The 132,997-nt window shown below is 34.8% G+C and overlaps 7 protein-coding genes and 3 pseudogenes across 7 annotated transcripts; 3 read left to right on the top strand and 7 right to left on the bottom strand.

Moving 5' to 3' along the window:
* Positions 1 to 5,576: 5,576 nt before the first annotated feature.
* On the bottom strand, positions 5,577 to 8,515 carry LOC118049033 (cysteine-rich receptor-like protein kinase 25). The gene is made up of 7 exons (XM_035058890.2): positions 7,636 to 8,515; positions 7,410 to 7,526; positions 7,118 to 7,323; positions 6,799 to 7,009; positions 6,425 to 6,662; positions 6,003 to 6,153; positions 5,577 to 5,918 (listed from the first exon to the last, which is right to left on the bottom strand). The coding sequence occupies exons 1-7, from the start codon at positions 8,414 to 8,416 to the stop codon at positions 5,577 to 5,579; spliced, it is 2,046 nt and encodes a 681-aa protein (XP_034914781.2). The 5' UTR covers positions 8,417 to 8,515.
* Positions 8,516 to 16,452: 7,937 nt separating this feature from the next.
* LOC118049032 (cysteine-rich receptor-like protein kinase 14) lies at positions 16,453 to 19,452 on the top strand. Its single transcript, XM_073412627.1, has 7 exons — positions 16,453 to 17,290; positions 17,393 to 17,515; positions 17,661 to 17,782; positions 17,925 to 18,135; positions 18,291 to 18,528; positions 18,629 to 18,776; positions 18,862 to 19,452. Exons 1-7 carry the CDS (start codon positions 16,453 to 16,455, stop codon positions 19,198 to 19,200), a joined length of 2,019 nt encoding a protein of 672 aa, XP_073268728.1. The 3' UTR covers positions 19,201 to 19,452.
* Positions 19,453 to 48,507: 29,055 nt separating this feature from the next.
* LOC118049030 (cysteine-rich receptor-like protein kinase 11) lies at positions 48,508 to 52,291 on the bottom strand. The gene is made up of 7 exons (XM_073412334.1): positions 51,364 to 52,291; positions 51,155 to 51,277; positions 50,280 to 50,485; positions 49,913 to 50,123; positions 49,579 to 49,816; positions 49,011 to 49,161; positions 48,508 to 48,920 (listed from the first exon to the last, which is right to left on the bottom strand). The coding sequence occupies exons 1-7, from the start codon at positions 52,214 to 52,216 to the stop codon at positions 48,615 to 48,617; spliced, it is 2,088 nt and encodes a 695-aa protein (XP_073268435.1). The 5' UTR covers positions 52,217 to 52,291; the 3' UTR covers positions 48,508 to 48,614.
* Positions 52,292 to 57,637: 5,346 nt separating this feature from the next.
* Positions 57,638 to 60,040, bottom strand: LOC118049029 (cysteine-rich receptor-like protein kinase 44; annotated as a pseudogene).
* A 5,365-nt stretch (positions 60,041 to 65,405) lies between these two features.
* LOC140956151 (G-type lectin S-receptor-like serine/threonine-protein kinase At1g61420) lies at positions 65,406 to 66,233 on the bottom strand. Its single transcript, XM_073412626.1, has 3 exons — positions 66,039 to 66,233; positions 65,863 to 65,917; positions 65,406 to 65,608 (listed from the first exon to the last, which is right to left on the bottom strand). The coding sequence occupies exons 1-3, from the start codon at positions 66,231 to 66,233 to the stop codon at positions 65,406 to 65,408; spliced, it is 453 nt and encodes a 150-aa protein (XP_073268727.1).
* A 1,318-nt stretch (positions 66,234 to 67,551) lies between these two features.
* LOC140954280 (G-type lectin S-receptor-like serine/threonine-protein kinase B120) lies at positions 67,552 to 70,783 on the bottom strand (annotated as a pseudogene).
* LOC118049028 (cysteine-rich receptor-like protein kinase 25) lies at positions 70,740 to 71,941 on the bottom strand (annotated as a pseudogene).
* Positions 71,942 to 82,371: 10,430 nt separating this feature from the next.
* On the bottom strand, positions 82,372 to 88,878 carry LOC118049035 (cysteine-rich receptor-like protein kinase 10). The gene is made up of 7 exons (XM_035058891.2): positions 87,878 to 88,878; positions 87,658 to 87,792; positions 87,382 to 87,572; positions 87,042 to 87,252; positions 86,295 to 86,532; positions 82,823 to 82,973; positions 82,372 to 82,718 (listed from the first exon to the last, which is right to left on the bottom strand). Exons 1-7 carry the CDS (start codon positions 88,644 to 88,646, stop codon positions 82,422 to 82,424), a joined length of 1,992 nt encoding a protein of 663 aa, XP_034914782.1. The 5' UTR covers positions 88,647 to 88,878; the 3' UTR covers positions 82,372 to 82,421.
* A 41,531-nt stretch (positions 88,879 to 130,409) lies between these two features.
* LOC140956150 (cysteine-rich receptor-like protein kinase 14) lies at positions 130,410 to 130,939 on the top strand. Its single transcript, XM_073412623.1, has 2 exons — positions 130,410 to 130,763; positions 130,856 to 130,939. The coding sequence occupies exons 1-2, from the start codon at positions 130,410 to 130,412 to the stop codon at positions 130,937 to 130,939; spliced, it is 438 nt and encodes a 145-aa protein (XP_073268724.1).
* A 717-nt stretch (positions 130,940 to 131,656) lies between these two features.
* LOC118049034 (cysteine-rich receptor-like protein kinase 44) lies at positions 131,657 to 132,389 on the top strand. Its single transcript, XM_073412622.1, has 3 exons — positions 131,657 to 131,755; positions 131,905 to 132,115; positions 132,271 to 132,389. The coding sequence occupies exons 1-3, from the start codon at positions 131,657 to 131,659 to the stop codon at positions 132,387 to 132,389; spliced, it is 429 nt and encodes a 142-aa protein (XP_073268723.1).
* The last annotated feature ends 608 nt before the right edge of the window (positions 132,390 to 132,997 follow it).

The following is a 132,997-nucleotide window of genomic DNA, read 5'->3' as shown; positions in this document are numbered from 1 at the left end:
TTGGGGTTCATGAAGTCGTCAGGGGTAGCCTTGTCATGATTAATACGCTATCACAGAGTATAATATTATTTTAAGAGTGTTTAATGATTGATTTTAGGGGCTGGATTAATTGGATTCTCGGCGGAGGATCTCTTTTGGACAGCAATTCTGCACCAATAATGTATTGTTTTTTTAAAAAAAAATTTATATTTAAAAAAAGCTCATTGTCCCTGGTTTCTAACTCCAAAACCGGCATATTAATTCAATATTTGTAGAGGGAGTTATAATTAAAACATTGAAGAGTGTGCAGGCTGCCTTGCAGCAGCCTGAATGGATAATTTTGGGGTTGGTTTATTATATAGCATGAACTAGTATATGAATTATATATGGATGAAAAACTAGATGATGAGAAGCTGGATTCTAAAACAAGAACTGGCATAAGATTTCAAGTTTTCTAGAGATGGTTTTGACTAGTTAGCTAGAATGTGCGCATTTCGATGATTGTTAGGATTATATATAGAATAATACCTTATGAGCTATTATATCTTAATGAATCTATATATGTTAGATTTATGCTTTACCTGGTAGTTCGTGTAGAGCTTTATTTATTAAGCTGTGATTAGTTTAACTCCTTCTCCTTTCAATCTTGTCCACAAATGAGATTAATAATCGTAGAGATTTTATGGTGAGTGATAGTCCAGTACAAGAATTGCTTGAGCAAAAGGTGCATAATCACATGATAATAGGTGTCAAGTGGTAAAAATTTAGGATTAAGAGGTTGTATTTTTGTGTTTTTAAGTTCAAGTCCTGTAGTTACTAATATGATGTCAACTAGATACTTACATGATCGTTAAATTTAGTATTTGTAAGATTAATCAAAGTACAAATAAATTGCCCGGACAACTATATTAATAAATAAAATAAAAACAAAAACAAAAACATTGAACTTTAACTTAAAAATCAATCCATGGCACCTATCCAAGTAGGCCAAAGCCAAAAAGCACTTTAACAATAGCCAAAGTTGAGAATAATAGAATGTGTTGGGTTGTGCCTCAGCCAACCTTCCTATTTATATAAAGGTAGTAGAACACTGCAGTAACTGTAATGATTACAACATCCTATAATTAAAATCCTATTCTATAATATGCCCCCTCAAGCTGAGGTGGGGATCAACCCGAAGCTTAAATCGAAAAGCAATAAAGGATGCAACAGGAAGCGGTTTAGTGAAGACATCGGCAAGTTGATCTCGAGAGGGGAATAAAAACGAATCTGAATTTCTTTCTTGGCAACACGGTCACGAACAAAGTGATAATCCACTTCAACATGCTTAGTACGAGCATGGAAGATAGGATTTGCTGAGAGATAGGTAGTACCAAGATTATCACACCAAATGGTAGGGGCAGAGACTGAGGGAACCTGCAAATCTGTTAACAAGTATTGAAGCCAAATGACTTCACCGGTACCATCAGCAAGGGCTTTATACTCAGCCTCAGTAGAGGAGCGAGCAACAGTGCGTTGCTTGCCGGATTTCCAAGAAATCGGCGTCTGACCAAAAAAAGACAAGATAGCCGCCCGTAGACTGCGATCATCAATACTACCAGCCCAATCTGCATCTGTAAAGCCATGTAGAGCAAAAGAAGAGCCTCGAGTGATATGGAACCATAAAGATGTCGTACCTTTAAGATAACGTAAAATACGTTTGACAGCGGCCTAATGAGAATCTGTAGGAGCATGCATAAACTGACAGACTCTGTTAACAGCAAAGCATATATATGGACGGGTGAAGGTAAGATATTGAAGAGCACCCACGATTTGACGAAATCGTGTAGGATCAGAGAATGAATGATCCGATAATAAAATGACTTTCGAAGGGGAGACTGGAGTATCAACTGGTTTGCAGGAAGTCATACCAGCTCGAGTGAGGATGTTAAGAATATATTTATGTTGACACAGCATTAAACCTATACTGGTAGACTGAACTTCAATATCCAGAAAGTAGTGAACAGCAACTAAGTCACGAAGCTTGAACTCAGAGCTGAGTAACTGTATAAGGTGATGAAGCATAGCAAAGTTGCTACCCGTGAGCAGAATATCAACATACACCAGGAGATAAAAGATATTAGTACCATCAGATTAGATAAACAGGGAGGTGTCAACCTTGGAAGCTCGGAAACCAATGGAGAGCAAAAAATCACTTAGACGAGTGTACCATGCTCTTGGTGCCTGATTCAAACCATACAATGATTTGTGTAATGTACACACATGAGATGGAAGAGAAGAGTCAACGAAACCTGGAGGCTGTTTCATATAGACCTCTTCAGTAAGAACACCATTGAGGAAGGCATTATGAATATCAAGTTGATGAATCTTTCAATTTCGCGAAACCGCAATAGAGAAAACCAATCGGACAGTGGCTTGCTTAATAACTGGACTGAAGGTTTCAGAATAATCAATACCTTCCTGCTGGGTAAAACCTCTAGCAACAAGGCGCGCTTTATAGCGCTCAATACTACCATCAACATGATGTTTGTTCCGATATACCCATCTACTGCCAACAACGTTCATCGAAGGATGAAATGGAACCAAAGACCAAGTGTGATTTTCGCGTAAAGCGGCGATCCCATCACACATAGCATTATGCCAAACTGCATATCAGTCAGCATCAGAGAATGCAAAAGGCTCAGAAGAGGGAGAATACAGTACCCGTGTGGAGGTAGAAGTAGCGGCAGTGGAAGCAACTAGATTAGCTGTCTTCGGCTGCCGCGGTCTAAGAGTCATAGGATGTCTGCTGTGTGCTAGTGGAGACGCAGGGGAAGATGGTTGTAGCGAGGAGACCTGTGGCAGCTGATAAGAAGACAAATCAACCATAAGTTTCAGACCAGCGGGAGAGGATGATAAAGAAGTAGCCTCAAGCATAGGAGTGTCAGTAGAGGAGGGGGAAGGTCAGAGACTGAAGCGGCAGGAGTGCTAGCGGCGAGAGCAGAGGAGGGACTAGAAAGTGGCCCCAAGGCGCATGAGGAGAGGCAATTGACGATCTGAACGCTCTTTTACATTGCCCTAAAAGAGTAAGACCTGTTTCCACAATATGCCTATGACGACGCTCTACTGTTCCATTTTGTTCATGAGTGTGGGGACAAATCAGACGATGATGAATACCAATGGTTTGAAAAAATGTGGATAGTTTTCGGTATTCACCACCCCAATCAGTTTGAACAAATTTTATTTTTAAGGAAAATTGACGTTCGACAAGAGTTTGAAATTGATAAAAAACAGAGTAAACATCAGACTTGGCAACTAGAGGATAATACCATACATATTTAGTATAAGCATCAACGAAGATAACAAAATAACGATAGCCATCTGAAGAAAAAAGAGGAGCAGGGCCCCATACATCACTAAAAATTAATTCAAGTGGAGCAGAAGTTTTGTGACCAGTAGGTCCTAAAGACAAACGCGATGATTTTCCTTAAGGACAACTTTGACATTGAAAATTAAGACGTTTGTTGTTACAAATAATCTTATTTTTCGAGATTAACAATTGAAAGATACGTGAAGTAGGATGACCTAGTCGACGATGCCATAAATCGGCAGAGGCAGAAGTGCAGGGAGACCAATAGGCTTGAGGAACTGACGTGACAGAAGACTTGGTCAGGGCATAGAGACCATCTTTACTCTGACTTGAGAGAAGGACTTCATGGGTGTTGAGATCCTTGACATAAAACACACGAGGGTGAAATTCAAAATAAACATTATTATCAAGACAAAATTTCTGAACAGAGAGCAGAGGTTTTGTGATTGCAGGAACATGAAGAACATTAGATAAGGTGAAAGAACGATGTGGTGTATATATTTTTGTATGACCAAGATGAGATATAGGAAGGCCCTTACCATCACCAACATGCAAATTATCATTACCAAGGTACGGTTCTGAAGCGGTCAAGGTGGCAAGATCAGGTGTGACGTGTTGATTGGCACCGGTATCTGGAAACCAATCAACAGAACCGGTTGAGGAGAGATTGCGCTGCACCAGGTTGGCAGTAGGTTGTTGGCCATAACCTCGTTGCTGGAATTGAGGGCAATGGGGAGCTGTATGGCCAAAATTCTGACACAGTTGACAACGTGGATTCTGCCCCCTATTACGCTGCCAAGAGCCTTGCCTATTGTCACCGAAGGAGGAGTTTTGGAAGCTGCGGTGATCAGGTCTGGAGCCAGCAAATCGATTGCCTCTGCTATTGGACTGGTTGGGACGTCAGCACCGTTGAAGCGGCCCCTACTACGGCCAAAATTGCCAAAAGTCTGGCGCTGTGCAACAAGAGCAGAAGATGGAATGCTGGGTGTGGGCAGCAGAGGAGCATGTATGGAAGCAGAAGATTTTGAAGAAATTCATGTGTGAGGAGATGGCTGTGAAGATCTGCATATGATAAAGGTTCAGCCTTGGTAATAAGACTGGTAACTAAGTCTTTAAACTCTCCCCGAAGACCACGAAACACATATAAATTGAAATCTTCAAGTGCAACTGACCGACCAGCAGCGGCCAATTCATCAAATAAGGCCTTCGCTTTTTGCATAAATTGAGTTACTGATTCATCACCCTGTCGAAGACCCTGAAAAGAGCCGTGAAGTTGCATAATACGAGAATTGGAGGTGGAAGCGAGAGCTCGCTCAAGAGTGCCCCAAGCTGAACAAGAACTTTGACAACCAACAACAAGATGCAAAACTTCCATAGATAGGGAGGAAAGAAGAGCACTTAGAATGAGTTGGTCATGTTGTTTCAAGGTTTGAAACAACGGATTTACCTGAAGAGAGATACCATCATGGGCAAGAACATGTGTTGATGGACATGTGTTGGAGCCATCAACAAAACCAAAAACTCCTTGGCCTAGGAGATAAGGTAGCATTTGCATACGCCAATATAAATAATTGGTGTTTGTTAATTTGAGGGAGATGACTTGATGAGTGTGAGAAAGAGAGATAATGCTTGTGGCAATAGAGGCAGCAAACGTGGGCTGCAAGAGGAGGCGTTCACCAGCCATGGCAGAGGAGAATCCAGGCGGTGACGTAGTAGAGGAAAGCAGAGGAGGCGCTGCAAGAGAAGAGGGCTGCACTGTCGGAGAAGAAGAAAGCTGGACTGCTGGTGCTGCAGAATTTGAAGATGTATATGGTGGCTGTTCCATTGAAAAAGGGAGGTTGGGAGGCTATGAGAAAATTAGGTTTAATTTATTTTAGGGTTTTGTTGCTCTGATACCAAGTTGAGAATAATAGAATGTGTTGGGTTGTGCCTTAGCCAACCTTCCTATTTATATAGAGGCAGTAGAACACTGCAGTAACTGTAATGATTACAACATCCTATATTAAAATCCTATTCTATATAGCCAAGGCCTTCATTTAACAAAAAATAATTCTAAAAATAAATAAGTTATATTTATCAGTTATATTTTATAAAATGAAAATTATACTCATTTAAGATTGCTTAAGAGTTCACTTGTTAAATATACATAAGGAATAATAAAAAAGATACTTTTTTTAATATTTTAAAAGATATTATTTATAATTTTATACAATTCTCCGTTCAACTTAAACCGGCTCTCCCCTCTTTATCACCAAGAAAAAAACATGGAAATAACCCAGCCCCACAATGTACAATCAACGGGCGAAATACTTGAAATTGTTAAAGCATTGACAGAACAATTGCCAGCATTAGCCTCGTAGTCTGCGAATCTTCCCACCGAAAATGCTGGCCGATGAGGTTGGGTAAGAATTGAACTCTCTCTTTTCAGCATTAGAACTACCGAGGACATGGTAGGCCTCTCACAAGGATCTTCTTGAACGCACAACAAACCGACATGCATGTATCGCGAAAATTCATCCGAACAGCATGAATCAGCCATCAGTGGATCTATCAACTCTAATTCTTTTCCTTCGTTCCATAATTGCCATGCCTGATCCATCATTTAGAGGTGTAAGAAATTAAACAGAGTGTCAGAATATGTGATTTAGGTGTCTTTTATGACTGATAGACTCACATAAGCTAGGAGGCTCGGAGCACGTTTCGATTTATGGAATTCAGAATTCTTCTTTCCAGTTATGATCTCAAGCAGAAGAACTCCAAAACTAAAAACATCAGACTTGGTGGAGTATAATCCTTCCATTGCATACTCTGGTGCCATGTATCCACTATTCCACAAGAGAGAGAAAAAATGGTTAGAAAGGATGAGTGATCCTTGAAAACAATAAGAATAAATACCAAGCAAACCCCATATGTTCCCAGCAGCTATTCTGGACCCTGTCACTATACTTCTTGACATTATTGTCTACGAAAATTATGGCAGAGGTACAAATTAATTGAAGTCCTTGTAAGGAGATCTTAATAATTGAAGTGGTTGTAATAATTTTGGAATTTAAAATACATTTGAGCGAAGACTTTCGCAAGTTGGACCTCACTTACTATGTTCCAACTATCCTAGCAGTATTGGCTTCGCCTTCACTGCCTGCAAACATCCTTGCCATTCCAAAGTCTGAGATTTTTGGGTTCATATCCTTGTCCAACAACACATTGCTAGCTTTCAGGTCTCGATGAATGATTCTATGCCTAGAATCCTCATGGAGATAAAGAGTGCCCTTTGCAATTCCATTTACGATACCAGTTCGTGTTCGCCAATTGAGCCGTGCACGTTCCTTTTTATCTACAAGCAAATCAACATCCGTGTAAATGAATTTCTAACTTAATATTCAGTACTTGAAAAGAATTGAAAACTTTTATCTATAGATCCATGAGAGGAATTTCTATCAAAAAGAGTGAAAGTCATTAAAGAAACTAACCAAAGAGGAAAACATCTAGGCTTCTGTTAGGCATGAATTCATAGACCAGAAGCTTTTCATCTCCATCAACACAAAGGCCGAGAAGCTTGACAAGATTTTTGTGCTGGAGTTTCATGATTAGCATAACTTCATTGGTAAACTCATCTGTGCCTTGGTCAGACCAAGCTGAAAGTCTCTTCACTGCAACTTCTTTTCCATCACTCAGTTTTCCCTTCAAGAATACAAATGAAGAAATTTTTAATACCTCTGTTTATATCTTCTCTATACTACGTAATTTACATTTACGAGCTTGGAAATCTAGAAGATGAATTTCATTTACCTTATAAACCGGGCCAAAACCACCTTGTCCAAGCAAATTTGAGTCAGAGAAGTTACCAGTAGCTGCATATATAGATTCCAAATCCATAAATGCAGATTCCCCATCATTAAGGCCATCTCTCTGAAAATTTTGGAGCTGGAAATCATTGTTGTTTGGGTGACCGATCCCATGACAATTTCTATCTAGTCTTGTATTTTGTTTTTTCCCTGTATAACAACATTTATGATGTCAACTAGTGTTAAGAAGAGAACCAAGAAAAAATTGTTAGTGATTTCTATAGAAGCCTTCTTACATTTTTTAATTCCATTTCTCATCGCGTGATAGTAGATAAGGGAGCCTAAGATGACCACCACGAGAACTGCTGCTGCAGCTGTCAGGATGATAATAATCCATGTTTTTCTCCGGCTGCCTTCATTAATTTTGGGAAAATTATTTTTTATCTCATTAACTGTAATGTTTCAGATAGCACAAAAGTATATTTTTTGGTGCTGTAATTGACAGCATACAGAAACACTTACTTTTTCCTGGAACAGGACTTTTTGAAGATTCGTTTGCACCTTCATAGAAGGCGTATAACTCATACCTTAAGTAGCAGCTGCGGCTAAGAACCCGCCCTCCACGAGAAGCATCACAGCAACTGGAAATATTTTCCATGGCAACCCGAAGGCACGTGTTACAATCATCTGGAGATAAGTCTGTGGAGCATTGCATCAAGGCATACAGTGTTTCTGTATTGGTGAAGGCTGCTTGTCTAGTAGCGTACATATTTGCCGAAGCATTAAAAGCTACCTGCTTGGTAAGGTCACTCAAAGTTTCATTCACCACCAATCCGAACTGCTCTGGATTCTCAACATCTTTTTGATTATCTTTGGCAATGTTTCCAGAGACATCCAAGTGGCCTAAGAAACTTTGATTCGAGTAGCGCAATTGACATAGCTCTTCCCATACAACTGCTTCCTTATCTCCTGGACAAACCTGCATGATATCTTGTGATGCTGCCGTTATGCAAGTACTGCAGCTATCATGTGTTATATAGTTGATGCACATATATTGAGCATAGATTCTGTCAAGGTCATTTCCAGTAGAGGTATAGTAAAGTTTTGAAACTGATGCATTTGAACGAATGGAGGACATGAGGATCTCGAGATTGTTTTGGAATGTACTATTGGCTGAATAGTTAGAATTGTTTGAGCAAACACTGTAAGGAGGATCGGCATGAGCAAGATCAAGAAGGTTGCTAATGAAACAAAGCCAAAGAAATTGAATTGTTTTTTCAAAACTGGGAAAACTAGAAGCCATTTCCTGTCTATTGAGTGCTTAGATGCTAGAGATCATGGGTCATCTCCTGTTTGAAGTTCAGATCATGTATATACGAAGAATCCAAATGACGGGGTCTTCATCACCTCGGTTAACGAGCAATTTCTTGGAAAATTATGCTTAAAATACAGAAAGTAGCTTAAAAAAATATAAAATTCAAAGATTCACCTTGCAGGTAAAAATGTCAAATGTGATAATTGTGAGATATTAAAATGAAAGGCGTTAGGGTTGTAGTGAATGTTTAGGAATACGCGCGGTAGTTATCAAATTAATTGTGTTTAATATTTTTAATATGTTAATATTAAAAATTAAAAAATTTAATATATTTTCATGTAAGAAGTTCATTTTCTAAAAGGGAGTGGAATCCTAATTCACAACATATTTTTCCTTTTTTGCAAGGATTTGTATGCATATAAAAACAAAAACAAAAAATAATTGAGAAAAGAAAGGACTTGAAGTGGTCAACTAAACTATATTGGATAATTAATTCTGAATTTTGATAGGGACTTATTAGTAGGGTGTAGTTTCCAGGAAGGTCCTATGTGATATACTAATGTTAGCTTAGAATATTACCCGAATTTAATGTTATTTAACCTTAACTAACACTTGTAGGCTGTAACCACTACTGTTCTACCAAGACTGGTAACAATATACTAAAACTACAATAATTTTTTAAACAGGTCAAAACTTGAATTTAATTTTTTTTTGTGTGTGTGTGTGTATAATCCTAAAAAAATTAATTTTTTTACAGAGATTCGGGACCCCATTTGCCCCCTGGTCCCAGCCCCTAGATACAAATTTATAGATAAGTCAACTTAATGATTTTTTATTTTTTTTTGTTGAATATTGATTGTTCACGTTTTCTTGTTTATATGCTAGACAAGTGACAACCGATCCAACAGGGGCTGGTCTTTGTAACCAGAGCAGACTAAAATCCAATATGTTAGCCGGATAAAAAAATCTTTTTTTTTTCAGTTTTAAAAGCGTATTTTTGACTAGTTTTCACGCATTCATGTAAATTACATATTTTTAGGATATAGTAATAAATTGCGTATACACAATTATATTAGCAATAATACAACAGCAGCAGCAAACAACACTATCCCCTCTCCTTCATCTCTATGCAGCTTCATAAATCAAAACTCTGCAACAGCAACATCACAGGAGAAGCAACATTCTAAGGCTGGAAATGTTAGAAGCTAGTAGTATGAAATCGAATTTGTCCCTCTCATATTTTGAATACCATGATTTATCATACTACCACATTGAAATGATTAATGTGAAATCAAAGATTTGTGGGTTAATCACTTATCTAATTTTGTTTGTGATTGGGTTAAAATACACCAGCTACTCCAATCCAAAGTAAATAAATGAGAAGGAATGGCCCAACCGCTTAGCCTAAGGGGAACAAAAGGAAAAAAAGAGAAGAAAAAAGACAAAAAAAGAAAAGAAAAAGGAGATGGGACCAACCTAGCAAGAGGGAAGAAAAGAAAGGGAAAGAGAGAAGGACAAAAAAATAATGGATATAGAAAGGAGAAGAAAAGGCCCAATCAAACCTAAACCTTTAGCCCAACCAGGCTTGAGAGGAAAAAAAGAAAAATAACAGGAGAAGGAGAAGACAGAAAGAAAAAAAAAAAAAAAGAGAAAAAGAAGAAAGGCCCAACCAAGTCTATAAGAAGAAAATAAAGAGAAAGGAGGAAAAAAACGCCTAACAAGGCCCAAAACCCCTGGCCTAATCAGGCTCGAGGGAAAGTAAATGAAGAAGAGAAAGCGCCTAATAGTGACTACCTATTTTATAGTCAATATGATGGGTGCCTACTTCAATCATTCATATTACAAAATAATTTCATGGTGATATATGATAAATCAAATAATTTACCATGATTTCTCTTATAAATAATTTTGTAACTCGAATCTCATGATAGATTTACAACTTTATTTCTATGATAAGTAATTCATGTGGTTTGAATATATGTAAATATACAAGGATCATAGGTATGAAGGCCAATATATTTAAGAAAAAACAATAAATCACACTTATATATAAACATTTAAACAGACTCTATTATTATTTTATCTCTTTATAAAATTTATTTCTCTTTTTATTTTTTTTAATTTAAGTATTAGAGGGACCTATACTCTAAAAAAAGACTTGCCTTGCAAAAAAAACATGGATCTAGACCAAGCAAAAAAAAAAAAAAAAGCAAGCCCATTATACCATGCACAAAGGAAAACAAAAACTTAATTGAGTATTTTTTTTTCTGACACCATTAATGGTGTCATGTAAAAAATGAATAAAAGCTAATTCTCTTCTTTTTATATATATTTAAGAGTTTTTTCATAGTTGAAAACCTATAAACATTGCGGGTTGCATTGGAGGCAAGTGAAGAGGGAAGGATGTTTCTTACGAAAGTGGTTGTGTTTGAGCATATATGACCCAGGTAGTTCATCTCATGTGCTTTCGTGATGTTAAAGATTATTATGTAATAAAAAAGATAAAAAATCATATTAAAAACATTTATCAGACTTATATGCTAAGAGTTTGCTTATAAATATATATGTATAATAGTACCAAGATCTAAGGCACTAATATAGGAATGGTTAGCAATCGATATGCATGAACTTATATGCAATAGGCTTACGAGGAATTGCTTGCAACTAGTCCAAATTCACTTGCAGCATCAAAGATTATTCTAAAAATAAGAACACAAAAAACATGAACATTGAAACGGGCACAAGCCAACGTTTTGTTATCTGGAATAATTAATCAAAACCAGCATATATAATTTAGCTTAACAATCTTTATGGTCATAAGATTTAACAGAAGGGTAAATTTGAAAAGCATACATTATTTTTAATTTTTACTGATTTTCAATCTTCATTGAGCTATACTTCAAGGATGACGCAATCCCATCTTAAGACTGTCCCACTATCGGAGAGTGAGATTTCAACTACTGAGTTAGATCCTCGATAATTTCCTCATCATATAACGAAAGAATGAGGTTTCAATTACTGAGTTGTATCCTAGATAATGGTTTAGATGCAGAGATTTAATATCAAACCAGTTTTGTAGTTTTAGTCAATCATTTGAATGTTTGGATTGGGATAAATATTTGACATCGTATCAATGTTTTAATTACCTTAGAATGTCATTTTGATGAAATACTTTTCTTTTTTAATAGTCTGTATTATTGTTATAAAAAAAAGATAGCATTTTGTTATCATTTTTTAAATAGAAAAAATAAAGTTACTAGAGACAAAGAGAACATGTTTTCATGACTGTGCCCCTTAACAATTAAAAATTAAGCCCCTCGAATTGTTTATCAAATCAAAGGATATGGATTTTCATATTTTCTTATTTGACGTATAATATTGGAATCATTTATATAAGAGAAAAAATATTATGAAACCTTTTTATTTTTCATGAGGTAATATGTATTGAAGTTGATTATATATATATATATATATATATATATATGTGTGTGTGTGTGTGTGTGTGTGGGGGGGGGGGCGTGCGCGCGCATGTCTCAATTGGGGGGGGGGGCGTGCGCGCGCATGTCTCAATTTTTTACTTTTTTATTTAAAAAAAAAAAGATGATGAAAAAAAAAATAAAAAAAGTGATGATAAAAAAAAGGGCAAAAAGAATGATGAAAAAAAGAAAAAAAATGAAATGAATGAAGAATAAATTAAAATTTAAGTCAAGACAATATAAATTGAAACTTTAAAGACTTAATTCAATCTTGGATTAGTTTAGTTAATCCAATCAAGAGCTTAATTGAATAATAGATAAGCATGGGCACTTAATTAAATTTGAAATTAGTTTAATTAATGAAAGCAGGGGCTTAATTGAAGAAATACCAAACTTTAGGGCTGATTCGGGTTACAATGGCAAGAAATTAAAGTAAAGGACCATTATGTACATAGTGATAAACTTAAAGGGTTTAATTATAATTTACTAGGGGGTTTGATTACAAAATTGCAGGACGTCAGTTACCAAATTGAAAATGGCTATTCCCATCCCAAATTGAAAATGGCTATTCCCAGTTACACTGTTCATCTTCTTAAGTAGACCAAACTGGAAGAGGAAAAGCCGCTCCGCGCCCCACGATGCGTCTCCATCATCAATGTAACGGTCTTGTGAGTCCGTTTCATTTGCCTTACCAACGCATGGCATTCTATGGCTTTATATAAGCCAGAGAAAAGCCACAAGCGGTGGGTGATAGAACCGAGGGGACAGAAGAGAAAACACTGGGGGAAGACGCAAACAGAGGAAATTTCAAGAAACAGAGGGGAAGAACAGGGAGAAAACCAGAGGATAGGGGAACGAAAAAGAACAAAAAACAGAGAACGAACAGGAGGACATAACACAGGGAGAAGACGGACAAGTAAAAAAAACCAGAGAACCAGGGAGCGAACACAGAGAAAAAGAAAAACGAAGATCAGGGAGGAGGAAACACACATAGAACAAAGGAGGATAGAAAACACAGAGAGAGAACCAAGAAACCAGGGGGGGGAAGGAACAAACACAGGTGATACAAAAAAAAAAAAAACAGAGCAAACACCGTAGAGAGAGAGAGAGAGAGAGAGAGAGAGAGAGAGAGAGAGAGAGAGAGAGAGAGATCAGAGAAGAGGAAGGGACCCATAAAGTGAAAAAAGAGGGCAGAGAGAAAGAAGACTAGAGGAAGAACAAGAGGAAAATGGAAGAGGAGAAAATAGCGTCAGCCGGCCAGCCCTCCCTGCGTTTTCCCTCCCCTTTGCATTTTAATTACTGTGTTCTTGTGAGCAGTTCACGCACGCCCGCGGGTAAAAAAGCAATGTCCAGCCGGTTCACTGACTTGACCCAGCTACATCTAGTACAGTCCATACAAACTGGGTTGTAGCCAGCTCAAAAATAGCTGAGGTTGGATTTGGTCTTAGACCCAGCCACCTCAATCTATTTTGGGTCACGGGAGTGTTCGGCAACACACATCTTTTTGTTTTACCTCTTTTATTTTACTTATTTTTGTTTTGATATCCCATCAAACAAGCTCTTTTTTATATTAGAAAATTCAAGAAAAAATTGATCTTCGTTGATCTATTTATGGGTCCCTTGCACTTTTTTTCGTATTGTTTTGTTTTAGATATTTCACTGCATATTTGATCTATGAATTTTTATTGTGAAATGTAACTCCTGTAAACGATACATGTTTTTCCTTTTTAAAAAAAAATTAAAATAAAAAATATGTATGCATTGTTTTAAATTTATTTTACTGGTTTCATTGATGCTAGAGGTAAGAATACCATATGTTTTTTTTTTGTTACGTAATATTTATCAACGCTAAAGTTAGAAGTATCTGTAGTTGAATATTTACTAATGTTAGAGTTAGGAATATTATCATCAATAGCATAATATAACAAACCCTTAACAATTCAATACAAAATCAGCAATTCAACCTACCTCAGGTAGGATGCTTAAATGGTGATAATATCTTTTATTTTGCATAACCAGTCAAATACTATAAAATCTCTGCTAACTAGTTAAGGTTCCTGATGACTATAATACTAGATGTCAACTCTTTAAACGAGATATTTTAACATAATGGATTCAGACAGTTAAGATAAGAATAAGATGCCAAAAATTCTATTCTTTCCCTCACATTTAATTTTTCAAGGGCACCGCAATTTCAGGTGTGATATAAGATTAATATCAATTCAGGACTAATCATGACAAAACCGTTACATCATTATCAATTAGGATGATTTTGTTTCAAATATTCTAAGTTTTATTAAACAAGCTTCAATTGTTTTTCAATTATTTTATCCACTATTTGAGAGAGTTTTTTTTTTTTTTTTTACTATAAACAAAATTATCATTGTAATCTTTTGAGAGCTAGGATAAAACTTTTGGCATTGATGAGATTGTCACCAAGGGAAAATCTTTAAAAGTGCATATCTTTAAGTGGTAGAAAAATCTTGGACAGAAAATATCTTCAAATGGTGTAAAGATATTTGTGTGAATTCATCAAACGACTAATGTACTCTTTGAACTTTGAACTTTGACTAGTAAAAAAATACAATATTCAAGTACGGTTTTGGTACTTGAGGTATTGATGTAGGCTTGCCGAACCACATTAAAAATAATTTTGCAATTTCTTTGCCTATACTAGTTACTTGAAGCACTTTAATTATATTATTGGATTTTAATTAGTTGTAATATTTTGTTATTATTAGCGCTATACCTAATCTTCCCTACGTGTATTGTTTGCCTTATTCGTAGAACAACATAAAATTGCTTCTTACCTCAATCTAAGCCCTCTCTTTTTAATCTAGTCTCTAATTATATAACAACTCTTTAATTTAGACTCTAATACAACCCAACTAGGGTCTCGTGCAGGCCTAGCCAAGGAGAGTAAGGATAGGGGGATGAAAAAGGACAACTAACTGCCTGGGTTTACACATCTAGATTGTGCCCTTTACCCGGGTTGTGATTTTTGCTTTTAACCTATGTTGGTTGGTCGAGGGATGATTTGTTTGGTCTTCGTCTAAAAATAAAACAATAAACTATATATGTTATGCTGATTTTTTTTAAATTAAGCCTACCCATGCTTTTATCTATTATTTGGGATATTTTTAGATGTGTTAAATTCATTTGGTCATGTTGAGTTAACTTACACGTAGTTGATTTGATACATGACTTATATAAATACTCAGGTATTTATATAACAATGGAAAAGTCGATATGATATTCTTGTCTTCATCATAGCGTACAAATGGAACAAGTTAAAACTGATTTTCTAATGTTAACTACGACCATGCGCATGGGTATTTATGCTAGTGATTCCGATATTCGCTAACATGTTGTTTATAGTGATTAATTAATGACATTGTTTTGCTATTCCAACATCAAAGTTTTGAAATTCTAACACAGCAACGCTAGTGTGGGACATCTGGTAGGTCCAATTTTGAAGTCGACAAATAATATCTCGATTTTTCTCCATGAATATTCAGCAAAGCTAGTGTGGGACATCCGGTAAGTCTTCAAACCAAACAAGAAGTTAGTATGGGACGAAAAGAAAAAAAAAGTTGCATGTGACTGAGTCTATTGACTTTTTTTTTTTTTTGTCACAGCCAATGTGTCTATGTCTTCCACGGAGTCTTTGAATAATTTTATACAGTCTAAAGGCAATTAAGCAGTCAGGGATTGGGACCACAAGTAAAGTCGCCATTTCACACTGTGATACCGATCATTTCCCACCACCTCCCTTTGCCATAAAACTAAAATGCAACGCTTGAGGGTCGTGCTTCAGCTGTTTTCTCCTTCTGCTGTTCCAAGTACGATTCTTTATACGTATATCTGTTATTTTTGTGGTGTCTTATTTATTTATTGAGTTTTTAGGGTGTTTAATGGATCGTGGAGAATAATCATTGTGCGTGCAAGTTGATCTGGACACCCCACGCTAATAAAAATAAAAAATCAGCCTAACTATGAAAAAAAAAATTGAATTTCTTATTGATTAAATATTTTTTTTTATTATAGGGAACGCTATTTGCACGTTGAATAAATATATTTTTTTTGTTAATTAAAAAGAACTAGGTAAATCATTTTAGTAATCCACTACCTTTGCCATAAAACTAAAATGCAGCCTAACTACAATAAATAAATATAAATAAATGGATGATCATTGATAAATGCATTGATATATAAATATATTTTTATAAAAAAATTCTTATTTATAATGGATGATACATGAAAACAGAGCGAAAGAAATTACTTGAATAAATCAATTAATCACTTGAATTTCTCTAAGAAAACCCCACGATTTAACCTCAAAACTTCTTGATCGATTCTTACGCGGAAAGTCAAGATATATAGTACTTTCCAATAGATGGCACCATCGAAATTGCAACCTCTTTTTTTGTCCTAAATTCGTTAACAAGTTGGCCAATAGCCTCTTGGTATATAAAATACCATCTATGCAAGGGATTTCTTTCACGAAGAAAGAAATTGTGAACAGAAGTTAATATTTCCTCTGTTGAAATGGGTTCTAAAACTATCGTCTCTCTTCTTTTACATGTTATTATCGTAAGCATCACTCTTACCGATGCTCAAACCTGTTATACCACAGGAAACTTTACAGCTAATAGCACCTACGCAAAAAACCGAGACCTTGTTCTCCGTTCACTAGCTTCCAATGTCACAGCCAATGGGGGTTTCTACAATACTACAATAGGTTTAGGCAAAGACACAGTTTATGGTCTTGTGCTCTGTATGGCTTCCCCATCAGCTGAAAATTGTTCCAGCTGCGTCAATTATGCTATTCATACTCTCATGGCGGGATGTCCAAACCAAAAAGAAGCAATTTCATGGGGAGGGAATCCACTTCCATGTATTGTACATTATGCGAATCGTTATTTTTTAGGATCACTTGAGCAATCTCCTAATATCATTCTATATAATACGGGTATCCTTGACCCGACTTCTAGACAGTTTGAACAATTTTGGAGTGGTTTGGGAGAAACGGTAAGAAACGCTTCCACGGGCTCATCCATGCTTATGCCAGCAGTTGAGACAGCAGACCTACCATCCAATCAAAAAGCTTACGTATTTATGCAGTGCACTCCTGATGTATCACCGGGTAATTGCAGTGTTTGCCTACAACAATCCGTAGATGACTATAAATATTGTTGCCACCAGAATATAGGAGGTATTGTCCAGAAACCAAACTGTGTTTTTCGGTGGGATTTGTATCCCATCTACGACTTATTTCCTCAAGTAACATCTCCACCACCATCTCCATCTCCACCATCTCCATCTCCACCATCTCCTCCATTTGTTATTAGTTCTCCTCCGCCAACCAATACTACAATCAGGAAAGGTAGGCTAACTTCTTTTTCTATACTGAAATTATTTCACTTGTTTCACGGTTTCCAGTTTCAGCTTCTGTAATTTCTATCTTAAACATGGCTGGGATTGGCAGGGAAGGAGAATACTGCTTCTCGGACACTTATTGTTACCATCGTCCCTACTGCTATCTTGTTGGCACTTGTTATCCTCATTCTCACCATTTTCCGTTTTAGGAAGCCAAAGCAAGAGGTCGAAAGTAAGTTATTGCTTATTGGTTCTTACATATTAAACAGCTTGCGTTCATTAATACGAATCAAATTCAATAGATAATTTGTTTTTCTTCCAAACAATCTACAAATTAACTTTGGAAACAAAACATTAACAACTTGCATTCTGTGAAGATTTCGATGAAATTAGTAGCACAAAATGCTGGGAATTCAAATTCGCCACCATCAAACTTGCAACAAACGACTTCTCTGATGATAATAAGCTTGGACAAGGTGGTTTTGGTGCTGTTTACAAGGTACTTTATTATAACTAGTAGAAAATAAACGGTATCGATTTTTATTTATTTAAAAAAAAAAAGAACTTTGAGGTTAATTCATTTTTCAAATTGATGCACTTAATTTTCTCTGTTTCTTTTTCTCAATGGATATATGCTTCAGGGTATAATTGCAGACGGACAAGCTATAGCTGTAAAGAGATTATCAAGTAATTCTGGGCAAGGAGAAGTTGAATTTAAGAATGAGGTACGGCTACTAGCCAAACTTGATCACCGGAATCTTGTTAGGTTACTGGGGTTCTGCTTGGAAGGAACAGAAAAGCTTCTAATCTACGAGTTTTTGCCTAATTCAAGTCTCGATCAATTTATACATGGTAATCCTGAATTCCATATTATCTAATAATTTTTTTTCCTCATCATATTTTTTTAATCAAGATCAATTCAAGTTTGTAAGAGAATTATAACTAGTGTCAAATTCTATAGACAAGTTTTCCGAAGTTTCTGAAGCTCTCATTTTATGAACGCTTAGATCCAAACAAACGATTCATCCTGGGTTGGGAGAAGCGCTACAAAATCATAGAAGGCATAGCCAGAGGGATTCTGTACCTGCATCAAGATTCTCAGCTCCGGATTATTCATCGTGATCTCAAGCCTAGCAACATTCTGTTAGATGGAAACATGAATGCTAAAATTTCAGATTTTGGAATGGCAAAGTTAATGAAAACTGATCAAACTCATGATGCTGCATCGAGGATCGCTGGAACCTTGTAAGTCTAATTTATATCAATAATGAAAGAGGTGTGAATACTGAATGCTTATGATTCGCATGCACCATTGCAACTAAGATCTGTTAATGTACCATTTCAGTGGCTATATTGCTCCAGAGTATGCAAGGCAAAGACAGTTCTCGGTCAAGTCAGATGTGTTTAGTTTTGGAGTGCTAGTCTTGGAGATTGTGAGCGGTCAAAAACCTAGTTTCCGCGATGGAGATGACATGGAGCACCTTACGAGCCATGTAAGTACAACTATCTACAAATCAAACACATCATTGAAAGATTTACCCTTCAATATTGTGAATTCAATTCGGATAAATTTTGTAGGCATGGAGACGTTGGAGGGAAGGGACTGCTTTAGATCTTATAGATCCCATTTTGAGGAACGACTCAACAGCTGCAATGATGAGATACATCCACATAGGGTTACTCTGCGTTCAAGAAAATGTAGCTGACAGGCCGACAATGGCTTCAGTTGTTCTGATGCTAAGCGACACTTCTGTTACTTTACAAATACCTTCTAAACCAGCATTTTTTATTAGCAGAAGAACATATCAACCAGCTTCTTCATTGATCAGCTATACTTCAAGGATATCGCAATCCCAGCTTGAGACTGTCCCACCATCGAAGAATGAGATTTCAATTACTGAGTTAGATCCTCGATAATTTCCTCATCATATAGCGAAAGAATGGGGTTTGTTATTATTAAGAAAATAATCCAGTAAATATTTTTTACTATTTCCTAATTAACAAAAGGAAGAAATCAAGGGAGAGAACAATTCAAGACAATCACAGAATTATTTCAGTCATCTTAAAGAGGATGATGAAACATCTTGTATAATTTGTTCTATTCTATTTCATTATATATTTTGTTGTATGACAATATAATTTCTACATGAGTTGAATAAAATATATATAATTAAATTATGGAATTGTAAAATTTTTTTATATTCTAAACTTCTACATTGTATTAGAGCAAGTTAATTATATCTTATTTAAAAATATTAAACTCTTTTTTTTTTTGGCATGTGACTTTATATCGTCTATTCAATCACTTTAAAACATTGTGCTTTTAATTTTTTTTATTGTCTGCCTTCTATTTTATTTACTATTTTATTTCAATGATTCATCAAATCTTGAATTATTGATTCATCTTCCTATTTGGAGTATTTACTCCTTTAAGTCTCTATCATTTATTGCTATGAAAACAATAATTGTGCCTTTTGTGGCATAACTTTTCTATTTGGAGTATTTACTCCTTGTTTATTGTTATATCCGAGAAGAAAACATGAAATTTCGACTTTGAATTTGATTTACGGTTGTTCCAGTAATTTTTTTAGGTTGCAAGCATACAATAAGCTCAACCTATTTATTGATTAATAGTGATTGTTCATTGATAATGGTCACTTTAATAAGCAAGCGAGGCTACCATGACAATACATGTGATGTTAGTATATGCTCGTGAAAATTAAATTATCATTGGTATGTTAAGTAATAATCAAGGTAAAAAACCAATAAAAAACTGTTTCATAGGTTGTAACCATTGCACCATTAAACAGTTTTACCGACATATTAGGTCCGTTAGTGAGAGGCACACAAACCGTCGGTCAAAATATTATTGACGGTCTCACCAACGGAATATGTCCGTCGGAATTTTGATTTTCAGTAATTTCTCATTTCGTCGCCAATTCTGTCAGTAATAAAAAAAAAACACCGACGAAATACCAACAGTTTTGCAGACAGCAAGCGCGCTAGAAAAAAAAATTACCTGCGAGAATTTTACTAACGGAATAAGTCCGTCTGTGTTTCCAACGGTATTTACTTCAAGGAGCAATATTAATGATGGTTATTGATGCCTGGACAGAAGTCACTGATGTTGTATTTGGTTTCTTTGGGCATAAACTTAGTCACAAGCGAAGGGCCTTAAATAGAAACTTTTGGTTCAATTGATTTTTTGAAGATTTTAGGTTCCATTGTAGCATGAAATATGATTTGTATGTAAGATAATAGTTCTCAGACTGCGAAGAGAAACAAATCAAGAAGATATGTTTATATCTGTCTGGAAATGTCTGTGTTTGTCAAGCTACAACTTTATTCATTCTCTTAAATTTAAAACTTAATTTACAGTCACCGTGGTGATAATGTTAAAATAATTGAGATCAAACACAAAAAGGATGGTAGAATTCTGAATAATCTGTATATTATGAATGCATGGTCTTAACCTAAATACAAATAAAATATATATAGGTTAAATTGAAAGTACTATTCTACCCTTGATAAATAAGACTACATAAATATTATTTAACATCTCCCCTCAAACTCACGATGCGGTAGCTACAAGCATCGAGAGTTTGCCAACCAGAAAACGAAAGCAAGAGGTGGAATGCGCCTTGGTAAAGAAATCTGCAATCTGCAAGGAAGAAGGAACAAAAGGCAAAGTAATGGTTTCATGCTTAAGATGATGACGAGTAAGATGACAATCGATCTCAATGTGCTTAGTCCGCTCATGAAAAATTGAGTTGTGAGCAATCTGAATAGAACTCTAGTTGTCACAATACTTAGGAGTAGGATGAGAAAAGGAAACTCCCATGTCAGCAAGTAACCAACGTAACCAAACAATCTCTTTGGTAGTAGATGCCATGGCACAATATTTTGCTTCGGTGGATGATTGAGAAACAAAAAATTTGTTTCTTGCTCTTTCAAGAAATAAAAAAATCACCTAAAAAGATACAAAATCCGGTAACAAACTTACAATCTGTGGGATCACTACCATGATCAGCATCAGAGTATGCACGCAACTCCAAGGAAAAGGTGGATGAAAGTAAAAGACTCTAAAAAAATTATACCCCGAAGATATCGCAAAATATGAAGAACAACTACCCAGTGAACAATAGTAGGAGAAACAACAAACTGACTAACAACATGAACAACATATGCAATATCTGGAAGAGTAATGGTGAGATATATCAAACTCCCAACTAAAAAGAAGTGGTCTCATTGTGATGGGTGACCTACCCAAGTAAAAAAAGGAAAATGAGGGCTCAAAGGCGCACTCAAAAGAATGTGAGTGCTCAAAGGCACTCGAAAAGGAAAGCGAGTGCTCAAAGGCACTCAAAGAGGAAAGGAAGGGCTAAAAGGCGCTCCAAGAAGAAAGCGAGTGCTCAAAGGTGCTCCAAAAGGAAAGTGAGGGCTCAAAGGCACTCGAAGAGGAAAGCGAGTGCTCAAAGGCACTCCAAGATGAAAACGAGTGCTCAAAGGTGCTCGAAAAGAAAATCGAGTGTTCAAAGGCCCTCGAGGAGGAATGTGAGTGCTCAAAGGCACTTGAAGGGGAAGGCGAGTGCTCAAAGGCACTTGAAGGGGAAAGCGAGTGCTCAAAGGCACTTGAAGGGTAAAGCGAGTGCTCAAAGACACTTGAAGGGGAAAGCGAGTGCTCAAAGGCACTAGTGCTCAAAGGCACTAGTGCTCAAAGGCACTTGAAGGGGAAATCGAGTGCTCAAAGGCACTTGAAGGGTAAAGGGAGTGCTCAAAGGCACTTGAAGGGGAAAGCGAGTGCTCAAAGGCACTTGAAGGGGAAAGCGAGTGCTCAAAGGCACTAGTGCTCAAAGGCACTTGAAGGGGAAAACGAGTGCTCAAAGGCACTTGAAGGGTAAAGCGAGTGCTCAAAGGCTCTTGAAGGGTAAAGCGAGTGCTCAAAGGCACTAGTGCTCAAAGGCACTTGAAGGGGAAAGCGAGTGCTCAAAGGCACTTGAAGGGGAAAGCGAATGCTCAGAGGCACTTGAAGAGAAAAGCGAGTGCTCAGAGCCACTTGAAGGGGAAGGAGAGTGCTCAGAGGCACTTGAACGAGGAAAGCGATAGGCTTGGAGGCCTTCAAGGCAGGAAGGCGATGCTTAAAGCGGCACTCGAAGAGAAGCGAAAGCGGCTCAAAGGCACTCTAAGAGGAGGGTGAGGCTCAGAGGGCGCTCGAAGAGGAAAAGCTAGTGCTCAAAGGTATTTAAAGAGGAAAGCAAGGGCTCAGAGGCGCTCGAGAAGGAAGACAAGTGCTCAAAGGCGCTCGAGAAGGAAGACGAGTGCTCAAAGGCGCTCGAGAAGGAAGACAAGTGCTCAAAGGCACTCGAGAAGGATGGTGAGTGCTCAAAGGCACTTGAAGAAGAAACGAATGCTCAAAGGCACTCGAGGAGGAAAGTGAGTGCTCAAAGGCATTCAAAGGGGGAAGTGAAGGCTCAAAGGCGCTCAAGAGAGGTGGAAAAGCATGGAGATTTTTCAAATGGCTTATTTCTCATGGGCGGCTTTCCCATGTTGAAAAATTCTCAAAAATATTTCTAACAACAATTTCGATCTTTGGCCATTTCAAGTTGGCCTTCCACTTGATGGATTCAGCTATAAATTTCTCATACAAAATTTGTGAAACTCATTGTCCAATGTCTCAAATTTTAGATGATATGCATGCATCTTTACCTGTTTTGAAATATAGGCCCCCATTTCTTCTTAGTTTTCTCGTTGCTTGACTGATGAGGACTTGCCACCTCTGATTTGGGTCATCTTTATCGCTTGGCTTCTAGCCCACTTGAGTTGGCCCATGTAAGTCTATTTCCAGATTTGTTCACATAACTCAGCCTTTGTGGTGCCCATCACGACCCACTTATTTGCTGAAGATTTCTTAACTCGTCAATAATTTGAGAGGAACTTATTCATTACCCCTCATTTCATTGCTAGAAACATTCGGTGTTACTTGCTGAAAAGATCAAGCTATTTTTGTAAACCAAAATGCCCCCTTTGTCTGGTTGTAGGAAATATTCCTCTCTTTTCTTTTCTAGATACAATGTTGCCCCCTTGTACTGGTCATTGCCCCCAAGTGTGCTTTGCCAGCGACTTAGATAAATAATGGTTTTAAAAGACCATTCTCTCATTTATCTTTTTGTTCATTTTGGTGAAGGAATATGGGTCTAAAATGAATCTTGAAATCTTGATCTTGCATTTTGAAAACAAAAATTATTTCGATGTAAATCTAAAATAATTTGCTTTTGAAATCTTGCAAACTCTTTGGTTTATTTTCTTTCTTGGATAAAGAGGTTATTTGCTCTTGTGTTTGGCAATGAGATCTTCAGTGAAAATATGTCATGAGATGACCTTTTGTTTCAAAAGTGAAGGCTCGAGAAAAAGCTTCGAGGTTTTGTATGAGAAAAATTATATTTCTTTTTGAATCATTTCATTTTTTATCAGGCATGAATAATAATGAGTAGTTTTTATTCTTGATGTCATGAATCCTTATGCAAAAAGTATTCTTTGTATTTGGAGAGCATTGTTATTGTGTTGTTCTAGGTTGCATTGCTTGCTTGATTAGAAAGGACTTCTATAGGGATGTAACTGGGAAGTAGGGCTGTGGTTTTTTTTTTGTATGAAAGAAAGGATTTTGTAAGGCTCAACAAGAGTGTTTAAGGGTTTCAAAGACTGAGGATCAATATCAGTAGTTCGATACTCTTTATGTTTCCATCTTGTTTCTTTTTGAGGCTCCGCTTTTATTTGCCCTTTGTCCATTGTTTTGGTTGGGACATATTTTCTTTGTTATATTTTGGCAACCATTTTTCTATGTGATTTGGGCATGCCCCCTAGCATTTGAGTTTCTTGGGCTCTTTATGCCTCTTTTTTTTTTTTTTTCTTTCTTGCAGTGTTTTTCTCTTTTCTCATTGAGAAAATTTCTTCTTGCTCCCCAGTGTGGGGGTGTGGATCCTAGTCGGGATTTTTTTTTTCATGAAAGAAAAATTATTCAGGCTCAAAAGGGGATAGCAAGGGATGTACTTATTTCAGAACGTGAAAGAAATAACAAAGATGACCTTTCCTCATTTCAAGCACAAGCAGTTAAGATCAATAAACTTTGCCAGAAGAGACCTCATCCAATATTATGTTTTTGGTCTTTGCAAAGATGCATTTCATGAATTATAAGCAACGAGTTCACTACATACCATTATTCATACATTTAAAAACACACGATTCAAGAGTCATGGGGTAAGGGTGTTTATTCATTTCTTTTTTTCTTTTTTCTTTTTTTCTTTTGGTTTGTAATTTAGTCACCTCAATGATGGAGTTGCTTGATTCAATTGTCATTCTATAAGTAAAATGTTAAACATATCATTTTTGAATGAACATCAATTTATTTTTGAAATCAAAATGCTAGATCAATATTTCAAAAACTCCAATAGGAAAATGGATTTTGGTAAAAGAAATCAATTATGTCTATGAGATCATGCGTAAAAGTTGTAAGTGGTGTATTTTGTGAGTTCTTATAACAAAACTCTCTAAGAAGATGAATAATGATTGGTCGCAAATACGATTGAATGAGAAACTCATTATTTCATTGAAGCTTTGGAAAAGAAGTTTAACAACAAAGAACTTATGCCAACATGAATATTGGCATGATAACACATAAAAGGGCTAAACAATTAGTGATCATTCATTGGAATTTTCAGGAATCTTTCAATCATTCATTCTCCTTGACAAAGGGCATCTCTTCAACAGTAAATTGAAGTCATATGTAGATCATTCTCGACCTAATATCAACATAGCTTTCTCTTCAAGATAGTTGATTTTTAGGAGTCGACGTGAAGAAATTAACTATAAGAATGATAAGTGTTATGGCAAGCACCTTCAGTGAAACCGTTCTCCTTAGCCGGGTTAGTAATCTTACCTAACCCAATGGCTTGTTCAATTCTCTCAGCTATAACAACTAGGTTAGTGAAATGTTGTGTAGAGCTTCTAACCAAGTATTCAAAGTGCGGAGCTTTAAATGTATTGGAAAATAAACTGATCATCTCTTTTTCCAACATGGAGGATTTAATTTGTGTAGCTACCTCGCTCCATCTCGGGCGTATTCTTCTTATGGACTCCTTGTTGTTCTTTCTCTATAGCTTGCAAGCTTAACCCGATTAGGGCCCACATTATATTGAACTTATTATATCCTTGCGGTAGGATGACGAGGTTATTCATGATAGGGCATCAACTAAGGTCTCTTCCATTTTTAACCTTAGTATTGTCCAACCACTTCATAGCGCTACCAAGTGCGAGAAGGAGCTAGGGAGGGCAGCATCACTCAAGCTGTCTTGGAAGCAAAATGAATCAGCAATTTTCTCATCATCAAAACACACCTCAGCGTAATCATTTTGTTGCAGTATGCCTTGAGATGAGTTATAGGGATCATTGAGTTCCTGTATATTTAATGAAATTCTAGCACCCTAAACTTCTTAGGAATGATTATGTTAGGTTACCAAACACATATTAACAGCTTTCACCAAGTCACACCAATGGTTTCCCTCAACTACCCTTATCCTCTCTTCTAGGGCGGTCCATTTTTTCCAAATCCTCTTCTTTTCACCATCTCTGCCCTTTTTTGAGATTCTTTCCTCGTAGAAATGCTTCGGCTGGAAATGCATTAACTTGTTTGAAATTCAGATGACAACTATTTGCCCCCAGATTTCTGTGGATCGAAAATGAGTTACATGCATATCTTCAAGGCTGGGCTAATAAGTATTTCTTTTCCGGATTTATCTCTCAAAGCCTCTCGAGTAGACTAGTAAAGCCTTGCGACTTCTTCTTTAAGATTATCCACCTCTTTTTGATTGTTGGGCTTTCCAACTGGGCTTCTCTTTTCTTCGTTTTCCATTTGTCTTTTCCTCGAACGAATTTAAAAATGAATTCAATGCGGACCTTAATTTCAACCTGCTCATAAATATAAATCATGCAACATTATGCAAAAATGCTAAAGCAATAAAAAAAATGTGCGTATGAAGATGCGAACTTGCCCTTCACAGGTGAACAACCTAATAGAAAGATCCTAATTATTGAGTGCATCAAAGGGCTTGGTCATTATCTAGTTTCAAAGGGTCTCTCGCATGCCTTAGCGATCGTCCATTAAAGGTCGATATGAGGCTTACAAGTAGTGTGAAGATAGAGGCCCTGGAAATAATATCAGCTTTTGGCATATCAACCACTGGGTCCAAGTAAACAATCAAGGCCGAGAGCTTGGGATTGGTTTCACGAGTCTTACCCAGGCTAAAGCCATTGGAGTACCGTTACTTCCCCACTTATCCTAAGTTGTAAAGTGTGTGCTCCCAAAGTGATGTATGACAACATAAACAAGGATGCATGCTAAAACAGTAAATGCAGGAAAAAATAAACAAATAAATAACAATAAAAAAATAATAAAAAATAGCAATAATAAGACAAAAGACAAAGCTTAATCCTAAGTCCCTAACGGAGTTTGCCATTCTGTCGCACCCGACATCGGCGGTGGCCCACAAAATAATTATATTGAATTAATTATGGAAAAAGAACAGATTTCTGGCATGCCGGTTCTTTTAGGGGAAATGTCTTTGTTTGAGGAGTCGCCACCTAGTATTATGGTCACTAGGAACCCTAACTGGTCAACAAAGATTCTATGGTTCAGGACTGGTTACGTAAAAGGGAAGATATTATCACCCCTTAAACGTTCTACCTAAGGCAAACTGCATTGCTGGTTTTGTCTTAAATTGCTTAAATATTTATTACTTTATGCTGTTGGATGAAAAAAAAAAAAAAAATTTGGTTTATAATAAGAAACTATTCCTGACTCTGGCGCCAATGAATATTCGAGCTCAAATAATTCCAACTCTGGCGTTGGTAAAAATTCGTAGCTACGACAAAAATTAGATCAATATATTTTTTATTCCCTACTCTAGCGCCAGTGAATAAAAAAAATAAATTTATTTTTTACGCATGCACACATTTTTTTATTTTTTTAGCTAAACAAAATAAAAATACAACAAATAAAAATAATATAAATTTAAACTGGTATTTTTATTCCTGACTCTGGCGTCAGTGAATAAACCAATAAATTTACATTATTTTTATTCATGCATACACATTTTTTATTTTTATTTTTATTTTTCTGCTTTTTATTTTTTCTATTTTTTTATTTTTTTGGGCTGCGTCCAGTTCAGCTCACATGGGCTGGGCTGGGCTGGACCCAGCCAGCCCGGCCCGACCACTGGCCCACGCTAGTGGCCTGGGCAGTTTTACCCGCAGGCGTGCGTGACTCCTGCTACAGCACCAATGTAATTAAATTTACTGGTGCAGTGTGAATTATCTTGCAAACTGGAGACTTACTTGGAAGCAGGGAGATGGAGGCGTGACGGAGGGTTGTTCCTCTGTTTTTTTAAGCTTTCTTTCTCTGGTTTTGGAAGCCGGCGCTGGAGAAGAAGAAGCCGATTGAGAAGCCGGCGCTGGAGAAGAAGAAGCCGATTAAGATGTCGATGCTTTTTTCTGTGGGTTTTTTGGTTTTCCCTGTCGGTCCTCTCTGCCTTTGTTCTCAAAGAAAGAAAGAAAAGCTCTGGTTCCTGTTCTGTGTGTGTTTCGTTCTCCTGTGGCCTTCTGTATAGTCTCTCTGTTCTTGCGTTTTTATTATCTCCTATTCTCTGTGTTCCCTTGGTTGCCCTGGTGTCTGTCGGTTCGGGGGAAGGGGGTGCAACCGTGGTCTGGAAGAAGACGATGATGAAGGTGCGGTGGCTGGCCAAAATTTGCACTCTCCTCTGTATAATCTCCCTCCCCGGTTCTATGATTTTTTCGTGGCTTCCCCTCTTGTCTACTGGGTTTTTTTTGTCTGGGATTTTTAGCCACTGGGTATTTGTTTTTTTTTTCCCTCTCTGCCCTGTTTTCTCCCCAGTTTTTCCCCGGTTCTGTCTTTTTTTCTCCCCCTTTTTTTCGTCTCTGCGCTCTCTCATCTTCTCTGGCTTTATAGCCAAGGAATGCCAAGCATCTCTACAATTGAAACAGCTTCAAAGCCATTACTACAGTAACCGTTCCTGTGGAAGGAGACGAAGAAGGCGATGTCTGATTTCTAGAAACGGCGCCGTTTGTGTGACGGGAATGGCCATTTGCAATCTAGTCCTTGAAGTTCTGAAATCATATAATCAAGCCCCCTGGATAAAATGTAATTGGATCCTTGCATTTCCACTCTATTTTCAAGCTAGTTCTTGGATTTTACGTTTTGTAATTTGGACCCCAATTAAACTTTAAACTTTGATATTCTTCAATTAAGTCCCTGATTTCATTAATTTAATTAAATCCAAAGTCCAATTAAGTCTAAAACTTATCAATTCTTCAATTAAACCCCTGATTGGATTAATTAAATTAATTCCAAGCTGAATTAAGTCTCAAAACTTATCAATTCTCCAATTAAACCCTTCCTTAGATTAAATAAATTAATTCCAAACTTAATTAGATTATTCCAAAGTTTAATTAAACCCCAAAACTTCCATTCATATTGCCCTTAACCTAAAATTTAATTCATTCTTCATTTATTTCATTTTACTTGTTTTTTTTTTATCATCATTATTATTTTTTCATCAAATTTTTTATCCTTTTCAATAAATAAAATAATAATAAAAATAAAGATAAAATGGTCAAAAATTGGGTTATGACACAGCCCGCAGTTGGCCTTTTATGGACAACAACAACAGCAACACCATCTCCCTTACAGGTATCGTAATAACTCACACAAATTTTCATCTAATGGAAGAGGTTTTCAGGCATGGCAAACCCGAGATGAAGGACAAAACCGCAATGTTGATACTCCACAACAATGACGTCCTCCTCCATTAGGAGAGTGTCGTATGACTCTAGTGGAAAGAAACCTCTACCGTAATGAAAAATGCCAATATTGTGGCACCACAGGTCATATTGCCAAAATTTGCTGGTGGGTGCCCAAAAAGTCTACAAAACTTGATGATATCCCACAAGCCCTTGCTGCACTCACTCTTGATAACACGGTAGCAGAAACTGAATGGACATCAGACACAGGAGCATCAAATCATATGACAGGTCAACCAGGTATGTTGTCTAATATTCATGAATATTGTGGCACAAACTATGTTATTATAGGAAATGGCTCTTCCCTACCAATTCTTGGTATTGGTGATACTCTTGTTAAACAAAGGAATACTGCTCTACCTCTCAAGAATGTTTTGTTTGTCCCAGATTTGAAAAAAATCTGCTTTTAGTAAGGGGATATCATTGGAAAAACAATTGGAGAGGAATTACAAGTCCCCACAATGTCTGATCGACTGAATGCAATGTTTAACCATGTTGATGCCTTCATTGCCTTACCAGGTGGTCTGGGCACATTGGAAGAGATCTTTCATATTTCCTCTTGGACCCAACTGCACATTCACCATAAACCCATAGGTTTGTTAAATGTTAATGGTTTTTATGATAAGTTGTTGTCTTTTCTTGATCATGTCGTGGAACAGGAATTTCTGACATCTTCAGCACGACAAATCATAATCTCTGCTGGTACTGCTGAACAATTGATTGACCAACTACAATCTTTCATCCCTGTAATTAATCCCTCAATGAGTCGCATAAATTGGTCAACTCAGGAAAGCCGTAAAAAGCTTAGATTGGATTTGAGCCTTCGTTTGTAAAAACTTTGTGTCTTTTGGTTTTATTATTGTGTTTTGTTGTTTCTTCTATTTGTTTAAGTGTGTTTCAGGTTTACCAGTGTTCGTTATTTCAGGTGATGTCTTCTATACTCTATCTTTCTACCTTAAAACATTGAGGACAATGTCTCATTTTGGTTGGGGGGAAAGGGTAGTAGTAAAAAAAAAAAAAAAAAAAACTGTGTTTTCTATTTCATAAACTATTTGCAAAAATGTTGTTGCTAGGATGGCAGAGTAAAAGGAGTTCTTTTGTTAAAGTGACTCTTGAGACGCATCTTAGTAAACATTCTTAACAAGGTCTATCAGAATACTTCTTGAAATATCTAAGTTTACAAACTCTCATATTGTTAACACTTGATTCTACTCATATGCTCATTTAACAAGTATTCTTAAATCTTTATTTTCACACACACACGCTTTAACATATGATTGTGGGTTGCACATTGGATTATTACATTATTTATGTTCTTTTGTTAAAGGTAACAACTAAGGGAAAGGGATACTACATAATTTGCATAAAAAAAAAGAAAAACAAAAGAAAAAAAAATTTGTGATAATAATGATGAATAAAAACATAGATAAGTTTGGTTTCGTAGCCTCCCTAACCTAAGCAATTAAGCCCGAAGGGGTGTTTTAACACTTAATACCCTAAAGTCAACTGACTTGGGAGCTATTGGCCCAAAGCTTGTTACATGGGTTAAGGAGAAAAGCTTAATGGAATCAAACATTGCACTATCTACGTATCAGTATCTGCAACCCGAGTTGCTAAGCTCGTAGAGGTGTCTCAACACCTAATGCCCTAAGACCAACTGGCCTGGGAGTCATTAGCCTAAAGCTCGTTACATGGGTTAAAGATGCATTGTGTTTTAAGTTGTATGTGTAAATAGAAAAAAAGAAAACAAAAAGAAGAAAAAATAATCCCAACCCAAGGAAGTTAACCTTAAACATTAGAACATCATATTGTTTTCTTCCAACAATAGCCCCATCATATATGTTTTCATACATTGAGCACATAAAAAGAAGGTTTATTAATATCTTGTTTAAGAAATATGAAGCAGAAATGAGAGTTTGTTTATCTGGATAGATTAATGGAAGTTGAATGATGAATGCCTTGCTTTGTGGAACTTGCAAATTGTTTTTTCTATTTTTAACGCTTTGATTATTAGGGACTAGTAATAAGCTGGTTGGGGGGTGTGATTAGTACTTAAAAGTGCATGTTTATCAAGGGTTTATATCATCATTTTGCACTTAAAGTATCAATAATTCCTTAACTAAAGCATGTTTTATAATAACAAGTCTAATATTATAAATTACCCTAATATATGGTAAATGTTCATCTTAAAGGCAGGCATATCACATAAATCAAAGGATTGATTGATGAATTCAACGACTGAAATTTTGAAGATAAAGAAGGGTGAAGCTTAGAAAAGAGACGTTGGTGCAGTCCAAACTGGAACACTGTTCGGTAATTGGGTCATATCTCGAGTTATAGATATCCAAATGATCTGAAATTTTTACAGAGATTTGATAAGACATAGGCCTACAACTTTTATTTGGACATCAAGATCTAAGAAGGCCGTTTTCAAGTCCAAATTATAGCAACAACGGAGAAGTCTGAATCTGTCCTACAGCCCAACACTGTTCAGTGTTCAGCCCATATCTTGAGTTCTAGAAGTCCAAATGACCTCATCTTTTTTTTCCTGGAAAGCTAAGAGAGTTTCCTAGAACTTTCATTTGGACATCTGGACCCAGTTCTGATGCTAGCATTTTCATTTTATTTAGACAAGATGATAAGGATTTTCACTAAGTCAAAAGTTGGCCACCCACTCAACAATGAGTCACCAAAGCAATAATTCCGAATTTTGGCCTATAAAAGGAGGCATTTGCCATGTATTTAGGGGCTTGGTTGTTCAGATCAAGTTCATGCTCTTTATTTTCTCTCTTTATATTTTTGTAATTCTTAAGTTTTGCTTTCATTAATTTCTTGTTTATGCTTTTCATTTCCTTTCCTTTCCTTAGTTAACTTGTATTTTATTTATGTTCTTGTTTTGTTTATTTATGTTTCTCTTCTTCATTATGTTTGGCTAAGTTTATTATGTCAAGGTGAAAAGGTTACACTAATGGTGTAAGAACAAGTATGGTATAAACTCAATATGAACCTTAATGTTTAATATTAACATGTCTTATCTTTTTATCTTTCTAATTCTTAATACCTTGCTTGTTAAATGGTTAATCTAAATTTGTGTTGTATAATACTTGGTACAACAAATGCTTGGCACTCTCATAGCCCAACCGTATGATATTACCTACACCTGGGCTATGAAAGGTATTTGATTTGTTGTTAACATCAATTAACATCATGAATTCCTGATAATATTTAAAAGTTTGATGTTATGTAAATGAGATAATTAATATGACCGTGTTAATAATTTATAATGAGCTATTAATGACAAATCATCCGAATGGAACCTCCTTCGTGTGTGGTTTCCAAATTGAGTAATAAGAGTTTTATACTATACTTGTTTGAAATACCATTGGTGGATCCTCTAACCTTGACATTTATTTTTATTATTGTTTAATCCTTACATTAATCTTCCATCTCAAAGTTCTCATTAATTTCTTCCTCCTCTTCTTTTTTATTGTTATTATTACTACTACTACTAATATTATTACTATTATTATTATTATTATTATTATTATTATTATTATTATTATTATTATTATTATTTACATTCTTGTTATATTTTATGTATGTTAAGTATGCTCTGTGTTTGATCAAGGATCCTGACATTGTTGGTCTTGCCTTGTTCATTCGCATCAGAAATCTGTTTATATTATATAATATATCTCTTGATCTTTCTATAAACTCAGTATATAGGCTACAAACCTGTGATCCGATCTTTTAGATCATTCTCAGGTATAACAACGCCACGTACTGAGTATTATTATTATTATTACTACTACTACTACTACTACTACTACTACTACTACTATTATTATTACTATTACTGTTATTGTTATTATTATTGTTGTTATTGTTGCTATTATTGTTATTGTTGAGTTGTTATTTATAATTTATACAATTAACCTCTCTGTGGTTCGACCCCGGTCTTGCCGGGTTATTTATTACTTCGACACTCCTGCACTTGGGAGAAGACATCAATCTTTTGGTCGTGTCAAGTTTTTGGCGCCGTTGCCGGGGAGGTAAATTCTTGTACAAATTTTAGTATTTTTTTTTCTTCTTTCTTTTCACTTTTCTTGTATCTAACTTTGTTTCTTTTGTGTTGTTTCTTTTTCTTTTGTTTTCTTCTTCCTTTTATTTTCTTTCTACACGTGCATGAGTGTTTGGTCACGTACACTAAGTGGTAGACTTTCTAGGGTATCCTCATCATTTTCAAAAAATATGGCCGAAGAAGATAACCAGTCACTTCATAATGAGAATAATGAGAATAATGAGAATAACCGTGTTAGGACACTTAGAGACCACATGAATCCCACAAGAACAAGTGCACCCTCATGCATAGTTTTCCCTCCTGATGCATCTCATTTTAATTTTAAGCCAGGCATTATTCAACTTTTACCTTCTTTTCATGGCTTAGATCTAGAAAATCCATACTTGCATTTGAGAGAATTTGAAGAAGTTTGTAACACCTATAATGACTTAAATTGTAGCATGAATACCATTAGATTAAAGCTTTTTTCTTTTTCATTAAAAGATAAAGCTAAAACATGGCTACAAAATCTTAGGTCAGGATCCATTCGTGCTTGGGATGAAATGCAACAACAGTTTTTAAAGAAGTTTTTTTCATCTCATAGAACCAACTCTTTCAAAAGACAAATCACCACTTTCACTCAAAAACCAGGAGAAACATTTTACCAATGTTGGGATAGGTATCGAGACTTGCTTAATCTTGCCCTCATCATGGTTTTGAAACATGGAGATTGGTTTCACAATTTTATGAAGGATTAACACCTAAAGATAGGCAAATGGTTGAATTGATGTGCAATGGAACTTTTGAAGATAAAGACCCTAATGAAGCAATGGAGTACTTAGACTTGCTAGCTGAAAATGCGCAAAATTGGGACACTAAGGGCACTTATGAGGCACCAAGTAAAACCCAACCTCATACATCTAGTGGAGGTATGTATAACCTTAGGGAAGATCATGATCTCCAAGCCAAGTTTACATCTTTAGCTAGAAAAGTCGAGGCACTAGAATTGAAAAAGAGTGGTCAATTAAAATCTGTTCAAGACATTGTATGTCAAATCTGTGAAACAAATGAACATGCAACCAATAACTGTCCAACTTTGTCTTCTTTCAAGGAATGTCTCCATGAACAAGCTCATGCATTAAACAGATTCCAAAGGCCCAATCATAACCCATACTCGCAAACATACAATCCTGGTTGGAGAAATCACCCAAATTTCAGTTGGAAGAGTGATAACAATAATACACAAACTTCACAGCCACCGTTTCAAGCACACCATAATTTCTAAAATTCTCATGGATATGCACCTCCTTATGCTCCACCTCCTAGAAGAAATCTTGAGGAAACATTGCATACATTCATTGAAAAGCAAGAGACAATCAACACTCAACTTACTCAAAGCATGACAAATTTTAAAGATGCTCTTGCAAAATTCACATCTGCTCTCAGTTTTCAAAAGAAAGGTAAGTTTCCATCTCAACCACAGCAAAATCCAAAGGGGCAATACAATGCAAATGCAAGTAGTTCCGAAAGCCAACACATGGATCAAGTCAAATCAGTCATCACTCTTCGCAGTGGTAAGGTTATTGAAAAACCCACTCTTGAACCTTGTGAGAAAGATGATGAGTCAATCTCTGAGGGTAAGGAAGGGGTTGAATTTGAACATTGTGAAGAAAAGACTGATTCTCCACCAGCACTTCCATTTCCTCATGCCATGACCAAACAAAGGAAAGTCAATCACAATTCTGAAATCCTTGAAATTTTCAAACAGGTAAGGATCAATATACCTTTGTTGGATGCTATTAAACAGGTACCTTCCTATGCTAAATTTTTGAAAGATCTATGCACTGTGAAGAGAAAACTGAATGTGAAAAAGAAAGCCTTTTTAGCCGAACAAGTAAGTGCTATTCTTCAGAACAATAATGCTTTGAAATATAAAGACCCTAGTTGTCCTACAATTTCTTGCTTTATTGGAGAACATAAAATTGAAAGAGCTTTACTTGATCTTGGAGCTAGTGTGAATTTACTTTCATATTCGGTTTTTGAAAGTCTCAATCTAGGTGAGTTAAAACCAACTTCTGTAACTCTTTTACTTGCTGATAGATCTGTAAAAGTGCCTAGAGGAATAGTTGAGGATGTGTTAGTACAAGTTGATAAATTCATTTACCTTGTAGATTTTATTGTCTTGGATACACAACCTATTGAAGCATGTAATTCAATTCATGTTATTTTAGGACGTCCATTTCTTGCAACTTCTAATGCATTGATTAATTGTAGGAATGGACTGATGAAACTATCATTTGGAAACATGACATTGGAGATGAATATTTTCAACATTTGCAAGCAACCTGGAGATGATAATGATTTACAGGAAGTGGACTTTATTGAAAAATTAGTTCATGATCAATTTCAAACCACTTCTAGTGAAACTAAGATTGATGAACCTAACGAGTTGCAAATGGTTTATTTTCAGGAAGAAGCAAAGGCATGTAATTGGAGACCACAAATTGAAGAATTGCCATCATGATCAATTGAGTCTATACCTTCAAGTGTTCAACCACCAAAACTTGATTTGAAGCCGTTACCAGTCAATCTCAAATACTCATTTTTGGGAGAAAATGTAACTTTTCCGGTAATAATCTCTTCCAAACTTAATGCACATCAGGAAGGTAAGTTACTACAGACTCTGAAAATGCACAAAAATGCATTAGGATGGACCATAGCTGACATAAAAGGAATTAGTCCTTTGATTTGCACACACATGATTTATTTGGAGGAAAATGCTAAACCATCTAGAGAAATGCAACGAAGACTTAATCCTAATATGAAAGAAGTAGTGAAAAATGAAGTCATTAAACTTCTAGATAATGGAATCATTTATCCTATTTCTGACAGCAAATGGGTAAGTCCTACCCAAGTTGTACCCAAAAATTCTGGAGTCACTGTGATAACAAATGAAAAAAATGAGTTAATTCCAACTCGGACTATTACTGGTTGGCGCATGTGCATTGACTATAGGAAACTTAATTTAATGACTAGAAAAGATCATTTTCCTTTACCTTTCATGGATCAAATCCTAGAAAGAGTTGCAGGTCATGAATTTTATTGTTTCCTAGATGGCTATTCAGGTTACAATCAAATTGAAATTGCATTGGAAGACCAAGAGAAGACTACTTTCATTTGGTACTTTTGCATATCGAAGAATGCCTTTTGGGTTATGTAATGCACCAGCTACGTTTCAAAGATGCATGCTTAGCATATTCAGTGATATGGTTGAACGTTTTCTTGAGATTTTTATGGATGATTTTTCTGTTTTTGGTGATTCATTTGATGATTGCTTAACTAACTTGGAAAAGGTTTTGAACAGGTGTGAAAAGAAGAATCTTGTACTGAATTGGGAAAAATGTCACTTTATGGTAACAAACGGCATTGTACTTAGTCACATTGTTTCATCGACAGGAATTGAGGTTGACAAATCTAAAATCGAGTTAATTGCCAACTTACCAACACCAAAATTTGTTAAAGATGTTAGATCATTCTTAGGACATGCTGGTTTTTACAGAAGGTTCATCAAAGATTTTAGTGTAATATCTAAACCATTGTGTAACCTTCTATCAAAGGAAACTGTTTTTGAATGGACTGAACAATGTGAAAAAGCCTTTGTTAAACTTAAAAGCTTGCTTACTTCTGCTCCTGTCATTCAACCTCCTGATTGGTCATTACCTTTTGAAATAATGTGTGACGCTAGTGATTATGCTGTGGGTGCTGTCTTGGGACAAAGAAAAGATAAGAAACCTTATGTGATTTACTATGCAAGTAAAACTTTAAATAGTGCTCAAATGAATTACACTACCACTGAAAAAGAATTACTTGCAGTAGTATTTGCATGTGACAGGTTCAGATCTTATCTTGTTGGCTCACTTGTTGTTGTTTTTAGTGATCATGCAGCATTGAAATATCTTCTCTCTAAGAAAGATTCTAAGGCTAGATTGGTGCGGTGGATTTTGTTACTTCAAGAATTTGATATTACAATCAAAGACAAGAAAGGCACCGAAAATGTTGTCGCAGATCATTTGTCAAGATTGACAACCGATTCGAGATCTGACATCACACCAATCGATGACTACTTTCCTGATGAATCTTTATTTTTTGTCTCTACGATGCCTTGGTTTGCTAATATTATTAATTTTCTTGTTTCAGGACAATTGCCAGCTCATTGGAGTACCCAAGACAAAAAAAAGTTCTTGAATGAAGTGAAGAACTTTTATTGGGATGACCCTTATTTATTCAAATATTGTCCTGATCAAATATTTCGAAGATGCATTCCTGACAATGAGGTAAGTAATGTCATTAAATTTTGTCATTCTGAGGCATGTGGGGGTCATTTCTCATCAAGAAAGACAACTGCAAAAATCTTACAAAGTGGATTTTACTGGCCCACCATGTTTAAAGACTCACATGCATTCTGCAAGACTTGTGAAAATTGTCAAAAGTTGGGATCTATTTCAAAACGTCACATGATGCCTTTAAATCCTATTATTGTCATTGAGATCTTTGATTGTTGGGGTATAGATTTTATGGGTCCATTTCCTCCAGCATTTGGTTTCTTGTATATATTGGTCGCAGTAGATTATGTTTCAAAATGGATAGAGGCAATTCCAAGTAGAACCAATGATCACAAAACAGTGATAAAATTTTTGAAAGAAAACATTTTAAGTCGATTCGGAATCCCTCGAGCCATGATAAGTGATGGTGGAACACATTTCTGCAACAAGCCATTTGAATCTTTAATGAAGAAATATGGAATCACACACAAAGTTGCCACCCCTTATCACCCTCAGACGAGTGGACAGGTAGAACTTGCTAATAGGGAGATCAAACAAATCTTGGAGAAAACAGTGAATCCTAATCGGAAAGACTGGTCTTTAAGACTTAATGATGCACTTTGGGCTTATCGAACTGCATATAAAACATCATTAGGTATGTCACCTTATAGACTAGTCTATGGAAAACCTTGTCACTTGCCTGTGGAAATTGAACATAAAGCTTATTGGGTTATCAAAGCTTTCAATTCAAACATTGATGATGCTAGTCAGCTGCGAAAATTGCAAATAAATGAGCTTGAGGAAATAAGAAATGATGCATATGACAATTCAAGAATTCATAAAGCAAGAATCAAAGAGTTTCATGACAAGAAAATACTGAGAAAAACATTCAATGTTGGTCAAAAAGTCTTGCTTTATAATTCTCGACTTCATTTATTTCCTGGAAAACTAAGATCAAGATGGAGTGGTCCTTTTATTGTGAAATATGTGTATCCATATGGGGCCTGTGATATCGAAAATCCAAAGAATAGCAATGTTTTCAAGGTAAATGGGCATCGGTTGAAAGTTTATTTTGACAATTTTTCAGTTGAAAATAACTCTATTGAATTGAGTGATCCTGTATATAAAGATTGATTCTTTTTCTCACATTGTTTTGTGTTTGTTTTGGTATATCTTTTGTTTTGCTAGTTTCTCTCACCCCGGTCAAATGGCGGATAACGGTACTCCGTGACTTTTAAGTCGGTTCTTTCAGTTTCCCATGATAACTGATATCTGTGTATATAATTGTGCAATTCTCTGCTCTTTCTTCTTTCTTTGAATCTCTCCCCCAATTCTCAGTTGAAAATGGACACCACTCTTGAAAAATTGAAAAAATATTTTCCCACTCTGCCTCAGAATGCGATTACAAAAATTTACCGTGCTAGATGTGCAAGATTGAGGTTTTTAATAAACCATGGAATTCCTGAAGATATTCGCTGGCTGATTGAAGCAAAGGTCCGATTATCAGGTGAGTCCTCCAATTCTTTCATTTCATACATGCCTGGAACAGGTAAAAGCACTTTTGTGAAGAAACGTCGTGCAAAACGATTGAAAGTCTGTCACCGATGTGCCAGATGGACTTGTAATGCGACATGTCGTTCTTTAGGAATGGTATCTGTAAACCGTGAAGATAAAATACAATTCATTAAGGATGGCCTGAGTAAGGGGTCTTTAGATAATCTTCTATTGACTCTTGAGACGCACCCTAGTGGAGATGTGCATCGTGCAATTTATGATTTATGGCCCCAATTCCATAAAGAACATGCTCGACTTAGTCTTGGGAATCTAACTAAAAAAGACCCTGTTTGCCAGTTTTTAAGAAAACTGGATGGGAAGCCTATCCCCGACCCATAGAGGGCGTTTAAGCCGTTCTTGGATGTAAAACCAAGGAAAGATGTGAGCCACAATCACAACTACCTGTACATACACATGCCTTTTCAAAATAAATAAAGAGAGAGAGAGAAAAAGAGAGTGAGACTATGGCTGGCCTACATATAGGTGGTATGATTGCCTTTTCAATTTCTCATCTATAAATTCTTCTCTTCCTTCCCTTCATTTCTACTCAACCCATACATTCATCAAATACAGACGTGTGTAGAAATGGCAGGTTCCTCAAGTAATCACATAAACAAAATTTGTGTTTTTGGTGGATCCAGTCCCGGGAAAGAAAAAGAGTTTTTAGAATCAGCAAATCATCTTGGTCAGGTACTAGCTGAGCGAAAGATTCATTTAGTGTATGGAGGAGGCAGCCTTGGGTTAATGGGGGGAGTGTCAATAGCTGCATCTTTAGGAGGTAGTCAAGTTTTGGGGGTTGTCCCCAAAGCTTTAGCACAAGGGGACATCATTGGAAAAACAATTGGAGAAGAATTACAAGTCCCCACAATGTCACATTATTAAGGTATGTATATTTCATTCCTTTTCTTGATGTAGGTTTTTTTTTTTGAATTTTTTGAATATTTTTTATTGTTTTGTTGTCATAATAACATATTAGTTAATTTGTTGAATATTTGTTGTTAAAGTTGAATTTAACTTAGAATTAGTAATTGAATATGTTAGAATAATTATTAATTTTACTCTATTATTGCATGATTTGTGTTTAATTATTTTCATTGATTTTAATTGTTAGTCTATATATTTTTTTTAATTTATTGAATATCATTTATTGTTGTATTGCCATATATAATTATTGATTAATTTTTTTGAATTATAATTTTTAATGTTGAATTTACCTTAGAATTAATAATTGGATATGTTGGAATAAGTAGTATTTTTTTTATATTATTGCATGATTTGTGTTTAATTGTTTCCATTGATTTTAATTGTTAGGCTATAATTCTTTTTTATTTTATTGAATATATTTTATTGTTGTATTGCCATAATTATTTAATAATTTGTTGAATTAATATTGTTAATGTTGAATTTATCTTAGATTTAATAATTGAATATGTTGGAAGAATTATTAATTTTACTCTAACTTGATGATTTGTGTTTAATTGTTTCTATTTATTTTGAATTTATAGTTTTGTTGTATTGACATAATTATTGAATAATTTATGAATTGTAATTGTTAACGTTGAATTTATCTTAGGATTAATAGTTGAATATGTTGGAATAATTAGTATAGATTGGGTCAATTGGTTGTGGCTATTGTTAATATTTGCAGGTTTGTGGATTTGGGTAGTATCCAGTATAGGGGAGGTGCTGCCGATTTTTTTTAACTTTTGAATTTTATTATACAATTATTTATATAAAATTGTTTAGATGCGCATAATGAAAACCAGAGCTAGTCGTTCACGTCCAGTCGAATCAAGTTCGTCTAGCAGCGATGCTGATGTTTCCTTAGGTGCCTCTTCTTAAGAGGCACCTACACCACCTGCGCCGTCAACCGATGCTGCCTCTTACAGCGATGTTTCACATCGCAGAAGCGGCGTGCCTTCGCAGCGGAATCAATTTACCTGCAAGTACGAGGCACAGTGGAAGGACGATCTTTCAATGTAAGTTTGTTAAGGTTTTAGTTTTTTTATATATAAAAAAAACAAATTTAAAACATAATTTATGAAGTAATCACTATTTCATTAATTTCATTTCTTTTCAGGTTCACAAACATTGAGGCCGCCCGAGTAATATCATCGGCGTTTAAAGCGTCGATGGAGATTCCATTGTTTCAATGGAGTCAGATATCCAGGCATCCTGAATGGATGCCTCAAATCAATGCATGGTTTCGTAGATTTGAGGTTCGTGTTAATATATAATTTTCAGCTTATTTCTAATAAATTCTAGTTATAATTGTAAATAAATTATTAGCATTTTAAAAAATTATTTTTTTATACACAGCATCAATTCAGCTGGGACGATGAACATGACACTATTGTGAGGAGGGTGTGGGAAAATCACGCGGCAATTAGGTAACATCGAAAACAATACGACTTTTTTTTACATAATTATTTATGTTTTGAAATGTAATTTTTTCATGCGTGAATTAGGTTGCGTGATTTTTGGTATGAAACCCAGAAAAAGGCAAAAAAAAACAGCGAGAGATAAGGGGTTCCAAGGCTGGAATGATGTTGTGGTTTGGAGGGATTTCAAACTGATATACATCCCGGAAGATATATGGCCGCATTATCTTCAGCACGTGACGTCTGAGCGGTTCACTCGACGCTCACAGTCCTGTGCTGGCAACCGGAATCGGCCAATTCATGGATCGGTGACAACGCACACCGGCGGCTCCGTTCCGTTTGCTGCATATGTGAAACGGATGGTAAGATTAATTTAAATGAAATATATCGTTCAATTAATTTGTTGTTAATAAATTTTTTTCATTATAGGCTACGTTTCTTGGACGTGAGCCGAGCCCTATGGAGCTGTTTGTGGAGACGCACGTGCGGAGTCATGACAGCCAAAAGGGGACGCAACAGTTCGTTAACAACCGTGCTCAACAGTTTGTGGTATGTTTGTTCAACCATTTTATTTTGGAAGTTATTATTATGTTTATTGAATTGAATATGATGATTTTTTTTTCAGGAGACCTATAATAATCGGTTGAGGGAGAGATACGGGGACGATCCTTCGACCCATCCGGAATTCGATCCGGATTTGTGGATGGAGGCTGGATCGTCAGGTGGACCTAATAAAAATCGGGTTTACGGGCTCTCCAACACTACCGCCGCCAACTTGCGGTCGACCGGTACTGCTTCAACCGTTGGGAGCTCCCAATCTGTATCGAGCTCCCAATCTAAGGAGTTCGTGGCCTTGCAGCAAAGGTGCGACCACTTATCAGAGGCGTACACACAACTCAAAGAAGAGCAAAGATTGGCAAATGAACAACACAGAGCAGAGTCTGAACAACAAAGAGCGGCCTATGAAGAGCTTCGTCAAATGGTCATGAACATGACACAAGGTGGAACATGTGCGCCTAATCCTTTTTGGCCGCCTAACCCCCAGCCTCCTCCTCCTCCTCCTCCTCCACCTTTATATTAATTTTTAATAAACATTATTTACATTTAAAATTTCGTTTAATGTTTTTTTGAAACACATTCATTTTGTAATGAATATTATTTAACTTTGAGTTTTTGTTGCTTAATATAAATTTTATTTGCATAATTGGTTTGTATTACCATTAATTTATATTATTTTTTCTAAATAATTAAAAAAAATTTTTAAAAAAATTACACAGGGATTTACCGACGGAATAACTCCGTCGGCATTGGACAATGTCTGCCACCATCACCGAAGAATATTCAGACGGACAGATTTGGTCGGTATTCCATCCCATCACCGACATATTCACCGACGGAAATAATCCATCGGTATAAACTTACCGACGAATTTACAGACGGAAATATTCGGTCGGTATGAAATATCACCGACACTTTTACCGACGGATTTAGTCCGTCGGTATTTACATAACACCGAGGGAATATTTTCCATCGGTATATTCCAAGCGGGAAACTTTTTTTTTTTTGGCGCGCACGGTCCGTCGGTAAATATTTTTTTGTATTTCCAACCGATATAGCGATGAAATGTGGAATCACCGACAAAAGGTATTCCGACGGGCGTATTCCGTCGGTAATATAGTCGGTAAATAATTTATCGACGAACTTTCTGTCACATACCGACGAAATATTTCCGTCGGTAAAACTGTGAAATCTTGCAGTGAACTCTCAGATATTAGGCAATGAAAGTACTCCTAGATCCAGGGAATTCTTCGGAAACTGACTTTTAAGCTCAAGACATCAGTGGTAAGGCAGTATAGCTTATGGAGTGGATTCCTAATTAAAGGTTTCGGTTCATCAATGCTCTTATCATCATTGATGGTTAGGCTATTTCAAAAAACAAGATTTGTTATATATATGTGTGTATGTATGTATGTATGGTCCCCAAGGGGTGTAGCGTGGTGGCAAAGGGCTTGAGATCTGCACAACATGTCTTGAGTTCGAGTCAGGGCGTGCACTTCTTGTAAGAGCCTGGGACAACCAGGGTTTTACTCGCTTATCTGGACCCACAAAGTGCGCTTTCCGGAGGGTGGGGTTTCCTCGAATCCAAAAAAAAAAATGTATGTATGTATTACCAGTACTACAATATGGACTAAACATAACCCTACAAGCATCGGAATTAGGAAGAGACACGATCCCATAGTAGCAAGGAATTTTTAAATAAAGACCAAATTGTAAACGAAAATAAAATACAAGGGCTAAAATGAATTTTGTAAAAATTACCAAATGAATCATTTTTTTACATTACATTACACTACATCATATTTCATAAAAAATACATGCAAATTAAAATGTGTTAGAATTCAAGCCAATTACTCGACCTCTGCCTAATTTCGTCTTCTTCTCCTGTTACTATTAAAAATTGCTAGTCAGTCCATAGGGTTTTTTAGGTCCATGTTGTTTTTAGTTCATTTTATTTAGATCCATCACACATCTCTCCTTCATAGAAACAATGTTTTTGTGGCACATCCTTATTCAAGGTAATAGAATCCATATTATCATTCCATGATTTATGAAATGATAAAGAAGAAAATAGAATCTTCTCCTACTGCTCGCTCATTATTACAACAAATGGAGGGGGGAGAACAACTGGCGTGGAAAGTGGTCGTGGTATCATTGCATCGAAAACAACTTCGTTGAAAAATGAGTAATTCTCAAATCAAAAATATTTACAACTTGAAAATAAAATTGTTACTCCTCGCTTATTATTACAACAAATTGATAAGCTGAGGTTAGCTAGTAGAAGACAATTTGATTTTCGATCTTTTTACATTTATTATTTGTCTTTAATCTTATCCATATATTTGGCATCATTCGTTATCTTACTAGGGTCAACTAACAGAACTTAGTCAACTTAATTGCTGCATGATGAAGATTTCAAAATTGTTTAAACGGTAGTAGGGGTTAATTTGAGCTAAAATATTGTAGTTAGACTGAATTACCAGGGACCCACTAAAATGATTATCTTGCCCTTTATGGGCTTTTGTCTGATATTATGTTCCTGTGCTATTTATGGCTTTATCAGGCCTTCAGCTCATGGAAATATGATCAACGGGCTGGATCCCTTCCAGAGATAAGATAGCAAAAATGATGCTTCCTCTTTGTTTGGGTTCTTGACTTCAAGGAGCAATATAAAAGAAGAGATGGAGATGGAGATGGAGATGGTGGTGGAGATGTTACTTGAGGAAATAAGTCGTGGAAGGGATACAAATCCCACCGAAAAACACAGTTTGGTTTCAGGACAATACCTCCTTGATGCAAACACTGCAATTACCCGGTGATACATCAGGAGTGCACTGCATAAATACATAAATTTTTTGAGTGGGTGGTAGGTCTGCTGTCTCAGCTGCTGGCATAAGCCTGGATGAGCCCGTGGAAGCGTTTCTTACCGTTTCTCCCAAACCACTCCAAAATTGTTCAAACTGTCTAAAAGTTACGTCAAGGATACCCACATTATATAGAATTCTATTAGGAGATTGCTCAAGTGATCCTAAAAAATAACGATTCGCATAATGTACAATACATGGAAGTGGATTCCCTCCCCATGAAATTGCTTCTTTTTGGTTAGGACATCCCGCCGTGAGAGTTTGAATAGCAGAATTGACGCAGCTGGAACAGTTTTCAGCTGATGGGGAAGCCATACAGAGCACAAGACCATAAACTGTGTCATTGCCTAAACCTATTGTAGTATTGTAGAAACCCCCATTGTTTGTGACATTGGAAGCTAGTGAACGGAGAACAGGTCTCGGTTTTTTGCGTTGGTGCGATTAGCTGTAAAGTTTCCTGTGGTATAACAGAATTGAGCATCGTTAAGAGTGATGCTTACGATAATAACATGGAAAGTAAGAGAGACGATAGTTTTAGAGCCCATTTCATCAAAGGAAATATTAACTTCTGCTCACAATTTCTTTCTTCGTGAAAGAAATCCCTTGCATAGATGGTATTTTATATACCAAGAGGCTATTGGCCACATTGGCATGGCCAATTTGTTAACGAATTTAGGATAAAAAAAAGAGGTTGCAATTTCTTTCAAGAAGAAATTACTTGCACTGTCAAGATTTTAATCATTCGTTCATTAATAAGAGTAGGTGGCTGATATGATGATTACTGCTTTCTGGGATTATAAAACAAACATCTCTTTGAAGTTGACAAATTTGGCCATCATCAATAGTTAAACTTCTTTTTTAAAATAAAATAAATTGGGATTGTTTTCCTTTCAATTTTTTTTTTTACATCATCAATACATGAGATCTTACATGTTGAGTTTACAAGTCAAAAGTCAGTCCTTTTTTTTTCTTCTAAGAAGTCAATTTCTAATCCATGTAGAAACCTCAGTTATTTACTTTTTATGTATTTGAGAAATTATTAGATATTTAATTTGTGTGTTTTTGATATTTTAGTAAAAATATTTTTTTAATTTTTATATTAGCACATTAAAAATCACTAAAAAAATATTAATTTAAATTTTTTTATTCTACACCTAAGAATTTTAGAATTAGAAGTTTCTTTGTAAAAGAAAAAAAAATAATAAGTATAATTATAAAATTCAACTAGGCTAATGATCTGGTTTAAGAGTTGGGTCATAGGTTGGACGAGTTAATTTAAAACAATATTATTTTGAAAGAAAATCAAATTATATTATAGGTTAACTTATTAGATAGAACAGGTTTAACTATGCCAACTTTTACCTGGTTAGATATAAACATGTCCCGAGTTTGGTTATGAATTGGTTAGTTACCGGTTGATCCATGGGTGGGTTTAACAGCACTGAAAAGGAAGGATAATGTAGCTATTTGATAACAATAGATTTGAAAGGATTCTTTTTGGAACCTGCTTCGTAATTATTCAACCGGTGGAATCTCTTAGTTTAAACATGGTCCTACCATGATCCTTACATGCATAAATATAAAATGCAATAGAGTCCAAGGAAATCAATAAATTTACTGTTTTTCCATATCAAACTGCAATTAAACTTCCCCAAATAAAACAAAGTTTAGAGTAAATATATATTTTTTTTAGATTAACGTGGGTGTCCGGACCAGCTTGCGTGTACCTCGATTAATTCAATGGGCCTTGAAGTGATTAATTCAATGGACTCTGAAGTTAATAATTATATAAGTCTTTAATAACTATTATATAAGTAATTACAAGACTCAAATTTAAAATAAAAATAAATAAATTTTTTTATTTTAAGTTATTATTACTGCACCACCACCTAAATGATTTTAGAATAAATATTTTAGTTTGGAAAGGTAGTGGGTGGGAAATGATCGGTATCACAGTGTGAAATGGCGACTTTACTTGTGGTCCCAATTCCTGACTGCTTAATTGCCTTTAGACTGTTTAAAAATTAAAATTATTGAAAGACTCCGTGGAAGACATAGACACTGTGGCTGTGACAAAAAAAAAGAAAAAAAGTCAATAGACTCAGTCACATGCAACTTCTTCTTTTTTTCCGTCCCATACTAACTTCTTGTTTGGTCTGAAGACTTACCGGATGTCCCACACTAGCGTTGCTGAATATTCATGGAGAAAAATCGAGATATTATTTGTCGACTTCAAAATGGGACCTACTAGATGTCCCCCACTAGCGTTGCTGTGTTAGAATTTCAAAACTTTGATGTTGGAATAGCAAAACAATGTCATTAATTAATCATTTTTTCCTTCTTATTTTCCACAGTTACTGAGATATTTAGACTAATTCAAGTAAAAGTGTAAAACCCATTGATCAGCAGACCCTACGATCTGGGCCCATATCTACTGCTCTGACACTTTTGTTGCTCGTATTGAACATTCCAAGAACCAGTGTTTCTCACCTAAAACCAGACCGCAATTAAGACCATTAATTGTCTACTCCTCGTTTGCCACCCTCTTTCCAAAGAAAAGGCTCCATGAAAATAACGGAATGTGGCTATTTGGTTTTCCAAATCAACAAATATTTTCCATTTGACTGATTATAGAACAGGAGAATGATTGAGAAATGATTGAGTAATTGCATCCATATATTGTTTTACAGAGGAATGATTGAGAAAATAAAAAATATATAAAGATAAATTACTAAGTTTCCATTATTTTTATTCTAATATTTCTTTGATCACATTTTACTTATTTTGAAAAACATACATTATTTTTAATTTTAACTGATTTTCAATCTTTTTACATTTATTATTTTTCAGATATTTATGGCTTTATCCTTCCAGAGATAAGATAGCAAAAATGATGCTTTCAAATCTGTGGAATATTGAAATGTGAAAAGAAGAAAAAAAAAATTGAAGCATTTAATAGATGGTGAGAGAAGTAAATGAGGGACAATGGCATCTAATAGATGGTGATAGAAGTAAAGTCGCTCTGTAAAGATCCGCACTTATACTCAATAGGCTTATGAGTAATTGCATCCATATATTGTTTTACAGAGGAATGATTGAGAAAATAAAAAAATATACAAAGATAAAATTACTAAGTTTCCATTATTTTTTATTCTAATATTTCTTTGATCACATTTTACTTATTTTGAAAAACATACATTATTTTTAATTTTAACTGATTTTCAATCTTTTTACATTTATTATTTTTCAGATATTTATGGCTTTATCATGCCTTAAGCTCATGGAAATATGAACAACGGGCTGGATCTCTTCCAGAGATAAGATAGCAAAAATGATGCTTCCTCTTTGTTTCGGTTCTTGACTTCAAGGAGCAATATTAATGATGGTTATTGATGCCTGGACAAGGAAGTCACTGACGCTGTATTTGGTTTCTTTGGGCATAAACTTAGTCACAAGCAAAGGGCAAGGAGGCCCATAATTTGGAGCAGCCATAAATAGAAACTCTCTGTTCAATCATTACTATATACACAAATAATTTTTTGAAGATTTTAGGTTCCATTGTAGCATGAAATATGATTTGTATGTAAGATAATAGTTCTCAGACTGCGAAGAAAAACAAATCAAGAACATATGTTTGTATCTGTCTGGAAATGTTTGTGTTTGTAAAGAAAAACAGTCGAAGGAGCTACAGCTTCATTCTCTTAAATTACAACTTAATTTACCGTCACCGTGGTGATAAAACGGTAAAGGTTAATTCATTGACAGAACAAACTTTCTGATTTGAGGATTGACCTTCCATGGCAACAAATCGGCCGATAGAAAATGCTGGTTGTTTAGGGATAGGGAGTGTTATGGTATCACTTGCCAACATATGAAGCACAGATGACATTGTGGGTCTATCTGCTGGATCCTCTTGCACGCAGAGCAGTCCAATGTGGATGCATCTCAGCACCTCAGTTGCTACGATTGATTTCTCTAGCATAGGGTCCATCAATTCCAGTCCTTGACCATCAGACCACAGTTTCCATGCCTGAAAAGTTGAGAGACTTTCTGAATTGAGATAACAAAAATCATTGCTAGTAATCCTTTTATGGATAAAAAGATAGGATTTGTAACCTACAAAAGTGAGAAGGCTTTCGCCTTCTTCTGAGAGATGAAAACCAACATTCCTTTTTCCACTAATTATCTCTAACAGCAACACTCCGAAACTGAAAACATCTGATTTCACAGAAAAAAGTCCCGCCATAGCATACTCTGGGGCCATGTATCCACTGTTTTGAATCGACACAAGAGGAAACAAATTGCTTTATATGCATGAAGAGGTTAGCAAAATTCTCTTGCATCATATAAATCGGTCAAGAATGCATCACGGTGAACCTTCGCCACCTCGCTGGAAAAATAATATTTGATATAAAATTATTTTTAAAATCTTTTAGTTTAATTAAATATTTTTTTAAAATAATATTAAAACAATATTGAAAAGTTCACAAGTTCTAATCTCACTGTAGAGTATAGTTATGGTTTTATATGACTAAATTTATTTTTTTTAAAAAAATTATTTAATAGTTTGTTTTTAAATTAAAATTGCCTTTTCACATGAATAATAAAAAAAAAGAAAATCCATTTGCTCCAAAAAAATATACAATTGAAAACAATAACAGTGGGAATAGAGACGTTGTAATACGTACTAAGTTCCGACAATTCTATTCGTGTTAGCCTCGATTTGATTGCCACCGAAAATCCTAGCCATTCCAAAGTCTGATATCTTTGGATTCATCTCATAATCGAGCAAAATGTTGCTTGTTTTGAGATCCCTGTGAATAATTCTAAGACGAGAATCTTCATGAAGATACAAGAGCCCCCGTGCAATTCCATTGATAATGCTCAAGCGTCTTTGCCAGTGAAGCAGGTCTCCATTGCTGGAACCTGAGTAGCATCAACATAAAAATCAAATCAATTACAATTTCTGGTCTTTGTTATACAGTATAAAAAAAGCAGGTGTTTCAGGTTTAGGGGTCAAACCAAAAAGAATGACATCAAGGCTTTTGTTGGGCATATACTCATAGATAAGTAACTTTTCATTTTTTTCCAGACAGCATCCCAGGAGTCTGACAAGATTTCTGTGTTGTAATCTGGCGATTAAAACGACTTCGTTCAGGAATTCTCTTTGTCCTTGACCAGAAGTTCTTGAGAGCCTCTTAACTGCAACTTCTTTGCCATCCTCTAACGTACCCTGAGCACAAACTATTCTAATAAGCATTAATATTTGTGGGCCAAAGTGTGATGCATTTTGGAATTTGTGTATTGAGAGATTGACAAATAACAGAATTCGATTTTTTGTTTTTGTTTTTTTATTGAATAAAGTAATTGACTTGATAGCCTTGATTACCCTGTATACTGGCCCAAACCCTCCTTGACCAAGTTTGTTTTCATCAGAAAATTGCCTTGTAGCTTCATTTATAACATCTAGCCGGATCAAAGGGAGGTCCTGGGATGTCACCTCTCCTTGAATATCTTTGTCTGAATAGTCGTCCCCAACAGTTGCTCGTCCTGCCCAGTCGAGTAATTGATCCTCTTGGATATTTCCTATTTCCTCTGCAGGAGATATTGTGAAGTGCTAGTAATTGACTATATGTACTTCTTGTTTCGACACTTCAATTTTTTTTTTCTTTTTTTGACCTTCTACCTACTAGCATTTTTTCAGATGATGAACTGACTAGAGAAAAATTTACGGAATTAAAGCCAATTACTCAATCTCTGCCTAATTACGTCTTCTTTTCAAGCTTAACCACAACATATATGCAAATTCAAAGGTGTTATGAATTCTGTTTCAAAATTTTAATTTCTTGTCAAGATTATATCTCAAAAATATTTGGAAATCACCTGCAAGTATATAGAAACATTCTATCATTTGGGTAGGTCTTTGTAAATAGCACCAAAACCCTAAACCCTAAACCTTGTAAACAGCACCAAAACCACCTTGTCCAAGCTTATTATCATCAGAGAAGTCGTTTGTTGCAAGTTTGATGGTGGCAAATTTGAATTCCCAGCATTTGTGCTACTAATTTCATCGAAATCTTCACAAAATGCAAGTTGTTAATGTTTTGTTTCCAAAGTTAATTTGTAGATTGTTTGGAAGAAAAACAAATTATCTAGTGAATTTGATTCGTATTAATGAACCCAAGCTGTTTATTATGTAAGAACCAATAAGCAATAACTTACTCAAGCTGTTTAATATGTAAGAACCAATAAACAATAACTTACTTTTGGCCTCTTGCCTTGGCTTCCTAAAATGGAAAATGGTGAGAATGAGGATAACAAGTGCCAAGAAGATAGCTGTAGGGACGATGGTAACAATAACTGTCCGAGAAGCAGTATTCTCCTTCCCTGCCAAGCACGCCATGTTTAAGATAGAAATTACAGAAGCTGAAACAAGTGAAATAATTTCAGTATAGAAAAAGAAGTTAGCCTACCTTTCCTGATTGTGGTATTGGTTGGCGGAGGAGAACTAATAACAAATGGAGGAGATGGTGGAGATGGAGATGGAGATGGAGATGGTGACGGTGATGGAGATGGTGATGGAGATGGTGATGGAGCAAATAAGTCGTAGAAGGTATAAATCTCCCACCGAAAAACACAGTTTGGTTTCAGGACCCTACCTCCTTGATACTTGTAGCAACAACGGCTATAGTCATCTACGGATTGTTGTAGGCAAACACCGCAATTATTCGGTGATACATCAGGAGTGCACTGCATAAATGCATAAATTTTTTGAGTGGATGTTAGGTCTGCTGTCTCAACTGCTGGCATAAGCCTGGATGAGCCCGTGGAAGCCTTTTTTACCGTTTCTCCCAAACCACTCCAAAATTGTTGAAACTGTCTAAAAGTTGCGTCAAGGATACGCACATTATAGAAAATGCTATCAGGAGATTGCTCAAGTGATCCTAAAAAATAACGATTCGCATAACGTACAATACATGGAACTGGATTCCCTCCCCATGAAATTGCTTCTTTTTGGTTTGGACATGCTGCCATGAGAGTTTGAATAGCAGAATTGACGCAGCTGGAACAATTTTCAGCTGATGGGGAAGCCATACAGAGCACAAGACCATAAACTGTGTCATTGCCTAAACCTATTGTAGTATTGTAGAAACCCCCATTGGCTGTGACATTGGCAGCTAGTGAACGGAGAACAAGGTCTCGGTTTTTTGAGTAGGTGCTATTAGCTGTAAAGTTTCCTGTGGTATAACAGACTTCAGCACCGGTAAGAGTGATGCTTACGATAATAACATGGAAAAGAAGAGAGACGATAGTCTTAGAGTCCATTTCAACAGAGGAAATATTAACTTCTGTTCACAATTTCTTTCTTCGTGAAAGAAATCCCTTGCATAGATGGTATTTTATATACCAAGAGGCTATTGCCCACATTGGCGTGGCCAATGTGTTAACGAATTTAGGACAAAAAAAGAGGTAGCAATTTCGATGGTGCCATCTATTGGAAAGTACTATATATCTTGACTTTCGGCGTAAGAATCGATCAAGAAGTTTCGAGGTTAAATCGTGGGATTTTCTTAGAGACATCCAAGTGATTAATTGATTTATTACAAAATAAATCTAATTGATTTCTTTCTCTGTTTTCATGTATCATCCATTATAAATTTTTTAAAAAAAATCTATTTATATATCAATGTATCATCCATTTATTTATTTATTATTTATTTATTTATTGTATTTAGGTAGATTATTTAAAAAAATCTATTTATATATCTATGAATTTTAGTTTTGTGGCAAAGGTAGTGGGTGGGAAATGATCGGTATCACAGTGTGAAATGGCGACTTTACTTGTGGTCCCAATTCCTGACTGCTTAATTGCCTTTAGACTGTATAAAATTATTCAAAGACTCAGTCAAATACAAAAAAAAAAAAGTCAATAGAAAGATCAAGATATTATTTGTCGCCTTCAAAATTGGACTCTGTCACATGCAACTTTTTTTTTTTTTTTTCGTCCTATGCTAACTTCTTGTTTGGTTTGAAGACTTATACCGGATTGGACCTACCAGATGTCCCATGCTAGCGTTTGGTACTATAAGATTTAACAGTTTTACCGATAAATTTTTTCTATTGATATAAGACACATATTCCATTGATAATTAATTTACTAACAGAGTTATTAATAAAAATGATCTGTTGGTAAATCTTTTTTCGGTAATTGTTTTTTCATCAGTAAATCTATTGATAATAAAAAAATATTATTACCAACAGATTTACAGACAGAATAAACATGCCAGTAATAATATTTTTTATTACTAATAAATTTACTGATGAAATTATCAATTAAAATATTTTTTAGTATTTTCATTTATATTTATCGATTTCAAAACTTTGATGTTGGAATAGCAAAAACATGTCATTAATTAGCGAATATCGGAATCACTAGCATAAATACCCACGCGCATGGTCGTAGTTAACATTAGAAAATTAGTTTTAACTTGTTCCATGTGTACGTTATGATGAAGACAACAATATCATATCGACTTTTCCATTGTTATATAAATACCTGAGTATTTATACAAGTCAAGTATCAAATTGACTACGTGTAAGTTAACTTAACATGACCAAAATATTTTATCAGATCTAAAAATATCCCAAATAATAGATAAAAGCATGGGTAGGCTTAATTGTTTTTTTAAAAAAAATTATTATTTTATTTTTAGACGAAGACCAAGCAAATCATCCCTTGACCAAAAAATCACAACCTGGGTAAAGGGCACAATCAAGATGTGTTAACCTAGGCGGTTAGTTGTCCTTTTTCTTTCTTTTATCCTTATTCTCTCCTTGACTAGGCCTCCATGGGGCCTTAGTTGGGTTGTATTAGAGTCTAAATTAAAGAGTTAGGGACTAAATTAAAAGGAGAGGGCTTAGACTAAGGTAAGAAGCAATTTTATGTTGTTCTAGGAATAAGGCAACAATACACCTAGGAAAGATTAGGTATAGCACTAATAATAACAAAATATTGCAACTAATTAAAATAAAAACAATTAACCAACAATATAATTAAAGTGTTTCAAGTAACTAGTATAGGCAAAGAAAATGTAAAATCGTTTTTAATGTGGTTCGACAAGTCTATATCAACACCTCGAGTACCAAAACCGTACTTGAGTATTATATTCTTTCACTAGTCCAAGTTCAAAAAGTACAATAGTTGTTTGATGAATTCACACTAAGATCTTTACATCTTTTGAAGATATTTTCTCTCCAAGATTTTTCTACCACTTGAAGATATGCACTTTTAAAGATTTTTTCTTGGTGACAAAATCTCATCAATGCCAAAAGTTTTATCCTAACTCTCAAAAGATTACAATGATGATTTTGTTTATAGCAAAAAAAAAAAAAAAACCTCTCTCAAATAGTGGATAAAATAATTAAAGCTTGTATTGTTATAACTCACTTAATAAAACTTAGAATATTTGAAACAAAATCATCCTAATTGATATCGATGTAACGGTGTATTCATGATTAGTCATGAATTGATATTAATCCTATATCACACCCGAAATTGTGGCGCCTTTAAAAAATTAAATGTGAGGGAAAGAATAGAATTTCTGGCATCCTATTCTTATCTTAACTGTCTGAATCCATTAGGTTAAAATATCTCGTTTAAAGAGTTGTCATCTAGTATTATAATCATCAAGAACCTTAACTAGTTAGCAGAGATTTTATAGCATTGTACTGGTTATACAAAATAAAAGATATTATCACCCTTTAAGCATCTTACCTGAGGTAGGCTGAATTGCTAATTTTGTATTGAATTACTAAGGATTTGTTATATTATGCTATTGATGATAATATTCCTAACTCTAGCATCAGTAAATATTCAACTACGGATACTTCCAACTCTAGCATTGATAAATATTACGTAACAAAAAAACATATGGTATTCTTACCTTTAGCATCAGTGAATAAACTAGTAAAATAAATTTAAAACAATGCATACATATTTTTTATTTTAATTTTTTTTAAAAAGAAGAAAAAAATGTATCGTATGCTAGAGTTGCATTTCACAATAAAAATCCATAGATCAAATATGCAGTGAAATATCTAAAACAAAACAACCCAAAAAAAAGTGCAAGGGACCCATAAATAGATCAACGAAGATCTTCAATTTTTTCTTGAATTTTCTAATATAAAAAAGAGCTTATTTGACCATATATCAAAACAAAAATAAGTAAAATCAAAGAGGTAAAACAAAAGGTTGTGTTTTGCCAAACACCTCTTGACCCAAAATAGATTGAGTTGGTTAGGCCTGAAACTAAATCTAGCCTCAGCTATTTTTGGGTTGGTTACAATCCAGTTTGTATGGGCTATATTTGACATAGCTGGCCGAAGCTAGTGACACGGTTGGATATTGTTTTTTAACTCGCAGGTGTGCGTGAACTGCTCACAAGAACACAGTAATTAAAATGCAAAGTGGAGGGAAAACGCATGGAGGCATAGTATTGAAACCCGGACCGGCCCGGCGGGTCGACCCGGGACTCGGCCGACCCGGGCCTAGGACGGTCCGGGTCTAAGTAAAAACCCGCCAAGGAGTTGGCCCGGTGAAACCCGGTCGACCTGAGGGGTCGACCTGGAACCCGGCCGACCCGGACAAACCTGGCTGAGACCCAGCCTCTTTGTTTTTTTATACATACAGAGTCGGGAAACGACGTTGTTCATTTTGGCCATTTAAAGTCAAAACGATGCAGATAAAGGATGAACGATGCAAAATTGCAGACAAAGATAACAAGAAAAAGCAATTTCAATCGCATAGCTCCTGTGCCCGACTGCCCGTAATACACCTCCACCCCAAACACGGCATCCTCTTCGTAGTGATCCCTGCTCGTTCATGTAGATTCCATTGAAGACAACATCCCCGGTTTTGATCAGATCCTGCATCAAGACATGATTTGAAAAGCCCCTCTTCAAAGTTCTGTGCGTGAATACCAGCGCTGTCGATGAAGCATGATTGCTGTTGTTTTTTGTTCTGATACCCATGTGTTCTCTCTCTCTCTCTCTCTCTTTAAGATTTTCTTTTCGTCTTTACCTTCTATTCTCAATTCAAAGAGAATGCCTATTTGCTGTTGATTAAAAAAGAATATTCATTTGTGATTGGAAAGCTGGAAAGCAATTTGAAAGTTGGAAAGCGGATTGATGAGAAAGAGGGATAAGAGAGGGGAATTGTATTTATTGAAGTTTTTATTTGATTTTTTTGGGTTGACCCGGGTCAGCCCGGGTCAACCCATCTGACCCGTGACCCGATCATTAAATCGGGTCGATTACCAGGTCGGGTTTTAAAACTATGCATGGAGGGCTGGTCGGCTGATGCTATTTTCTCCTCCTTCGTTTTCCTCTTGTTTTTTCTCTAGTCTTCTTTCTCTCTGCCCTCTTTTTTTACTTTATAGGTCCCTTCCTCTTCTCTCTCTCTCTCTCTCTCTCTCTCTCTCTCTCTCTATTGTGTTTGCTCTGTTTTTTTTTTGTGTCACCTGTGTTTGTTCCTTTTCCCCCCTAGTTTCTTGGTTCTCTCTCTGTGTTTTCTATCCTTCTTTGTTCTGTGTGTTTCCTCCTCCCTGATCTTCGTTTTTCTTTTTCTCTGTGTTCTTCCCTTCTGTTTCTTGAAATTTCCTCTGTTTGCGTCTTCCCCCAGCATTTTCTCTTCTGTCCCCTCGGTTCTATCCCCCACCGCTTGTGGCTTTTCTCTGGCTTATATAAAGCCATAGAATGCCATGCGTTGGTAAGGCAAATGAAATGGACTCACAAGACCGTTACATTGATGATGGAGACGCATCGTGAGGCGCGAGCGGCTTTTCCTCTTCCAGTTTGTTTTGCTTAAGAAGATGAACAATGTCCATTGAAGCGGGGCTGTTTTGGGATGGGAATAGCCATTTTCAATTTGGTAACTAACGTTCTGTAATTTTGTAATCAAGCCCCCTGGTAAATTATAATTAAGCCCTTTAAGTTTATCACTATGTACATAATGGTACTATACTTAATTTCTTGCCATTTTAACCCAAATCAACCCTAAAGTTTGGTATTTCTTCAATTAATCTCCTAGTTTCATTAATTAAACTAAATTCAAGTTTAATTAAGTGCCCATACTTATCTATTATTCAATTAAACTCTTGATTGGATTAATTAAACTAATCCAAAGTTTAATTAAGTCTTCAAAGTTTCAATTTATATTATCTTGACTCAAATTTTAATTTATTCTTCAATCAGTTCTTTTTTTTTTCATCATATATATATTATATATATATATCAATTTCAATACATATTACCTCATGAAAAATAAAAAGGTTTCATTATATTTTTCTCTTATATAAATGATTCCAATATTATACAATGCGAGGGGCTTAATTTTTAATTGTTAAGGGGCAAATCATGAAAACATGTCCTCTTTGTCTCTAATAACTTTATTTTTTCTATTTAAAAGTGGTAACAAAATGCTATCTTTTTTTATAACAATAATACAGACTATTAAAAAATAAAAGTATTTCATCAAAATGATATTCTAAGGTAATCAAAAACATTGATAGGTCCTTAATTAAATTTTATGTTTAATTTTATTAATCTAAGTAGAAAAAATAAAAGTAATGATATTCTAAGGTAATGAAAACATTGATACGATGTCAAATATTTATCCAAATCCAAACATTCAAATGATTGACTGAAACCACAAAACTGGTTTTATTTTAAATCTCTGCATCTAAACCATTATCTAGGATACAACTCAGTAATTGAAACCTCATTTTTGGACAAAGGGATAGCTACAGATTCAGATAGCGAGGACTCAGTCACCCTTGAATTATGCCCCATTGAGGATGACAGATCTGATTGATATGTGCTGCTGCTCATAAAAAACGCAGGTTGAGAAGGTATTTGCAATGTTAGGGAAGAGCTGCTTAGCATGAGAACTACTGAAGCCATTGTCGGCCTTTCAGCTACATTTTCTTGAACGCAGAGTAACCCAATGTGGATGCATCTCATCATTTCTGTGGCTGAGCCACTGCTCAAAACGGGATCTATCATATCTTGAGCAGTCCCTTCCCTCCAGTTTCTCCATGCCTACAAAATTTATCCAAAGTGAATTCACAATATTGAAGGGCTTGCAGATATCCCTATAAAGCCTTAAATAACGTGTTTGATTTGTGGATTGTTCTATACTTACATGGCTCATAAGGTGCTCTATATCATTTCCATTGCGAAAACTATTTTTTTTACCAGTCACAATCTCCAAAACTAGCACCCCGAAACTAAATACGTCTGACTTGACCGAGAAGTGTCCTTGCATTGCATATTCTGGAGCCATATAGCCACTGTTTATCATCAACGAAAAGTTCAATATTATTAGATTCGACAATTTTAACAATGTTTAACATCTTTTATATTGTTGGGACTTTTCATTTCTTCTTCTTTGATACAATGCAACAAAGGATGAGCTTAATAAATGGTAATTATGCTGTTTATCATGTTCAGATACTTACTAGGTCCCCACAATTCTACTTGTATTGCCTTGAGTTTGATCCACTACGAACAACCTCGCCATGCCAAAATCTGACATTTTCGGATTCATCTCTTCATCTAACAAAATGTTGCTGGCTTTGAGGTCACGATGAATGATTCGAAGTCGAGAATCCTCGTGAAGGTAAAGGAGCCCTCGAGCAATTCCTCCAATAATCTTGTAACGTTTTTCCCAGTTCAAATGCACACGCTTGTTTGGATCTACATTTCAAGGAATCGCATGGCTCAAGTTACTCAAGGGAAAGAGTCAATTGCTTATAATACGATTGTAAATTAGCTGGTTCCTAGCCTTACCTAATATGAAGTGATCAAGGCTCGCATTAGGCACAAACTCATAGATAAGAAGCCTTTCAATTCCTTGCAAGCAGAAACCTAGAAGCCTGACTAAATTCCGGTGCTGGAGTCTTGCCACCAATAAGACTTCATTTTTGAATTCCAAATCTCCTTGCCCAGAGTCCTTAGAAAGTCTTTTCACAGCAATCTCTTGTCCGCTAGGAAGTGCTCCCTGAAATCATATCAATCCATTACTCCCTGTATCATCTTGAGCACTGTATCAATCCATTTAACTATATGTAAGTAGAAAACATATAGAAATTACAATAACTCCTATTATAAAATTATAGAAAACATTAAAATTTTTGAATATTTGACAAAACACCTGGACTATATCCAAAAATATCTTTAATTGCTGCTTTAAAAAAAAATAGTTAGATAAAAAAAATTCCAAAAGTAGATAAAAATATAAAAATAAGAAATAAGAAATGGCTGAAATTAATATTGCTGATGTACTAATAAAATAACCAAGTCCCATTTTTTTATATTCTTTCTCTAATTTGTTTTAATTTTTCAATTTAAATATCTTTTCAAATGCATTTTGGATAAAGCTTCTGTAATATGTTTTTATATATGAAGAAGACTTTTTTCTTGATGATCTCTATAATTTTATAATATCTCAAGAAGGTTATTGTAATTTACTCTACTGTTAATATTAATTAATTAAACATGGTACAAGCACTCCTACTTTTCTTTTTTCTTTTTTGCCATACCTAATTAAAATTGAATGATTTAAGGATCATTAAACTGTAAAAATTACTAAATCAAAACATCAAAATCAAAGTGCAGGAGGGAGTTAATAACAATCCAAGGCCTACCTTGTGCTGGTGCGGGAAGAGATGTAGGTGATGATATTTGTGGTGGTGGAGGTGATGGTAATATCTCAAGTGTACCATTAAAAAACTGTTCAGCCTCCCACCTCAAATTGCAGCTTGGTCTTATGAGTTTAGCTCCAATCTTCCCTTTTACGTTCCCATCAAAACAGGTTGTAATCATCCGAAAAAGGTCAGGCGTGCAACTGGAGCACTGCCCCTCAGACAAGTCAGGCGTGCATTGAACAATAGCATATATTGTTTCATCTCCGGCACTTTGGTTTCCAGTTGCGAACTTCTTTACGGAGTTCCCTGATGCAGCTTTGGCTCGAAGTCTGGCAAATAATGTTTGGAGTGCCTGATTAAATAGAGTTACGGTAGAAAATGCTGGCTGTTTAGGGATAGGGAGTGTTATGGTATCACTTGCCAACATATGAAGCACAGATAACATTGTGGGTCTATCTGCTGGATCCTCTTGCACGCAGAGCAGCCCCAATATGGATGCATTCAACACCTCAGGTTGCTACGCTTGATTTCTCTAGCATAGGGTCCATCAATTCAAGTCCTTGACCATCAGACCACAGTTTCCATGCCTGAAAAGTTAAGAGACTTCCTGAATTTAGATAACAAAAATCATTGCTAGTAATCCTCTTTAGGATAAAAAGATATGAATTGTAACCTACAAAAGTGAGAAGGCTTTCGCCTTCCTTCTGAAAGATGAAAGCCAAAAGATGAAAGATGAAAGGAGAATTAATAGTTTTGAGACTTTAATTAAGCTTGGGAATTAATTTAATTAATCCAATTAAGGGTTTAATTGGAGAATTGATAAGTTTTGAGACTTAATTGAGCTTGAAATTAATTTAATTAAGGGTTTAATTGGAGAATTGATAAGTTTTTAGACTTAATTAAGCTTGAAATTAATTTAATTCATCCAACCAAGGATTTAATTGGAGAATTAATAAGTTTTGAGACTTAATTAAACTTGGAATTAATTTAATTAATCCAATTAAATGTTTAATTGGAGAATTGATAAGTTTTGACACTTAATTAGACTTGGACTTAATTAAATTAATGAAATCAGGGACTTAATTAAAAAAATAGCAAAGTTTGGGGTTAATTGGGGGCACAATTGCAACAGATTAAAGTTCAAGGACTAGTAAAAGGCGCCGAAATTTAGGGGCAATTACAGTTTAAACCAGGGACTTAATTATAAAATGTTTGGAACTTCGTGGGCCAAAACGCAAATGGCCATCTCATACACCAAAACGGCGTCGTTTGAAATAGCACTGTTCATCTTCTTCGTCTTTAACCAGGGACCGTTTCCAGCAGTTATGGGCAGTAATCATCCACTCACCTCAGTTATTGACGTTTCAATGTTGCCGTCCCTCTACATGCCGTCCGTTACCACCGATCAGACTCTATAAAACAGAGGAAGAACGAAGAAATTGGGGCGAAAAAAAGACCGCGGGGGAAAACAGAGGCAAAAACCCAGGCAGGACGAAAGAAAAATTGGGGGGTGAAGCTAAAACCCAGACTCGAAAAAACTAGAAAACTGGGGGAGAACGGAGGAGAAACGCCGAGGAGCAGAACTAAGAAACCCCTAAAAACAGAGACAAAAATTGTACACACAACAAAACCCAGAAAAAGGCGAAGAACAGAGACGGAGAGTCACAGAACCAGAGCAAACACAAAGCAACGAACCCGAGAAAGCTTGGGTCCAGCCAACCCCCGGTTCCAGGATCCTTAGCGTCGTAGTCGGACCAAAAGTTTTTTCCTTCCTAAACACAACTCAAAGGGGAAAAAAGGAAAACAGAGAACGAAAGAAAAATGGAGAAGCAACCATTTCGCGCCTACAGACAAAGAAAAATCCAAAGGACAGTGGAGCTACACCGGGAAACAAAAGAAAAGAGCCACCGCGCCATGATCTTCATCACCGTTCTTCGCAGCACAGGTAAGTTTCCCTTCTCTGCATTCAATAAGTGTCAAATGCAGTGTGAAGGTAATTTAATTACCTTCACACTATTCACGCACGCATGAATTAACTTCACGCGTGCTTCTTCTTCTTTTGCCCAGCCGGGCCACTAGCTTGGGCAGTGGCCAGGCCGGGCTAGGTTATGTCTAGTCCAGCCCAAAAAAATAAAAAAACAGAAAAAAATAAAAAAATATGTATGCATGAATAAAAATAATGTAAATTTATTGGTTTATTCACTGACACCAAAGTCAGGAATAAAAATACCAGTTTAAATTTATATTATTTTTATTTGTTTGTATTTTTATTTTGTTTAGGCTAGAAAAATAAAAATGTAATGCATGTGTAAAAATAAAATTTATTTTTTATTTATTTATTCACTGGCGCTAGAGTAGGGAATAAAAAAAATATATTGATCTAATTTTTTTCGTAGCTACGAATTTTTACCAACGCCAGAGTTGGAATTATTCGAGCTTGAATATTTACTTGGCGCCAGAGTCAGGGAATATTATAAACAAAATCATCACAGCATAAATTAATAAATATTTTGCAATTTAAGACAAACCAACAATGCAGTTTGCTTAGACAGAACGGTTTAAGGGGTGATAATATCTCCCCTTTTACGTAACCAATCCCGAGTCATAGAATCTCTGTTAACCAGTTAGGGTTTCCTAGTGACCATAATACTAGGTGAACGATTCTCAAACGAGATATTTTTCCTTAAAAGAACCGGATGCCAGAAATCTGTTCTTTTTCCATAATTAATTCAAGAGAATAAATTTTTAGGGCCTCCGCGATGTTGGGTGCGACAATTGTTAACAACAAAGAGATTGTAACCCTTGGCTTTAAAGCATTCATAATACATTTTATAACCTATGAATCTGGCTAAAGTTTAATTTTATAATTTTGAATCCATCACATCTGCCTTCATAGTGAATCTTGGGGGGATCCCTTCATAAAGACTATGTTTCTATGGCACATCCTTATTTCAAGATAATACAATCCATATGAAAATGATAAAGAAGTATCTCTCTCCTTCTCCTCTGGCCTGAGATGCGAGGGGAGAAGAACACTGGTGTGATTGTGCGTCGTTGTACCATGGCATCGAAAAAACAAATTCGTTGGAAAATAAGTAATTCTCAAATCCAAAAATTAAACTTTTGGAAATAAGACTCTTATTCAAACATGATTGATTAAGATGAGGTTAGCTAGTAGATAGATTAACTTGATTACAATAACATGGAAGATAGGCATCTAGGCTTGCGCTGCACAAAAACGTATAAATTCACTTTTTTGGCTGCAACACCTTTTTAACACCTTTGAATGCTGCTTCTTGCAGCGCGTCATTAGCTCTCCAGATATGACACTACGGAATGGAACAATTTATTATTTATTATTTATTATTTAAAATTAAATCTTATTTTTTAATTTTTTTCAAATTATTTTTGATTGTGTTTATGTCAAAAATTATTTTTTAAAAAATAAAAAAATATTATTTTAATGTGTTTTTTTAGAATAAAAAATACTTAAAAAATCAATCATTACCATATCTTCAAACAGCTTATAGTTAGTATTAAACCTCCTTAAATTCCACAAGAACAGTGCTTTCATAAATTTGTGGAATATTGAAATGTCGAAAAAAAAGAAAAAAAAAATTGAAAGCTGGTGATAGAAGTGAATGAGGGACAAGGGTATCTCATATTAATAAAACTTTACTAGTGATTGTGCCTCTGCATAGTATTGCATAACTAACAGTTAAATTAAAGTCTATCTTTAGTTAAAACTCAAGCAAATGATTAATAAAATATAATCAACTGATCTGGTCTCTCTGGTAATCTTCCAACTTAATTAAACATTATACAGTAATATATCAATCATAAATATTTTTTACAAGCACTCACAAATAGACTCCACATATGTTTAATATATTAAAAAAATATCTACCAAAATTTTCTTAGCATTATAAAAATCTAACATAAGTTTTTGAACTTTCATAAAATCAATCAAAAACAACAAACCTCTGATCTCTTAAAGTTAAGGATTGTTGAATTATTTACTCATTTTAAAACTTTAATATCATATAAAAAAACTAAAAAGTATTAAATAAATAAAACTTCAAAAAACAATTTTATTTACCCTTCAACACTTGCATCTTTTGTTACATATAAATCTTAAATCTTTGACATTTTTACAGCTCCTTCCTAAGGGAAAATACTGACATCAGCAGCTCAAAGCCCAGGACCCAATATGTAAGACTGATGTGCAGGTTGGACGACCTCGGAAGGTTGCGCCATAGGAATAGAGCCCCGTCGGTGAGTTGTGCAGGAAAATTCATTGTATCGGTATTCCTCAGTTCTCATCTTTTTCCTGGAAAAGATGGACCCATTATGTAATTACAATTAATTTACACTTCGTTGACAACAATTGAATTTTTCTTTGACAAGTACCACAAATGGCTACGAATGGCTACGAATTCATTACACGCCTACCATCATACAAAGCCCTGAGTCATTCAAACCAATATTTTGTGATACATGCGTCACAGAACTAACAAGGTTTTCTTGCTCTTATTTTGGGCAATAGAGTCATCTTTCCCTAGAAACTTTCAAATCTGTGGAATATCTGAAATGTGAAAAGAAGAAAAAAAATTTGAAGCATTTAATAGATGTGAGAAGAAGTAAATTGTGGGACAAGGCATCTCATTTAATAGATGGTGATAGAAAGTAAAGTCGCTCTGTAAAGATCCGCACTTATACTCAATAGTGGCTTACGAGTTATTGCATCGATATATTTTTGTAGATCTTGAAATAATTTATCAAAAGCAGCATATCATATTTAGCTTAACAATCTTTAATGGTCATAAAGATTTAATATAATTTTTTAAGAGATAAGGTAATTTTTTAAAAAATGCATTTAACTAAGTTATATGTAGCTTAAATTGTTTTAAACAGAGGAAGATTGAGGAAAATAAATATAGTAAAGATAAATTACTTAGTTTCCAATTATTTATTCAGTACTTTTTAATTTAAACTGATTTTCAATCTTTTAAACATTTATTATTTTTCGATATTTATGGCTTTATCAGGCCGTTAAGCTCATGGAAATATGATCAACGGGCTGGATCTCTTTCCAGAGATAAGCTAGCACAAAATTGATGCGCCTTCCTCTTTGTTGTGGTTTTTGATAGTAAAAAAACATGAATTGTAACATTACAAAAGTGAGAAGGCAATGTTTCTTTTCCCACTGATTATCTCTAACAGCAAGACTCCCAAACTGCAAAACATCTTTATTTTAACAGAAAAAAATCCCGCCATAGCATACTCTAGGGCCATGTATCCACGCATGTTTTGAAATAGACACAAGAGGAAATAAATTGCTTTATATGCATGAAGAGGTTAGCAAAATTCTTTTGCAATCAAATAAATCGGTCAAGAATGCACCACTGTGAACCTTCACTCACCTCGGGTGGAAAAATAATATTTGATATAAAAAGTTTTTTTTAAATTTATTTAATAATTTAATATTTTTTAGTTTTAATTTAATACTTTTTTAAAATGAATATATTAAAACCTATTATGAACAGAAAGTTCATGCGTTTTAATCTCACTAAGAGTATAGTTTATGGATTTTTATGAGTAAAATATATATTTTTTAAAAAAAATATTTATTAGTTTTTTTAAAAATTAAAAATGACCTTTCACAAGAATAAAGAAAAGAATAAGAAAATCCATTGTTCTGAACAAAATACTACAATTGAAAACAAAAACACTGGAATTGATGATGTAGGAATACGTACTAAGTGTCCGACAATTCTATTCGTGGCTTAGCCTCGGCTTTTGATTCCACCTCAAAATCCTAGCCATCCAAGTCTGATTATCTTTGGATTCATCTCATAATAATCGAGCAAAATGTGCTTGTTTTGAGATCCCTGTGATAATTCTAAGACGAGAATCTTCATGAAGATACTAAGTGAGACCCCCGTGCAATTCCATTGATAAATGCTCATGCTCAATGCGTCTTTGCCATCAAGCAGGACTTCATTGCTGGAACCTGAGTAGCATCAACATAAAAAATCAAATCAGTTACACTTTCTGGTCTTTGTTATAAAAAAAAGCAGGTGATTTTCAGGTTTAGGGTTCTAACCAAAAAGAATGACATCAAGGCTTTTGTGTTGGGCATATACTCAGTAGATAAGTAACTTTTTCATTTTTTTCCAGACAGGCATCCCAGGAGTCTGACAAGATTTCTGTGTTGTAATCAGGCGATTAGAACGACTTCGTTATGGAATTCTCTTTGTCCTTGACCAGAAGTTCTTGAGAGCCTCTTAACTGCAACTTCTTTGCCATCCTCTAACGTACCCTGAGCACAATCTATTCTAATAAGCATTAATATTTGTGGGCCAAAGTGTGATGCATTTTCGATTTTTTTCTTTTTGTTTTTTTTAATGAAATAAAGTAATTGACTTGATAGCCTTGATTACCCTGTAAACTGGGCCAAAGCCTCCTTGACCAAGTTTGTTTTCATCAGAAAATTGCTTTGTAGCTTCATGTATAACATCTAGCCGGATCAAAGGGAGGTCCTGGGATGTCACCTCTCCTTGAATATCTTTGTCTGAATAGTCGTCCCCAACAGTTGCTCGTCCATCAATCCCAGTACTTAAAATCATAGTTTCCATGCCTTAAAAGTTGAGAGACTTCCTGAATTGAGATAACAAAAATCATTGCTAGTAATCCTCTTTTGGATAAAAAAAAAAAGGAATTGTAACCTACAAAAGTGAGAAGGCTTTTTGCCTTCTTCTGAAAGATGAAAGGCAATGTTTCTTTTCCCACTGATTATCTCTAACAGCAACACTCCCAAACTGAAAACATCTTATTTTACAGAAAAAAAATCCCGCCATAGCATACTCGAGGGCCATGTATCCACTGTTAATTGACACAAGAGGAAACAAATTGCTTTATATGCATGAAGAAGTTAGCAAAATTCTCTTGCATCATATAAATCAGTCAAGAATGCACCATTGTGAACCTTCGCCACCTCGCTGGAAAAATAATATTTCTTATAAAATTATTTTTTTAAATTTATTTAAAAATTTAAAATTTTTCGTTTAATTTAATACTTTTTAAAATGATATTAAAACCATGATGAGGGAAAGTTCATGCGTTCTCTAATCTCACTATAGAGTATAGTTATGGTATAGTTATGGATTTGTATGAGTAAATTTAATTTGTAAGAAAACTTTATTTAATGGTTTGTTTTTAAATTAAAATTGCTTTTTCACATGAATAAAAAAAAAAAGAATAAGAATGATAAGGATAAAGCTCAGCTTAATGATAATGATAAACCTCAGCATGATAAGGATAAACCTCAACATGCTAAGTCTGCTGAAAGATCCTAAGTTCTAGTACCATTGTGTTTAAACTTTTGTTTCCTTGTTTATCCTTAGATTCCCTTCTGTATTGTCGCACGTCAAAATCCGTGCGGCATCGGCTGCCGATTTTTTCTCGTTATGCTTTACTTGATTGGTTCGTTGGAGTCACCACCTAGTAATTTACTGAAGGCTACTAGGAAACCGTATGTACTGGTCTTGTCTGAGATTCGCGGGTAAGGGACTAGTTGTGGTTAGGGAAGGTATTAGCACCCCTAACGCACCCTACCTGAGGTAAGCTGCTTCGCGAATTTAATGTGTTAAAGAAATTTTAAAATTTTGTCTTTTCATCATATATTAGAAATACAACTTACATATAAGTTAATAATTCTAGACCGTGAGCAAATCAAAATATTAAATTCTTCTTTTACCTTTGCGCTTTTATCATAAAATATATATATATATATATAAATATATATAATAAAACAAATACAAACACACACATTCACTTTTACTATATTTTTTGTTTTTTTTCTTTTCTTTTCTTTTCCTTTTTTTTTCTTCCATATTTACAAAATACAAATTACAAGAACTCAAAACTAAACAAATATTACATTAAACAATTTGGAAATTACAAAACAGACCCCTGAAAAAATCTATAACAGTGCTGAGAACCTCCTAGACCTGCATGAACAGTGGCGGCGCGTCCCTCCCACGCGGGGGTAAAGATGCATTCATATCATTTAAACTTTGAGGCATTAGACAATGAGTTTTGCAAATTTTATTAGAGAAAATTCTAACGGAATCCATCAAGCGGAAGGCCAACTTGAAATGGCGAACATTGAAATTTCTTTTGAAAAATTTTCACTTTTGAGAATTTTTCAACCTGGGTAGGCTGCCCATGAGAATTAGGCTACCTGAAAAATCTCTCTATATTTCCACCACCTTTCAGTTTCCACTCTTGAGGTAGTGCATTTCCTATTCTACCTCCTTTTGAGTTCCATTCGAGTGCGCCTTCGAGCCCTCGTCTTATCTCCATTTGAGCGTGCCTTCGAGCCCTCGACCATCAAAGGTAGTGCATTTCCTATCCTACCTCCATTCGAGCGCGCTTTCGAACTCTCGTCTTATCTCCATTCGAGCGCGCCTTCGAACCCTCGACCATCAAAGGTAGTGCATTTCCTATCCTACCTCCATTCGAGCGCGCCTTCGAGCCCTCATCTTATTTATTTTCAAGCGCGCCTTCGAGCCCTCGACCATCATAGGTAGTGCATTTCCTATCCTATCTCCATTCGAGCGCGCCTTCGAGCCCTCGTCTTATCTCCATTCAAGCACGCTTTCGAGCCTTCGACCATCATAGGTAGTGCATTTCCTATCCTACCTCCATTCGAGCGCGCCTTCGAGCCCTCGTCTTATCTCAATTTGAGCGCGCCTTCGAGCCCTCGACCATCAAAGATAGTGCATTTTCTATCCTACCTCCATTCGAGCGCGCCTTCGAGCCCTCGTCTTATCTCCATTCGAGCGCGCCTTCGAGATTTCTCTAGCATTGGGTCCATCAATTCCAGTCCTTGACCATCAGACCACAGTTTCCATGCCTAAAAAGTTCAGATACTTCCCGAATTGAGATAACAAAAATCATTACTAGTAATCCTCTTTTGGATAAAAAGATATGAATTGTAACCTACAAAAGTGAGAAGGCTTTCGCCTTCTTCTGAAAGATGAAAGCCAACGTTTTTTTTCCCACTGATAATCTCTAACAGCAACACTCCAAAACTGAAAACATCTGATTTTACAGAAAAAAGTTCCGCCATAGCATACTCTGGGGCCATGTATCCACTGTTAATTGACACAAGAGGAAACAAATTGCTTTATATGCATGAAGAGGTTAGCAAAATTCTTTTGCATCATTTATATCAGTCAAGAATGCACCATTGTGAACCTTTGCCACCTCGCTGGAAAAATAATATTTGTCATATTTCATATAAAATTATTCTTCAAATCTAATTTACTAACTTAATTAAATATTCTTTAAAATAATATTAAAACCGTGATGACGAAAAGTTCATGAGCTCTGATCTAATAATAGATTGAAATTGTTTTTTCACAAGAATAAAGAAAAGAATAAGAAAATCCATTTGTTCCAAACAAGTATACAATTGAAAACAATAACACTGTGGGAATGAAAATGTAGTAATACGTACTAAGTTCCGACAATTCTATTCGTGTTAGCCTCGCTTTGATTTCCACCAAAAATCCTAGCCATTCCAAAATCTGATATCTTCGGATTCATCTCATAATCAAGCAAAATGTTGCTTGCTTTGAGATCCCTGTGAATAATTCTAAGCCGAGAATCTTCATGAAGATACAAGAGCCCCCGTGCAATTCCATTGATAATGCTCAAGCGTCTTTGCCAGTCAAGCAGGACTTCATTGCTGGAACCTGAGTAGCATCAACATAAAAATCAAATCAGTTACACTTTCTGGTCTTTGTTATAAAAAAAGCAGGTGTTTCAGGTTTAGGGGTCTAACCAAAAAGAATGACATCAAGGCTTTTGTTGGGCATATACTCATAGATAAGTAACTTTTCATTTTTTTCCAGACAGCATCCCAGGAGTCTGACAAGATTCTGTGTTGTAATCTGGCGATTAAAACGACTTCGTTCAGGAATTCTCTTTGTCCTTGACCAGAAGTTCTTGAGAGCCTCTTAACTGCAACTTCTTTGCCATCCTCTAACGTACCCTGAGCACAAACTATTCTAATAAGCATTAATATTTGTGGGCCAAAGTGTGATGCATTTTCGAATTTGTGTATTGAGAGATTGACAAATAACAGAATTCGATTTTTTGTTTTTTGTTTTTTGAATGAATAAAGTAATTGACTTGATAGCCTTGATTACCCTGTATACTGGGCCAAACCCTCCTTGACCAAGTTTGTTTTCATCAGAAAATTGCTTTGTAGCTTCATGCATAACATCTAGCCGGATCAAAGGCAGGTCCAGGGATGTCACATATCCTTGAATTTCTTTGTCTGAATAGTCGTCCCCAACAGTTGCTCGTCCTGCCCAGTTTTGTAATTGATCCTCTTGGATATTTCCTATTTCCTCTGCAGGATATATTGTGCAGTGCTAATAATTGATTATATAGGTTTCGAACATCATGTAAATGTACTTCTTGTTTCCACAATTCAAAATTTTTGTTCTGTTTTTAACCTTCTACCTACTAGCATTTTTTCAGATGATGACCTGACTAGAGAAAAATTTACGGAATTAAAGCCAATTACTCAATCTCAGCCTAATTAAGTCTTCTTTTCAAGCTTAACCTCAACATATTTGCAAATTCAAAGGTGTTAGGAATTCTGGTTCAAAATTTTAATTTCTTGTCAAGATTATATCTCAAAAATATTTGGAAATCACCTGCAAGTATATAGAAACTAACTAGGTAGTTCATATATATAATATAAAATTTTTAGTACCAGGACTTTCGGTACATTTCACATGCTTACCTGTTCTCAGATTCGTCCTTCTCCTCATGGTGTAAGTGCAAGCACTGAAAAATAGCACAAAAATAACTGCGGATAGGCCTGCACCGACTTTAACCCACATAGATTTGCTTCCATCTCCTTCACAGTGACAATGTTTTTGTTGCACATCATTATTCAAGATAACAGAATCTCATATTAAAGAAAGGATAAAGAAGGATTTTGGAATGATAAAGAAGAAAATAGAACCTTTTCCATCTGCTATTGAGCCTGGAGATGGAGGGAGGGGAACAACTGGCGTGGATAGTGTTGGTGGTGACATGGCCACGACGGCAGCTACGTTCTAAAATAAATAAGTTTCATATCGAAAATTACAGCTTGGAAACAAGACTCTTCCTCCTTGCTTATTATTAATAAAAATTGGTAGGTAGGAGAGAGTTAGGTTAATACACCGAATACAATCATATTTAGATAGATCCGGTGTGCATTGCACAAGAACGTATAGAGATTCTTCCCACGTATAAGAAACGATTTTGGCTGCGAACTTTTTTTCACCTGATGGCGCACTTGCAGCTTCTTTAGCAGCATCAGATATAGCATCCACCGCTTGCTTGTTAAATTTTACATCAACAGTTATATTTAGTGTATTCACCAAGGCAACCGAAGGCGTTTGGCTCAAGCTGGAGAAGATGTAACTGTTTGAGTAGCGCAGGAAGCACTGATCATACCATATGATAGCCTCCTTCAGGTTTGGACAACGTTGGACTACATCGTTTTTTGCAAGGTTCACACATTCTCGGCAAACTTCGACACTAACATCGCCACGGCAAAGAAAGAGGCCACGACAAATGTCCTGTAGAGGCGTTATAGAATCCGTTAATGTCATTGCGGGTTGCATTGGCGGCGAGAGAAGAGAGAAGGATATTTAAATTGGCTTGATATGGGCTGTTTCTTACGAAAGTGGTTGTGTTCGCGCATATATGATAAAGGAAAATGATCTCCTGTGCTTCTGTGAGGGCTGCAAAGGAAAGCAGGAATATGGAGAATTTCAGAGCGAACATTTTTTTGATAACTGATAAGGTTTTCTTGGTCTTAATTATTTTGGGCAACAGAGTTATCCTTCCTTTTACATGGAGGAGCTCCTTGCCTCAAGTCAATGGCAAAAGTCAAGTGAGAAATTTCATGGTCTGTTTCGTTAAGAAAGAGTTGCATGTTCCTAATGTGAAACTCCAATCTGTGATTTACTTTTTTCGTTGCAGCAGCCATCCTTTTATGAATTACTTTTTTCTTCTTTCTGTTGTTGTCTCCATTTTTTTTTTTTTTTTGGCTAAACTCAAGTGAGAACTTTCATAGTCTGTTTCGTCAAGTGGAACTCGAATTGTGGACTATTGAAATATGAAAAGTAGAAATGCAGCAGCCATGCTTTTATGATATACTAAACATATTGAAAGACCACCATGCTTTTATGATGCAGCAGCCATGCTTTTATAATTATTATTTTTTCGATGCAGCAGCCATGCTTTTATAATTTATTTTTTTTCGATGCAGCAGCCATGCTTTTATTATTATTATTTTTTCTTCTTTCTGTTGTTGCCTTTTTTTTTTTTTTTCTACTTCTTTTGCTATCTTCATATTAGCTAAAAGTAAATAAAATCTCGACTATTAACTAAAAAGAATCAATGATGGTAATTGAAGTAGATAAGGGACAAGGAGATGTCACCTTAATAAAACTTAACTAAGTTCTGATATACTGTAATATATTAACATCATTTTTCAAAAATTTATACCTTCAAATTTGTAAGCACATGACCAAATATTTCACTTAGAAATCCGTTTAAAAAGAAAGTTTTTTTTTTTTTTTTTTATGTATGATATTTTTTAGTAATAGGAGCCATATCATATGGTATTTTTGCTGAATGATACATAAACAACATGCTTTAACTAGTGTAGATCTCTACTAATTAGTGTCTAGCTCATTAGAACTCTCTTACAAAACAAAAGAATATCTATTTTTAATATTAGATATCCAATTAACACTACTATATTTTTTTAATATTATCAAGTAATTAGTATAATATAGCTTATAATTTAAAGTGTATTTTAAATTCTTGAGTACTTTTTTTATTGTCTTTCAATAATTTATATTTGAATTATTTGTAAATCTAATCATATTACATTTCTTCTATAAAATTTGTTTTAAATCATTTGTTTATTGAACATTTGATTAAAACAATTTAATTTTGTTTTATATAAAAAATAATTTTTAAATTATGACTCAATTAAAATTCATTTTCATGGAAAACTCCAAATCAACATTCAATTAGGCCATTTGACAAATAGAAATTGCCTTGACAAAATCTGATATCAATACACGTCGATGCCTAACATCGACATCGACAACCACTTGAGTGGATATATGTATGTACTCTTAATTACCTTGAATAAACCAAGGATTTTTTTTTCTTTCAAACAATTTCACTTTAACAGATAGTGGACTCTTTGTTTGGGGTTCTGGATTCAAGGACATATCTAAAGGTTCCCTTTTGATTCGAATCACTATTGGTAGGAGCAATATTAATGGTGGTTGTCGCACCCTCGTGAGAGCTCGACATTGCGGCGACTCTTTTTGAAGTGGGGGATTGGTTTCAGGGTTTTTGTTTTGTAAATAAGAGAGTCGTCACTTAGTATTATGGTTACTATAAAATCTAATTAATCTTTTAGAGATTCTAAAGCAAGGGACTAGTTGTGTAAAGGGAATGTATTAGCACCCCTAGTACGCCTTACCTAAGGTAAGCTGCTTGGTGTTTGGTTTACTATGCTATGATGTTGATGTTCTCTAATAAGTTTTTCTAGGATAGGTTTGCTATGATGAATGGGCTTGGGTTCAAAGTCTAAAAGCAAGAACTCTTCGCCAATATAGATTATATATTTAGATATGTCTACAAAGTGCCAAGGAGAACCAATATAGATATCTTGAAATCTGTGTCTGTAACAGACTTGCTCAATGTTAAAAGATCCCAACATATCCTTTTTATTTGAGGGTATTTTTATTTATTTTTTACCAAAAATTCGGTAGAGTTTTGTTTGTATTAAGGACATCCCAAACTATCGATTACTATCAATTTACTCAATCAACCCATCATCGTAAGGTCTCATAATTCCAGACCTTTCATCAAACATCATAATTCAACACCTTATACAATCCACACAATATACATATATCCTACAACTAAGTTCAATATGAACATAGTCTTCATATCATATCATAAAATTTAAAAGAAAAGAAATACTAACATGTAAAGAAAGCATTTACAACATAATAAGTGTTCTTAAACATTTCAAAAGGGTTAATTACAAGATAACTAAAATACTAAATTCTAAGCTGAACTTTTATAAAAATACATCAAGGTTTACACAAAAGTATACTACATAAACGCGTTAATGCCCTTTTGTTTAGGTTAAATATTTACATAAGCTTAACAAAGTAAAGTCCTAAACTAATGATCTCACTAGATATTTGATGGACCTGATACATAAATAAACATACTATTATGTTGATATATATATATATATATATATATATATCATATAGACTGTTACTATCTAAACATTTGAGTTGTTATTGTCTAACCGTTACTATCTAACTTTGAACTGTTATTATCTACACATTGAACTATTACTGTCCAACTGTTATTGTCTAACTTTGAATTGTTAATGTCCAGACATTTGAACTATTATTGTCTACACATTGAACAGTTATTGTCCAACCGTTACCGTCTAACTTTGAAATGCTACTGTCTAGACATTTGAACTGTTACTGTCTGAACACTCATAAGATTTTTAACAATATCTAAAGTTCTAAAACTCCATTTTAAGTGAGATTGATTTTGTTAGAAAGCTAATACATGACGCTACTAATTCTCTGAAGGAAGGAGAACCCAATTCTGCCTTCAAGATAGTCAAAAATGCTCATCAACTAATCAGTCCTACCGCCCTACATAATCAGTCACGACTCAGTCTCGGTTGGTAACCCATAACTGGAGTTCTACATCTCTAAATTAAGCAAGACCAGTTTTCTTGGACAATTTCTATGAGGAATCCGATCCTAATTCCCTCATCCTCCTACCTAAAATCTCATCAAAAGTCAGGAGACAAGTTTGTCCAGATTCGTCTCCACCTCCCCTTCACACAATACTTTAATAAACTACATACCACACACATGAATTAACTTAATCTTAACAATAAGTACTTTTTTCTCAATTCATGTCTAAAAACGCTAACCTATGATTCAATATCAAGGCATCAATTCATTATCGAATTTAAAATGAATTTTTAAGATCATGTTTAGAACACCTTACCCGATACGAATTAAGATTTTGATCTTCAACTAGTTAAAGATTTTTAACTCCCTCATTTCTTTTCTTCTTGTTCAATTTCTTGGTAATCCATTGCTCTCAAATGTTTATTCCATCTATAAACCCTTAATCTTGGATGGGTTCTTGAAATTTTAGTGTTTCTCTCTTGATTACACAATAATGGGTATAAAACTCTCTATTTTCTCTCCTTATGGTTCTTGCAGATTTTTGACAAGGAATGACAAGGAGAGAGTGCTTAGACTCTATATTTTTCCTTATTTGCATTTAGGCCCCCATTTTTCTTTAAGTGTATTATTCTCTTCAATTAAATCCAACCCTCAACAATATCGGGTTTATTATAATGTCTCGAATTATTTCACCTGGAAATCCTATTCAAAAATTTTTGAATTCCTGTTTTTATTTAACCATATGCATGAATTTCTTCACTTTTATTTATTTATTTTTCTCAGGGTTTACAGTGTTTGATTCAAACTAAATTTATTAAGATAGAAATCCAAGGAGATTTCATGTGCTTTAAAAGTCATTTTTCTCTCGGTATTTCAAGAGTTTGTGACTCGTAAATTACAAGGAGGAGGGACAAAAATTTAGAAATATAAAGAAATCAGGGCATTTTAAAAGTCTATGTTTTCCTTAGTGTTTCATACTCTCACGGATCGTAAACAGTTGAGTAAAAAATTGAAATGTCTTTAATTATAATCAAGGTTTCTTTCAAAGATGAGTGATGACTTATTATTCTTAGAAAATTATTTTGGATATTTACCACTTAGGGTTTTTTCTTTATCCAAATATTAACAGTGAATAATAACAAGTTATTCTCAATAATGCTTTGGATATTCATCCCTTTAGGATTTCTTTACCCAAACATTAACGGTGAATAATAGATGAATTCCTCCCAAAATAAGATTTTTGTAGTTTTACAAATATGTTGTAAATTCTAGAATACAAGAAAATAATTTTTTGTGTTTAAGAAATCCATGCTAAAACACATTTTCTTTTAAACTTTGAATTTTTTTTAAGAGAAAATTTAAAATATATTAGGGTATTGGTTGTATGTAACACATAAGAAAACATTTTTTTGGTCAAAACACAAACATCACAATTAGACGTAAACATCACAATGGAAAGTAGCAAGCCATCAAACATATTATAAGATTTACAAGAAGCTTGAAACAACTTGTAACAAAAACCATTCAAAGCCAGCTCAACTTAAAATTTTATAACTGGAAAGGAAAAAACCCATATGCACGAGGGAGCCAAAGTTCTGAAACTAAAATTTTAAACTCAAAATCCTACGTCCAGGCCTCATAACCCCACTATTTCCTCACCTTAAGACCTGCCTTATTCATTTCACAATGCAAACAGAGAGGAAAAAAAAAAGGAAACTAGGAAGCATAATTTAGTCATCCATTACAAACAAGAAGATAAAAGCATGGCTAGCTAATCTTTCCGCTAGTGGGTGTAAAAAAAGAAAAGAATGTAAGGGTCCCTAAAGCCTATGGTTTTCTCACAGCTAGAGCACGAGTGAAGAAACAACTTTAACATCAATGAATACTAGGCATTTGTTGGTCATTCGGTTGCCAAACTGTTTCTTCCCTATGAATATTTGGTTTGTTTCGACAAAACCATGCTTTTGGTGATTGCTTTAAGCCATACAATGCTTTCTGTAATCTACACACTTTTCCACTTGATTGTGAACTGTTAAACCCAAGTGGAAACTGCATATAGACTTCTTCTTCTAGATCCCTGTGGAGAAATGTGTTCTTCACATCAAATTGCTTCAAAGGCCAACTTAAATTTGCTGTTAAAGATAACAAGACTCTGATGGTGTTAATTTTTGCAACTGGAACAAAAGTTTCTTGATAGTCAATGCCAAATGACTATGTGTATCCCTTCGCTACTAGCCTTGCGTTGTACCGATCAATTGTGCCATATGCTTTATGTTTGAGCTTGAATATCCACTTGTAGCCCACTAGTTTTTTTCCTGGAGGGAGTGATACAATACTCCATATGTCATTTCTTTGTAATGCATCCATTTCAGCCTCCATTGTTTCTGCCCATTTTGGGTGTTTTAAGGCGTCCCCAACCTTTGTAGGTATTTTTATATTCGCCATCTCACTTACAAAGCCTTGATGTTGTGGTGGCAGTTTGTGTGTAGAGGCATACTGTGTGATTGCATATTTTGCTTTACCATTTGGTGAGTACCTGTTAGGAGTCTTCCCACGGTTCTGTCCAAGAGGGAGAGAGTAGCATGGGGCAGATAATAAAAGGGAAGAGGAAGGGCTTTCAATGTCACTTACCTCATAGATATCCGGTCAATCTTGAACATGGATTTGTGGAGAGGAAGGGGTTCTTTCATTATGCATGTATTCTGCTCCTGTATCATTGCTGTTGGGGGAATTGAACTCTGTGTTTCCTTCCCCTACACAGCCAATTGTGCGTGTACTAGAGCTAGGCTTTGTATTTCCTTTCCTAACACTACTAATTGTGTATGTACTGGTCTCCACTCCTTCCCCTGAAGCAAACTGCCCTAAACACGACCCTTCCTCTAAATTAGACTGTTCAAATGGTTGGGGAAGATCAATCTAGTTGTAGGCATCATATTGCAACTGCTCCCTCTAGGACTAGAGCTGGATGGATTCACGTGGAAAAAATATTTTGTTTCAGAGAAAGTAACATCCATGCTGACATACATCTGGTGAGAAGAAGAATGGTAGCATCCGTATCCCTTTTGGTGAGGATTAAAGCCAAGAAAGACACATCACATTGCGCATGGATCAAGGTACTATCAGTCAATGTACAATCGTAGAAGAAGAACCTAATGCAGATGCAGTTAAGTTTTTTTATTTGTTGAAAGATTCTGACGAACCATTATGGGATGGTTGCACAAACCACAGTAAATTATCGGCCGTAGCACAGGTGTTCACCATCAAGTTAGATCACAGGTTGAGTGAGGGCAGGTATAACAAAATTATTGAATGGGCGAGAAGCTGTTGAGCATATGACATGGCACCAAGCACATGATGTGGTTGATGGAGTGATGATGCATCTTTCTAACGGCGAAGTGTGGTAACTCTTTAACAGTGTGCATCCTCACTTTTCCGCTAGATCAAGGAATGTGTATCTTGATACACAATCTAGTGAGGGCAGGTATAACAATCTAGTTGTAGGCATCATATTGCAACTGCTCCCTCTAGGACTAGAGCTGGATGGATTCACGTGGAAAAAATATTTTGTTTCAGAGAAAGTAACATCCATGCTGACATACATCTGGTGAGAAGAAGAATGGTAGCATCCGTATCCCTTTTGGTGAGGATTAAAGCCAAGAAAGACACATCACATTGCGCATGGATCAAGGTACTATCAGTCAATGTACAATCGTAGAAGAAGAACCTAATGCAGATGCAGTTAAGTTTTTTTATTTGTTGAAAGATTCTGACGAACCATTATGGGATGGTTGCACAAACCACAGTAAATTATCGGCCGTAGCACAGGTGTTCACCATCAAGTTAGATCACAGGTTGAGTGAGGGCAGGTATAACAAAATTATTGAATGGGCGAGAAGCTGTTGAGCATATGACATGGCACCAAGCACATGATGTGGTTGATGGAGTGATGATGCATCTTTCTAACGGCGAAGTGTGGTAACTCTTTAACAGTGTGCATCCTCACTTTTCCGCTAGATCAAGGAATGTGTATCTTGGACTGTGTACAAACGAATTCAACTCATTTGGGTCATTTGCTGCTCCTTATTATTGTTGGTCGGTCATACTCACAGTTTATAACTTGCCACCAGGAATGTGTATGAGGCTGGAGTTCATGTTTTTATCTATTGTCATACCCGGTCCAAGCAGCCCGGGGTGGAATATAGATGTTTGTCTTCGATCGTTGATTGATGAGTTGTCACAGTTGTGGTTCTCCAAAGCTCTGACTTATGATATATCGAGGAAACAAAATTTCCTTATGAGAGCAGCTTTGATGTGGACTATTAATGATTTTTCAGCTTATGGAATACTTTCTGGTTGGAGCACGCATGGGAAACTAGCATGTCCATACTGCATGGAAAACAACAAGGCATTCATGCTAGCAAACGGAGGTAAAGCTTCTTTTTTTTACTATCATTGTCTCCTTTTGCCACATAATCACAGGTACAAAAAGAACATAAAAGACTTTTTTATTGGCCGAGTTGAAAAAGATGTTGCATCCCTGCGTCTTTATGGTGAAGAATTGCATGATGTTGTATTAGAGTACGGTGACATTGTGCTTGGCCTTCAATCAGGTAAGCAAAAGTTTCATGGTTTTGGTTTGACCTATAATTGCGTAAAGCGAAGTATCTTTTGGGAGCTTCCTTATTGGAAGACCAATCTGCTCTGCCATAACCTTGACGTCATGCACATAAAAAAGAACATGTTTGAGAACATTTTCAATACCGTCATGGATGTGAAGGGAAGACAAAGGACAACACCAAGGCTAGATTGGATATAGCTTTACACTGTAACCGTAAAAATATAGAGTCGGTTTATGATGAGTCACGGGTCACAAAACCAAGAGCAAGCTTCATGTTAGAGAAAAACGCACAACTGCGTAAAATACTATCCATCGTCAGAGTCTAAACTCACATCAACCCACTCGTCGCATAGGTCAATGTTGTTGATTTTGCCACTGCTACTGAATTTGACATTGTCTCATGGACTACCACTACCTATTGTGTCTTTCCAGTAGTGTTTTCATCAGTATATTCATGCTGAATTTTCACTCTGTTATAGCATAATTCTTTTATGTCACATACTCTAGGATATTTCTGATATTTTATACATTCTCCACGGGATTTGTAAGGCTATCATAGTTATCCAGGCTGACATTTACAACGACACTTAATATGGAGAGATTAAAGTATATCACTTTGTGATAAAGTGAGGTGTCTCCAATTGATGAACTAGTGTTCATTCCTAAAAGCTGATCTCATCTGACGTCTAGGTTTTTTAATCAAGGAGAATACAAGTGAGAGTCAGAGAAACATTGATAAAGATAGTTATACTTATGGCTTGGATCCATATAAAAGTTCTCTTCATGGTGAGAAGAGCTCCTTAGAAGAGTAGGAGTATCATGCATACTTTGCATGTCATGGAAGAGTGTTAAATGTAATAAAACTATGTATTTAATTTCTTGTTGGTGGAACGAAAGAGTGTGAAATTGTTTTTATATGGATAAAATAGCATTGTGAAATATTTGCACTTGATAAATGAGTTGTTAGAGACCTATAACAATTGGAGTTCCTATAATAGAGAAATCAATTACTCTTCCTTGTCCTGGAGTTTCGTCAACCATGAAAATAATTTTTTTTTTTAATGAAAGGTGAAAGGTAATAGATTGTTTTTTTTTTTTTCAATTGCCACACATGACGCAACTAATAAAGTCATGAAAAAAGCTTTAAATAGACAATAGGCTTTTCATGGGCTACAAAACTAGGCCGAGATTTAGGTTTATATTTAGGCTTGAGTATTCCTAAAAAAATAAATCTCTCATAAAACAAGAGACTTTTCAATGCTAAAATAAGTAATTATAGAAATTAAATGAGAAAATTATAAGAATGAAAGTGAAATGTTAAGTATGAGAAAATTATCAATTATCTTGTTTTATGACTTAATTTATTTATAGACTTTTATCATGTTAATTCACTTCAATATTGAAAATAAATTGATTGGTAAAAACATTCTTATACACTATTGAAAATAATATTTGGTCATTTTTAGCGAAATATTTAGTGAATGTTACTAATATGTCTGCTATAAATATTCTAAGTTCTCGTAACTCAAAGAAGTATGCTGAGAAAGACTAAATTGTAAGGAGCAGCCCATTTAAACCACCAGCCTAAATTGTCTGCAAAAGGCAATCTGTTTGGGCTACGAGCCGCCCAAATGAACTACCCCCTTTTTTTATGTTTTTTATTTAAAAAAATTCTTTTTCTTTTTTCTTTTATCATCAAAACCGAAGTTGAATATGTCAAAAAATGCTAACGCTGCTATCTCACTAATTTGCTAATGCAATAAAACAAAATGTAATTGTAAATAGTAACAAATTAAATCAAATAAAATCTTTCCATAGGGATTTATGTGCCTCTGTCTTTATTCGAGTAGATGGAGGCACAGCTCCACCTCCACACTGAGGTAGAGATCCATGCTTCTTATATTGTAATGCTATTCAGCCTCTTTGTTTTTTTACGATAAAGCCCAGAATACAATACAAATTACCTCTGCAATAGAAATGGGCTAAAGCTCAAACTTAATAATAATAATAAAAAAAAAACTAACAAATAGTTTAATGAAAAAACTCGTAATTTTCAAACTAAATATTAAATCTCGTTTAAATTTGGTCAAGGGATTATATAGATCCATTTTTATAGGGTATTGGCTCTATGTATCCTGCCGAAGTTGGATTTTGTTTGAGCTATTTTTTTATTTTTTTTTATTTTTAGATTTATAGTTTAGTTTTGGATTTTATGTTATTTTTTTATTTTTTGATTTAGAATTTCAATTTTCCTATCTTATAAAAGTCAGTAATTTTATAAATCTCTAAAACATGTAGACTATATTAACAAATATTCAATAATAAAATATGAATTTCGGTCGTGGTTGTTAAGATCATTTTCGGCAAAATTCTCTATTTTTGTACTTGTTTTCTTTTTATCAAGTTGGACCGCATCATTATCCTCTTGTCAATTAAGAATTGCATGCCTGAGCAGTGACCAAGAATAAATCAGCACACAAACCAAAAAATGCTGAGGATGGCTTAAAATGCTATTTGCTAGGTTCAAATACATGGGGTATGGCTAATTGTACTGCTATATATTCTAAGTTAAATACATGGGGCCTTTCCCCCTGTAACCTGTTGAGTGTGGTGCTATTGCTTCTGGATCGGCCAATTGCCCATTAAGGCTGTTACATATATTATATTATTCCATTTTTTTCCTATAGTATGTGTGCACAATAACATTTCAGCATGTGAGCTCTTGTGCTCCAAGGATTGGATGCACTTACATTAAGAATAAGGTTGAGATCTTGTCCTATTCTGCTCTCTTAAAAATTCGGAAGTCTACTAAAACATCTTGTCCTATTCTGCTCTCTTAAAAAACACACCTCTTCTTCTGCCTCTAACTTTTCTTTATTTCCTTACAAATAACAATAAATTCGGATGATATGCTGTTTTGTTTTGGAATTAAGTGAGGTAGGTAGGGATTGAAATGGCTAGTCACCGAGTTACTGTATCAGTAAAAAAAAAACAATTGTAATCAATCTTCTTTAAAAAAAAGAGCACAAAACAAAACGAGACTTCACTTTCAATATAGATACTAACATAGCAATTACTACACTTGGCAAACCTACTTCAAAAAAAAAAAAAAAAGACGAAGAAAAAAAAAAACAGAAACATTTAACCTCCTCCAAAACAAAGAAAATTGCACTTTGTTATGTTTTAAGGTTAAATAGTTAAACATTTAGATGGAGTCTGCAAAGTGGAGGATCCTAAGCTCCTCTCCTAATTTTTTTTATCATAGAAAAAAGTGAAGGATCCACTACCAAGTGGAACCAGGGAGATTCTCTGTACCAACCAGTAAAACTCTTTCAATCAAAGTACTGAGCTACTACAATATTCCATCATCGTGGACCAACATCAGAAAGTGTCATTTCATTGACAGAGAAATTGCTAGCAGTTGCCTCCAGGTTGTCCATGAATCTTCCCACAAAAGCCGGCCGCTCAGGTTGGGGAAGAAATGAATTTTGGCTTTTCAGCATTAAGACAACGGATGACATGGCAGGTCTGTCGCTAGCATCTTCTTGAACACATAATAAACCAATGTGCATGTAACGTGAAAATTCGTCAGCATTGCATGAATCAGACAGCATTGGATCAATCAACTCTGCTTTATTTCCTTCGTTCCATAATTGCCAAGCCTGCTTTGACATTAAGAAAGTAGAAAAACATTGTTGTCCCGTCACTCAATACCAGCGGGGCCACTTTAAGTTAGTTTTTGTTGTATTTAAGGTAATGAACTTACATATGCAAGGAGGCTAGGAGCACTTTTTGATTGGTGGTATCCAGCTTTCTTTCTCCCGCTTATGATCTCAAGCAAGAGAACTCCAAAACTAAAAACATCAGATTTGGTTGAATATAATCCCTCCATTGCATATTCTGGTGCCATGTATCCACTGTCCATAGAGGGGAAAAATAAATGTTCAGGACATTAAGAACTAATCATTTGTTAAATTGTTCAACAGGAAACTCTTGTCAAAAAGTTAATCCTTGGTGTTCAAATATATAACGGGAACGCGACATTCTAAGGCTGGAAATGCTGAAGCTAGTACTATGAAATCGGATTTGTCCCTCTCATAGTTTGAATACCATGATTTATCATACTAACATGTTGAAATGATTAATGTGAAATCAAAGATTCTTGGATTAATCACTTCTCTAAATTTGTTTGTGATTGGGTCAAAATACACGAGCCTATTTGAGCTCAAAATTGCGTTAAGATAAAACCAACCAACTAAGCCCAAAGAAAAGGAAAAAAGGAGAAGAAAAGGAGAAGGAAGGCCCATCTTTGTCCTAGCAAAGAACAGTAAGAGCAAACTGAGAGAAGGAAGAGAAGAGCGAAGAACCAACCAGGCTTAAACCCTTGGCCCAACTAGGTCTAAGGAGAAAAGCGAGGACAGGAGGAAAAGAAAAAAGAAAAACAAAAAAAGAGAGAGAAAGAAGAAGAAAGGTGTAAACCCCTAACCCTAAATTTGATAAATCAAGGTTAAATAAGGAAATTCACAGTTGGAGAAATGATAACTAAGAAGGAAAAAAAATTATAAATTGGATAAAAACTCTTAATAATTTAACTTAAATTTTATATGAAATTAAAATAATAATATCAGAATATAAAATGTTAACTAATGATAAATTACATAAACTTTTCGTTTGAGTAAAATAATTGTTTTAAAAGAATAATTTTTACAAATTTATGGTGATAATATTTAGAGAAATATGAGGGAATTTCAAACAAATAAAAGAATGATTTTACACGCAAAATAATGCTAACTACCAGTATAAAACCTATGTATTCATTGTTCATAGAGGGGAAAAATAAATGTTCAAGACATTAAATACGAATCGTTTGTTAAATTGTTCATAAGAAAACTCTTGTCAAAAAGTCAATCCTTGGTGTTCAAATATATATAACGGGGAAGCGACATTCTAAGGCTGGAAATGTTGAAGCTCGAAAAAAGAAAAAGAGATGGGATCAACCTGGCCAGAGGGAAGAAAGCCTAAGGGAAGTAAGGAAATAAAAGAAAAGAATGAGAATGAGAATGAAAAGATAGAAAAAAAAGATGAAAAAGGGCCAACTAGGTCCAAATCCTCGGCCTAACCAAGCCTGAAGGGAGGAAAAATAAATAAATAAATAAAGGAAACAGAAAGGGCCTAACTACATCTAAAAAAGAAAAAAAAGATAAAAAAAGAAAGAGAAAAGAAGGGCCTAACTAACCAAACACGATGTTTTTGACCTAAAGAAAAAGAAAAAGAAATACAATTAATCCAAAATTAAAAAATTAGTTTGGTTATATTTATTTTTGTGAAAGTCAAGCCATACCCCTGAAAGTCACTACCCTTATCCTTTTATCAATATGGGTGCACACTTGAATTCTCAACCTATAGGTTGTCATTGCAGGTGATACTTGGACACTTCATTTAAAGAATGGGTGATTACCTATTTTATAATCAATAGGATGACACCGACTTCAACCACTCTAGGATAATTGTGTGGTGAACCACGATAAAGTAACTAATTTACTATGATTGCTCCTAAGAGTGGGTTTGCAACCCTACTCCCGTGATAGTTTTGTAGCCCCACTCTTGTGATAGGTAATTCATGTGGCTTGAAGGTGTATAAGCAAGGTTGTTAAAATCGCGATTTTAGAACGAAACGGAAAGCCCTTCACAAAATCGGATCGTAAAAACGGATCGTAAAATCGTAAAATCGTAGGGAATTTTGAAATACATTAAAAAAAATTCATATTTCAAATAAAAATTCATACATAGTTCAAGCACATTAAAAAACATGTTTCAAATAAAACTTCATACATATTTTAAGTCTTCAAATAAAAATTCATATATAGTTCAAGCATCTTAAAATTCCGTCAGGTGTGATACACACTCTTCACCAGTTTCTACCATAAAACTCGAGCGAAATTAAAATAATATTTGGTTAATATGATTTATAAAAAAAATTAATAGATTAAAAATTACATTTTAACTCAATTAATTATATTTTTTTCTATTATTTTTTAATTTAAATCAATTGAGATTTTGAGTCGGTTAAATTCTAATCAGAATGCTGAACCAATCAAATTTCACAATATTAGTCAAAGTGTTTGTTTCATGTTTTAAAAATATTTTTTTAAAAATTAAATTTTTATTTTTTTTAAATTAAAGTTTTTGGTTTTTTTAAATATTTTAATGTAATAATATTAAAAATAAAAAAATATTATTTTATTATATTTTCAATTAATTTTTTTTTAAAAGTAATTCTTATTAAATAGTATTAATGACCTTACCGCCCTCATTAATCCACTCCATTTATTTAATTACATTCCTCTTTGGTAGGTGGGGCCGTGGGGGGATTCACAATGTGAAGTCAGGAGACAGGTGGACATTGGGGGGGGGGCGCTTTCAGTGCAGCAAGCCAACAATTATATTTGGGGGGGGGGTGACTTTCACTGTAGCAATTATATTAAAATCGTACAATCGGTTCTGATATCGCGATTTTGCGCGATTTCATCCGATTTTTATGATTTTACCTGATTTCAACCCGATTTTACCCATTTTCGATTTTATCAACCGATTCAACTCGTAATACATGTTTTGACTCGTAAAATCGTACGATTTTACGAGTCAAAACGCGATTTTGACAACCTTGTGTATAAGTATCCCTGGGTCATTAGGTATGAAGAACAAATTTTTCAAAAACCAACAAATTACATCGATCCACACACAAACACTTAAACACACTCCAACTTCTATTTTCTCCCTATATACAATATATTTATCTATGCGTTTTCTAACTTAAATTTCAAATGGTCTTTTCTCTGAAAAGGGATTTTCCTTGATGGAAATCATGAATCAAACCCAAGCTAAAATATAAAAATAAAAAACCATATTATTCACTTTTAAAACAACCAAAGAAAACTTAAACTCAATCGAAGAGTTTTTCTTCTTACCATCATTAGTTTGCAACTAACAACTCATATCTCAATTAAAATTCTCAAATGAATCACCATAGGATTCACTATTCTTAGTTATAGTAAGGATTAATTTTATAGTGAAGGAGATGGCTTAAAGTTTATGAAACTTAATCCTTAAGGGACCAATTAAGAATATTTTTAAGACTAGTTTAAAGTTTTTCATTGTATAGTTATGAGACTAGTTAGAAGGTTTTCATATTTTTAGGCAATTATGAGAAGAAGATTCCAAAGTGAAAGAGCACTTACTATGTTCCTACTATTCGAGCAGTATTGGCTTCGTCTTCATTGCTTGAAAAAATCCTTGCCATTCCAAAGTCAGAAATCTTCGGATTCATCTCATTGTCTAACAATACATTAGAAGCTTTTAGGTCTCGATGAATGATTCTAAGCCTAGAATCCTCGTGAAGATAAAGCATTCCCTTTGCAATTCCATTTATAATATCAATTCTACCGCTCCAATCAAGTTCTGCTCGTTTCGTAGGATCTACCATCAAATCAAAAGCAAAATAAAATGATATTTAGAATATATTTGACCTTATAAAAATGAACTTATCATTTCAAATCATGAATCAAAAATTATTTTTTATATAATTAAGTTATAATAGAAATGAGTTAAAAAGACTTTAAATTGGAAATGTGATCGGTAAAAGTGACTTCAAGCAAAATTGTTTTAATAAGTTAGAAATAAAAATTTTCAACTTCTGTTTAAATCAAAATTTTGACTTAATTTTTTAATAAATTTTTCATAGAAAAAATTATTCCAAAAAAAATGACTTTTCTATAAAAAAAATTTAAAAATAATTTAAATTAATTTGTAAAAGCTAATATTAATACTTGAACATTAGCAATCAAACAGAACCCTAATCTTCAATATTAAAAAAAAAAAGAAAATAAAAGAAAAATAGCTAAGCATATTATTGCTTTTAAATATTTGCCAACGAAAGATTCAAATTTAAAACATTACTAAAACCATAAAGGAAATATACAACTAACCAAAAAGAAAAACATCAAGGCTGCTGTTAGGCATGAATTCATAGACGAGGAGCTTTTCCTCTCCTTCAACACAAAAACCAAGCAGCCTGACAAGATTTTTGTGCTGAAGTTTCATAATTAATAGAACTTCAGTTTTGAATTCTTTTACGCCCTGCTCCGAACTTCTTGATAGTCTCTTCACTGCAACTTCGCTTCCATCGCTTAGTATCCCCTTAAAAACCATAGAACACACGAGGTCATTTTTTCAACGTTGTGTGTAAGTAAGTAATTTTTTAATTTAACAAAATTTCTCTAAAATCCTTTGAAGAAACATAAAGAATAATGTTGAAGTATTGTTTACCTTGTAAACAGAGCCAAATCCACCCTGTCCAAGCTTGTTTGAAACAGAGAAGTTATCTGTCGCGTCTCTTATAACACTCAGGTCCATCATCCAAGGTAATTCCTCAGAACTCACCTTATTACCTTCTGCGAATGTCGATCCGCTAGATTTTCTCAGTTCCTGTAAGAAAGCAAGGTGACTTTTTTCTTCATCTGCAAATGACAAAACAGTTCTTTGTAATCAGCATGTCAGAATTTGCCAATTTTTGTGGCGAGCCAATCAGTTAAATGGATTAACCTGTTTCTTTTCTGCTTATTCGCCGAAAGTAGATGATACACGATGCAGTAAGAAACGCAAGAACAACTGTTGGTATACAAGTTCCAAGCACAATCTTCAAAATTGTCAATGTCTTCCCTCTAGGAAAATTATACACTAAAAAAAATATTAAACTATCTTAGATTGGCGAAGCAAATTTTGTATGATTTGTTTGTAATAGATTAAAAATATATATACTTACCCTTTTGTGTTCGCGAATCAGCTGCGCCTTCATAGAATGCGTATAACTCAAACCTAAAATAGCAACTCCTGCTAAGAAGCCGTGCCCCTTGACCGAAATAGCAGCAACTTGAAATATTTTGTATGGCAACCTGAAGGCATGTGTTACAATCGTGAGGTGACAAATCTGTAGTGCACTGCACCAGAGTATAAAGGGTGTCTATATCCGATAAGGCTAATTTTCCTGTAGCATACATATTCTGCGTGGGATCAAAAGCAGCCTTCGTGGTAAGATTACTAAAATTTTCGTTCACTACTGATATAAACTGTACTGAATTTTCAATCGTCTCTGTATTAGCTAAGGGAATGTTTCCTGAGAAATCAAGCTGGCCTATGAAATTTTTATTCGAGAAGCGCAACTGGCACAGCTCTTCCCATACAGTTGCATTTCTATTGTTTGGACAGAGTTGCATGATATCTTGTGATGCTGCATCAATGCAGGCACTGCACTTTTCGTTTGTTATGTAGTTGTAGCACATATACTGAGCATAGACTCTATCAGGGTCATTTCCAGCATAGGCATGATATTGATTCGACACAGAAGCATTTGAGGCAAGATAAGACATGAGGGACTTGAGATTGGTTTGAAATGGACTGTTAGCTGCATATGGAGATGTGCTTGAGCAAAAACTGTAGGGTGGATCAGCATAAGCAAGATTAAGAAGGCCGGCAATGGAAAAGTACAACAACAAAAGCATGGTCTTCGCATCACTGAGAAAATTATGACCCATACTTTGCCTTTTGATTTCTTACTGGAAATGCATCATGTCCTGGAACTGTTCTGACTTCGTACACCTTTCTTAAAAATCATCTATAGAGAAAAACAATCAATTATGGAATCACATTAGTGTAGTTGAAGGGCATTTTCTAGTAAGAACTCGGTACTAGAACTCGGTCAACTAAACTGTGACACTGTAATTTGATGTAGAAATTGCTGCTATGCTGCGAAAGGGTGTTGTCGTGTCCTGGAAGATCTTGTATTAAAAATTGCATGCCTGAGCATTGACCATGAATAAATTAGTACACAAACGAAAACTATTACATATGTTTTTGCTTTAATCCTGTCGAGTATGGATTTAAATACTATTTGCTTAGTTCAAATACATGGGGTATGGCCTGTCGAGTATGGATTTAAATACTATTTGCTTAGTTCAAATACATGGGGTATGGCTTATACCGCTAAATTCTAATATAAATACATGGGGTATGGCTTATACCGCTAAATTCTAATATAAATACATGGGGCCTTTTCCGGATATTGTTGAGTGTGGTACTTTTGCTTCTATATATAATGTAGTATTATTCCATTTTGTCCTATTGCGTGTATGCACTATAACATTTCAGCATGCGAGGTCATGAGCTACAAGAATTCGATGCACGGAGAATAAGGTTGAATTTTTTTTATAAATTGATAGAGATTTGTTTTTCCTCTCTTTGTATTCCAGCTGTAGATTTAACTGAACCATGTAAAATTTGTATCTATGTGTGTATTTTTATTGGGTTTGATAATAACCGATCTATTATTTAAATTGTTCTTAATAATCAATTAGATGCATCATCAATAAATTTGATTAACAAAAACACATAATCGGTGTCATAATTTAATTTTTGAATATATAAATAATAATAAAAAATGGATAAAAATATATTTAAGAATAGGATTAAGATAATACAAAATTTAAAGTTTGAGGATGATATTATTAAATTTGAGAGTCAATTGGTCAGAAATTAAAGAATTAATAAGTTTGGAAATTTAATTAAAATTTGAATTATTTTAATTAATGAAATTAAGAGCTTAATTGAAGAATTAATGAGTTTGAAGACTTAATTAAACTTTGATTTAATTAATTAAAGGAATTAATGATTTAATTGAAGAAATAACAAAGTTTGGAGCTGATTCAAGAAAAAATTGCTAGAAAATTAAAGTTCAAGGACCAAATTGAAAAGTCCAGTAACCCAAGACTGTTGTGTAAATGGCCTTATAACTCAGGGATTCAAATTGAATTTAATCTAAGGGCACAATTAGAAATTAATTATTATTGATTAAGATTCCAATTGTTGAGTTTAAAACGTTTAGGGGCAAAGTGAAAAATAGCCATTCCCAAGGACACAAACGACGCCGTTTGGAAGCACTGTTCATCATTCATTTCGTTTCGCATGGAGAAAGCCGATTCAACAGGAAATCTGCAGCAAATCGTGGACCACGTCTCGTGCCCATGATCCCGTTCGTGATTTGAATAACAGTTTTGCAAAGACAGGACTGGTTTTGGAAGCTCCCGAGCTCTATAAAAAAGAGAGCTGAACCGGGGAAGAGAGGGACAAAAAAAAAAAGGGAGAGGCAAAGAACAAAACTGGGAGAAGCGCACTGGATTGGGGAACAAAGAAGACCACGAACAAAAAAAAAAAAAAACGAGAGGGGGAACAGACAGACGAAGAAGGAGAAGGACGAGCAGGAGAAGCAGGAGGAAGAGACGGAGAAACAGAACCGGGGAAACAAAAAGAAAAAGCACACAGAGAGAACCGAACCTCCACATCACCATCGGCTTCATCTTTCTTCAATACCAGCCTCTGGAAACAGAGGTGACAGAATAAGGAAAGGGACGCAGAGAGGACAGGGAAACAAGAAAGTCACAGACGAAAGCACCAAGCATCACCATCGGCTTTCCTCTTCTCCAGCGCCAGCTTCCAAAACTAGAGGAAGAAGCTAAAAAACGAAGGGAGGAACAGCACGCCATCGCCTTCATCCTGCTCCCAGGTAAGTGTCTCCAGTTTTCCAAAATAATTCCCCGACACTATGCATTAGAAATTTAATTACATGATGACTGTAGCCAGCGTGCGTGAACAATTCACGCATGATGGCGGGTAAAAGCCGGCTGGTCATTGACTTGGGCCAGTGACCAGGCTGGGCTGGCTAGGTCTAGCCTAGCCCAGCTCATATGGGCTGAGCTGGGCCCAGCCCAAAAATAAATAAATATAAAAAAATAAAAAATAAAAAGTAAAAATTTGTGTATGTATAAATAATGTTTTTATTCATCGATGCCAGAGTCAGAATAAAAATATTGATTCAAATTTATTTCATTGCATTTTATTTAGTTACATAAAAAAAAATGTGCATTCAAAAAAATAAATTTATTGGTTTATTCACTGACACCAGAGTCAGGAATAAAAATACTGATGTAAATTTATTTTATTTTATTGTATTTTACTTTTATTTAGCTATATAAAGATAAAAAATTTGTATGCGTAAAAATAAATTTATTCTATTTGTTTATTTACTGACGTCAGAGTCAAAAATAAAAATACTAATTTAAATTTATTTTGTTTTTATAGCAACTTGATATTTACCAACGCCAAAGTTGAAAGTATCCGTAGTTGAATATTCACTAGCGTTAAAATCAGGAATATTACACGCAAACCATCATAACATAAAGCAACAAAACATTAGCAATTTATGACTAAATCAGCAATACAGCCTGCCTCAGGTAGGACGTTCAAAGGGTGATAATATATTTTCTTTCACTATCAGAAATTCGCTTAATACCAACGGATTTACTGACGAAATATTTCGGTCGGTAATTTGAGGTCGAAATTACCGACGGATTTTTTTCGTCTGTAATTCGGTCGGTACCTACCGACGGAAATTACCCGTCGGTAGTTACCGACCGAAGTACGGACGGAAAGTTCAGGATAAAAAAAAAAAGACGGTCACTGACGTGGAGGTTTTGGCGGGGATGTTTTTTCCGACGGAATCACCGACGGATTGAAAACGACAAGCCCACGTAGTGACGTGACCGGTTCACCGTTAAACATACCGACGACATCACCGATGGATTTGAAATGGCTGATTCGTACGGTGACGTGTCTACTTTACCGACCGAAGTACAGACGGATACACCGATAAAAGTTAGTATATTTCCCTGCTGCCGACAATCTCCTCCCCTATTTCCCCTTCTTCTTCCTCATCCCAACTCTCCCCATCTGCAAACAACGAACACCCAAACAAAAATCTCCCTCATCTCAGCACAACAAGTTATATTTCTTGAAGTTTTGTGGTCACAACATCCGTGTTTTGATTTTCCGACGGATTTTATCAATTTTTGTAAGTAATTCTATCTTTTTAAATTTTAACATTTAAATGTCAATTTAATTTGTTGTTTTTTTAGTATATGTATTTTGTTAGTAGATGTACATGTTTTATTGTTATTTCTGAAACAAACTTGTAGTATATGAATGTATAATTTTATGCATGTTATGGTTTGTTTTAGATTTTGTAAGATTGTATTTGTTTGTAAATCATTAAAACTTTATGGAATTACCGAATTACATGTGCTGTTTTGAAATAATGAATAGCTTGCTTAATGGGTCCGTTTTAAGTTTTATCAATGGTATTGCGGTGTGGTAATTTCCGTAAATTTATATATATTAATTTGTACATATGGACGTTAAATAAATGATCATAATGAATATTTAATATTTATGAGAAGTTGTGATTGGTTTGTTGGATAATCTCGAGGTAAAATAATATTTTTGCAAGTTTATTTACCTAACTTAGTTAATTAATACATGATGTCATCATAATTTAGTAGAAGTTCGATATATATAAGTCATGGATGATCGTTCATAGATGTATCGAGATTCACCCCAAGGATTGCGGAGGATGGATTATTGTAACGGGGTTTAGGGTTTTATTAATTTCGCAACATCTATTCCCAGAAATTTTACTGGAGGCGGTATTAGGTGTCTATATAGGAATTGTCAAAATAAAAAGTATCTGCATCCAGATGTTGTAATGATGCATCTTCTACACAAAGGGTTTATGGAGAATTACCAGTGTTGGTATGCATATGGAGAAGTATTTGTTAGTAAGACGAGAATGGGAGAAACGGTGGTTGGGTCAACTTCTAGTGCTAGCAACGTGCATGAAATGGCAAATGACAACACTAATCCTTACAGAAATATGGTTATGGATGCAATGAGAATGAATCAAGGTAATGTCAGTCAATGTCTAATCATAGAAGAAGAACCTAATGCAGATGCAGCTAGGTTTTTTGATTTGTTGAAAGATTTTGACGAACCATTATGGGATGGCTGCCCAAAACACAATAAATTATCGGTCGTGGCACAGGTGTTCACCATCAAGTCAGATCACGGGTTGAGTGAGGTCGAGTATGACAAAATTATTGAATGGGCGAGAAGCATTTTACCTGAAGGGAACAAGTTGAAAGAGAACTTCTATGCTACGAAGTCCATGATGAAACCCCTCGGTTTAGGATACCAAAAAATTGACATGTGCCCTAACTTATGTATGTTATACTATCTTGAAAATGCTGAGATGACTGAGTGCATGACATGCGGGCATTCCCGTTACAAACCCATAACTGGCATAAGAAAGACTCTAGTGGCCTATAAAAAACTTAGATACTTCCCAATCACACCTAGACTGCAGAGGATATTCATGTCACCAAGGACTGCTGAACACATGATATGACACCAAGCACATGATGCGGTTGATGGTGTGATGGTGCATCCTTCTGACGGCGAAGCGTGGAAACGCTTTAACAGTGTGCATCTTGACTTTTCAACTGAATCAAGGAATGCGCGTCTTGGGTTGTGTACAAATGGATTCAACCCATTTGGGTAATTTGTTGCTCCCTATTCTTGTTGGTCGGTCATACTCATAGTTTATAACTTGCCACCGGGAATGTGTATGAGGCCAGAGTTCATGTTTTTATCTATTGTCATACCCGGCCCAAGCAGCTCGGGGCGGAATATAGATGTTTGTCTTCGGCCGTTGATTAATGAGTTGGCGCAGTTGTGGTCCTCCAAAGCTCTAACTTATGATATATCGAGGAAACAAAATTTCCTTATGAGGGCAGCTTTGATGTGGACTATCAATGATTTTCCAGCTTATGGAATGCTTTCTGGTTGGAGCACGCATGGGAAACTTGCATGTCCATACTGCATGGAAAATAACAAGGCATTCACGCTAGCAAACGGAGGTAAAGCTTTTTTTTTTACTGTCACCTCACTTCTTACCACTTAATCACAAGTATAGAAAGAATATAAAAGATTTCTTTGTTGGCAGAATTGAAAAAGATGTTGCATCCCCGCGACTTTCTAGTGAAGAATTGCATGATGTTGTATCAAATTACGGTGACATTGTGTTTGGCCTTCAATCAGGTAAGCAAAAGTTTCTTGGTTTTGGTTTGACCCATAATTGGGTAAAGCGAAGTATCTTTTGGGAGCTTTCTTATTGGAAGACCAATCTGCTCTGCCATAAAAGAACGTGTTTGAGAACATTTTCAACACCGTCATGGATGTGAAGGAGAAGACAAAGGACAACATCAAGGCTAGATTGGATATAACTTTATACTGTAACCGAAAAAATATAGAGTTGGTTTATGATGAGTCACGAGTCGCAAAACCAAGGGCAAGCTTCGTGTTAGAGAAAAACGCACAATTGCTAGTCTACAAATGGCTTAAGAGTCTGCGTTTTCCAGATGGACATGCATCGAACATATCAAGGCTGGTTAATATAGAGGACTGCAGATTGTATGGAATGAAGAGTCATGACCGCCACGTGTTTATGCAAACACTCATCCCATTATCTTTTCGTGATTTGTTGCCAAAGAGAATATGGGATGCACTGATAGAGATCAGTCATTTCTTCAGAGATATATGCTCCAACAAGTTGAATGTTGAGTACATTGCGAGGCTTCAAACGAATATCATCGAGACACTATGCAAACTTGAGATGATATTCCTTGTCTCGATGATATTCTCTCCATCATTTTTTGACTCAATGGAGCATCTCCCTATACATCTACCATTCGAGGCAAAAGCTGGAGGACCGGTCCAGTATAGATGGATGTACCCATTCGAACGGTTAGATATTACAATTGTAATGTAATTCATATAAAAAAGTATTTTCTATGTTTTTCTTAATTGAAAATACTTGAATTGTAATTCAATGCAGGTACTTGTTTAATATCAAGAAAAAGGTTAAAAACAAAGCACATGTTGAGGCTTCGATATGTGAGGCTTATATTGTTGTAGAGATCTCAACATTTATCTCGTACTATTTCGAACCTCATCTGAGAACAAGAATCAATCGTGTTCCACGGCATGATGATGGCGGTGAAGTGCCTTCCAGTGGGAACTTGTCAATATTCTCCAATACTGGACGACCCACACCTAAAAATGCCATAAGAGAAAGATATTTGTCGAAAATAGAATTCAAACAAGCACACAACTACGTTCTATTTAACTATGATGAGCTGAGACCTTTTATTCAGTAAGTTTATATATGTGTAATACTAATTAATTAAAATTTGTCAGTAATATACTATTAATTATATATTGTAATATCATACACTCATTATCATTTGCAGGTAACATCGACAATATTTGCTCTCCAATAACTCACTGCTGACTGAATCCCAGGATCTTTCAATTACAAGATGAACAATTCACCATGTGGTTTAGAACACATGTAAGCACTATCACAAACTCATTCTAACTGCAAAATTACTGTACGTATGCATGTCATAACGAGATTCAAGTTAATTTACTGTTTATTGATGTACATTACATATATACAAGGTTTATCAAATGGGAAGGAGTGCGCCTAAGTCATTGTCTTCACTAAGCCTCGGGCCTGCAAGAAAAGTTAAGTGCTACAACGAGTATTTTGTCAATGGATATGTTTTCCATACTAAAGAATGCGGACAAGGAAGAAAGACATACAACTGTGGTGTTTATGTTAAGGGATCCACTAGTAGTGAGTTAGAAGTTGACTACTATGGTAGATTAGAAGAGGTCGTCGAACTGCAATATCATAGTGAGCATTATAAAGTGTTTTTATTCAAATGCTATTGGTATGACAAGACTGATAGAGAAATCAAAGTTGATCCGCACTATGATCTGGTCGAAATCAACTCAAAAGCTAGACACCGCAACATAAACGATGTCTTTGTTTTCGCAAAGCAATGTCAACAAGTTTATTACACATACACCCCTTCATTTAGAAAGGATCGATCAAGAGTTGATTGGTTGTCCATTGTAAAAATGAAACCACGGGGTCGTGTTGAGGTTGTTCAAGATGAGAACGAAGACCCAAGTGTGCGGGATGAAGTCTTTCAAGTTAGTGAGTTGGTGGAACCATATTGAGTTGCTCCTTCGATTGAATTGGAAGAAAATTCAAATTTTCATGTTTCCGATGATAGTCTTGTTGATGTTGACGTAGAGGAGTTGTTTTGAGCTCTAGCGGACAAGCAAATGTCGATGAAGAAGATGATATCCATATTGAAGATTGCGATGAAGGTGATGACTATTCAATTGATGATGAAGAAGAAGAAAATTCTGACTTTTCTTCATGTAATTTACATTATGGATGATATATTTTGTAACACGAAATATATATTTATTGTTTAAGCATTGTTTTGTGCGATGGACAGTTTACCATTGAAGTTTTTGCAGGAAGGTAAATAGAAAATACAAACACAACATTTCTTGGAAATTGAACATTCACCGAGGTCAATACCGACAGAAAACTGTCTGTTGGCATCTCACAGAGAGTTCAAAAATAATTACAACAAAATGCCACAATCACTGACGCCTATACCGACGGACCACCGTCCGTCGGCATCTCACAGAGAGTTCAAAAATAATTACAACAAAATACCATAATCACCGACGCCGATACCGACGGACCACCGTCCGTCGGCATCTTACAGAGAGTTCGAAAATACTTACAACAAAATACCACAATCACTGACGGATGTATCGACGCCGATACCGACGGAATATGTTCGTCGGTAATTTGTCAGTGGTCAAATATTACTGACAGAAATACCGATAGACTGTGCGAATTCCAATGGGTGTGAATTGAATGCACCTTTGACCGTGTCAGATTACCGACGGAATCATCGAAGGACCGCGAAAAATATGGAGGGTAATTAAAAATTTCGGTGCGAAATTCAAAAATTACCGACGGATTTAAAAAAATAATAATATTTTTTAATTTCCGTCGGTGAATCCGTCGGTAAATTTGCCCTATAAATTCCAGCACCCGTCGCTTCGGTTCATTTTTTCTTCTCCATTTTTCAACTCAAAAATTTGATTTTTTTTGTTCTCAATCCTTCAAGGCTTTCACCTAGAATCTTTAGCAAGATTTGTTGTTGTGAATCTTCATCACATTAAAAGGTATGTGTTTTTTTCTATTTTATTTTATTTTATTTTTAGTTGTTTTTATTTTTGTTATTTTGTTGTTTTGGTGTATTTTTTTGTAATGTAGATAAATTTTTGAATTGGACACATTATTAAGGTATGTATATTTCGTTCCTTTTCTTCATGTAGTTTTTTTTTTTTTTTGAATTTTTGAATATTTTTTATTGTTGTGTTGTCATAATTATTATTAGTTAATTTGTTGAATATTTGTTGTTAATGTTGAATTTAACTTAGAATTAGTAATTGAATATGTTAGAATAATTAGTAATTTTACTCTATTATTGCATGATTTGTGTTTAATTATTTCCATTGATTTTAATTGTTAGTCTATAATTGTTTTTTTAAATTTATTGAATATATTTTATTTTTTGTATTGCCATATATAATTATTGATTAATTTGTTGAATTAATATTGTTAATGTTGAATTTACCTTAGAATTAGTAATTGAATATGTTGGAATAATTATTAATTTTACTCTATTATTGTATGCTTTGTGTTTAATTGTTTCCATTTATTTTGAATTTATTGTTTTGTTGTATTGGCATAATTATTGAATAATGTTTTGAATTGTAATTGTTAATGTTGAATTTACCTTAGGATTAGTAATTGACTATGTTGGAATAATTAATATAGATTGGGTCAATTGGTTGTGGCTGTTGTGAATATTTTGCAGGTTTGTGGATTTAGGTAGTATACAGTATAGGGGAGGTGCTGTCGATTTTTTTTTTAATATTCGCATTTTATTATATAATTGATTATATAAAATTTGGTAGATGCGGATAATGAAAACTAGAGCTAGTTGTTCACGTTTGGTCGCAGCAAGTTCGTCTAGCAGCGAGGACGAAAAGGCACCTACACCACCTGCGCCGTCAATCGATGCTGCCTTTTCTAGCACTGGTTCACAACGTAGATGCGGCGTGCCTTCACAGCAGAATCAATTTACCCGCAAGTACGAGGCACAGTGTAAGGATGACCTTCCAATGTAAGTTTGTTAAGGTTTTGTTTTTTTTTAAAAAAAAATTTAACATAATTTATGAAGTAATCACTATTTCATTAATTTCATTTATTTTCAGGTTCACAAACATTGAGGCTGCCCAAGTAATATCATCGGTGTTTAAATCGTCGATGGAGATTCCATTGTTTCAAATCAATGCATGGTTTTCCATATTTGAGGTTAGTGTTAATATATAATTTTAAGCTTATTTCTAATAAATTATTAATATAATTGTAAATAAATTATTATTTTTTTAAAAAAATTAAATTTTTATACACAGGATCGATTCTGCTAGAACAGTGAACATAACACTGTTGTGAGGAGGGTCTGGAAAAATCACGCAGCAACCAGGTAACATAAAAAACAATACAATTTTTTTTTAGAGAAAAATTTATGTTTCGAAATGTTATTTTTTCTTGCGTGGAGTAGGTTACGTGATTTTTGATACGAAGCCCAAAAAAGGGCAAAAAAAACAACGAGGGATAGGGGGTTCCAAGGCTAGAACGATGTTGCGGTTTGGAGGGATTTCAAACCGATATACATCCGAAAAGATATATGGCCGCACTATCTTCAACACATGACGTCTGAGCGGTTCACACCACGCTCACAGTTCGGTTCTGGCAACCGGAATCGGCCAATTCATGGCTTAGTGACAATGCACACCGGCGACTCTGTTCTGTTTGCTGCACATGCGAAATGGATGGTAAGATTAATTTAAATGAAATATTTTGTTCAATTAATTTGTTAATAAATTGCGAAATGTTTGTTGTTATTTTTTTCATTATAGACTACGTCTCTTGGACGTGAGCCGAGCCCGATGGGGCTCTTTGTGGAGACGCACGTGCGGAGTCAAGACCGCCAAAAAGGAACGCAACAGTTCATTAACGGCCGTGCTCAACATTTCATGGTATGTTTGTTCAACCATTTTATTTTGTAAGTTATAATTATGTTTAATGAATTGAATATGATGATTACTTTTTATTTTTATTTTCAGGAGACCTATAATAATCGGTTGAAGGAGAGATACGGGGACGATCCAACAACCCATTCGAAATTCGATCCGGATTTATGGATGGAGGTTGGATCGTTAGGTGGACCCGATAAAAATCGGGTTTATAGGCTCTCCAACACTACGGCCAACAAATTGCGGTCGGCCCGTAATGCTTCAATCTTCGGGAGCTCCTAATCAATATCGAGCTCCCAATCTAAGGAGTTCGTGGCCTTGCAGCAACACACGGCTCAGCTCACCGAAAAGTACGACCACATATCAGAGGCGTACGCAAAACTCAAAGAACAATAAAGAGTGAAGTCTGAACAACAAAGAGCGGCCTACAAACAGCTTCGCAAAATGGTCATAAACATATCACAAGGTAAAACATGTGCGCCTAATCCTTTTTGGTCGTATGACCAACAACCTCCTCCTCCTCTAGCTCCACCTTTATATTAATTTTTAATACACATTATTTCCCTTTAAAATTTCATTTAGTATTTTTTTGAAACACATTCATTTTGTAATGAATATTATTTAACTTTGATTTTTTGTTTTTGATGCTTAATATAAATTTTATTTTCATATTTGGTTTTTATTACCATTAATTTATATCATTTTATATTATGTATTCTAAATAATTTCTAAAAAGAAATAAAAAAAGCAAATACAAAGGGATTTACCGACGGACTTAATCTGTCGGCATTAGATAGTAGCCACCACCATCACCGACAAATTTCCAGACGGATACATTCGGTCGGTATTTTCATGACTCACCAACAGATTTACCAATGGAATAATTCCGTTGGTATTTTAACTTGCTGAAGAATTTACAGATGGATATATTCGGTCGGTATTTTAACAATTCACTGACACATTTATCGACGGTTATTGTCCGTCGGTGAATTGTTATATCACCGACGGAGTAGAATACGTCGGTATGTTTCAAGCGGGAAAATTATTTTTTTTTGGTGCGCAAATTCCGTCTGTAAAACCGTCAAAAAATATTTTTTTTGTTTTTCCAACCGATATAGCGACGGAATGAGGAATCACCGACGAAAGGTAAACCGACAGACGTGATCCGTCGGTAATTATATATAACATGAAATGGCTCATATATTTGTTATTTTTCAGAGTAATTTATTCGGTGTCACAAGTCAGTTGTTGGATTAATGTAGTGAAGTTTTTATTCAGAGGATATGGTTATTAAAGTTTTGCCTATGACCATTCAATTTTGAAGAAATTAATCATGAAATTCCACGTTAAGGGTGTTGATTATTTTACAGCACATAGATTAGGACCTGTGACGTCGTGGTAGGCACGGTAACCAAGTTCATGCTAGGCATATACCTGGGCTAAAGCATGAAAGTCTGGGCCCACCGTCTAGGCGCGTGACATGCCTAAGAGGCTAGATGTGTCTTCAACATGAGTGCTAAATGCTTACGAGATGCTGCCTAGCATTCTTGGTGGTGAGACCTTAACATTTTTCTGGGCTCGTGTCTAATATATTTGGTCCAGACAGCATATTTAGATTTTTATTATTATTATTATTAATAAGTTAGATCATCTTGTCCTAACCCAACACTTTTTTTTAAAATTTCTTGAGAAAATTATATGGGTTTCTTAATATTTTATACTGATCATTATTTTAAGTAGAATACAACTCAAAAATATACAAGGATAAAATTACACTATAGCTCTTTTTCTCTACAAAAATACAAGATTCATGGACTATAAATACATAATGAATTCTTCAAACTCAATGTTCATGATCTCTTCATTCTTAATATTTTCATCATATATATTTTCAGAGCCTATTTCTTTTAAAAATCATTGCATTTTTTCTCTTTACAAAGTTATTAATTTAAATATCTAAGAGTCCACACATTTATCAAAAGGAATCTTTTGCAGGTATCAGTTGCTAGTCACTTTAACTTATAAGGCACCATGAGGTATCAACCACCTATAGTTTCCTTATTAAGCCACCAAATAAATTTGTTATGGAGAATATAACAAATTAATTGCTTGAATTAAGAGATTAATTAAATATCCAACATATGAGTTTTATTCTTAAACCTCTTGGATTTTAAAATTCATATTAAGGTTAACTATTCATATTAAGGTTAACTACTTATTGATTTAATAATCTCAAATTGCGATAATAAATGACTTCAATAAAACTATTGGATGAAACCCGTAGTTAATTTTTTTAATAGTAAACTATTGAAAGGGAATTTTTTCAACAAAATAATAGTTTACTATTCAAAGTTCTTGCTCGTTTCCTAGGACTAATTTTTTATATTTCATGAACAACTCTTTCTTGCAATTTGACCTAACCTTCATTAGCTTTGAATTTTCCATTCTTAATAGGATTATTTTATTTCATAAATACTTATATAATGTAGTATTCCATTTTTGCTAGTAAAATTTCTCTAACGTACTGAAATGTAATTAATGACATTTTCCTATCTTTATCAATTAAATGCATGGTAAAAAATGATTAATAAAATACATATTCGTTATATTTTACAAGATATGATCACTAGAGATTCGTTATTTTTCAGAGTAATTTACTTAGGGTCAAAAGTTAGTGGCCGGATTAATGAACAATTCTTATTAAGATTCCTTGCGACGAGACTAGTCCAGGAATTCCATGTAAAGGGTACAGACTTTTTTACATAATATAGATTGTGACCAGTCGCTTTATGAATTCCTGCTCTGATGCATAAGCTATCAAACATACAGAACAACATGAATGTTGGAGAATATATGTTGTTATTGTTGAGTCTGTGGTTATGTGTTAATGTTCTTCGTTATACTCCATGATCATAGATATTTATATATGCACCTCAAGTCGAAATTGTCTCATGAAATGTGAAGTCAGCAACATACCTTGTGGGAGTCATCATAGTTATTAATTACCTTTATTATGCAAATAACCTGTAAAATGAGGTGTTTATGGTACTGGAGTTGCACTATCAATTCATGAAACAAGGCTTTTAGATAGGCGCCATACTGAAAATTTAGAAAACTATAATTCAAGTGTGTGCCCATAATGATAGCTTTTAAAACAAAGAACTGGTTCCAAGTACAACAAAGAATATTGGTAGATGGTTTCAGTTAGGGGTGTTTAAAAAAACCGACCAACCGATTAAACCGAAAAAACCGAGAAAAAAATAACCGAAAAAACCGAACCAATAGAAAAAACCGAATAAACCAATTAAAAAATAAAAAAAATCACCCGGTCCGGTTCAGTTCCAGTTTAAAAAGGCTTAAACCGATTAAACCGGACCAAACCGAACCGGTTTAATTGAATCTAAAAAATATATAAAAGGAAACATCCTAAAGTAAACCTAATAATAAATACCCCCTCCCCCCCAAAACTTTCCCAAAACTTTCCAGCCCGCCCCCCTCCCCCTTTCCCCTTCCCTTTTCAGCAACCCCACTCATCCCTCTCTCCCCGCTCTCCCCCCCCCCTCCTCTTTTCCAGTGGCCCTACCCCTTCCTCCCTCCCTCCCTCTCCCTCTCTCTCTCCTTTTGTATTGTTCTTTGTTAACATGATATGGATAAATCCAGTGATTGTGATTCAATTAAAGGAGATCTTTCAGATCTCAACCAAAGAGTTTGGATTCAAAGTTTTCAACAAGGATTTTTTTGAATGTGATTCGGCCAAGTTTGTCCAGTGATTGTGATTTGGCCAAGCTTTCTCTTATTTAATTGATTTCGGTTTTTCTGGTTTCTAAGGCTAAAAAACTGACCCAAACCGAACAAAACCGGTTTGGTTTGAACCGGTTTTCGATTCGGTTCGAGTTACATCAACAAGGAATGGTATTTTCCGGTTTGGTTGAATTTTTATATTAAAACCGAACCGAACCGAACCGGACCATGAACACCCCTAGTTTTAGTGGCACAAGTTGCTCGAACATTATTTAGCGTGCTAATATTTTTTCTCATTTTCACCTATTTTTTCCTCGTCTTGTTCTCTCTGAAGTTGGATCTTCATCCAATTCAGTTGTGATGGATTGAGGATTGAATTGAAGAGTTTTTAATTAATTAGAGACTAAAATATAAAAAGGAAGAAAAACTATTTGACAAATGTAATACACGTGCCAACAACAAGTGAATGAGGTTGTGGCAATGTGTGAAGTGGCATGCAACCTTCAATGTTGGTTTCTTTTGATGTTGTTGGATTTATCTCGATAATCACCTTGTCATAACCTATTTTGGTTATTACCCCCCCTGAATTTACCCCTTTTCTTTTAAAATAAAAAATAATTAATAATAGTAAAAAGAATGAAGATTTAACAAAAATAGGTTGAAAAAGATTTCAAATGTATATAAAAATCAAGTTGGAGTTTTGATTGAAATTAAAAACTTAATCGTACTTTATTGTACCGAAGATTAGAGAGACAATACAGATTCAAGGTCAAATTAAATTATTATTGGACGAATCAGCATAAAAATTAAGTTCAGAACATAATTTGATTTTTAATATATCAATTTGATTTAATTATGAGCCAAATTAAGAGTTTAATTATGTTTAAAAATTAATTTGAGTAAATTAAAGGATTTAATTAAGTGCAAGGACTTAATTATATTTTTAAATGGGCCAAATTAATTTTATTAGGGACTTAATTGGTAAAAAATTAAGTTTGAAGCCCAATTTAAGCTTAATTGAGAAGCTTGGAAGTTTAAATGACCAAATTAAGTCCATAGAATTCGATAAGAGCAAAAATATATTAAATCAAAAGTTTAAGGTCAACTATAAATGCAATTAAAAAAATCAAAAATCAAGAAACTAAATTGAATTTAGATTAAATCCCTAAATTTTTTTTTATTTTAAATCAATAAAAATATATTTTGATAATTGATTTTTTATGCACAACTTTGACTGGACATGACAGATTTATCTGCAAAAAAAGCTCTCCGTAACCTTTTCCCACAAAGTGTTATTTCAAAATATGATAATAATAATGGTTTAAATGATTCGACAATTATATATAAGATTTTTTAAGGGTTGTCATCCCTAGATTTTAATTTCAGAATCTAACTATCACCATAATTATAAACCCGTTGATTGCAAGCCATCAACCCATATTAAAGTTCCACACAATAGACTAAGTTGACTTCGTGCTTGGCAAAGACTAATAATCAAGAGTTGTTAAACTCAATCGGTCTATGCCCCCTCGGCATGGGTTTTTTGAATTGTGGCAATTCAGGTTAACACCCCCCCCCCCACCAACAAATAATAATAATAATAAAAAATAATTTAAACAAATCATTTTCACAAAGGCACACAATATTATAATCACACATGCTTCAGCCACAAAAAAAGAAAATGTGCTTAGCCATTACCGTATGATCAACCCGCTCATTTTTTGGCTGAAATATAATGTCATGGTTTATGTCATCGCAACGCGCCTTAAGATAAATAAAAAAACACATACATTTCTCATACTTCATTTAATGAGATTTGTCAATCTTTCATACAGGATTTATATGAGTTTATGATATGCCCCCGGCGTAGCGCGTGAACAATATCTAATATGGACTTAACATCACCCTACAAGCATCGGAACTAGGAAGAGACACGATCCAAAAGTAAGAAGGAATTTTTAAATAAAGATTAATTTGTAAACAAAAAAAAAAATATAAGGGCTAAAATGAATTTTGTAAAAATTAGAAATGAATCATTTTACATTGCATTTTATTACGTTACATCATATCTTATAAAAAATATATACAAATTAAAAGGTTTTAGAAATAAAGCCACTTACTCTATCTCTGCCTAATTTCATCTTCTTTTCAAACTAAATGGTTTTAGGATTTCTGGTTCAAAATTTTAATTTCTGGTCAAGATTATATCTCAAAAATATTTGGAAATCAACAGCAACTATATAGAAACTAACTAGGTAGTTCGTACATACATCCATACATACAGTACCAAGACTTTCGGTACATATCACATGTATACCTGTTCTCAGACATGTCCTCCTCGTGATATATGTTCAAGCACTGAAAAATAGAACTACAGTAACTGTTGATAGGCCTGCACCGCCTTTAATCCACATCAATTTGCTTCTATCCCTATAAAGATTCAAGATAGTAGTTAAGAATAAAATTCATGTATTTTATAATTGATTAATTTCTCAATTTAAGTTAGGAATAAGGATAATGTATTGTATAACACTACCAGAAATTCGCTTAATATCAACGGAATCCTTGACAAAATATTTCTGTCTGTATTTTTCGGTCGAAATTACCGACGGAATATTGTCGTCCGTCATTCCGTCGGTAATTATCGACCGAATTACGGACAGAAAGTTCAGAATTAATGAAAAAAGGGCGGGTAGCTGACGTGGAGGTTTTGGCGGGTGATTTTTCCGATAGAATTACCGACGGATTCAAAACGGGTGACCTGTACGTGTGATGAGACCGGTTCATCATCAAAAATACCGATAGAAGCACCGAAGGACTTGAAATGGCAGATCAGTACGGGTGACGCGACCGGTGCACCGTCAAAAATACCGATGGAATCACTGAGGGATTTGAAAAGCAGGTTCATGCGGTGACGTGTCGATTTCCCATCAGAATGACCGACGGATTCGCCGACGTAGTCATCGACGGTGTTATTCCATTGGTGAGGCCATCAGAAAAAGTTAATATATGGCCACTATGCCGACACTCTCCTCCCCCATATCTCCTTCTTCTTCCTAATCCTAAGTCTCCCCATCTACAACTAACCAGCCTTCCCTCACCCCCAAACAAAAATCTTGCTTATCTCAGTACAACAAGTTGTATTTATTGAAATTTTGTTGTCACAACATCCGTGTTCTGATTTACCGACAGATTTTATCAATTTTTGTAAGTAATTCTATCTGTTTAAATTTTAACATTTAAATGTCAATTTTATTGTTTTTTTAGTATATGTATTTTTGTTAGTAGATGTACGTGTTTTATTGTTATTTCTCAAACAAACTTGTAGTATATGAATGTATAATTTTATATCTGTTATGATTTTTTGCAGGAAGGTAAATAGAAAATACAAACACAACATCTCTTGTACATTGAACAATCATCGACGTCCATACCGACGGACCGCCGTCTGTCGGCATCTCACAGAGAGTTCGAAAATAATTACAGCAAAATGCCACAATCACCGACGTCCATACTGATGGACCACCGTCCGTCGGCATCTCACAGAGAGTTCGAAAATAATTACAGCAAAATGCCACAATCACCGACGTCCATACCGACAGACGGTGGTCCGTCGGCATCTCACAGAGAGTTCAAAAATAATTACACCAAAATACCACAATCACTGACGTCGATATTGACGACGTTATCGACGTTAATACCGACGAAATACGTCCGTCGATAAGTTTTCGGTGGGCAAATTTTACCGACAAAAATACCGACGGAATGTGCGAATTTCAAAGGGTGTGAATTGAATGGACCTCTGACCGTGTCAACTTACTGACGAACCACAAAAAATATGGAGGGTAATTAAAAAATTCGGTGCGAAATTCAAAAATTACCGCGGATTTTTTTGCACGTTACCGACGGATGTAATTTAAATAATAATAATTTTATATTCCCGTCGGTGAATCCGTTGGTAAAACTGCACTATAAGTTCTTGCGGCCGCCCCTTCAGTTCATTTTTTCTTCTCCTCCGTTTCTAACGTTTCTCACCTTAGAATTTTGATTTTTTTCCTCTCAAATCTTCAAGCTTTGTTGAATCTCTTGCAAGCTTCACTGTGAATCTTCATCACATTAAAAGGTATGTGTTTTTTTCTATTTCATTTTATTTTATTTATAGTTATTTTTATGCTTTTTATGTTTTTTGTTTTGTTGTATTTTTTTGTAATGTAGATAAATTTTTTGTTTCAACACATTATTAAGGTATACATATTTCTTCCCAAAAGTCTATAGTTTTTTTTAAAAAAAATTTATTGAATATTTTTTATTGTTGTATTGGCATAATTGTTATTAGTTAATTTGTTGAATATTTGTTGTTAATGTTGAATTTACCTTAGAATTAGTAATTGCATATGTTGGAATAATTAGTAATTTTACTCTATTATTGCATGATTTGTGTTTAATTATTTCCATTGTTTTTAATTGTTAGTTTATAATTTTTTTTTTAATTTATTGAATATATTTTATTGTTGTATTGACATAATTATTGAATAATTTGTTGAATTATAATTGTTAATGTTGAATTTACCTTAGAATTAGTAATTGGATATGTTGGAATAATTAGTAATTTTACTCTATTATTGCATAATTTGTGTTTAATTGTTTCCATTGATTTTAATTGTTAGTTTATAATTCTTTTTTAATTTATTGAATATATTTTATTGTTGTATTGGCATAATTATTGAATAATTTGTTGAATTGTAATTGTTAATGTTGAATTTACCTTAGGATTAGTAATTGAATATGTTGGAATAATTAGTATAAATTGGATCAATTGGTTGTGGCTATTGTTAATATTTGCAGGTTTGTGGATTTGGCTAGTATCCAGTATAGGGGAGGTGCTGTCGAATTTTTTTTAACATTTGAATTTAATTATATAATTATTTATATAAAATTGGTTAGATGCACAGAATGAAAACCTTCACGTCCGGTCGCATCAAGTTCGTTAGGTGACTCTCAAGAAGAGGCACCTACACCACTTGTGCCGTCAACCGATGCTGCCTCTTCCAGCGTTGTTTCATAGTACAAGGCACAATGGAAGGACGATCTTTCAATGTAAGTTTGTTAAGGTTTTAGTTTTTTTTTAAAAAAAAAAAACAAATTTAAAACATAATTTATGAAGTCACTATTTAATTAATTTCATTTCTTTTCAGGTTCACAAACATTGAGGCCGCCCAAGTAATATCATCGGTGTTTAAATCGTCGATGGACCATTGTTTCAATTGAGTCAGATATCCAGGATGCCTCAAATCAATGCATGGTTTTCCAAATTTCAGGTTCGTGTTAATATATAATTTTCAGCTTATTTCTAATAAATTCTTAATATAATTGTAAATAAATTATTAACATTTTAAAAAATTATTTTTTTATACACAGAATCGATTCTGCTGGAACAAGGAACATAACACTATTGTGAGGAGGGTGTGGGAAAATCACGCAACAACTAGGTAACATTGAAAACAATACAATTTTTTTTTTTACAAAAAAATTTATGTTTCGAAATGTAAATTTTGCTTGCGTGAAGTAGGTTGCGTGATTTTTGGTACGAAGCCCAAAAAAAGGCAAAAAAACTGCGAGGAATAGGGGGTTCCAAGGCTGGAACGATGTTGCGGTTTGGAGGGATTTCAAACCGATATACATCCTGGAAGATATATGGCCGCACTATCTTCAACACGTGACATCTGAACGGTTCACATGACGCTCATAGTCCGGTGCTGGCAACCGGAATTGGCCAATTCATGGCTCGGTGACAACGTACACCGGCCTCCGTTTCGTTTGCTGCACATGCGAAACGGATGGTAAGATTAATTTAAATAAAATATATTGTTCAATTAATTTGTTGTTAATAAATTTTTTTCATTATAGGCTACGTCTCTTGGACGTAAGCCGAGCCCTATGGAGCTGTTTGTGGAGACGCACGTGTGGAGTCAAGATCACCAAAAAGGGGTGCAACAGTTCGTTAACAGCCATGCTCAACATTTTGTGGTATGTTTGTTCAACCATTTTATTTTGTAAGTTATTATTATGTTTATTGAATTGAATATGATGATTACTTTTATTATTTTCAGGAGACCTATAATAATCGGTTGAGAGAGAGATACGGGGACGATCCTTTGACCCATCCGAAGTTCGATCCGGATTTGTGCATGGAGGCTGGATCGTCAGGTGGACCCGATAAAAATTGGGTTTACGGGCTCTCCAACACTACGGCCGACAACTTACGGTCAGCCCATAGTGCTTCAACCGTCGGAAGCTCCCAATCAGTATCGAGCTCCCAATCTAAGGAGTTCGTGGCCTTGCAGCAACGCACGGCTCTGCTTACCAAAAAGTACGACCACCTATCAGAGGCGTACACACAACTCAAAGAACAACAAAGAGCGGAGTCTGAACGACAAAGAGAGGCCTATGAATAGCTTCGTCAAATGGTAATGAACATGGCACAAGGTGGAACATGTGCACCCAATCCTTTTTGGCCGCATAACAGCCAGCCTCCTCCTCCTCCTCCTCCTCCTCCTCCTCCTCCTCCTCCTTTATATTAATTTTTAATAAACATTATTTACATTTAAAATTTCATTTAATGTTTTTTTGAAACATTTCATTTTTGTAATGAATACTATTTATCTTTCATTTTTTTGTTTTTGATGCTTAATATAAAATTTTATTTGCATAATTGGTTTTTATTACCATTAATTTTTATCATTTTATATTATGTATTCTAAATAATTAAAAAAAAATAAAAAAAAACAATTACAAAGGCATTTACCGACAGAATAAATCCGTCGGCATTAGACAGTAGCCGCGACCATCACCGACAAATTTCCAGACGGATAAATTCGGTCGGTGTTTTCATGACTCACCAACAAATTTACCGACAGAATTATTCCATCGGTATTATAACTTACTAACGAGTTGACAGATGGTGTATTCTGTCGGTATTTCAACAATTCACCGACTAAGTTACCGACGAAAAGTAACTGTCAGTGACTTGTGATATTACCGCCGGAATAAAATCGGTTGGTATTTTTGAAACGGGAAACTTTTTTTTTTGGCGCACAAATTCCGTCTGTAAAATCATCGGTAAATGGTCTTTTTGTTTTTCCGATCGATATAGCGATGAAATTTGAAATCACCGACGAAAGGTAAGCCGACAGACGTATTCCATCGGTAATGTAGTCGGTAAATTATTTACCGATGTACTATCAAACACACATCAACGGAATATTTCCGTCGGTAAAACTGTGAATTCTTGTGGTGTAATTGGCTAAAATTTTTGTTTAAACAATTTGATTCATTATTTCTTCTAGTAGCTTGATATGGAAATCATAGGGGTGGTAACTAGGCATAGTTTTTAAACCCGGGACCCGGCCGACCTGGGCTTGGGACTAAGCCGGGTCTAAGTAAAAACCAGTTAGGGATTTGGCCTAGCAAAACCCGGTCAACTCGAAACCCAGCTGAGACCCGACTTATATATATAAACACACACACACATGTAAAACGACGTTGTTTTTGCCTTTTACGATTAAAAGGTCAAAACGATTAACGATGAAGATAGAAATGAGAAAACCTAATGAAAGAAATCTTCAAAGCCATTTCAGTTGCGATTCATGAAGAAGAGTAGAGGAGCAGAAGACTCTTGATCACTGTTTCGAATCTACGAATAAGGTTAGATGAAGCTAATGTTACTTGTTTCTCTTCACGACTCTCCTTCTTTTACTCTCTATCTTCTTTATTATTTGCCTCTTTTTTGAACTTTCAATTCTTGATCTGGCATTGATTCTTTCTTATTCTCACACCCACATGTATGTTTCTTTGTTCTTTTCTTTTCTGCAACTTTCTAAAGCCTCTGTCTCATTATTACTAGAGAAACAATAATTGTATACAAAGGACTCATTTTTTTTTTTTTTCAGTTATTTCTTCATAAGTGGCACATCATATTTGTTTGATGTGCTTGACAAAGAAGAGGACTTAGGTGACCAATTTAGTTTTTGTGTTTTTTATTTTTTATTTTTTTTTGTGTTCTGCTGTCGCACCTGGACATCGCGGCGACCTTAAAAATTTGTATTGGAAAGAATGGATTTCCAACATCCTGTTCTTTAATGGAGAATTGTCTAGTTTAAGGAGTTGCCACCTAGTATTATGATCACTAGGAACCCTAACTGGTCAACAGAGATTCTATGGTTCGAGACTGGTTACGTACAAGGAAAGATATTATCACCCTTAAATGTCCTGCCTGAGGCAAGCTGTATTGCTAGTTTCGTCTAAAATTGCTAAATGTTTATTAGTTTATGCTATGATAATTTGCTTATAATATTCCTGACTCTGGTGCCAGTGAATATTCAACTACGAATATTTCCAACTCTGGTGTTAGTAAATATTGCGTAGCTATAAAATAAATTAGATCAATATTTTTTTATTCATGACTCTAGCGCCAGTGAATAAATAAATAACAATAAATTTATTTTTACGCATGCACATATATTTTTTATTTTTCTAGTTAAATAAAATAAAATACAATGAATAAAAAATAATATAAATTTAAACCGGTATTTTTTATTCCCAACTCTGGCGTCAGTGAATAAACCAATAAATTTATATTATTTTTATTTGTGCATACACTTTTTTTTTTCATTTTTTTGGGCTGGGCTGGGCCCGACCCAGCCCAACATAGTATTTTTGGGTTGGGCCCAGCTTACCCCATATGGGCTGGGCTGGACCCAGCTAGCCCTGCCCGATCACTGGCCCAAGCCAATGACCGGCTGGGCAAAGACAGATGAAGCACGCGTGGAATGGCTCCACGCATGCATCATGCACAGTGCGTAGGTAATTAATTTACCTTCGCACAGTGCAACGATACATTCAAATTGAATGAACAAAAAAATAAAAGCAAAATGACTTACTTGTTCTCTGGAGGCGCTGAAGATGAATTCTGTTTGAGTTTATTCCTCTGTTTTCCTTGTCTTTCTGTCTGAGTTTATTCCTCTGGTTTCCTCTCTGTTTTATTTTTTTGTGTTTTGCTTCCTTGTTTCTGTGCTGGTTCACCCTGTTTTTCTCTTGGTCTTGCCCATTCCCCTTGTTTGTTTGCCTGGCTTGCTCTCTGATTTAGGAGACAGAGGTGTGATGGATAACCAGCCAAAGCTTTGCTTCGGTTCCCTCATATGCCGTTGTGTTGTTCCCTTGTTTTCTGGGTTTTTTCTATGGGTTTTGCCTCTGTTTTTTCTGGGTTTTTTCTCTGTTCCTCCTCTGTGATTTGCTCTGTTTTTGGGTTCCCTTTTCGTTCTTCACTCTGTATTTTTTGGGTTGATTTCTCCTTCCCCATTCTAGCTTTTCTGCTCCTTTTTATAGACTCCCCAACCACTTCCTTTAACCAGTCTTGTCTTTGCAGGACTGTTATCTTCCCCAATGAGATCGTGGGCGAGAGACGTGGACCATGATTGGATCGACTTCGTTGCAGATCTTCAGCCTGTTGAATCAGGATGGAGAAGAAGAACATGGCTGTTCCACCACCAACGGCGACGTTTCGGCAACAATGGATTCCACCAGCAACGACGACGTTTCAAGCAGCCATGGACATTTTCATTTTGACTCCTGAACATTGGAAATTCAGCAATTGGACCCCTAAGCAATTAAAAATTTCTTTTAATTTTGCCCCTTTTGGATTAATTTCAATTAAATCCCTAAATTAGTACACTGTTTACAAAACAGTCCTTAATTCCTGGATTATTCAATTTGGTCCTTAATTAATCCTTTTAATTTTTTTCCTTTTGGATTAATTTCAATTAAATCCCTAAATTATAACACTGTTTACAAAATAGTCCTTAATTTGTGGATTATCCAATTTGACCCTTAATTAAATCTTTAACTTTTAATTCTTTCAAAATTGATCAATTAACTCTCAAATTACATCCCCAAACTTCAAATTTTGTTGTCTTAACCCCATTGTCAACTATATTTAATTTTTATTATTTGTTCAAAAATTGGGTTATGATAGGGTTATATATTCTTTATTGGTGGATTGACTATCACGCACTCCTAAATGCCAATTTTGTACATGAGTTTCCTATCATTTGTATTTCTGTCATGTATTAGAATGTTGCATGAGGATTTTTTGTGTTTTTTGTTTCTTCCGTTTGTTTCCTATATATATTCGTTTTGATGTTCTGCTCATTGTGAGAGTTGTTTTATGTTTCTTATGTTAGTTTCCCATATTTATGTTCTGCTCATGTTGTTAATTGAATAGATTTTTCTATTTTCTGTTTCTTTCTATAGTGTCCCATGTTCTGTAACTTTATTTTTCATATCACGAGATTTTTTTTTTCTCATTTAATATAGGTCCTTAAAATGTCTTCTCATGATGGTAGTACTCTAAATAGTGATCCTTCAATGGCCTAATCATCTTAACCTTTAATTTCTATGTCAAGTGGTAGTAGAGGAAGAACATATTTGGCATGGGGTCATTATAAAGAAGCTCATGAACTTAGTGTTGGATGTAAAAAAGCTAAATTAATATGTTTATATTGTGCTAAAGTATTTACGGGTGGTGACATTAATCAATCTAAGCAACATTTAGTTGGAGCTAAAGGAGAAGGTGAACAATGTTGCAAATGTCCTCTTGATGTTCGACATCAAATGCTTTTGAATCTTAAAGGAAATGTTGAAAAAAAAAGTTAGAGAAATACAAGCAAATTTCAATCCATTTAATACACAACAAAGGGCGCATGAAGAGATGATGATTAGGCAATTAGAAGATGATGATGATGGTGATGAGGATGTCAGTACTAAAAAACATATGTTACCACCGAAGGTTGCAAAAAAGAAAAAGATTCAAAACATCAGCACTGTAAAACAATCGAATACAATTTATGAAAAATAGAAGAAATCTGCAACATTAGTGGCATATTTCATGTTGAGAACAACTCCTGGTGCTCAAAAGTCTCTTAAGAATTGTTGGCAAAGGAATGAAGTAGTTGAACAGTGTGATCTTGCTTTAGCGAAGTGGGTGATTGATGCATGTGTGCCATTTAATGTTGTTAACTCTGTGTATTATCAGCATGCCATAAATGTTGTAACAGCCATAGGTCCTGGTTATAAAGGACCTAACCTGCATGCTATTCGTGGTTATTACTTGGTAAAAGCAGTTGATAAAGTGAAGATTTATATTGAGAGTTATTGAGATATTTAGAAAAAGAGTGGTTGCTCATTAATGGCTAATGGATAGCCATATCAGAAGAGGATGACTTTAATTAATTTCTTAGTATATTGTCCTAAAAGTACAAGTTTTTTTAAAACTATGGATGTATCAGATGTCTCAAAGACTCCTAAATTGTTACATCAATTATTTAGAGAGATTGTTTTGTATGTTAGGGTATAAAACATTATGCATGTGGTGACTAATAATGCTACAAATTATGTTGTTGCTGGCAAGTTATTGATGGAAGAATTTCCTTTAATATTTTGGTCCCCTTGTGATGCTCATTGCATCAACCTCATACTCCAAGATATTGGTAAATTGCAATCAGTTTGTTCTATTATTGATCATGCTTCTAGTATCACAAAGTACATTTATAATCATTGTTATCCATTATATTTGATGAGGAAGTTCACTAGAGGAAAAGAACTACCTCATTCAACTCCTACTTGTTTTGCTACCAATTTCATTATATTGCAAAGCATTTTAGCTCATAAAGATGAGTTGAGAGCTATGGTGACATCTAGGGAATGGGTTTCATCTGCTTATGCTAAAGATAACAAAGGAAAAAAGCTTGTTGAGAGTGTGCTAGACTCTCTATTTTAGGAAGAATGAGCAATAATTATGCAAATGAGTGAACTTTTAGTTCGAGTTCTATGAATGGTTGATGGTGATAATAGACCTTAAATGTGATATTTGTATGATGTTATTCATTATGAAAAAAAAAAAAAAAATGTTGAGGAGATTTCAAAAGAGAAAGGCTAGAGTGCAGCCTTTCATAGACATTAACAATAATCGGTAGGATGGACAACTATATAGAAATCCTTATGTAGCGGCATTTTGGTTGAATTCTCGATTTAAATATGATGCAAATATAATGGATAAACATATGAGCACCATTTCTGGACTTCTAAATGTTCTTGAGAAGCATGCACATGGAAATCTACCATTGCAAAGTAAGATTACAAGTGAGATGAAGTTGTTTAGGAATGCTGAACATGACTTTGGTCGAGCATCCGCAATAAATAATCACACCTTTATGCCTCTAGGTATATAATTTGTATATTTAAATATATTATTTGACATAGTCTTGCTTATTATTTTTTGTATAGATGAATGGTGGATGGCATATGGAATTAGTGCTCCAAATCTATAACATTTGGCTATACGAGTGTTAAGTCAAACTTATAGTTATTCGAGATGCGAGAGAAATTAGAGTATTTTTGAACATATTCACTCCAAGAGGAGAAATAGATTAAAACACCAAAGGCTTAATGACCTCGTTTACGTCGTCCACTGCAATCTAAGATTAAAACAAAAATATTTTCTTTTATCTAATTCCTTAAATATTATTTTATCTTATTTAGTAACATTATTAAAATTTTTATTGTGTTTACCTTCACTTTAAATATATATGAATTATTGGGAAGGATGAAATTATGATCCAATTAATTTTGAGACAATTTGTGACATTGAAAATTGGGTAGTAGAAAGATGACCCGTCAATTTTGACAACTAAAGAAGCAGAGAGTTTTCACAAGCTCTATTAACAATGACCATACAAGATACTTTAGATGATGGTAATTAATGATTGATCATTTAGTGATAAATATTATTTTAAAACAAAGTATTATTTAACACATAATATTTATTTGTTAAATGTGTTTTAAATGTAGATGTCATAAATATTAAAGAGATTGAAGATGATTGTGACGATGAAATTTCAAAGGAGCATGTTGACATGAAATTTTATTAGGTGTTGACGAGATTGGCTCAATTACAACGACATTTGATTCAAATTTTGTTCCAATGAACACAGAAGAACTTAATGTGTTCATTCAACAAAAGTGAATGTGTTGTTGATTTATAATTTATATTTTTGGATGTTTTGTTTTAAATATTTTAGAATTTATATTTGGTTTGTGTTTTGGATATTGAATTAAATTTATGTTATTGGTTTAAAATTTAAATTTAGTTTTTATAAGTGTTGCATTGTAACTAGTTAGGTGTTTTATATAGGTGTTGCGTTAGTTTTTTTTTTTTTTTTGACTTGGGTCAACTCATCTAACCCATGACCCGAGAATTATATCGGGTCGACCATCGGGTCGGGTTTAAAAACTATGATGCTAGGTGACTGGTAGTTATGGTAGTAACAAATAGTGTTTGGTAAGCCAGGTGATTAGTAGATGTTGTAGTAGCAGATAGTGTCTGCTAAATCAGGTGACCGATAGATGGTACCTACAAAAATGAAGAAATTATGGCGTGAAAGATTTATTGTGTATTTATTGTCAATAAATATTGTCATTTTATAGAGAGAAGGGGTTGAAATGTAACTTTATATTTATAGTATTTTGAGTTGTATTTAACTTAAAATAAAATATATTTGATCAATATAAAATACTTAAAGTGTTGGGCTCGGACCGGGTACCCGAGCCCATATAAACGTGGGCTCGGGACAAGTGCCCAAGCGTGTCGCACGTCAAAATTTGCGCACGTCTGAAACCCTAACTGGTCTTTCAGAGATTCTAAGGCAAGGGACTGGTTGCGTAAAGGGAAGGTATTAGCACCCCTAGTACGCCCTACCTAAGGTAAGCTGCTTGGAGTTTGGTTTGCACTATAATTGCTATGGTGTTGGTGTTTTCTAATCCCATCAGTTTTTCTAGGTTTGATTCAAATAAAATTTATTTGGATAGAAATCCAAGGAGATTCCATGTGCTTTGAAAGCTCATTTTTCCCTTAGTATTTCAAGAGTTTGCGACTCGTAAATCGCAACGAGGAGGGACCAAAAAATTTAGAAATCTAAGGCGCTAAAAAAAAACCTATATTTTTTAGTATTTTATACTATCATGGCTCGTAAACCATGGAGCAAAAACAAATAAATTGAAATGTCCTCGATTATAATCAAGGCTTTTTTCAAGGATGTGTGTGGATTTATTACTCCCAATAATATTTTGGATATTCGTCCCTTAAGGATTTCTTTATCCAAACATTAGCGGTGAATAATATATGAATTCCCCCTACCCAAAATAAGATTTTTTATATTTTTTTGAATATTGGCCAATACCCTTTGGAGTTTTACAAACATGTTGTAAAATCCAACAATGCAAGAAAAACAATTTTTGTTGTGTTTAAGAAATCCATGCGAAAACACTTTTTTTAAAAAAATAAACTTCCAATATTTTTTGTATATATAAAAAAAAGACATTCAAAACATGTTAGGGTATTGGCCGTATGCAACACATAAGAAAACAAATTTGATATATATGTATATTTACCACATTGCGTAAAAAAAACAAAAAAAAAAAAAACCAGGTATTCTAAACACAAGACTAATATTTTTATAATAAAAAGAATTCAGACCTTAAAAATAAACATACCAAAAAAAAATCATAAATCACTTTTCTCTTTATTTTATTTAAAAAAAAAGTAAGTCCGGCTGGGTCACTTGCCCAAACAAGTGACCCGGTTGGACAAAAAAAAGAAAAAAAGAAAAAAAGAAAAGTGGTGCAGTTTATAAAATACTGTTCAAGTGAATTAATTCACTTGAACAGTGCAAACTTAAAACAGAAAAATGCATGCTGCGGGGTGAAGAGAAAAAAACAGACCTGGGAACGGAAGCGAAGAAGCTGCAGCGACGTTGAAGGCGTGATGGTTGATCTGTGTTCGTCCGTTTCAAATCTTTTCCTCCTGCTCTGTATGTGCGCCTGTTTTTTCTGGTTTTTCCTCTCCTCTGCGTCTTCGTCAGTCCCTCTACAACGGGTTCCTGCACTTCCTTCGTCCCTGCTGCGAATCCTGGCGACGAAGAAACTGCAGTGGCGTTGGAAAAGTGATGGTTGCTCGGTCTGCGTCTGTCCTTCTTCTTATGTTTCTGTGTTTGGGTCTGCTTATTGCCTCCTTCTTTACTCTGCGCCTCCGTCACTTTCTCTACTGATTCCTAATTTTCTTTTCCCGTTTCTGCAGTTTTTATTTGCAGAAAACAAGTGGAGCAAAGGCTTCTTTCTTGTTTTCTTTTGCTGTCTCTCTCCCGTTCTCTATTCTCTCCTCTCTTTTCTTATTTTTCTGCTCCCCTTTTTTGCTCTCTTTTTTGGCTGCCTCTCTGTGGAGATGATGAGGGAGATGGCGATGAAGCGTGTTATGCTGGTTGAGTTCACGCCCCTGCCTCTGTATTTTTTTTTTTTGCTTTCGACAGTGTAGTTCTGCTCTCTTTTTTTCTTTCGTTCCTCTCCTTTCTGTCCTCTCTCCTCCTTTTTTGTCTTAGGTCAGCAGCCGAGGCTTCTATATAGCCTATACATGGCTTTATTTAGGAAACAAATATTACATTAACTCTATGGTGTAATATCGGATGAGCAGAAATAGGAAACCAGAATATTTGATTCTGGTTCTGTGATCAGCAGTGATTTCTTTCCTAGTTAGAGGATGGTGCGACTCTTTTCTTTCCTTCCATAGAGTCAGCTGCTACCTTTAAAATGAAGCAATAAAAACGTGGTTTGCAGATAAAAGGAAAGAAGATAACCGGGGTAGCTGTGTAGAGAAAAAGGAAAGAAAGAATTGCGGACGGGGAGGCATTGTTTTCCTTTTCTGATCTAATTCCTGTTCTTCAATTTCGTCACCCGGTAAAATTTCTTCTAATTTTATCTTCAATCAACTCCCTTATTTTAACACCTTTTCCATTTGATCCTTGGTCCATAAAGGGCTTCAAATTGGCCTGCAAATGGTCTTCAATCTTTAAGCATCTTGCAATTGTGTCCCTGCAAACTTGGAAAAAAAATCCTTCTTGCAGCAGAATTTTTTTTGCCTTCACGTTAGATATTCAAACGGAAACATCTGGAGCCTCTGATATCGAAATCAAGTGATTCAAAAGCTCAAATTCATCTAGGCATCTAGGACTACAACTTTAATGAAGGCGTCGAAGTGAGATAAAATCTTTTTACAGAACAGGAACTGGCAGTAATCTAGTGGGTCAAAGGGATCTCCAGGTCTAACTCAAAAACTGACGAATGCCGAGAATCCTGATATGACTGAGAGTATGAAATAAGAACAAAAATCACAAAAACTAGGCCAAAAATAGAGTTTTTTTAGTGCAGACTCGAGTCAATATCCTTCTCGCGGCAGAATTCTCTGCCTTCACGTTAGATATTCAAACAAGAATATTTTGAGCTTCTGATATTCAAATCAAGCTATTCAACAGTCCAAATTTATCTACGCGTCTAGGACTACATCTTTGATGAAGGAGTCGAATTGAGATAAAATCGTTTTAGAGAACAAAATCTGGCTGTAAATCTAGTTGGTCAACCTAGGAAAACCTAACGATTTTGGTAGCAAAAGGGAAGGATTAAAAAAGACCAGAAAACAGCTCAAATAAGGTTTCGAGAAAAAAATATATATATATTTCTTTATGTGCTTTTGTCAATCTTCTAGTAAACATGAGCTAAACTCCTATACTCAGTTCAAAATAGGTATACACCGTCTACAGCACGTGGGGTCCAAAATTGAGTAACAACAAAGCGCATGAGATTTTTTAGGCTTATTTTATTTGGATGATCCCATCTTCTTCATGGAAACAAAGTTTTCGTGGCATATCCTTATTCAAGATAAAAGAATCCATATTATCACTCCATGATTTATGAAAAGATAAAGACGAAAATAGAACCTTCTCCTACTGCTCTTGAGCCTGGAGATGGAGGGGGGAGAACAACTGGCGTGGATAGTGGTCTTGCTACCATTGCATCGAAAGCAACTTCGTTGAAAAATGAGTAATTATCAAATCGAAAATTACAGCTTGGAAATAAGACTCTTACGCCTCGCATATTATTACAACAAATTGATAAGCTGAGGTTAGCTACTAGAAGACACTGATTGCAATCAGATGTAGATAGATCTGGTGTGCACTGCACAAGAACGTATAGAGATTCGAGAAAACGTATATATCACTTTTTTTCGGCTGCAAAGCTTTTTAAAACCTGATGGTGCCCTTGCAGCTTCATTAGCTGCTCCAGATTATAGTATTCACCAGTAGCTTGTTAAATTCCACATCATATCATATGATAGCCTCCTTCGCGATTGGATATATCATTTGTGGCCAAGTTCACACAGTTTTGGCAAACTTCAACACTAACATCGCTGCGGCAGACGAAGAGGACATAGACCTCATAAAGGTCATGCATGTTCTGTAGAGGCGTTATAGAATCCGTTAGTGTCATTGCGGGTTGCATTGGAGGCAAATGAAGAGAGAAGGATGTTTAAATTGACTTGATACGTGCTGTTTCTTACGAAAGTGGTTGTGTTTGAGCATAAATGACCCAGGTAGTTCATCGCATGTGCTTCCGTGATGTTAATGGTCCTCAGGGCTGCAAAGCAAAGCAGGAATATATATGGAGAATTTCAGAACCAAAATTTTGTGATAACTGGTAAGGTTTTCTTGCTCGTATTTTGGGCAGTAGAGTTATCTTTCCTTGTACATGGAGGAGCTCTTTGCGGCAAGTCAATGACCAAAGTCAAAAGATTATTATGTAATAAAAAAGATAAAAAAATCATATTAAAAACATTTATCAGACTTATATGCTAAGAGTTTGCTTATAAATATATATGTATAAATAGTACCAAGATCTAAGGCACTAATATAGGAATGGTTAGCAATCGATATGCATGAACTTATATGCAATAGGCTTACGAGGAATTGCTTGCAACTAGTCCAAATTCACTTGCAGCATCAAAGATTATTCTAAAAATAAGAACACAAAAAACATGAACATTGAAACGGGCACAAGCCAACGTTTTGTTATCTGGAATAATTAATCAAAACCAGCATATATAATTTAGCTTAACAATCTTTATGGCCATAAGATTTAACAGAAGGGTAAATTTAAAAAAAACATTTAATTATAATAGCTTAATTTTTGTATAGTGGAATGATTGAGAAAATGAAAAATATATAAAGAAAAATTACTAAGTTTCCGTAATTTTATTCTAATATTTTTTTTAACACATGTTACTTATTTTGAAAAACATACATTATTTTTAATTTTTACTGATTTTCAATCTTCATTGAGCTATACTTCAAGGATGACGCAATCCCATCTTAAGACTGTCCCACTATCGGAGAATGAGATTTCAACTACTGAGTTAGATCCTCGATAATTTCCTCATCATATAACGAAAGAATGAGGTTTCAATTACTGAGTTGTATCCTAGATAATGGTTTAGATGCAGAGATTTAATATAAAACCAGTTTTGTAGTTTTAGTCAATCTTTTGAATGTTTGGATTGGGATAAATATTTGACATCTTATCAATGTTTTAGTTACCTTAGAATGTCATTTTGATGAAATACTTTTCTTTTTTAATAGTCTGTATTATTGTTATAAAAAAAGATAGCATTTTGTTATCATTTTTAAATAGAAAAAATAAAGTTACTAGAGACAAAGAGAACATGTTTTCATGACTGTGCCCCTTAACAATTAAAAATTAAAGCCCCTCGATTCGCATTGTTTATCAAATCAAAGGATATGGATTTTCATATTTTCTTATTTGACGTATAATATTGGAATCATTTATATAAGAGAAAAAAATATTATGAAACCTTTTTATTTTCATGAGGTAATATGTATTGAAGTTGATATATATATAAAAGGTTTCATAATATTTTTTCTCTTATATAAATGATTCCAATATTTTGTGTGTGTGTGTGTGTGTGTGTGTGGGGGGGGGGGGGTGGGGTGCGCATGAGCGCGCGTCTCAATTTTTTACTTTTTTTATTTTTATTTTATTTAAAAAAAAAAAGATGATGAAAAAAAAAATAAGAAAAGTGATGATTAAAAAAAGAGCAAAAAGAATGACGAAAAAAGAAAAAAATTGAAATGAATGAAGAATAAATTGAAATTTAAGTCAAGACAATATAAATTGAAACTTTAAAGACTTAATTCAATCTTAGATTAGTTTAGTTAATCCAATCAAGAGCTTAATTGAATAATAGATAAGTATGGGCACTTAATTAAATTTGAAATTAGTTTAATTAATGAAAGCAGGGGCTTAATTGAAGAAATACCAAACTTTAGGGCTGATTCAGGTTACAATTGCAAGAATTAAAGTAAAGGACCATTATGTACATAGTGATAAACTTAAAGGGTTTAATTATAATTTACTAGGGGGTTTGATTACAAAATTGCAGAACGTCAGTTACCAAATTGAAAATGGCTATTCCCATCCCAAATTGAAAATGGCTATTCCCAGTTACACTGTTCATCTTCTTAAGTAGACCAAACTGGAAGAGGAAAAGCCGCTCCGCGCCCCACGATGCGTCTCCATCATCAATGTAACGGTCTTGTGAGTCCGTTTCATTTGCCTTACCAACGCATGGCATTCTATGGCTTTATATAAGCCAGAGAAAAGCCACAAGCGGTGGGTGATAGAACCGAGGGGACAAAAGAGAAAACACTGGGGGAAGACGCAAACAGAGGAAATTTCAAGAAACAGAGGGGAAGAACAGGGAGAAAACCAGAGGATAGGGGAACGAAAAAGAACAAAAAACAGAGAACGAACAGGAGGACATAACACAGGGAGAAGACGGTCAAGTAAAAAAAACCAGAGAACCAGGGAGCGAACACAGAGAAAAAGAAAAACGAAGATCAGGGAGGAGGAAACACACATAGAAAAAAGGAGGATAGAAAACACAGAGAGAGAACCAAGAAACCAGGGGGGGAGGAACAAACACAGGTGATACAAAAAAAAAAAAAAACAGAGCAAACACCGTAGAGAGAGAGAGAGAGAGAGAGAGAGAGATCAGAGAAGAGGAAGGGACCCATAAAGTAAAAAAAGAGGGCAGAGAGAAAGAAGACTAGAGGAAAATGGAGGAGGAGAAAATAGCATCAGCCGGCCAGCCCTCCCTGCGTTTTCCCTCCCCTTTGCATTTTAATTACTGTGTTCTTGTGAGCAGTTCACGCATGCCCGCGGGTTAAAAAGCAATGTCCAGCCGGTTCACTGACTTGGCCCAGCTACATCTAGTACAGTCCATACAAACTGGGTTGTAGCCAGCTCAAAAATAGCTGAGGTTGGATTTGGTCTTAGACCCAGCCAACTCAATCTATTTTGGGTCATGGGAGTGTTCGGCAAAACACATCCTTTTGTTTTACCTCTTTTATTTTACTTATTTTTGTTTTGATATCCGATCAAACAAGCTTTTTTTATATTAGAAAATTCAAGAAAAAATTGAAGATCTTCGTTGATCTATTTATTTATGGGTTCCTTGCACTTTTTTTCGTGTTGTTTTGTTTTAGATATTTCACTGCATATTTGATCTATGAATTTTTATTGTGAAATATAACTCTGGTATATGATACATGTTTTTTCTTTTTAAAAAAAAATAAAATAAAAAATATGTATGCATTGTTTTAAATTTATTTTACTGGTTTCATTGATGCTAGAGGTAAGAATACCATATGTTTTTTTTTTTGTTACGTAATATTTATCAACGCTAAAGTTAGAAGTATCCGTAGTTGAATATTCACTGATGTTAGAGTTATGAATATTATCATCAATAGCATAATATAACAAACCCTTAGCAATTCAATACAAAATCAGCAATTCAACCTACCTCAGGTAGGATGCTTAAATGGTGATAATATCTTTTATTTTGTGTAACCAGTCAAATACCATAAAATCTCTGCTAACTAGTTAAGGTTTCTGATGACTATAATACTAGATATCAACTCTTTAAATGAGATATTTTAACCTAATGGATTCAGACAGTTAAGATAAGAATAAGATGCTAGAAATTCTATTCTTTCCCTCACATTTAATTTTTTAAGGGCGTCGCAATTTCGGGTGTGATATAGAATTAATATCAATTCAGGACTAATCATGACAAAACCGTTACATCAATATCAATTAGGATGATTTTGTTTCAAATATTCTAAGTTTTATTAAACAAGCTTCAATTGTTTTTCAATTGTTTTATCCACTATTTGAGAGAGTTTTTTTTTTTTTTTTTTTTTTTTGCTATAAACAAAATTATCATTGTAATCTTCTTTGAGAGTTAGGATAAAACTTTTGGCATTGATGAGATTTTGTCACCAAGAAAAAATCTTTAAAAGTGCATATCTTTAAGTGGTAGAAAAATCTTGGAGAGAAAATATCTTCAAATGATGTAAAGATATTTGTGTGAATTCATCAAACGATTATTGTACTCTTTGAACTTTGACTAGTAAAAGAATACAATATTCAAGTACAGTTTTGGTACTTGAGGTATTGATGTAGGCTTGCCGAACCATATTAAAAACGATTTTGTAATTTCTTTGCCTATACTAGTTACTTGAAGCACTTTAATTATATTGTTGGTTAATTGTTTTGATTTTAATTAGTTGCAATATTTTGTTATTATTAGTGCTATACCTAATCTCCCCTACGTGTATTGTTTGCCTTATTCATAGAACAACATAAAATTGCTTCTTACCTCAATCTAAGCCCTCTCTTTTTAATCTAGTCCCTAATTATATAACAACTCTTCAATTTAGACTCCAATACAACCCAACTAAGATCTCGTGCAGGCCTAGCTAAGGAGAGAATAAGGATAGGGGGATGAAAAAGGACAACTAACCACCTAGGTTTACACATCTAGATTGTGCCCTTTACCCGGGTTGTGATTTTTGCTTTTAACCTATGTTGGTTGGTCGAGGGATGATTTGCTTGGTTTTCGTCTAAAAATAAAACAATAAACTAGGTCATGCTGATTTTTTTAAAATTAAGCCTACCCATGCTTTTATCTATTATTTGGGATATTTTTAGATGTGTTAAATTAATTTGGTCATGTTGAGTTAACTTACACGTAGTTGATTTGATACACATGACTTATATAAATACTCAGGTATTTATATAACAATGGAAAAGTCGATATGATATTGTTGTCTTCATCATAGCGTACAAATGGAACAAGTTAAAACTGATTTTCTAATGTTAACTACGACCATGCGCATGGGTATTTATGCTAGTGATTCCGATATTCGCCAACATGTTGTTTATAGTGATTAATTAATGACATTGTTTTGCTATTCCAACATCAAAGTTTTGAAATTCTAACACAGCAACGCTAGTGTGGGACATCTGGTAGGTCCAATTTAGAAGTCGACAAATAATATCTTGATTTTTCTCCATGAATATTCAGCAAAGCTAGTGTGGGACATCCGGTAAGTCTTCAAACCAAACAAGAAGTTAGCATGTGATTGAGTCTATTGACTTTTTTTTTTTTTTTTTGTCACAGCCAATGTGTCTATGTCTTCCACGGAGTCTTTGAATAATTTTATACAGTCTAAAGGCAATTAAGCAGTCAGGAATTGGGACCACAAGTAAAGTCGCCATTTCACACTGTGATACTGATCATTTCCCACCACCTCCCTTTGCCATAAATACACCGAGGCTTGTAGCCCAACGGTGGCAAGGGCTTTTTTACCTTTGTATTCTGAGTTCAAGTCTCAGCGTGTATGTCTGTTATTCCTGTAGTGTCTTACATGTTCACTGGGTTTGCAGGATGTTCAGTGAGTCGTGGGATTAGTCGTGGTGCGCGCAAGCTAGCCCGGACACCCACGTAAATCAAAAAAAAAAAATGCAGCCTAAACTATAAAAAAAAAAAAAAAAAAATTGAATTTCTTAATTGATTAAATATTTTTTTTATTATTGGAACGCTATTTTGAATAAATATATTTTTTTGTTAATTAAAAGAACTAGGTAAATCATTTTAGTAATCCACTACCTTTGCCATAAAACTAAAATGCAGCCTAATTTTTATATGGCACCATCGAAATTGCTACCTCTTTTTGTCCTAAATTCGTTAACAAATTGGCCACGCCAATGTGGCCAATAGCCTCTTGGTATATAAAATACCATCTATGCAAGGGATTTCTTTCACGAAGAAAGAAATTGTTAACTATCGTCTCTCTTCTTTTTCTGATGAAATGGGTTCTAAAACTATCGTCTCTCTTCTTTTTCATGTTATTATCATAAGCATCACTCTTACCGGTGCTGAAGTCTGTTATAACACAGGAAACTTTACAGCTAATAGCACCTATGCAAAAAACCGAGACCTTGTTCTCCGTTCACTAGCTTCCAATGTCATAGCCAATGGGGGTTTCTATTGATGTATCCTTAAAATGTAAGGGGTTCAGTTGAGTTCAGTTCATGTTCATCATTCTGATTGGTCAGGTGTTAATATTGGAAATCATTTATATAAAAGAAAAAAAATATAATGAAACCTTTTTATTTTTTCATGAGGTAATATGTATTGAAAATGATATATATATATATATATATATAATATATATATATATATATATATATAGCCAGTAATATGCACTAAGTTGAAATCATTTTATAAATGATCACTTTAAATATTTAATTCAAATAAAACAATTAATTTAATAGTAATTATAAAACTATAATCTGAAATAATAATTAATAGGTTAGTATTTTGAAATGCTTTCTATTTTTTAAAAAATAATACAATAGATAAATATTATTTTTTATTTTTTAGAAGATATTTCCAAAGTAGAATTAAGTGTTTATTTTTACTGATTATTTAAATTTTTATATCTTATATTGATAGCACAATTAAAATGAACTCATACACCTCATTATGTATGCATATATGATTGATATCAAATCAAGATTCACCATGTTCAAACTATCAAATCCTCGAATTTAACTTGACTCAATCGACCACATGGTGATATCAAATGAATTGGTTAATTGCTTGTTCATTGTCATAACTCAATTTTTTACTTTTTTTTTTATTTTATTTTTAAAAAATAATAAAAAAATGATAAATAATAAAAAAAAGATGATGAAAAAAAAATGAGAAAAGTGATGAATTAAAAAAAAATGGAAAAAAAGGGTGATGAAAAAAGAAAAAAAAAAAAAAATGAAATGAATGAGAATAAATTTGAAATTTGATTCAAGACAATATAAATTGGAACTTTGAATACTCAATTAACCTTTTGTTTTGATATGATCCGGTCAAATAAGCTCCTTTTTATATCATAAAATTCAAGAAAAAATTAAAGATCTTTGTTGATTTATTTATGGGTCCTTTGCACTTTTTTTTGGGTTGTTTTGTTTTAGATATTTCACTGCATATTTGATCTATGGATTTTATTGTGAAATGCAACTCCGGTATACAATACATTTTTTTTTCTTATTTTTGTAAAAAATTAAAATAAAAAATATGTATGCATTGTTTTAAATTTATTTTACTGGTTTATTCACTGACACTAGAGGTAAGAATACCATATGTTTTTTTTTTTGTTACGTAATATTTATCAACGTTAGAGTTAGGGTTTCTAGTGACTATAATACTAGGTGACAACTCTTAAAACGAGATCTTTTCCTTAATAATAAGATGCCATATATTCTATTTTTTCCCTTACATTTAATTTTTTAAGGGCGCCGCAATGTTGGGTGTGATATAGGATTTGTTGCATGTGTGCGGCGTCGTGGCAATCGTCCACCTTCAATGTATGGATATATATTTGGTAAATGTGGGGAGACAAGGAATTCTTGTCTTTTATCAGTGGAAAAAAAATAGAATGGGAGTCGCCACCTAGTATTTTGGTCACTAGAAACCCTAACTGGTCTCAGAGATTGGGTACGGAGACTGGTTGCGTAAAGGGAAGGTATTAGCACCTCAAATACGCTCTACCTAAGGTAAGATGCATTGTTTTATTATCTGATAAAAAATCTAAGGTCTTATCATTTTGGTCCATCTAGGATTCAAGAAAAGCTCTTCTCAATAAGAAGGTTCTTATCTTATGGGGAAAAAATCTAATCAGTCTATGTCTATAATAGAACTACCTTTTTAATATCCCGGGAATATCTTTTATGTATAAATTTTGTAATCCCAGACATTGAAACAAAACCCAAATTTTTTTTTTTTTTTTGAAATATGGACCAAGTTCTCATGACTTTAATAAACTGGTTATTAAAGCCAAAAATGCATGCTATATAATTTTTGAGGTTTTCTTTGTTGTATAAAAAATACAATATGATTTTTTAGCTTTGAGAGACTTGGCTGTATGCATGAAAACAAAAATATTTTTTTTTAAAAATCAGGTATTTTAATACCGGATTTGTATCTTTACGATATATAAAAAAAACAGACCGATATTAATCATAATTGACGTAGAAAAACCCGTGAGAAAATAACAATTCTCAAATATATATATATATATATATATATATATATTAAAAAAAAACACACACAAAAAAAATGAAATGAACTGGGCTGGGCTTGTATTGGCCCAGCCACAAGGCTGGACTTAGCCCAACCACGTGGCTGGGTTGATGTTCCAGCCCGAAGCAAAAAAAGGCTGGACTCAGCCCAGCCGTGTGGGTAGGGCTGATGTTCCAGCCTGCCAAAACACCATGACTAACCAGTTAATTAATTAGCCGGTTACTGTGTACATGCATGGTAACCGACTACTTATTTCTTCTTGCAGAATGTGCACAGTGCACGTTCTACAAGCAAAGAGATGAACAGTGACCGGCGGCTATAAGAGGAGAAGAATTACATGAGGCGATGATCTCGGATGGCTGAGCTGACGGTGATGCTGGTGACTGTTCTCGGTAGTGGTGACCGGGAAGCCTGATGACCAGTGGCGGAGCCTAAGCATTAAAAATAAGGGGGCAAATTAATTAATAAATACTATATTATATAGATATATATTAAAAATTAAATTTGAAAACAAATATACTATATCAAGCAAAAATTAATTTAAAAATACTTTTAAAATGAGAAAACTTATATTATAATTATTCCTTTTAAGTTTTTATAATAAAAAAATTCAGTTTAGTTATTTAATAATTATAAATCTTCCATATGAAATTCATAATAAAATACATATTAATTCATCAAAATCCATTTTATATCTCATTACCATGTAGCATGCTGTAAATAATGCACATGGATATGAATCATCATTGATAGTTTAAATTTATCATAATATATTATTTTTAAAAATAAAAAATTAGTTTTTTTTTTTTATAGAAAAAACCAACCTTTAATTTTGCAAATATCAATATTTACTCACTAATAACAATTGAAATGTTTGTTTGTTTATCTCGTAAAAAAAATTTAATTACATACCGTAGTTAATTCAATTAAATAATATTAATTTTTAATTAATTCAAAATAATTAAAACAATACCTATTTTTTTTTAAAATCAAAACAATAATATAAAAAAAAATTAAGGGGGCAATTGCCCCCTTATTCTCCTATGTGGCTACGCCACTGCCGATGACAACGACGATTTTCCTCTTCTCCGCAGCGTAGAGACACCAGGCTACTCCGGTTTGCTCCTTCTGTCCCTTTTTGTTCCTTCTCCCTGATATTGTTGTCTTCATCATAACGTACAAATGGAACTAGTTAAAACTAATTTTCTAATGTAACTACGACCATGCGCGTGGGTATTTATGCTAGTGATTCCGATATTCGCTAACGTGTTGTTTATAGTGATTAATTACTATGACATTGTTTGCTATTCCAAACATCAAAGTTTTGAAACTCTAACACAGCAACGCTAGTGTGGGACATCTGGTAGGTCCAATTTTGAAGTCGACAAATAATATCTCGATTTTTCTCCATGAATATTCAGCAACGCTAGTGTGGGACATCCGGTAAGTCTTCAAACCAAACAAGAAGTTAGTATGGGACTGAGTCTATGTCTTCCACGGAGTCTTTGAATAATTTTATACAGTCTAAAGGCAATTAAGCAGTCAGGAATTGGGACTACAAGTAAAGTCGCCATTTCACACTGTGATACCGATCATTTCCCAACTCCCTTTGCCATAAAACTAAAACGAATTTCTTATTGATTAAATATTTTTTTTTATTACTTATGGGAACGCTATTTGCACGTTGAATAAATATATTTTTTTTGTTAATTAAAAGAACTAGGTAAATCATTTTAGTAATCCACTACCTTTGCCAGAAAACTAAAATGCAGCCTAACTACAATAAATAAATAAAATAAATAAATAAATGGATGATACATTGATAAATGCATTGATATATAAATAGATTTTTTTAAAAAAAAATTATTATTTATATGGATGATACATGAAAACAGAAAAGAAATCACTTGAATAAATCAATTAATCACTTGAATTTTCTCTAGGAAAATCCCACGATTTAACCTCAAAACTTCTTGATCGATTCTTACGCGGAAAGTCAAGATATATAGTACTTTCCAATAGATGGCACACCATCGAAATTGTAACTCTTTTTTTTATCCTAAATCGTTAACCAATTGGCCATGCCAATGTGGCACTAGCCTCTTGGTATATAAAATACCATCTATGCAAGGGATTTCTTTCACGAAGAAAGGAATTGTGAACAGAAGTTAATATTTCCTCTGTTGAAATGGGCTCTAAAACTATCGTCTCTCTTCTTTTCCATGTTATTATCGTAAGCATCGCTCTTACCAGAGCTGAAGTCTGTTATAACACAGGAAACTTTACAGCTAATAGCACCTACGCAAAAAACCGAGACCTTGTTCTCCGTTCACTATCTGCCAATGTCACAGCCAATGGGGGTTTCTATAATACTACAATAGGTTTAGGCAATGACACAGTTTATGGTCTTGTGCTCTGTATGGCTTCCCCATCAGCTGAAAATTGTTCCAGCTGCGTCAATTCTGCTATTCAAACTCTCATGGCAGCATGTCCAAACCAAAAAGAAGCAATTTCATGGGGAGGGAATCCAGTTCCATGTATTGTACGTTATGCGAATCGTTATTTTTTAGGATCACTTGAGCAATCTCCTAATAGCATTTTCTATAATGTGGGTATCCTTGACGCAACTTTTAGACAGTTTCAACAATTTTGGAGTGGTTTGGGAGAAACGGTAAAAAACGCTTCCACGGGCTCATCCAGGCTTATGCCAGCAGTTGAGACAGCAGACCTACCATCCAATCAAAAAAGCTTATGTATTTTTATGCAGGCACTCCTGATGTATCACCGAGTAATTGCAGTGTTTGCCTACAACAATCCGTAGATGACTATAAAAGTTGTTGCTACGGGAATCAAGGAGGTATTGTCGCGAAACCAAACTGTGTTTTTCGGTGGGAGATTTATACCTTCTACGACTTATTTCCTCAAGTAACATCTCCATCACCATCTCCATCACCGTCACCATCTCCATCTCCATCTCCACCATCTCCTCCATTTGTTATTAGTTCTCCTCCGCCAACCAATACCACAATCAGGAAAGGTAGGCTAACTTCTTTTTCTATACTGAAATTATTTCACTTGTTTCACGGTTTCCAGTTTCAGCTTCTGTAATTTCTATCTTAAACGTGGCGTGCTTGGCAGGGAAGGAGAATACTGCTTCTCGGACAGTTATTGTTACCATCGTCCCTACAGCTATCTTCTTGGCACTTGTTATCCTTATTCTGACCATTTTCTGTTTTAGGAAGCCAAAGCAAGAGGTCAAAAGTAAGTTAGTGCTTATTGGTTCTTACATAATAAACAGCTTGGGTTCATTAATACGAATCAAATTCACTAGAATAATTTGTTTTTCTTCCAAACATCCTACAAATTAAACTTCTGGAAACAAAACATTAACAACTTGCTTTTTTGTGAAGATTTCGATGAAATTAGTATCACAAAATGCTGGGAATTCAAATTCGCCACATCAAACTTGCAACAAACGACTTCTCTTGCATGATAATAAGCTTGGACAATGGTGGTTTTGGTGCTGTTTACAAGGTACTTTATTATACTAGTAGAAAATTAAACGGTATCGAATTTTTTTTTATTTAAAAAAAAAAAAAAACTTTGAAGGTTAATTAATTCATTTTTCTAATTGATGCACTTAATTTTCTCTGTTTCTTTTTCTCAATGGATATATGCTTCAGGGTATACTTGCAGACGGACAAGCTATAGCTGTAAAGAGATTATCAAGTAATTCTGGGCAAGGAGAAGTTGAATTTAAGAATGAGGTACGGCTACTAGCCAAACTTGATCACCGGAATCTTGTTAGGTTACTGGGGTTCTGCTTGGAAGGAACAGAAAAGCTTCTAATCTACGAGTTTGTGCCTAATTCAAGTCTCGATCAATTTATACATGGTAATACTGAATTCCATATTATCTTATAATTTTTTTTCCCTCATCATTTTTTTTTATCAAGATCAATGCATGTTTGTAAGAGAATTATAACTAGTGTCAAATTCTATAGACATGTTTTCCGAAGTTACTGAAGCTCTCATTTTATGAACGCTTAGATCCAAACAAAACGATTCATCCTGGATTGGGGAGAAGGCGCTACAAAATCATAGAAGGCATAGCTAGAGGGATTTCTGTACCTGCATCAAGATTCTCAGCTCCGGATTATTCATCGTGACCTCAAGCCTTTAGCAACATTCTGTGTTAGATGGAAACATGTGTTTGGTGGGAGGAGCCACTGGTGGTGGCTTTGAAACACTCAGAGGGGATAAAACACACTGGTTTTATTACACAAAACCGAAGCTTACAATTACAACACAAAAGCTTACAATTACACGCCCTCTCTCTCTCTTTCTCTTACAAGTGTTCCTCTCAATTCTCTCCACACGAAATAACATAACTGAGCACCCTATTTATACATAAATTCAGAATACGAAAAATCTACTGTTCCAGGTGTGAAAGGCGGCTGCGTTGACCGGCGGTGTGAAGGCGGCTGGCGGCTGCGGCTGGTGGCTGGCGGCTGGTCGGTTGGTGGCTGGTCGGTGGTTGCCTTCCTTGACCATCTAGGTGCTTCTAGATTGAGTTTATTCAACAACATGAAAGCTAAAATTTCAGATTTTGGAATGGCAAAAGTTAAATGAAAAACTGATCAAACTCATGATGCTGCATCGAGGATCGCTGGAACCTTGTAAGTCTAATTTATAGCAATAATGGAAGAGGTGCGAATACTGAATGCTTATGATTCGCACCATTGCAACTAAGATCTGTAAATGTACCATTTCAGTG

Source organism: Populus alba, chromosome 11 (genome assembly GCF_005239225.2).
Source record: "Populus alba chromosome 11, ASM523922v2, whole genome shotgun sequence".
Taxonomy (NCBI): domain Eukaryota; kingdom Viridiplantae; phylum Streptophyta; class Magnoliopsida; order Malpighiales; family Salicaceae; genus Populus; species Populus alba.
The sequence above is the reverse complement of the archived record's forward strand: the minus strand, read 5'-3'. Positions and strand labels throughout refer to the sequence as shown.

Bases quoted from the DNA above. Each gene is read 5' to 3' on its own strand.
- LOC118049033 (XM_035058890.2), bottom strand. From the start codon at position 8,416: ATGGCTTCTAGTTTTCCCAGTTTTGAAAAAACAATTCAATTTCTTTGG. The intron at 7,527-7,635 runs GTAAGTGTTTCT...AAATTAATGAAG, and splicing joins AAGTCCTGTTCCAGGAAAAA to GCAGCCGGAGAAAAACATGG. The intron at 6,154-6,424 runs GTAAGTGAGGTC...CTTGTGGAATAG, and splicing joins GCTAGGATAGTTGGAACATA to TGGATACATGGCACCAGAGT.
- LOC118049032 (XM_073412627.1), top strand. From the start codon at position 16,453: ATGGGTTCTAAAACTATCGTCTCTCTTCTTTTACATGTTATTATCGTA. The intron at 17,291-17,392 runs GTAGGCTAACTT...TGGGATTGGCAG, and splicing joins CAATACTACAATCAGGAAAG to GGAAGGAGAATACTGCTTCT. The intron at 18,529-18,628 runs GTAAGTCTAATT...GTACCATTTCAG, and splicing joins TCGAGGATCGCTGGAACCTT to TGGCTATATTGCTCCAGAGT.
- LOC118049030 (XM_073412334.1), bottom strand. From the start codon at position 52,216: ATGGACTCTAAGACTATCGTCTCTCTTCTTTTCCATGTTATTATCGTA. The intron at 50,486-51,154 runs GTAAGTTATTGT...TATCTCCTGCAG, and splicing joins GCCAAGGCAAGAGGCCAAAA to AGGAAATAGGAAATATCCAA. The intron at 49,817-49,912 runs GTTTGACCCCTA...GATGCTACTCAG, and splicing joins CCTTGATGTCATTCTTTTTG to GTTCCAGCAATGGAGACCTG.
- LOC140956151 (XM_073412626.1), bottom strand. From the start codon at position 66,233: ATGGAAACTATGATTTTAAGTACTGGGATTGATGGACGAGCAACTGTT. The intron at 65,918-66,038 runs GTAATCAAGGCT...GATTGTGCTCAG, and splicing joins GCTTTGGCCCAGTTTACAGG to GGTACGTTAGAGGATGGCAA. The intron at 65,609-65,862 runs GTCAAGGACAAA...GATGCTACTCAG, and splicing joins GAGGCTCTCAAGAACTTCTG to GTTCCAGCAATGAAGTCCTG.
- LOC118049035 (XM_035058891.2), bottom strand. From the start codon at position 88,646: ATGGGTCATAATTTTCTCAGTGATGCGAAGACCATGCTTTTGTTGTTG. The intron at 87,573-87,657 runs GTTAATCCATTT...TGTCATTTGCAG, and splicing joins AATAAGCAGAAAAGAAACAG to ATGAAGAAAAAAGTCACCTT. The intron at 87,253-87,381 runs GTAAACAATACT...ATGGTTTTTAAG, and splicing joins GATTTGGCTCTGTTTACAAG to GGGATACTAAGCGATGGAAG.
- LOC140956150 (XM_073412623.1), top strand. From the start codon at position 130,410: ATGGGCTCTAAAACTATCGTCTCTCTTCTTTTCCATGTTATTATCGTA. The intron at 130,764-130,855 runs GTACGTTATGCG...CGCAACTTTTAG, and splicing joins GGAATCCAGTTCCATGTATT to ACAGTTTCAACAATTTTGGA.
- LOC118049034 (XM_073412622.1), top strand. From the start codon at position 131,657: ATGCTGGGAATTCAAATTCGCCACATCAAACTTGCAACAAACGACTTC. The intron at 131,756-131,904 runs GTACTTTATTAT...TATATGCTTCAG, and splicing joins GTTTTGGTGCTGTTTACAAG to GGTATACTTGCAGACGGACA. The intron at 132,116-132,270 runs GTAATACTGAAT...ATGAACGCTTAG, and splicing joins TCTCGATCAATTTATACATG to ATCCAAACAAAACGATTCAT.